The 127,872-nt window shown below is 44.4% G+C and overlaps 1 protein-coding gene across 1 annotated transcript; it reads left to right on the forward strand.

Moving 5' to 3' along the window:
• Positions 1–62,177: 62,177 nt before the first annotated feature.
• EMP1 (epithelial membrane protein 1) lies at positions 62,178–118,187 on the forward strand. Its single transcript, XM_077452508.1, has 5 exons — positions 62,178–62,337; positions 93,734–93,844; positions 104,980–105,082; positions 109,913–110,056; positions 114,884–118,187. Exons 2-5 carry the CDS (start codon positions 93,767–93,769, stop codon positions 115,036–115,038), a joined length of 480 nt encoding a protein of 159 aa, XP_077308634.1. The 5' UTR covers positions 62,178–62,337; positions 93,734–93,766; the 3' UTR covers positions 115,039–118,187.
• Positions 118,188–127,872: the final 9,685 nt, after the last annotated feature.

The raw sequence follows: 127,872 nt of genomic DNA on the forward strand, positions 1-127,872 counted from the left end.
TATACAGCACTGACACCAGCACCGTGATAGAGAGCACTGACATCAGCAGCGTGACATACAGCAATGACACCTGCACCGTGATAGAGTGATCTGACACCAGCGCCGTGATATAGAGCACTGACATCAGCAGCGTGACATAAAGCACTGACACCAGCACCGTGATATACAGCACTGACACCAGCACCGTGATATACAGCACTGACACCTGCACTGTAAGCAGCCCCAGGAGGAAGTCAGCATAGCACAGGGATGGTGGGAGCCCCTCATAATAAGCAGCCCCAGGAGGAAGTCAGCACAGCACAGGGATGGTGGGAGCCCCTCATAATGAGCAGCCCCAGTAGAAATATGACACCGCTCAACCTCTTCAAACAGGAGGGTACGGGCATATAGTACAGTGTGCTTTTTTTGGACCAGGAAGTGAGCCAAATGAAGAAAGAAGGTCTGTGTGCTCGATTAAAAAAATAGTTTATAGACATATACATGGTCTACTGGTCACATGTGTTGAATTCCTCCGAGATCCATGCCTCATTCATTTTTAGAAATGTGAAGTAGTTAACACTGTCGTGAGCTAGGCGAGTACGCTTATCGGTCACGATCCCCCCTGCTGCGCTGAACGTCCTTTTGGACAGGACACTGGACGAGGGGCAAGCCAACAGTTCGATTGAAAATTGGGAAAGCTCTGGCCGGAGGTCAAGCCTGCCCACCCAGTAGTCCAGGGGTTCATCACTCCTCAGAGCGTCCACATCGGCCGTTAACCCGATGTAGTCAGACACCTGATGGTCTAGGCGTTCCCTGATGCTGGATCCGGATGACACCTGTCGATGGGTCGGCTGAAAGAATGACCTCATATCCGAAGTCACCAACACATCTTCAAACCAGCCTCTTCTTGAAGGCGCTGTTGGATTGATACCCGCAACTCCTTCTCTGGGAGTGGGAATTGCTCCTCTGCCAGCGCACGCAAAAGCAGAATGCAGCATTTCTCGAAGCAAGGCCTGGAAGTGCTCGATTCTGACAGCCCTCTGTGACGGCGGTAACATTTCCGCCATTTTGTGTTTGTACCGGGGGTCTAAGTACGTTGCCACCCAGTACTGGTCCTTCACCCTTATGCTTTTTATTCGGGGGTCCCTATTAAAACACTGGAGCATGAAGGCCCCCATTTGCACTAAACTGGAAGCGGTGTGGTGGCCTGGCTCCTGCTCATCATCCAGGATAATGTCGTCCTCTTCATTCTCCTCTCCCCATCCACGCACAACAACAGGGATCCCAGAAAGGTTTAAAGCATGCTCTTCTTGCTCCTCCTCATCCGCCCCGGCACCATCCTCCTCTGACTCCTCTTCATACTCCTGTTGTTCACTTGTCTCAGATAGAGTAGCCCCCCCGGGAATTCATCCAGCATTGTGACTTCCTCATCTTCCCGCTCCTGCTCCTCCACAGCTTGATCAATGACACGACGCAAAGCACACTCCATAAAGAAGGCATAAGGTACCTTGTCACTGATGGCGCCATGGCTGCGACTGACCAGTTTGGTGATCTCCTCAAATGGCCGCAGAAGTCTGCATGCGTCGCTTGAGCAGCCACTGGCGCGGTGAAAAAAAACCCAGCTCCCCAGAACCTGTTCTGCCGCAGAGTTCATACAGGTAGACGTTAACTGCACGTTTCTGCTGGAGCAGCCTATCAAGCATATAGAAGGTTGAGTTCCATCGCGTCGGGCAATCGCAAATAAGATGTCTGACCGGCAGATTGTGTCGCCGCTGAATGTCAGCAAGGCGAGCCATAGCCGTGTAAGATCTTCTGAAATGGGCCGAGATTTTCCTTGCCTGCCGCAAGATGTCCTGGACCCCAGGGTATTTGACAACGAATCGCTGCACGACCAAGTTTAAGACGTGTGCCATGCATGGCACGTGCGTAATTTTGCCCTGTTTCAATGCGCTAAGCAGATTGGCACCGTTGTCACACACCACTTTACCAACTGTCAAATTGAGCAGTGTTAGCCACTGATCTGCCTGTGAACGCAAAGCTGAAAGGAGTGCCGGGCCAGTGTGGCTCTTGGCTTCCAGGCACAACAGACGCAGCACGGCATGGCAACGTCTCACCTGGCATGTCGAATAGGTTCTGGGGAGCTTGGGTGGCGCAGCGGAAGAGACGCTAGCAGCGGAAAAGGAGGAGTCAGGCGAGGAGTAGAGGGAGGAGGATGGAGTAGGAGGAGGAGGAGAAGAAGAGCCAGGCCTGCATGCAATCCGTGGCGGTAAAACCAAATCTACACGGGTGCCACGGGTTACATGCTTGACGGCCGTCAGAAGGTTCACTCAGTTTGTAGTAAAAGTGATATACCTTCCCTGCCCGTGTTTGCGGTCAGATGTATCTTGGCACCGACACTGTGTGCCAGAGATACATTCACTTGCAGCTGAACATGGCCATATAGCTCTGGGATGCCCTTCTCTGAGAAATGCTTCCTTCCTGGGACCTTCCATTGTGGTGTTCCAATGGTCACAAATTTTTGAAAGGCCTCCGAGTCCACCAGTTTATATGGCAGTAGTTGGCGGCTATCAGTTCTGACAAGCCAGCCGTCAACCGTTGGGCAAGAGGGTTATCCGGCGTCATCATTTTTTACGCTCGAACATTAGGCCCACGGAAGCCTGCCTTTTTGCAGAAAAAACGCTTGAGCTTGGCGTGATGGAAGGTGGAGTGGAGGACAATTGTGAGGAGAGAGGAGATGGAGAAGTAGAAGACGAGGCTGGACAGTGAGAGCCTGGAGTGTGGCTTTGTGTGTTCCGTTGCTCCCACTGGGCTCGGTGATGGCTGCTCATGTGCCTTCTTAAGGCGATCGTCCCTAGGTGAATGTTGGGCTTACCGCGACTAATGCGTTGACTGCAAAGATTGCAGATGGCAACACTATTGTCAGCAGCGGACACGTTAAAAAAAGCCCACACTGCGGAGCCATGTGCCGGCGTCCTGGGAGCGCCAGATGTGACCGTACATGGTCGATGACTCGCTCCTGATACATTAGCAGTCTGCTTTGTCCCTCCTGTGCAATGTAAGTTATTCCTGCTTCTACTCCTTATCTGCTGGTCAATATCTCCCTCTGAACTCCCCTCCTCTTCCTCTCAACCCTATGTACTGTAGTACACTATACCTTACCAGTCCTTATAAGGACCTTTGTGGAACTAGTAGGTTGTGATTAGCAGACTCTACCTCAGTCCCTATACTGATAAAGGACTGCTGCAGAATGGGGCAGCAGTCAGCAGTAGTGCACCTCAACCCTATATATTGTGGACCTATACCAGTCCTTAAGGAATAGCAGACTGTACCTCACTCAACCCTATGTACTGTAGTACACTATACCTTACCAGTCCTTATAAGGACCTTTGTGGAACTAGTAGGTTGTGATTAGCAGACTGTACCTCAGTCCCTATACTCATAAATGACTACTGCAGCAGAAGGGCAGCAGTCAAGTATAATATTCTTTCTATATTTGGAAGAAAGAATATTATACGTGTACAAGCCTATTACCATACCAGTCCTGAAAATAACCTTTGTGGACCTAACAGTAACAGCTACTGATTAAACTGACTGTCCCTCACTGCCTCACACACAGCTTCCCGCCTGTCCCTATTTAAACTGACAAAACACAGGCTGCTGCAACAACAACTTGAATAGCACTCAAAACTATATCCTGTACTACTTTACCATACCAGTCCTGAAAAGGACTTTTGTGGACCTAATAGTAACAGCTAATGATTAAACTGACTGTCCCTGCTGCACACAGCATCCTGTCCTTCTCTCTACACTGACAAAAGACAGGCTGCTGCAACAATGACTTGAATAGCAGTGCCTCAAACCTATATCCTGAACTACACCTAACACCTATACCATACCAATCCTTAAAAGAACTTTTGTGGACCTAATAGCTAGAGATTTGGGTCACTGCAGTCTCTCCCTGCTCCACACAGCAACCTCTCCCTATAGTCACAGTAGAAAGAATGTAAAATGGCTGCTGGATCGGGTCTATTTATAAGTTAGGGGGAATGTCCAAGTGTCTATGTGCTGTAATGTCTCAATTGGCTGTCCTGTACCACATGATGGATGTGTCATCATAGGTTAAAGTTCTTTTACACAGTAAACACGGAAGTCTACCGTTTGTTAACTTTTGCACGCAGTTAGACTCACATACAGGCCTTGCTGGAATCTGTGGTTCCACGGAGGAGTAGCAGAGCAACTGATACTGAGCAGGCTTGAGGCCTCTCTACTTTGGCGCCTAAAGCGTTGTAGATAAGTTATTGGAATTGCACCAGGAGCACTTCAGCTTAACCCTCCACAGACTTTGGATTACAAATAACAAAGGAGTGACTTTTAGCTAGCGAAGAAAGAAGACCCCGGATAAAGTACTTTAAGTGAGATCCCACATTTAGCCTTTAAAGTAGGGGGAGCTCAAAGGTCTATATATATATGTTATAAATATACAGTTAATATTGCATAAATTAAAAACAAGAGCTTGTCAGGACTTTATATGAAGCACAGGGTTAAAAAAGGAAACAAAAAAATCGCTATTAAGAAAAATGTATTTGTCTATCAAAACATAATTACATACATGGTAGCCGATAATAAAATATTATAAATGCGTACCTCAATTGTATATATAGAAACCACCAATGGTAATGATGGAATAGACTTCATGATTACTTACTTTGAATAAAACAAACATATATGATACAGTATTGAAGAAATGAATGCTGTTAGAGTTGGGATACCAAAATACATGGCAACTGGTAGCTTTACGCGTTTCACGCCTTAATGCCGCTCATCAGGAGCAAGCTCGTGATTGGTCTGAAAATACAGGGTAATAATCAATTAACATTTATAGTAATTAAAGCAAAAGGGAGATTGAAAAGCCCACCTAGTAATCACTTACATACAGCCATGCAACCAAAGGCGCGGCATCGAGGGGCCACCAGCCACCCCAAGCGACTGCACGGGAGCTGAGGAGGCCCATCCAGCGGCAATAGGGCCCAAGGGGTGCATACACAGGTGGCCACCGGGACAAACAGGGCACTTCTCAGGTGGGGATGTGAACAGCATGTACTGTAAGTATATGCCTAATGGGTGAAAGAGTACATTGTGAGAACTACAAATAAGAAGATATATGATGTGGAACATGTAAATGCAGATTGGAAAAAGACGGGGAAAGAAAGTGTACAGTAAAAAGAAAGTGTTGGGTGGATGTAGGAGTGAGTAAAATAGCGGGGGGAGGAGGGATGGCTAGTATAATCAGCCCCCAAACAAACTCCCAAGTGACAAAATAGCAAGAAAAAGAAGAGAGAAGGAAGAAAAAGATTTTTACTGTACACTTTCTTTCCCCTTCTCTTCCCAATCTGCACGTACATGTTTCACATCATATATCAGACAGAAACAGAGAGAGAGACAGACAGAGAGAGAGAGACAGAGAGAGAGACACAGACAGAGAGAGAGAGAGAGAGAGAGACAGAGAGAGGGAGGGGGAGAGAGATGGGGACAGAGGGAGGGGGAGAGTGGAGGGGGGAAGAGAAAAGGGGGAAAGAGAAGAGGGGGAAGGGGGGACAGAGAGGAGGAGAGGGGAAGAAAGGAGATAGAGGGGTGAGAGATGGGGACAGAGGGAAGGGGAGAGAGGAGGGGGAAAAGAGAAGAGGGGGAGAGAGGGGGGAAAGAGAAGAGGGGGAGAGGAGGGAAAGAGAGGAGGGGGGAGGGGTGAGAAGGGAGCGAGAGGGGAGTGAGAGAGATGTGGATGAAGAGAGGGGAGAGAGGGGGTGGGAGGGGAGTGAGACGGATGAAGAGAGAGAGAGAGGGGAGAGGAGAGGAGGGGCGGAAGAGGGGGAGAGAGGAGAAGAGAGAGAGAGGAGGAGAGGGGGGGGGGAAGAGAGAGGAGAAGATAGAGGAGAGAGGAGAAGAGAGAGAGGAGAAGGAAGAGGGAGAGAGAGAGGAGGAGGAAGAGAGAGGTTTGAGAGAGAGAAGGGGGGAAGTGGACAGAGAGCTGGGGAGAGAGGAGAGGAGGGAGGGAGAGGGGGAGAGAGGGGGATGAAGAGGGGGTGAGAGGGGAGGAGGGGAGAGAGAGGGGCAGAAGGGGGGGAGAGTGGGAGAGGGGGATGAAGAGGGGGACAGTGGGGGAGGGAGAGGGGATGAAGAGGGGGAGAGAAAGGAGGAGGAAGAGGGGCAGAAGGGGGAGAGAGAGAGGGGGATGAAGAGGGGGAGAGAGGAGGAGGGAGAGGGGCAGAAGGGGAGAGAGAGGGTGGTGAAGAGGGGGAGAGAGGAGGAGGGAAAGGGGCAGAAGGGGAGAGAGAGAGAGGGTGGTGAAGAGGGGGAGAGAGGGGAGGAGGGAGAAGGGCGGAAGGGGGGAGAGAGAGGGGGATGAAGAGGGGGAGAGAGGGGAGGAGGGAGAAGGGCGGAAGGGGGGGAGAGAGAGGGGGATGAAGAGGGGGAGAGAGGGGAGGAGGGAGAGGGGTGGAAAGGGGGAGAGAGGGGAGGAGGGAGAGGGGTGGAAAGGGTGAGAGAGGGGAGGGAGAGGGGCGGAAGGGGGGAGTGAGAGAGGGGGATGAAGAGGGGGAGAAAGAGGGGAGGAGGAAGCGGGCGGAAAGGGGGAGAGAGGGTAGGAGGGAGAGATAGGAAGAGGGAGAGGGGTGGAATGGGGAGGGAGAGAGAGAGAGAGGGGATGAAGAGGGGGAGAGAGGAGGAGGGAGAGGGGCAGAAGGGGAGAGAGTGAGAGGGTGGTGAAGAGGGGGAGAGAGGGGAGGAGGGAGAGGGACAGAAGGGGGAGTGAGGGAGAGGGGGTGAAGAGGGGGAGAGAGGGGAGGAGGGAGAGGGGCAGGAAGGGGGAGAGAGGGAAGGAGGGAGAGGGGGTGAAGAGGGGGAGAGAGGGGAGGAGGGAGAAGGGCGGAAGGGGGAGAGAGAGGGGGATGAAGAGGGGGAGAGAGGGAAGGAGGGAGAGGGGTGGAAAGGGGGAGAGAGGGGAGGAGGGAGAGGGGTGGAAAGGGGGAGAGAGGGGGGAGAGAGAGGGGGAAAGATGGGAGGAGGGAGAGGGGCGGAAGGGAGGAGTGAGGGATGAAGAGGGGGAGAGAGGGGAGGAGGGAGAGGGGCGGAAGGGGGGAGTGAGGGATGAAGAGGGGGAGAGAGGGGAGGAGGGAGAGGGCGGAAGGGGGGAGAGAGAGGTGGGAGGGATGGGGATGAAGAGGGGGGAGAGAGAGAGAGGAGAGAGAGGAGGGGGTCACATGGAAGAGGAGTGGTTTGCTGGGTGGGGAACAGAGGGGTCATGTATCAGTGTGCAGAAAAACGGATCGTCCATGTCATTGGACTCACCCCAATCCCCAAACTCATCAGACTACCGGCACTCACAGCAGCCTCTGCATTGCTGGGGTTAATCCCCAACACACGCGGGGGTGGGGCTTCACTGAGCAGTCAACCCTGCACTCTACAGCTCATTGATCTCCAGAGCGAGCAGTGAGAGGATTTTACCTCCGCTGGCCACGCCCACCTGTCAGTACTCCAGCACACCTATCTGCAGGATGTGCAGAAGACAGCATTTTCCGCAAGCAATGTGTGAGCTGATTCCGGCATCCTCGGACCTGTACTGGACAGGCTGACATTGCTCACCTCCCCTGTCTGTGATCAATGGTGTGGCTTTTTTTACAGGAGTTATAGCAGCATGGGAGCCACTGACTCACCCCGTACAGACGAAGCCTGTGAAAGAGATGAGAAGGCAGCGGGGGAGGGTGTTAGCAGACAGTGCAGAGTCCCAGTGTTCTAGATCGATCCCGCCCATCCGTGGGCAGCGCAATCCTTTCCGATGCTGGGCTCTACTCCTCTCCCATTGTCAGCCAAATTAGACGGTTGTGAGGCCCCTGTGAGCGCGAGGCCTTAGACAACTGCCTAATTTGCCTAATTAGAGAGCCGCCTCTGATCCACTGATTTCATGATACACTCCTGCCCCTGAGTCAAAACTTTGTCGAACCATCTTTCACTGCAAATACAGCTGCAAGTATTTGTGGGCATGTCTCTACCAGCTTTGCACATCTAGAGAGTAACATTTTTACCCATTCTTCTTTGCAAAATAGCTCATGCTCTGTCAGACTGGATATATAGCGTCTGCGAATAGCAATTTTCAAGTCTTGCCACAGATTCTCAATTAGATTTAGGTCTGGACTTTGACTGGGCCTTTCTAATACATGAATACTTTGATCTAATCATTCCATTGTTATACCTCCCAACATTTGAATTTCAGAATGAGGGACACTGGTGGAGGGAAAAGACCTGCGCCATGCGAAGCGAGCCATGGTAAATTGTGGGCGTGGAAAAAGCAATTAGCAATGGGAGGGGCTTAGGGGATGTGGTTAAACAAAACCCAGTCTTCCTTACACTTTTAACATAGGCTTTGATTGCTTTGTCTGAGCCTAACGTAAAGAATAACTTCATTAAAATAGTCAGGGACTGCATAGTAATCAACAACTGTTGAGACAATAAAGACTTTGAGAAGTATATAAAATAGAGTATTGTGTATATAGTGTAGGAGTGTGTAAAGCAGAGCACAAGAGAATGTAACACAAGGAGGGCTGTAGTTAGTGCTGGGTTTAGGAGTACATGACACACAGGGAGCAGTGTCCAGGAGTGCATAATGCACAGAATGCAGGGGATAGGAGTGTGTAATGCACAGAATGCAGGGGACAGGAGTATGTAATGTACAGAATGCAGGGGACAGAAGTGTATAAAGTACAGAATGCAGGGGACAGGGCTGTGTAATGCTCAGAATGCAGGGAACAGATTTATGTAATGTTCAGAATGCAGGACACAGGAGTAGGGATGAGCCAAACACCCCCCGGTTCGGTTCGCACCAGAACTTGCAAATGGACTGAAAATTTGTGCAAACTTTAGAACCCCATTAAAGTCTATGGGACTCGAATGTTCAAAATCAAAAGTGCTAATTTTAAAGGCTAATATGCAAGTTATTGTCCTAAAAAGGGTTTGGGGACCAAGGGACATGTATCAATGCAAAAAAAAAGTTTTAAAAAACTCCCGTTTTTTTTGGATCACTGATTTTAATGATGCTTAAAGTGAAAAAATGTGAAATATTCCTTCAAATATCATGCCTGGGGGGTGTCTATAGTATGCCTGTGAAGTGGCACATGTTTCCCATGTTTAGAACAGTCCCTGCAAAAAATGACAATTCTAACGGAAAAAAAGGTCTTTTAAAATTGCTTGCGGTTTTAATGTAATGTCTGGTTCCGGGAATATGGATGAAAATCATTGAGAAAAATGGCATGGGTAGCCGCCCCTGCCCTTTACCAGCCCCTTTGGGTCTTGTATGGATATTAAGGGAAACCCTGTACCCAAATTTAAAAAAGGAAGGGCGTGGGGCCCCCAGGCCTTATATACTAAGAACAGCAATATACAGGCGGTGCAAACAAGACAGGGACTGTGTATCTTTGTTGTGTTAAGTAGAATCTGTTTGTAATTTTGAGCTGGTACATTTTTAAAGTGTAGCTCCAGTCAAAAAATCTATTTTTAAGCTTTTTGGAAACCATAGGGAAGGGTTATCACCCCTGTATAATTTTTTTTGCAGTCCATCTTTTTTCATCTCACTTCCTGTTGTCTCCTTCTGTTTGCAAGTATGAGACGTTCGTAAGTTGGATGTTTGAAAGTAGGGGCCTGCCCTATATGCTTTGCAGAAATTTGGGCCTAAAGTGTTGGTGTTGCCACAACACTGTAAGCCCTCAAAGTGTTGTAATTACATGCCATTGTTGAACAGTGGTAGAAAAATTGGGCCTCTGGTGGTTGTGGTGGTGGTGGTGCTGGTGCCACAACACTGTAAGTCCTCACAGTTACTCTGTGTGAGCGCTGGAATGGGCCCTGCTGTGAAATATTATATCAAGAATTGTAATTATATGCACCTGTTAAACAGGGTGTCAGGAAGATCCTGCCAGTGAAAGACAGTCTTGGCCTTCCGCCGCACGTTCGCGTTGGTGCGCGCACGAGTGTGTGCGCGCGCATGTGCACGCGAGTGTGTGCGCGCCTATTGGCGCCAGAGGGGCTATTTAATTCTGTCTGTCACGTTGGGATCTTGCCATCTGATCTACAGCGTGCGAGTATCCTGACCCTGAGAACCTGTTTCCTGTGATCTTTACCCTGCTTGTCTACCTACCATCCCTGCTATCTGCCTGTACCTGATCTCGGCCTGCCTGACTACTCTTCTGCTTGACCCTCTGGTACCTCTGCTGTCTGCCTGATTACCGACCCGGCTTGTCCGACTATCCTCCTGCTTGTTCCATTGGTACCTCCGCTGACCGTCTGATCACTGACCCGGCCTGTCTGACTACTCGGCTTCCAGCATACTGGTTCCTAGTGCCTGTCTGCTGTCCAGTTCCAGTTGTTGGTCCAGCTCCTGCCTGCAGTCCAGCTTCAGCCTGAGTTCCTGCTCCAGAGTCCTGGTTCCTGCTGCCTGCCTGCTGCTCTGTTCCAGCCTGCTGCACCCGCCTGCTGATCCAGCTCCTTCTTGGTCCCAGCCTGTCTCCTGATCCTGTTGGAGGTTCCGCTACACAGTGCTTCCTGGGTTCCAGATCCATCCGCTGCTGTTGATCCTGCCAGACACTCGTGCCACTCCTGACTTTTGTGCTTCCTGTATACTCTACCAGGGCCCTCGAGCCGGAGCCGCAAGAGAGGTCTCTTCCTGCAGGTCGGGCTCTTCCACTAGGTACGTGACACAGGGGCTGAAAAATTGGGCCTTAGGCATTGGTGCCACAACACTGCAACACCTCACAGAAACTCTAGTTGGAGAGCAGGAATGAGCCCTGCTGCAAAGTATTGCATCAGAAATTGTATTTACAGGCCCCTGTTAAACAGGGGCTGAAAAATTGGGCCTTAGCCACTGGTCCTGTTGCCACGACACTACAACCACTCACAAATATTGTAGTTGAGTGCAGCAATGAACACTCCTGCAAAATATTGCATCAAAAATTGTAATTACACGCCCCTGTTAAACAGGGGCTAAAAAATTGGGCCTTAGGCACTGGTGCAGGTACCGCGACACTGCAACTCCTCACAGATACTCTAATTTGAGTGCAGGAATGAGCCCTGCTGCAAAGTATTGCATCAAAAATTGTAATTACATGCCCCTGTTAAACAGGGGCTGAAAAATTGTGCCTTAGACACTGGTGGAAGCGCCCAGAACCAAAAATGTTCTTCCAAGCTATCAGCAGGATCATTGAGGAGGAAGAGGATAGTCAGTCAGCATAAAAGGACAGTCGCTCAGCATCAGCATAGGCAGTCTTGAAGGGATGCGACATTTCAAAAAATATTTGGTTACATCAGCTTCAGGTGCTTGGTAGATGGTGGTGATCCAAGACTGATTCATCTTTATGAAGGTCAGTCGATCAACCGAGTTGGTGGACAGGCACACCCTGTGATCAATTACAAAGCCCCCAGCAGCACTGAATGTGCGTTTCCGAAAGAACGTTGGATGCAGGACAGGCCAGTAGCTCAATTGCAAGCTCTGGCCAGTGATCCATCCTCAGGACCCAGTAACCCAGAGGATTTTCATTGAGAATGGTGTCTAAGTCTGACCTTGCCCCTAGGTATTCCTGCACCATGTAAATGAGACGCTGGCAATGTTTGCTGGAACCTATCATACCTTGGGGCTGCAGACTAAAAAATTGTCTGGACACATCAGTCAGACAGCCACCTTCTTCACCGCTCCTTCTGTGACTGACCGAAGCCTCAGCAACACATTTTCCAGGACTAAGGATGAGCTGAACACCGCCTGGTTCGGTTTGCACCAGAACCTGCGAACAGACCTACATTTTTGTGTGAATTTTAGAACCCTATTAAAGTCTATGGGACTCGAACGTTCAAAATCTAAAGTGCTAATTTTAAAGGCTAATGTGCAATTTATTGTCCTAAAAAGTGTTTGGGGACCTGGGTCCTGCCCCGGGGACATGTATCAATGCAAAAAAAAGTTTTAAAAACAGCCGTTTTTGGGGAGCAGTGATTTTAATAATGCTTAAAGTGAAACAATAAAAGTGTAATATTCCTTTAAATTTCATACCTGGGGGGTGTGTATAGTGTGCCTGTAAAGGGGCGCATGTTTGCCGTGCTTAGAACTGTCCCTGCACAAAGTGTCATTTCTGCAGGAAAAAAAGTCATTTAAAATCACTCGCGGCTATAATGAATTGTCAGCTCCCCGTAATACAGAGAACAGTCATTGAAAGTCATTGATTAAAAAAAAAAGCGTAGGGTTCCCCCAAATTCAATTACCAGGCCCTTCAGGTCTGGTATGGATCTTAAGGGGAACTCCACTCCAAATAAAAAAAAAAATGGCGTGGAGTTCCCCCTAAAAATCCATACCAGACCCTTTATCCGAGCACGCAACCTGGCAGGCCACCGGAAAAGAGGGGGGACGAGAGAGAGCCCCCGCTCCTGAACTGTATCAGGCCACATGACCTCAACATTGGGAGGATGCTTTGGGGTCTGTGACCCCTCAAAGCACCTTGTCCCCATGTTAATGCGGAGAAGGGCCTCATCCCCACAACCCTGGCCTGTGGTTGTGGGGGTCTGTGGGCGGGGGGCTTATCAGAATCTGGAAGGCCCCTTTAAAAAGGGGACCCCCAGATCCTGGCCCACCCTGTTTGAAATGGTAAGGGGGTACAAAAGTACCCCTATCATTTCAAAAAGAAAGTGTAAAAGAATGTAAAAAAAGACACAAACACCATTGCCGACAATTCATAATAGCTGCGAGTGATTTTAAAGGACTTTTTTTCCTGCATGAATGACACTTTGTGTAGGGACAGTTCTAAGCACAGAAAACATGCGCCCCTTCACAGGCATACTATAGACAACCCCCCCTACGAAATTTAAAGGAATATTACACTTTTATTGTTTCACTTTAATCATTATTAAAATCACTGCTCCCGAAAAAACTGCAGTTTTTAAAACTTTTTTTTGCATTGATACATGTCCCCTGGGGCAGGACCCGGTCCCCACACGTTTTTTAGGACATTAACTTGCAGAATCTTTTCTCTCTGTCAAATCTTTTTTCTCTGTCGAATATTTTCTCTATATAATCTTGGACTTATAGAGGTAAGGTTAGGCACATTCGACCACAGGTTCTATAGACACAGATTGTTATTGTCAGAGTCACGTCGAATCTCCTATTCTATATATCAAACTGTTGTAACAAGGAAAACGAAAATAAACCATTTATTTATGTCGGATCTATCATTTTTCGGATTCTGTGCTTTCGTTATCGTTTGTCAAAACGAAAACGAAAATAGCTGAAATTCGGACAAAAATGCATTCGGACGAAAACGAATGCACATGTCTAGACACACCTAATTCTACACTTCATTCCTCTCAGTGCAGGTTTTAGAGAGGACTGAAGGTATAGTGGGGTTGGAGATCCCAACTGATGAGGAGCAAGGAGAGGTTCCACTTTTTTCTTTGCTGTGGGACTTTAAGGTACGCTTGCCAGCGAGCTGCATGGCAGATCATCATATGTCTTGTCAAGCATGTGGTGCCCAAGCGGCTGATGTTTTGGAAACGCAAGATACGCTTGAGACATATGTCACAAATAGCAGTGGTGCAATCTGATGAACTCGGCACAATACACTGACTGTAACTGCTGCAGCTGCCTATGGTATAGGACCAGAACAACACCAGCAATTGGGGTAGCTTTAGGTGCACACTGTGCATATGACACAGTGCACCGACTGTAAGTACTGCCTGTTGTAAAGGATCTGAAGAACATGAGCAATTGGGATAGCTTCAGGTGGCACAATACACCAACTCTAACTGCTACAGCTACCTGTGGCATAGGACTAAAACAACACAAGCAATTGGGTAGCTTCAGGCGTACATTGTGCAGGTGGCACAATACGCCATCTGCAACTGCTGCAGCTGCCTCTGGTATAGGACCAAAACAACAACAGCAATTGGGGTAGCTTCAGGTGTACACTGTGCAGGTGACACAATACACCAACTGTAACTGCTGCAGCTGCCTGTGGTATAGGACCAGAACAACTTCAGCAATTGGGGTAGCTTCAGGTGTACACTATGTAGAGGGCAAATACACTGACTGTAACTGCTGCAGCTGCCTATGGTATAGGACCAGAACAACACCAGCAATTGGGGTAGCTTCAGGTGCACATTGTGCAGGGGGCACAATACACCAACTGTAACTGCTGCAGCTGCCTGTTGTATAGGACTAGAACAACATGAGCAATTGAGGTAGCTTCAGGTGTACAATGTGCAGCACAATACACCGACTGCAACTGCTGCAGCTGCCTGTGGTATAGGACTAGAACAAAACGAATAATTGGGGTAGTTTCAGGTATACAATGTGCAGGTGGCAAAATACACCAACTGTAACTGCTGAAGCTGCCTCTGGTATAGGACTAGAACAACACGAGCAATTGGGGTAGCTTCAGGTGTACACTGTGCAGGTGGCACAATACACCGACTGTAACTACTGCAGCTGCAAGTGGTATAGAACCAGAACAACACGAGCAATTGGGGTAGCTTCAGGTATACACTGTGCAGGTGGCACAATGAATGAAATACTTGTATAGCGCAATACACCGACAATACACCGACAATACACCGACTGTAACTGCTACAGCTGCAAGTAGTATAGGACGAGAACAACACGAGCAATTAGGGTAGCTTCAGGTGTACACTATTCCGGTGGCACAATACACTGACTTCAACTGCTGCAGCTGCCTTTGGTATAGGAATAGAACAATACAAGCAATTGGGTAGCTTCAGGTGTACACTGTGCATATGGCAAAATACACTGACTGTAAATGCTGCAGCTGCCTGTGGTATAGGACCAGAAAAACACCAGCAATTGGGGTAGCTTCAGGTGTACACTGTGTAGACAGCAAAAACACTGACTGTAACTGCTGCAGCTGCCTATGGTATAGGACCAGAACAACACCAGCAATTGGGGTAGCTTCAGGTGTACACTGTGCAGGCGGCACAATACACCAACTGTAACTGCTGCAGCTGCCTGTTGTATAGGACTAGAGCAACATGAGCAATTGAGGTAGCTTCAGGTGTACAATGTGCAGGTGGCACAATACACTGACTGCAACTGCTGCAGCTGGCCTTGGTATAGGACTAGAACAATACAAGCAATTGGGGTAGCTTCAGGTGTACACTGTGAAGGTGGCAAAATACACTGACTGTAAATGCTGCAGCTGCCTGTGGTATAGGACCAGAATAACACCAGCAATTGGGGTAGCTTCAGGAGTACATTGTGCAAGTGGCACAATACACCGACTGTAACTGCTGCAGTTGCCTGTGGTATAGGACCGGAACAACCCCAGCAATTAGAGTAGCTTCTGGTGTACACTGTGCAGGGGTCACAATACACCAACTGTAACTACTGCAGCTGCAAGTGGTATAGGACCAGAACAACACCAGCAATTGGGAAAGGTTCAGGTGTACACTGTTCAGGTGGCACAATACACCGACTGTAACTGCTGCAGCTGCCTGTGCTATATGACCAGAACAACACCTGCAGTTGGGGTAGATTCAAGGGTACACTGTGCAGGTTGCACAATACACTGACTGTAACTAGTGCAGCTGCCTATGATATAGGACTAGAATAACACAAGCAATTGGGGTAGCTTCAGGTGTACACTGTGCAGGGGGCACAATACACTGACTGTAACTGCTGCAGCTGCCTGCGGTATAGGGCCAGAGCAACACCAGCAATTGCGGTAGCTTCAGGTGCACACTGTGCATATGACACAGTACACCGACTGTAAGTACTGCAGCTGCCTGCCTGTTGTATAGGATCTGAAGAACACGAGTAATTGGGATAGCTTCAGTTGCACAATGTGCAGGTGGCACAATATACCAACTCTAACTGCTACAGCTACCTGTGGCATAGGACTAGAAAAACACCAGCAATTGGGGTAGCTTCAGGTGTACATTGTGCATGTGGCACAATACGCCAACTACAACTGCTGCAGCTGCCTGTGGTATAGGACCACAACAACACCAGCAATTGGGGTAGCTTCAGGTGTACACTGTGCAGGTGGCACAATACGCCAACTGTAACTGCTACAGCTGCCTCTGGTATAGGACCAGAAAAACAACAGCAATTGGGGTAGCTTCAGGTGTACACTGTGTAGAGGGCAAAAACACTGACTGTAACTGCTGCAGCTGCCTATGGTATAGGACCAGAACAACATCAGCAATTGGGGTAGCTTCAGTTGTACACTGTGCAGGCGGCACAATACACCAACTGTAACTGCTGCAGCTGCCTGTTGTATAGGACTAGAACAACATGAGCAATTGAGGTAGCTTCAGGTGTACAATGTGCAGGTGGCACAATACACTGACTGTAACTGCTGCAGCTGCCTGTGGTATAGGACTAGAACAACAAGAGCAATTGGAGTAGCTTCAGGTGTACACTGTGCAGGTGGCACAATACACTGACTACTACTGCTGCAGCTGGCTTTGGTATAGGACTAGAACAATACAAGCAATTGGGGTAGCTTTAGGTGTACACTGTGCAGGTTGGAAAATACACTGACTGTAAATGCTGCAGCTGCCTGTGGTATAGGACCAGAATAACACCAGCAATTGGGGTAGCTTCAGGAGTACATTGTGCAAGTGGCACAATACACCGACTGTAACTGCTGCAGTTGCCTGTGGTATAGGACCGGAACAACCCCAGCAATTAGAGTAGCTTCTGGTGTACACTGTGCAGGGGTCACAATACACCGACTGTAACTACTGCAGCTGCAAGTGGTATAGGACCAGAACAACAACAGCAATTGGGAAAGGTTCAGGTGTACACTGTGCAGGTGGCACAATACACCAACTGTAACTAGTGCAGCTGCCTGTGGTATAGGATCAGAACAACACGAGCAATTGGGGTAGCTTCAGGTGTACACTGTTCAGGTGGCACAATACACCGACTGTAACTGCTGCAGCTGCCTGTGGTATAGGATCAGAACAACACCTGCAGTTGGGGTAGATTCAAGGGTACACTATGCAGGTTGCACAATACACCGACTGTAACTAGTGCAGCTGCCTATGATATAGGACTAGAATAACACGAGCAATTGGGGTAGCTTCAGGTGTACACTGTGCAGGTGGCACAATACACCGACTGTAACTGCTACAGCTGCAAGTAGTATAGGACGAGAACAACACGAGCAATTGGGGTAGCTTCAGGTGTACACTGTTCCGGTGGTACAATACACTGACTTCAACTGCTGCAGCTGCCTTTGGTAGAGGACTAGAACAATACAAGCAATTGGGTAGCTTCAGGTGTACACTGTGCATATGGCAAAATACACTGACTGTAAATGCTGCAGCTGCCTGTGGTATAGGACCAGAAAAACACCAGCAATTGGGGTAGCTTCAGGTGTACACTGTGTAGACGGCAAAAACACTGACTGTAACTGCTGCAGCTGCCTATGGTATAGGACCAGAACAACACCAGCAATTGGGGTAGCTATAGGTGTACACTGTGCAGGGGGCACAATACACCAACTGTAACTGCTGCAGCTGCCTGCTGTATAGGACTAGAACAACATGAGCAATTGAGGTAGCTTCAGGTGTACAATGTGCAGGTGGCACAATACACTGACTGTAACTGCTGCAGCTGCCTGTGGTGTAGGACTAGAACAACAAGGGCAATTGGAGTAGCTTCAGGTGTACACTGTGCAGGTGGCACAATACACTGACTGCAACTGCTGCAGCAGCCTGTGGTATAGGACGAGAACAATACAAGCAATTGGGGTAGCTTCAGGTGTACACTGTGCAGGTGGCAAAATACACTGACTGTAAATGCTGCAGCTGCCTGTGGTATAGGACCAGAACAACACCAGCAATTGGGGTAGCTTCAGGAGTACATTGTGCAAGTGGCACAATACACCGACTGTAACTGCTGCAGTTGCCTGTGGTATAGGACCGGAACAACCCCAGCAATTAGAGTAGCTTCTGGTGTACACTGTGCAGGGGTCACAATACACCGACTGTAACTACTGCAGCTGCAAGTGGTATAGGACCAGAACAACACCAGCAATTGGGAAAGGTTCAGGTATACACTGTGCAGGTGGCACAATACACCAACTGTAACTAGTGCAGCTGCCTGTGGTATAGGACCAGAACAACACCAGCAATTAGGAAAGGTTCAGGTGTACACTGTTCAGGTGGCACAATACACCGACTGTAACTGCTGCAGCTGCCTGTGGTATATGACCAGAACAACACCTGCAGTTGGGGTAGATTCAAGGGTACACTGTGCAGGTTGCACAATACACTGACTGTAACTAGTGCAGCTGCCTATGATATAGGACTAGAATAACACAAGCAATTGGGGTAGCTTCAGGTGTACACTGTGCAGGGGGCACAATACACTGACTGTAAATGCTGCAGCTGCCTGTGGTATAGGACCAGAACAACACCAGCAATTGGGGTAGCTTCAGGAGTACATTGTGCAAGTGGCACAATACACCGACTGTAACTGCTGCAGTTGCCTGTGGTATAGGACCGGAACAACCCCAGCAATTAGAGTAGCTTCTGGTGTACACTGTGCAGGGGTCACAATACACCGACTGTAACTACTGCAGCTGCAAGTGGTATAGGACCAGAACAACACCAGCAATTGGGATAGCTTCAGGTGTACACTTTGCAGGTGGCACAATACACCAACTGTAACTAGTGCAGCTGCCTGTGGTATAGGACCAGAACAACACGAGCAATTGGGGTAGCTTCAGGTGTACACTGTTCAGGTGGCACAATACACCGACTGTAACTGCTGCAGCTGCCTGTGGTATAGGACCAGAACAACACCTGCAGTTGTGGTAGATTCAAGGGTACACTGTGCAGGTTGCACAATACACCGACTGTAACTAGTGCAGCTGCCTATGATATAGGACTAGAATAACACGAGCAATTGGGGTAGCTTCAGGTGTACACTGTTCAGGTGGCACAATACACCGACTGTAACTGCTGCAGCTGCCTGTGGTATAGGACCAGAACAACACCTGCAGTTGGGGTAGATTCAAGGGTACAATGTGCAGGTGGCACAATACACCGACTGCAACTGCTGCAGCTGCCTGTGGTATAGGACTAGAACAAAACGAGCAATTGGGGTAGTTTCAGGTGTACAATGTGCAGGTGGCACAATACACCAACTGTAACTGCTGAAGCTGCCTCTGGTAAAGGACTAGAACAACACGAGCAATTGGGGTAGCTTCAGGTGTACACTGTGCAGGTGGCACAATACACCGACTGTAACTACTGCAGCTGCAAGTGGTATAGAACCAGAACAACACGAGCAATTGGGGTAGCTTCAGGTGTACACTGTGCAGGTGGCACAATACACTGACTGTAACTGCTACAGCTGCAAGTAGTAAAGGACGAGAACAACACGAGCGATTGGGGTAGCTTCAGGTGTACACTATTCCGGTGGCACAATACACTGACTTCAACTGCTGCAGCTGCATTTGGTATAGGACTAGAACAATACAAGCAATTGGGTAGCTTCAGGTGTACACTGTGCAGATGGCAAAATACACTGACTGTAAATGATGCAGCTGCCTGTGGTATAGGACCAGAAAAACACCAGCAATTGGGGTAGCTTCAGGTGTACACTGTGTAGAGGGCAAAAACACTGACTGTAACTGCTGCAGCTGCCTATGGTATAGGACCAGAACAACACCAGCAATTGGCGTAGCTTCAGGTGTACACTGTGCAAGGGGCACAATACACCAACTGTAACTGCTGCAGCTGCCTGTTGTATAGGACTAGAACAACATGAGCAATTGAGGTAGCTTCAGGTGTACACTGTGCAGGTGGCACAATACACTGACTGTAACTGCTGCAGCTGCCTGTGGTATAGGACTAGAACAACACGAGCAATTGGAGTAGCTTCAGGTGTACACTGTGCAGGTGGCCCAATACACTGACTGCAACTGCTGCAGCTGGCCTTGGTATATGACTAGAACAATACAAGCAATTGGGGTAGCTTCAGGTGTACACTGTGCCGGTGGCAAAATACACTGACTGTAACTGCTGCAGTTTCCTGTGGTATAGGACTGGAACAACCCCAGCAATTAGAGTAGCTTCTGGTGTGCACTGTGCAGGGGTCACAATACACCAACTGTAACTACTGCAGCTGCAAGTGGTATAGGACCAGAACAACACCAGCAATTGGAAAAAGGTTCAGGTGTACACTGTTCAGGTGGCACAATACAGCGACTGTAACTGCTGCAGCTGCCTGTGGTATATGACCAGAACAACACCTGCAGTTGGGGTAGATTCAAGAGTACACTGTGCAGGTTGCACAATACACTGACTGTAACTAGTGCAGCTGCCTATGATATAGGACTAGAATAACACAAGCAATTGGGGTAGCTTCAGGTGTACACTGTGCAGGGGGCACAATACACTGACTGTAACTGCTGCAGCTGCCTGTGGTATAGGACCAGAACAACACCAGCAATTGCGGTAGCTTCAGGTGTACACTTTGCATATGACACAGTACACCGACTGTAAGTACTGCAGCTGCCTGCCTGTTGTATAGGATCTGAAGAACACGAGTAATTGGGATAGCTTCAATTGCACAATGTGCAGGTGGCACAATATACCAACTCTAACTGCTACAGCTACCTGTGGCATAGGACTAGAAAAACACCAGCAATTGGGGTAGCTTCAGGTGTACATTGTGCAGGTGGTACAATACGCCAACTGCAACTGCTGCAGCTGCCTGTGGTATAGGACCAGAACAACACCAGCAATTGGGGTAGCTTCAGGTGTACACTGTGTAGAGGGCAAATACACTGACTGTAACTGCTGCAGCTGCCTATGGTATAGAACCAGAACAACATCAGCAATTGGGGTAGCTTCAGATGTACACTGTGCAGATGGCAAAATACACTGACTGTAAGTGCTGCAGCTGCCTGTGGAATAGGACCAGAAAAACACCAGCAATTGGGGTAGCTTCAGGTGTACACTGTGTAGAGGGCAAAAACACTGACTGTAACTGCTGCAGCTGCCTATGGTATAGGACCAGAACAACACCAGCAATTGGGGTAGCTTCAGGTGTACACTGTGCAGGGGGCACAATACACCAACTGTAACTGCTGCAGCTGCCTGTTGTATAGGACTAGAACAACATGAGCAATTGAGGTAGCTTCAGGTGTACAATGTGCAGGTGGCACAATACACTGACTGTAACTGCTGCAGCTGCCTATGGTATAGGACTAGAACAACACGAGCAATTGGAGTAGCTTCAGGTGTACACTGTGCAGGTGGCACAATACACTGACTGCAACTGCTGCAGCTGGCCTTGGTATAGGACTAGAACAATACAAGCAATTGGGGTAGCTTCAGGTGTACACTGTGCAGGTGGCAAAATACACTGACTGTAAATGCTGCAGCTGCCTCTGGTATAGGACCAGAACAACACCAGCAATTGGGGTAGCTTCAGGAGTACATTGTGCAAGTGGCACAATACACCGACTGTAACTGCTGCAGTTGCCTGTGGTATAGGACTGGAACAACCCCAGCAATTAGAGTAGCTTCTGGTGTGCACTGTGCAGGGGTCACAATACACCAACTATAACTACTGCAGCTGCAAGTGGTTTAGGACCAGAACAACACCAGCAATTGGGAAAGGTTCAGGTGTACACTGTTCAGGTGGCACAATACACCGACTGTAACTGCTGCAGCTGCCTGTGGTATATGACCAGAACAACACCTGCAGTTGGGGTAGATTCAAGGGTACACTGTGCAGGTTGCACAATACACTGACTGTAACTAGTGCAGCTGCCTATGATATAGGACTAGAATAACACAAGCAATTGGGGTAGCTTCAGGTGTACACTGTGCATGGGGCACAATACACTGACTGTAACTGCTGCAGCTGCCTGTGGTATAGGACCAGAACAACACCAGCATTTGCGGTAGCTTCAGGTGTACACTGTGCATATGACACAGTACACCGACTGTAAGTGCTGCAGCTGCCTGCCTGTTGTATAGGATCTGAAGAACACGAGTAATTGGGATAGCTTCAGTTGCACAATGTGCAGGTGGCACAATATACCAACTCTAACTGCTACAGCTACCTGTGGCATAGGACTAGAAAAACACCAGCAATTGGGGTAGCTTCAGGTGTACATTGTGCAGGTGGTACAATACGCCAACTGCAACTGCTGCAGCTGCCTGTGGTAGAGGACCAGAACAACACCAGCAATTGGGGTAGCTTCAGGTGTACACTGTGCAGGTGGCACAATATGCCAACTGTAACTGCTACAGCTGCCTCTGGTATAGGACCAGAAAAACAACAGCAATTGGGGGAGCTTCAGGTGTACACTGTGTAGAGGGCAAATACACTGACTGTAACTGCTGCAGCTGCCTATGGTATAGAACCAGAACAACATCAGCAATTGGGGTAACTTCAGGTGTACACTGTGCAGGGGGCACAATACACCAACTGTAACTGCTGCAGCTGCCTGTTGTATAGGACTAGAACAACACGAGCAATTGGAGTAGCTTCAGGTGTACACTGTGCAGGTGGCACAATACACTGACTGCAACTGCTGCAGCTGCCTGTGGTATAGAACTAGAACATCACAAGCAATTGGGGTAGCTTTAGGTGTATACTGTGTAGGGGGCACTATACACAGACTTTAACTGCTACAGCTGCCTGTGATATAGGACTAGAACAATACCAGCAATTGGGGTAGCTTCAGGTGTACACTATTCCGGTGGCAAAATACACTGACTTCAACTGCTGCAGCTGCCTTTGGTATAAGACTAGAACAATACAAGCAATTGGGGTAGCTTCAGGTGTACAATGTGCAGGTGGCACAATACACTGACTGTAACTGCTGCAGCTGCCTGTGGTATAGGACTAGAACAACACGAGCAATTGGAGTAGCTTCAGGTGTACACTGTGCAGGGGGCAAAATACACTGACTGTAAATGCTGAAGCTGCCTGTGGTATAGGAGCAGAACAACACCAGCAATTGGGGTAGCTTCAGGTGTACACTATTCCGGTGGCACAATACACTGACTTCAACTGCTGCAGCTGCCTTTGGTATAGGACTAGAACAATACAAGCAATTGGGTAGCTTCAGGTGTACACTGTGCAGATGGCAAAATACACTGACTGTAAATGCTGCAGCTGCCTTTTGTATAGGACCAGAAAAACACCAGCAATTGGGGTAGCTTCAGGTGTACACTGTGTAGAGGGCAAAAACACTGACTGTAACTGCTGCAGCTGCCTATGGTATAGGACCAGAACAACACCAGCAATTGGCGTAGCTTCAGGTGTACACTGTGCAAGGGGCACAATACACCAACTGTAACTGCTGCAGCTGCCTGTTGTATAGGACTAGAACAACATGAGCAATTGAGGTAGCTTCAGGTGTACACTGTGCAGGTGGCACAATACACTGACTGTAACTGCTGCAGCTGCCTGTGGTATAGGACTAGAACAACACGAGCAATTGGAGTAGCTTCAGGTGTACACTGTGCAGGTGGCACAATACACTGACTGCAACTGCTGCAGCTGGCCTTCGTATATGACTAGAACAATACAAGCAATTGGGGTAGCTTCAGGTGTACACTGTGCCGGTGGCAAAATACACTGACTGTAAATGCTGCAGCTGCCTCTGGTATAGGACCAGAACAACACCAGCAATTGGGGTAGCTTCAGGAGTACATTGTGCAAGTGGCACAATACACCGACTGTAACTGCTGCAGTTTCCTGTGGTATAGGACTGGAACAACCCCAGCAATTAGAGTAGCTTCTGGTGTGCACTGTGCAGGGGTCACAATACACCAACTGTAACTACTGCAGCTGCAAGTGGTATAGGACCAGAACAACACCAGCAATTGGAAAAAGGTTCAGGTGTACACTGTTCAGGTGGCACAATACACTGACTGTAACTGCTGCAGCTGCCTGTGGTATTTGACCAGAACAACACCTGCAGTTGGGGTAGATTCAAGAGTACACTGTGCAGGTTGCACAATACACTGACTGTAACTAGTGCAGCTGCCTATGATATAGGACTAGAATAACACAAGCAATTGGGGTAGCTTCAGGTGTACACTGTGCAGGGGGCACAATACACTGACTGTAACTGCTGCAGCTGCCTGTGGTATAGGACCAGAACAACACCAGCAATTGCGGTAGCTTCAGGTGTACACTTTGCATATGACACAGTACACCGACTGTAAGTACTGCAGCTGCCTGCCTGTTGTATAGGATCTGAAGAACACGAGTAATTGGGATAGCTTCAATTGCACAATGTGCAGGTGGCACAATATACCAACTCTAACTGCTACAGCTACCTGTGGCATAGGACTACAAAAACACCAGCAATTGGGGTAGCTTCAGGTGTACATTGTGCAGGTGGTACAATACGCCAACTGCAACTGCTGCAGCTGCCTGTGGTATAGGACCAGAACAACACCAGCAATTGGGGTAGCTTCAGGTGTACACTGTGTAGAGGGCAAATACACTGACTGTAACTGCTGCAGCTGCCTATGGTATAGAACCAGAACAACATCAGCAATTGGGGTAGCTTCAGGTGTACACTGTGCAGATGGCAAAATACACTGACTGTAAGTGCTGCAGCTGCCTGTGGAATAGGACCAGAAAAACACCAGCAATTGGGGTAGCTTCAGGTGTACACTGTGTAGAGGGCAAAAACACTGACTGTAACTGCTGCAGCTGCCTATGGTATAGGACCAGAACAACACCAGCAATTGGGGTAGCTTCAGGTGTACACTGTGCAGGGGGCACAATACACCAACTGTAACTGCTGCAGCTGCCTGTTGTATAGGACTAGAACAACATGAGCAATTGAGGTAGCTTCAGGTGTACAATGTGCAGGTGGCACAATACACTGACTGTAACTGCTGCAGCTGCGTATGGTATAGGACTAGAACAACACGAGCAATTGGAGTAGCTTCAGGTGTACACTGTGCAGGTGGCACAATACACTGACTGCAACTGCTGCAGCTGGCCTTGGTATAGGACTAGAAAAATACAAGCAATTGGGGTAGCTTCAGGTGTACACTGTGCAGGTGGCAAAGTACACTGACTGTAAATGCTGCAGCTGCCTCTGGTATAGGACCAGAACAACACCAGCAATTGGGGTAGCTTCAGGAGTACATTGTGCAAGTGGCACAATACACCGACTGTAACTGCTGCAGTTGCCTGTGGTATAGGACTGGAACAACCCCAGCAATTAGAGTAGCTTCTGGTGTGCACTGTGCAGGGGTCACAATACACCAACTATAACTACTGCAGCTGCCTGTGGTATATGACCAGAACAACACCTGCAGTTGGGGTAGATTCAAGGGTACACTGTGCAGGTTGCACAATACACTGACTGTAACTAGTGCAGCTGCCTATGATATAGGACTAGAATAACACAAGCAATTGGGGTAGCTTCAGGTGTACACTGTGCAGGGGGCACAATACACTGACTGTAACTGCTGCAGCTGCCTGTGGTATAGGACCAGAACAACACCAGCAATTGCGGTAGCTTCAGGTGTACACTGTGCATATGACACAGTACACCGACTGTAAGTACTGCAGCTGCCTGCCTGTTGTATAGGATCTGAAGAACACGAGTAATTGGGATAGCTTCAGTTGCACAATGTGCAGGTGGCACAATATACCAACTCTAACTGCTACAGCTACCTGTGGCATAGGACTAGAAAAACACCAGCAATTGGGGTAGCTTCAGGTGTACATTGTGCAGATGGTACAATACGCCAACTGCAACTGCTGCAGCTGCCTGTGGTATAGGACCAGAACAACACCAGCAATTGGGGTAGCTTCAGGTGTACACTGTGCAGGTGGCACAATATGCCAACTGTAACTGCTACAGCTGCCTCTGGTATAGGACCAGAAAAACAACAGCAATTGGGGGAGCTTCAGGTGTACACTGTGTAGAGGGCAAATACACTGACTGTAACTGCTGCAGCTGCCTATGGTATAGAACCAGAACAACATCAGCAATTGGGGTAACTTCAGGTGTACACTGTGCAGGGGGCACAATACACCAACTGTAACTGCTGCAGCTGCCTGTTGTATAGGACTAGAACAACACGAGCAATTGGAGTAGCTTCAGGTGTACACTGTGCAGGTGGCACAATACACTGACTGCAACTGCTGCAGCTGCCTGTGGTATAGAACTAGAACATCACAAGCAATTGGGGTAGCTTTAGGTGTATACTGTGTAGGGGGCACTATACACAGACTTTAACTGCTACAGCTGCCTGTGATATAGGACTAGAACAACACCAGCAATTGGGGTAGCTTCAGGTGTACACTATTCCGGTGGCACAATACACTGACTTCAACTGCTGCAGCTGCCTTTGGTATAGGACTAGAACAATACAAGCAATTGGGGTAGCTTCAGGTGTACAATGTGCAGGTGGCACAATACACTGACTGTAACTGCTGCAGCTGCCTGTGGTATAGGACTAGAACAACACGAGCAATTGGAGTAGCTTCAGGTGTACACTGTGCAGGGGGCAAAATACACTGACTGTAAATGCTGAAGCTGCCTGTGGTATAGGACCAGAACAACACCAGCAATTCGGGTAGCTTCAGGTGTACATTGTGCAAGTGGCACAATACGCCGACTGTAACTGCTGCAGTTGCCTGTGGTATAAGACCGGAACAACCCCAGTAATTAGAGCAGCTTTTGGTGTACACTGTGCAGGGGTCACAATACACCGACTGTAACTACTGCAGCTGCCTGTGCTATAGGACCAGAACAACACTAGCAATTGGGAAAGATTCAGCTGTACACTGTGCAGGAGGCACAATACACTGACTGTAACTGCTGCAGCTGCCTTTGGTACAGGACTAGAACAACACAATAAATTGGGGTAGCTTTAGGTGTATACTGTGCAGGTGGCACAATACACTGACTGTAACTGCTACAGCTGCCTCTGATATAGGACTAGAACAACACTAGCAATTGGGGTTGCTTCAGGTATACACTGTGCAGATGGCACAATACACCGAATGTAACTGCTGCAGCTGCCTGTGGTATATGACCAGAACAACACCTGCAGTTGGGGCAGATTCAAGGGTACACTGTGCAGGTTGCACAATACACTTACTGTAACTAGTGCAGCTGCCTATGATATAGGACTAGAATAACACAAGCAATTGGGGTAGCTTCAGGTGTACACTGTGCAGGGGGCACAATACACTGACTGTAACTGCTGCAGCTGCCTGTGGTATAGGACCAGAACAACACCAGCAATTGTGGTAGCTTCAGGTGCACACTGTGCATATGACACAGTACACCGACTGTAAGTACTGCAGCTGCCTGCTTGTTGTATAGGATCTGAAGAACACGAGTAATTGGGATAGCTTCAGTTGCACAATGTGCAGGTGGCACAATATACCAACTCTAACTGCTACAGCTACCTGTGGCATAGGACTAGAAAAATACCAGCAATTGGGGTAGCTTCAGGTGTACATTGTGCAGGTGGCACAATACGCCAACTGCAACTGCTGCAGCTGCCTGTGGTATAGGACCAGAACAACACTAGCAATTGGGAAAGATTCAGCTGTACACTGTGCAGGAGGCACAATACACTGACTGTAACTGCTGCAGCTGCCTGTGGTACAGGACCAGAACAACACAAAAAAATGGGGTAGCTTTAGGTGTATACTGTGCAGGTGGCACAATACACTGACTGTAACTGCTACAGCTGCCTCTGATATAGGACTAGAACAACACTAGCAATTGAGGTTGCTTCAGGTATACACTGTGCAGATGGCACAATACACCGAATGTAACTGCTGCAGCTGCCTGTGGTATATGACCAGAACAACACCTGCAGTTGGGGTAGATTCAAGGGTACACTGTGCAGGTTGCACAATACACTTACTGTAACTAGTGCAGCTGCCTATGATATAGGACTAGAATAACACAAGCAATTGGGGTAGCTTCAGGTGTACACTGTGCAGGGGGCACAATACACTGACTGTAACTGCTGCAGCTGCCTGTGGTATAGGACCAGAACAACACCAGCAATTGTGGTAGCTTCAGGTGCACACTGTGCATATGACACAGTACACCGACTGTAAGTACTGCAGCTGCCTGCTTGTTGTATAGGATCTGAAGAACACGAGTAATTGGGATAGCTTCAGTTGCACAATATGCAGGTGGCACAATATACCAACTCTAACTGCTACAGCTACCTGTGGCATAGGACTAGAAAAACACCAGCAATTGGGGTAGCTTCAGGTGTACATTGTGCAGGTGGCACAATACGCCAACTGCAACTGCTGCAGCTGCCTGTGGTATAGGACCAGAACAACACCAGCAATTGGGGTAGCTTCAGGTGTACACTGTGCAGGTGGCACAATACACCAACTGCAACTGCTACAGCTGCCTCTGGTATAGGACCAGAAAAACGCCAGCAATTGGGGTAGCTTCAGGTGTACACTGTGTAGAGGGCAAATACACTGACTGTAACTGCTGCAGCTGCCTATGGTATAGGACCAGAACAACATCAGCAATTGGGGTAGCTTCAGGTGTACACTGTGCAGGGGGCACAATACACCAACTGTAACTGCTGCAGCTGCCTGTTGTATAGGACTAGAACAACACGAGCAATTGGAGTAGCTTCAGGTGTACACTGTGCAGGTGGCACAATACACTGACTGCAACTGCTGCAGCTGCCTGTGGTATAGAACTAGAACATCACAAGCAATTGGGGTAGCTTTAGGTGTACACTGTGTAGGGGGCACTATACACCGACTTTAACTGCTACAGCTGCCGGTGATATAGGACTAGAACAACACCAGAAATTGGGGTAGCTTCAGGTGTACACTATTCCGGTGGCACAATACACTGACTTCATCTGCTGCAGCTGCCTTTGGTATAGGACTAGAACAATACAAGCAATTGGGGTAGCTTCAGGTGTACAATGTGCAGGTGGCACAATACACTGACTGTAACTGCTGCAGCTGCCTGTGGTATAGGACTAGAACAACACGAGCAATTGGAGTAGCTTCAGGTGTACACTGTGCAGGTGGCACAATACACTGACTGCAACTGCTGCAGCTGCCTTTGGGATAGGACTAGAACAATACAAGCAATTGGGGTAGCTTCAGGTGTACACTGTGCAGGTGGCAAAATACACTGACTAAATGCTGCAGCTGCCTGTGGAATAGGACCAGAACAACACCAGCAATTGGGGTAGCTTCAGGAGTACATTGTGCAAGTGGCACAATACACCGACTATAACTGCTGCAGTTGCCTGTGGTATAGGACTAGAACAACATGAGCAATTGGGGTAGCTTCAGGTGTACATTGTGCAAGTGGCACAATATGCCGACTGTAACTGCTGCAGTTGCCTGTGGTATAAGACCGGAACAACCCCAGCAATTAGAGTAGCTTTTGGTGTACACTGTGCAGGGGGCCCAATACACCGACTGTAACTACTGCAGCTGCCTGTGCTATAGGACCAGAACAACACTAGCAATTGGGAAAGATTCAGCTGTACACTGTGCAGGTGGCACAATACACTGACTGTAACTGCTGCAGCTGCCTTTGGTACAGGACTAGAACAACACAATAAATTGGGGTAGCTTTAGTTGTATACTGTGCAGGTGGCACAATACACTGACTGTAACTGCTACAGCTGCCTATGATATAGGACTAGAACAACACCAGCAATTGGGGTTGCTTCAGGTGTACACTGTGCAGATGGCACAATACACCGAATGTAACTGCTGCAGCTGCCTGTGGTATAGGACCAGAACAACACCAGCAATTGCGGTACCTTCAGGTGTACACTGTGCAGGTGGCAAAATACACTGACTGTAAATGCTGCATGTTCCTTTGGTATAGGACCAGAACAACACCAGCAATTGCGGTAGCTTCAGGTGTACACTGTTCAGGTGGCACAATACACAGACTGTAACTGCTGCAGCTGCCTGTGGTATAGGACTAGAATAACACGAGAAATTGGGGTAGCTTCAGGGGCACACTGTGCAGGGGGCACAATACAATGACTGTAACTACTGCAGCTGCTTGTGGCATAGGACCAGAACAACACGAGCAATTGGTGTAGCTTCAGGTGTACACTATGCAGGTGGCACAATACACCGACTGCAACTGCCTGTGGTATAGGACTTGAACAAAACGAGCAATTGGGGTAGCTTCAGGTGTACAATGTGCAGGTGGCACAATACACCAACTGTAACTGCTGAAGCTGCCTGTGGTATAGGACTAGAACAACATGAGCAATTGGGGTAGCTTCAGGTGTACACTGTGCAGGTGGCACAATACACTGAATTCAACTGGTGCAGCTGCCTGTGGTATAGGACTAGAACCAAACGAGCAATTGCGGTAGCTACAGGTGCACACTGTGCAGGTGGCACAATACACCAACTGTAACTGCTGCAGCTGCCTGTGGTATAGGACCAGAACAAGACGAGCAATTGGGGTAGCTTCAGGTGTACACTGTGTAGGTGGCACAATATACCGACTGCAACTGCTGCAGCTGCCTTTGGTATAAGACTAGAACAAAATTAGCAATTGGGGTAGCTTCAGGTGTACAATGTGCAGGTGGCACAATACACCAACTGTAACTGCTGAAGCTGCCTATGGTATAGGACTGGAACAACACGAGCAATTGGGGTAGCTTCAGGTGTACACTGTGCAGGTGGCACAATACACTGACTGTAACAGCTGCAGCTGCCTTTGGTTTAGGACCAGAACAACACCAGCAATTGGGGTAGCTTCAGGTGTACACTATTCCAGTGGCACAATATACTGAGTTCAACTGGTGCAGCTGCCTGTGGTGTAGGACTAGAACAACACAAGCAATTGGGGTAGCTTCAGGTGTACACTGTGCAGGTGGCACAATACACCGACTGCAACTTCTGCAGCTTCCTGTGGTATAGGACTAGAATAAAACAAGCAATTGGGGTAGATTCAGGTGTACAATGTGCAGGTGGCACAATACACCAACTGTAACTACTGCACCTGCCTTTGGTATAGGACCAGAACAACACCAGCAATTGGGGTAGCTTCAGATGTACATTGTGCAAGTGGCACAATACGCCGACTGTAACTGCTGCAGTTGCCTGTGGTATAGAACCGGAACAACCCCAGCAATTAGAGTAGATTCTGGTGTACACTGTGCAGGGGTCACAGTACACCGACTCTAACTACTGCAGCTGCCTGTGGTATTGGACCAGAACAACACAAGCAACTGGGATAGCTTCAGGTGTACACTGTGTAAGTGGCACAACACACCAACTGTAACTAGTGCAGCTGCCTATGGTATAGGACTAGAATAACACAAGAAATTGGGGTAGCTTCAGGTGTACACTGTGTAGAGTGCAAATACACTGACTGTAACTGCGGCAGCTGCCTGTGGTCTAGGACTAGAACAACACGAGCAATTGGGGTAGCTTCAGGTGTACACTGTGCAGGTGGCACAATACACCGACTTCAACTGCTGAAGCTACCTGTGGTATAGGACTAGAACAACACGAGCAATTGGGGTAGCTTCAGGTGTACACTGTGCAGGTGGCACAATACACTGACTGTAACTGCTGCAGCTGCCTGTGGTTTAGGACCAGAACAACACCAGCAATTGGGGTAGCTTCAGGTGTACACTATTCCAGTGACACAATATACTGACTTCAACTGGTGCAGCTGCCTGTGGTATAGGACGAGAACAACACGAGCAATTGGGGTAGCTTCAGGTGTACACTGTGCAGGTGGCACAATACACCGACTGCAACTGCTGCAGCTTCCTGTGGTATAGGACTAGAATAAAACAAGCAATTGGGATAGATTCAGGTGTACCATGTGCAGGTGGCACAATACATCAACTGTAACTGCTGCAGCTGCCTTTGGTATAGGACCAGAACAACACCAGCAATTGGGGTAGCTTCAGGTGTACATTGTGCAAGCGGCACAATACGCCGACTGTAACTGCTGCAGTTGCCTGTGGTATAGGACCAGAACAACACCAGCAATTGGGGTAGCTTCAGGTGTACACTATTCCGGTGGCACAATACACTGACTTCAACTGCTTCAGCTGCCTGTGGTATAGGACTAGAACAACACAAGCAATTGGGGTTGCTTCAGCTGTACACTGTGCAGGTGGCAAAATACACCGACTGTAAATGCTGCAGCTGCCTATGGTATAGGACCAGAAGAACACCAGCAATTGCAGTAGCTTCAGGTGTACACTATTCAGGTGGCACAATACACTGGCTGTAACTGCTGCAGCTGCCTGTGGTATAGGACCAGAACAACACCAGCAATTGGAGTAGCTTCAGGGGTACACTTTGCAGGTTGCACAATACACCGACTGTAACTAGGGCAGCTGCCTGTGATATGGGACTAGAATAACACAAGCAATTGGGGTAGCTTCAGGTGTACACTGTGCAGGTGGCACAATATACCGACTGTAACTGCGGAAGCTGCCTGTGGTATAGGACTACAACAACACGAGCAATGGGGGTAGCTTCAGGTGTACACTGTGCAGGTGGCAAAATAAACTGACTTCAACTGCTGCAGCTGCCCGTGGTATAGGACTAGAACAACACAATCAATTGGGGTAGCTTCAGGTGTACACCGTGCAGGTGGCAAAATACACTGACTGTAAATGCTGCAGCTGCCTGTTGTATAGGACCAGAACAACACCAGCAATTGGGGTAGCTTGAGGGGTACACTGTGCAGGTTGCACAATACACCGACTGTAACTAGTGCAGCTGCCTGTGATATAGGACTAGAATAAAACAAGCAATTGGGGTAGCTTCAGGTGTACACTGTGCAGGGGGCACAATACACTGACTGTAACTGCTGCAGCTGTCTGTGGTATAGGACTAGAATAACACAAGCAATTGGGGTAGCTTCAGGTGCACACTGTGCAGGTGGCAAAATACAACGACTGTAACTGCTACAGATTCCTCTGGTATAGGACTAGAACAACACCAGCAATTGCGGTAGCTTCAGGTGTACACTGTGCAGGGGGCACAATACACTGACTGTAACTGCTGCAGCTGCCTGTGGTATAGGACCAGAATAACACGAGCAATTGGGGTAGCTTCAGGTGTAAACTGCAGGTGGCACAATACACTGACTGTAACTGCTGTAGCTGCCTTTGGTATAGGACCAGAACAACACCAGCAATTGGGGTTGCTTCAGGTGTAAACTGTGCAGGTGGCATGAAACACTGACTGTAACTAGTGCAGCTGCCTGTGGTATAGGACTCGTTTAACACGAGCAATTGTGGTAGCTTCAAGTGCACACTGTGCAGGGGGCACAATACACTGACTGTAACTGCTGCAACTGCCTGTTGTATAGGACCAGAACAACTCAAGCAATTGGGGTAGCTTCAGGTGTACACTGTTCAGGTGGCACAATACAGTTACTGTAACTGCTGCAGCTGCCTGTGGTATAGGACTAGAACAACACAAGCAATTGGGGTAGCTTCAGGTGTGCACTGTGCAGGTGGCACAATACACCGACTGTAACTGCTGCAGCTGCCTCTGGTATATAACTAGAATAACACGAGCAATTGGGGTAGCTTTAGGTGTATACTGTGCAGGTGGCCCAATACACCGACTGTAACTGCTACTGCTTCCTGTGGTATAGGACAAAAACAACACCAGCAGTTGCGGTAGCTTCAGGTGTACACTGTGCAGGTGGCACAATACACTGACTGTAACTAGTGCAGCTGTCTGTGCTATAGGACTAGTTTAACACGTACAACTATGGTAGCTTAAGGTGTACACTGTGCAGGTGGCACAATATATTGACTGTAACTGCTGCAGCTTCCTGTGGTGTAGGACTACAACAACACGAGAAATGGGGGTAGCTTCAGGTGTACACTGTGCAGGTGGCAAAATACACTGACTTCAACTGCTGCAGCTGCCTGTGGTATAGTACTAGAACAACACAATAAATTGGGGTAGCTTCAGGTTTACACTGTGCAGGTGGCAAAATACACCAACTGTAAATGCTGCAGCTGCCTGTGGTATAGGACCAGAACAACACCAGCAATTGGGGTAGCTTGAGGGGTACACTGTGCAGGTTGCAAAATACACTGACTGTAACTAGTGCAGCTGCCTGTGATATAGGACTAGAATAAAATAAGCAATTGGGGTAGCTTCAGGTGTACACTGTGCAGGGGGCACAATACACTGACTGTAACTGCTGCAGCTGCCTGTGGTATAGGACCAGAATAACACAAGCAATTGGGGTAGCTTCAGGTGTACACTGTGCAGGTGGCAAAATACACTGACTCTAACTGCTGCAGCTGCCTATGGTATAGGACTAGAACAACACGAGCAATTGGAGTAGCTTCAGGTGTACACTGTGCAGGTGGCACAATACACTGACTGCAACTGCTGCAGCTGCCTGTGGTATAGAACTAGAACATCACAAGCAATTGGGGTAGCTTTAGGTGTATACTGTGTAGGGGGCACTATACACCGACTTTAACTGCTACAGCTGCCGGTGATATAGGACTAGAACAACACCAGAAATTGGGGTAGCTTCAGGTGTACACTATTCCGGTGGCACAATACACTGACTTCATCTGCTGCAGCTGCCTTTGGTATAGGACTAGAACAATACAAGCAATTGGGGTAGCTTCAGGTGTACAATGTGCAGGTGGCACAATACACTGACTGTAACTGCTGCAGCTGCCTGTGGTATAGGACTAGAACAACACGAGCAATTGGAGTAGCTTCAGGTGTACACTGTGCAGGTGGCACAATACACTGACTGCAACTGCTGCAGCTGCCTTTGGGATAGGACTAGAACAATACAAGCAATTGGGGTAGCTTCAGGTGTACACTGTGCAGGTGGCAAAATACACTGACTGTAAATGCTGCAGCTGCCTGTGGAATAGGACCAGAACAACACCAGCAATTCGGGTAGCTTCAGGTGTACATTGTGCAAGTGGCACAATATGCCGACTGTAACTGCTGCAGTTGCCTGTGGTATAAGACCGGAACAACCCCAGCAATTAGAGTAGCTTTTGGTGTACACTGTGCAGGGGTCACAATACACCGACTGTAACTACTGCAGCTGCCTGTGCTATAGGACCAGAACAACACTAGCAATTGGGAAAGATTCAGCTGTGCACTGTGCAGGTGGCACAATACACTGACTGTAACTGCTGCAGCTGCCTTTGGTACAGGACTAGAACAACACAATAAATTGGGGCAGCTTTAGTTGTATACTGTGCAGGTGGCACAATACACTGACTGTAACTGCTACAGCTGCTTATGATATAGGACTAGAACAACACCAGCAATTGGGGTTGCTTCAGGTGTACACTGTGCAGATGGCACAATACACCGAATGCAACTGCTGCAGCTGCCTGTGGTATAGGACCAGAACAACACCAGCAATTGCGGTACCTTCAGGTGTACACTGTGCAGGTGGCAAAATACACTGACTGTAAATGCTGCATGTTCCTTTGGTATAGGACCAGAACAACACCAGCAATTGCGGTAGCTTCAGGTGTACACTGTTCAGGTGGCACAATACACCGACTGTAACTGCTGCAGCTGCCTGTGGTATAGGACTAGAATAACACGAGAAATTGGGGTAGCTTCAGGGGCACACTGTGCAGGGGGCACAATACAATGACTGTAACTACTGCAGCTGCTTGTGGCATAGGACCAGAACAACACGAGCAATTGGGGTAGCTTCAGGTGTACACTATGCAGGTGGCACAATACACCAACTGCAACTGCCTGTGGTATAGGACTTGAACAAAACGAGCAATTGGGGTAGCTTCAGGTGTACAATGTGCAGGTGGCACAATACACCAACTGTAACTGCTGAAGCTGCCTGTGGTATAGGACTAGAACAACATGAGCAATTGGGGTAGCTTCAGGTGTGCACTGTGCAGGGGCACAATACACCGACTGTAACTGCTGCAACTGCCTGTTGTATAGGACCAGAACAACTCAAGCAATTGGGGTAGCTTCAGGTGTACACTGTTCAGGTGGCACAATACAGTTACTGTAACTGCTGCAGCTGCCTGTGGTATAGGACTAGAACAACACAAGCAATTGGGGTAGCTTCAGGTGTGCACTGTGCAGGTGGCACAATACACCGACTGTAACTGCTGCAGCTGCCTCTGGTATATAACTAGAATAACACAAGCAATTGGGGTAGCTTTAGGTGTATACTGTGCAGGTGACCCAATACACCGACTGTAACTGCTACTGCTTCCTGTGGTATAGGACAAAAACAACACCAGCAGTTGCGGTAGCTTCAGGTGTACACTGTGCAGGTGGCACAATACACTGACTGTAACTAGTGCAGCTGTCTGTGCTATAGGACTAGTTTAACACGTGCAACTATGGTAGCTTAAGGTGTACACTGTGCAGGTGGCACAATATATTGACTGTAACTGCTGCAGCTTCCTGTGGTGTAGGACTACAACAACATGAGAAATGGGGGTAGCTTCAGGTGTACACTGTGCAGGTGGCAAAATACACTGACTTCAACTGCTGCAGCTGCCTGTGGTATAGTACTAGAACAACACAATAAATTGGGGTAGCTTCAGGTTTACACTGTGCAGGTGGCAAAATACACCAACTGTAAATGCTGCAGCTGCCTGTGGTATAGGACCAGAACAACACCAGCAATTGGGGTAGCTTGAGGGGTACACTGTGCAGGTTGCACAATACACTGACTGTAACTAGTGCAGCTGCCTGTGATATAGGACTAGAATAAAATAAGCAATTGGGGTAGCTTCAGGTGTACACTGTGCAGGGGGCACAATACACTGACTGTAACTGCTGCAGCTGCCTGTGGTATAGGACCAGAGTAACACAAGCAATTGGGGTAGCTTCAGGTGTACCCTGTGCAGGTGGTACAATATACTGACTGTAACTGCTGCAGCTGCATGTGGTATAGCACTACAACAACACGAGCAATAGGGGTTGCTTCAGGTGTACACTGTGCAGGTGGCAAAATACACTGACTCTAACTGCTGCAGCTGCCTGTAGTATAGGACTAGAACAACACGAGCAATTGGGGTAGCTTCAGGTGTACACTGTGCTGGTTGCACAATACACTGACTGTAACTGCTACAGCTGCCTATGGTATAGGAGTAGAACAACACCAGCAATTGTGGTTGCTTCAGGTGTACACTGTGCAGGTGCTACAATACACCGACTGTAACTGCTGCAGCTGCCTGTAGTATAGGACTAGAACAACACGAGCAATTGGGGTAGCTTCAGGTGTACACTGTGCTGGTTGCACAATACACTGACTGTAACTGCTGCAGCTGCCTGTTGTATAGGACCAGAACAACTCAAGCAATTGGGGTAGCTTCAGGTGTACACTGTTCAGGTGGCACAATACAGTTACTGTAACTGCTGCAGCTGCCTGTGGTATAGGACTAGAACAGCACAAGCAATTGGGGTAGCTTCAGGTGTGCACTGTGCAGGTGGCACAATACACCGACTGTAACTGCTGCAGCTGCCTCTGGTATATAACTAGAATAACACGAGCAATTGGGGTAGCTGTAGGTGTATACTGTGCAGGTGGCCCAATACACCGACTGTAACTGCTACAGCTTCCAGTGGTATAGGACAAAAACAACACCAGCAGTTGCGGTAGCTTCAGGTGTACACTGTGCAGGTGGCACAATACACTGACTGTAATTAGTGCAGCTGTCTGTGGTATAGGACTAGTTTAACACTTGCAACTATGGTAGCTTCAGGTGCACACTGTGCAGGGGCACAATACACCGACTGTAACTGCTGCAGCTGCCTGTTGTATAGGACCAGAACAACACAAGCAATTGGGGTAGCTTCAGGTTTACACTGTTCAGGTGGCGCAATACAGTGACTGTAACTGCTGCAGCTGCCTGTGGTATAGGACTAGAACAACACAAGCAATTGGGGTAGCTTCAGGTGTGCACTGTGCAGGTGGCACAATACACCAACTGTAACTGCTGTAGCTGCCTCTGGTATAGAACTAGAACAACACAAGCAATTGGGGTAGCTTTAGGTATACACTGTGCAGGTGGTACAATACACCGACTGTAACTGCTGCAGCTGCCTGTGGTATAGGACCAGAACAACACCAGCAATTGTGGTAGCTTCAGGTGTACACTATTCCTGGGGCACAATACACTGACTTCAACTGCTGCAGCTGCCTGTGGTATAGGACTAGAACAACACAAGCAGTTGGGGTTGCTTCAGGTGTACACTGTTCAGGTGGCAGAATACACCAACTGTAAATGCTGCAGCTGCCTGTGGTATAGGACCAGAACAACACCAGCAATTGCGGTAGCTTCAGGTGTACACTGTTCAGGTGACACAATACACTGACTGTAACAGCTGCAGCTGCCTCTGGTATAGGACCAGAACAACACCAACAATTGGAGTAGCTTCAGGGGTACACTGTACAGGTTGCACAATACACCGACTGTAACTAGTGCAGCTGCCTGTGATATAGGACTAGAATAACACAAGCAATTGGGGTAGCTTCAGGTGTACACTGTGCAGGTGGCACAATACACTGACTGTAACTGCTGCAGCTGCCTGTGGTATAGGACCAGAATAACACGAGCAATTGGGGTAGCTTAAGGTGTACACTGTGCAGGTGGCACAATATATTGACTGTAGCTGCTGCAGCTGCCTGTGGTGTAGGACTACAACAACACGAGCAATGGGGGTAGCTTCAGGTGTTCACTGTGCAGGTGGTAAAATACACTGACTTCAACTGCTGCAGCTGCCTGTGGTATAGTACTAGAAAAACACAATAAATTGGGGTAGCTTCAGGTTTACACTGTGCAGGTGGCAAAATACACCAACTGTAAATGCTGCAGCTGCCTGTGGTATAGGACCAGAACAACACCAGCAATTGGGGTAGCTTGAGGGGTACACTGTGCAGGTTGCACAATACACCGACTGTAACTAGTGCAGCTGCCTGTGATATAGGACTAGAATAAAACAAGCAATTGGGGTAGCTTCAGGTGTACACTGTGCAGGGGGCACAATACACTGACTGTAACTGCTGCAGCTGCATGTGGTATAGCACTACAACAACACGAGCAATAGGGGTTGCTTCAGGTGTACACTGTGCAGGTGGCAAAATACACTGACTCTAACTGCTGCAGCTGCCTGTAGTATAGGACTAGAACAACACGAGCAATTGGGGTAGCTTCAGGTGTACACTGTGCTGCTTGCACAATACACTGACTGTAACTGCTACAGCTGCCTATGGTATAGGAGTAGAAAAACACCAGCAATTGTGGTTGCTTCAGGTGTACACTGTGCAGGTGCTACAATACACCGACTGTAACTGCTGCAGCTGCCTGTAGTATTGGACCAGAACAACACCAGCAATTGTGGTAGCTTCAGGTGTACACTGTGTAGGTGGCACAATACACCAACTGTAACTGCTGCAGCTGCCTGTGATATAGGACCAGAACAACACTAGCAATTGCGGTAGCTTCAGGGGTACACTGTGCAGGTGGCACAATAAACCGATTTTAACTGCTGCAGCTGCCTGTGGTATAGGACTAGAACAACACGAGCAATTGGGGACCAATTGAGCAATTGAGCAATTCAGGTGTACACTGTTCCGGTGGCACTATATACCGTCTGTAAGGCCGCGTACACACGGGCGGACTGTTCGCCCAACTTAGTCCGCTGAACAGTGTTTCAGCGGACAGTCCGCTCGTGTGTGGGCTTCAGCGGACTGTTTCAGCGGACAGTCTGACGAACAAAGTCTTACGGAATTTCCGTAAGACAGTCCGTTCAAACTTGGTTTTGTCCGTCCAAACTTGGTTTCAGCGGACAGTCCGCTCGTGTGTAGGCAAGTTGGACGGACTAAGTATCGCGCATGCTCAGAAAGGGTTTACACGGCCGAAGGTTGCATTGCAGTGTATAGGACGTCGTTTTTCTGGTCCCGTCGTACGTGCTGTACACGTCATCACTCACGTTTTCAGCGGACTGTTCGTTCATCGTGTGTGGTCAAGTCCGTTCATGCTAATTTTTTTTTTTTCAAATATATACTTTATTTATTTAAACAATGCCCAACCTGGGCGCACATATAACATAAACATACAGTTGGGATACATGGGGGGAAGGAAGGGAAAGTGCCCAGTGAGTACAATACAGAGATAGAGGGGAAGGCGGACATAGCCTACATACAGTACATCTGAAATTAACATGAGTTCCCGTAAGGTCACGTTCATCATCATGCCGGCTACCACCGCCCATTCGGGCCGGGGCACCTTGCGCGAAGTAACCATGGACTCACTAGACACCCAATTCTCAGCCGCCTCCCCCACACCAGAACCCCATTGCCCCGGTAAACAAACAAACGTCCGAAGTCAGAGTCTGACAGCAATGGGGACAAGGACACACAAGAAAGGAAGGCTGGGGGAGGCTAGGGGAGAGAGAGAGAGAGAGAGAGAGAGAGAGGGAGATGGGGAAAAAAAAAAAAAAAAAAAAAAAAAAAAAAAGGGGGGGGGGGGAGAGAGAGATCTGGTTGAGTCCGGAATACCGCGTCATACACTTGGAACAGGTTACAAACTATCTCACAGGGTTCTCAGGGAAACTCCTTCAGGGGAGAAAATAAACTGATGCCAGAGAGCCCACGTGGTTTTAAATCTTTCCTGCTGTTGCCTCCCAGATAGCACCAGGTCCTCTAGCTTACTAACGTCCCGTTCATGCTAATTTTGAACGGACTGTTTGTCGGATTGTTTGACGAACTTAGTTGGGCGAACAATCCGCCCGTGTGTACGCGGCCTAACTGCTGCAGTTGCCTGTGGTATAGGACCAGAACAACACCAGCAATTGGGGTAGCTTGAGGGGTACACTGTGCAGGTTGCACAATACACTGACTGTAACTAGTGCAGCTGCCTGTGATATAGGACTAGAATAAAATAAGCAATTGGGGTAGCTTCAGGTGTACACTGTGCAGGGGGCACAATACACTGACTGTAACTGCTGCAGCTGCCTGTGGTATAGGACCAGAATAACACAAGCAATTGGGGTAGCTTCAGGTGTACCCTGTGCAGGTGGTACAATATACTGACTGTAACTGCTGCAGCTGCATGTGGTATAGCACTACAACAACACGAGCAATAGGGGTTGCTTCAGGTGTACACTGTGCAGGTGGCAAAATACACTGACTCTAACTGCTGCAGCTGCCTGTAGTATAGGACTAGAACAACACGAGCAATTGGGGTAGCTTCAGGTGTACACTGTGCTGGTTGCACAATACACTGACTGTAACTGCTACAGCTGCCTATGGTATAGGACCAGAACAACACCAGCAATTGTGGTTGCTTCAGGTGTACACTGTGCAGGTGCTACAATACACCGACTGTAACTGCTGCAGCTGCCTGTAGTATAGGACTAGAACAACACGAGCAATTGGGGTAGCTTCAGGTGTACACTGTGCTGGTTGCACAATACACTGACTGTAAGGCCGCGTACACACGGGCGGACTGTTCGCCCAACCTTGTCCGCTGAACAGTGTTTGGGCGGACAGTCCGCTCGTGTGTGGGCTTTCAGCGGACAGTTTCAGCGGACAGTTGGACGGACAAAGTCTTTCGGAAATTCCGAAAAACTGTCCGCTGAAACTGTGTTTGAGCGAACAGTCCGCCCGTGTGTGGGCTTGTCCGCTGTACTTTCGAAATGAGCGGACTGTTCCCGCTCGGAAAGTCCGCCCATTTCGAGCGCGTGTACAGGTAGGCGGGGCCCGCGAAGGAGACGTCGCGGGCTCCGCCGCCTGGAATGGGCTTAAAGGGGAACCCCAACGCCGAAAAAAATCGGCGTGGGGGTTCCCCCCAAGTCCACACCAGACCCTTGTCCGAGCACGCTACCCGGCCGGCCAGGAAAGGGGGGCGAGCGAGCGCGCCCCCCCTCCTGAGCCGTACCAGGCCGCGTGCCCTCAACATGGGGGGTGCCTTGGGGAAGGGGGGGCCGCGCGGCCCCCCCACCCCAAAGCACCTTGTCCCCATGTTGATGAGGACAAGGGCCTCTTCCCGACAACCCTGGCCGTTGGTTGTCGGGGTCTGCGGGCGGGGGGCTTATCGGAATCCGGGAGCCCCCTTTAAGAAGGGGGCCCCCGGATACCGGCCCCCCACCCTATGTGAATGAGTATGGGGTACAATGTACCCCTACCCATTCACCTGTGAAATAAAGTACAAATAAAAACACAACACAGGGGGAAAAAATATTTTATTGCACAGCTCCGGGGGTCTTCCGTCTTCGGGGGTCTTCTCGCCGGACTCCTCCGCTATGTGTGTGTAGCTCTTTTGCCAGCGGAGGAGTCCGGCTTTCTTCCTCCCCGCCGCCGGCCTCTTCTCCCGACTTCGGGGGTCTTGTCCCCCTCTTCGGTTCTTCTGCCGGGCCACCGCGCCTGGTCCGGTGGCCCGGTCTTCTGTCACCGTCTTCCGTTCTTCTGTCGCCGCCTTCGGTTCTTCTGCCGGGCCACCGCGCCTTCTTGTAGCTCTTTTACAGGCGGTGGCCCGGTCTTCTGTCGCCGTCGCCGCCTTCCGTTCGTGTTCTTCTTCTTGTTCTTCTTGTTCTTCTCCAGGCGATGTTGACTCGACGAGCTCTCCGGCCGGAATGCCGGGGACGCGCTGTGCGGTCACTTATATAGTGACAATGGGGCGGGGTCACATGGTATATGTCACATGGGTTGGTCACATGGGTTGATGTCACATGGGGACTATGACATCATAAGGGGGCGGGGTCACCATGTGACATCAACCCATGTGACATATACCATGTGACCCCGCCCCATTGTCACTATATAAGTGACCGCACAGCGCGTCCCCGGCATTCCGGCCGGAGAGCTCGTCGAGTCAACATCGCCTGGAGAAGAACAAGAAGAACAAGAAGAAGAACACGAACGGAAGGCGGCGACGGCGACAGAAGACCGGGCCACCGCCTGTAAAAGAGCTACAAGAAGGCGCGGTGGCCCGGCAGAAGAACCGAAGGCGGCGACAGAAGAACGGAAGACGGTGACAGAAGACCGGGCCACCGGACCAGGCGCGGTGGCCCGGCAGAAGAACCGAAGAGGGGGACAAGACCCCCGAAGTCGGGAGAAGAGGCCGGCGGCGGGGAGGAAGAAAGCCGGACTCCTCCGCTGGCAAAAGAGCTACACACACATAGCGGAGGAGTCCGGCGAGAAGACCCCCGAAGACGGAAGACCCCCGGAGCTGTGCAATAAAATATTTTTTCCCCCTGTGTTGTGTTTTTATTTGTACTTTATTTCACAGGTGAATGGGTAGGGGTACATTGTACCCCATACTCATTCACATAGGGTGGGGGGCCGGTATCCGGGGGCCCCCTTCTTAAAGGGGGCTCCCGGATTCCGATAAGCCCCCCGCCCGCAGACCCCGACAACCAACGGCCAGGGTTGTCGGGAAGAGGCCCTTGTCCTCATCAACATGGGGACAAGGTGCTTTGGGGTGGGGGGGCCGCGCGGCCCCCCCTTCCCCAAGGCACCCCCCATGTTGAGGGCACGCGGCCTGGTACGGCTCAGGAGGGGGGGCGCGCTCGCTCGCCCCCCTTTCCTGGCCGGCCGGGTAGCGTGCTCGGACAAGGGTCTGGTGTGGACTTGGGGGGAACCCCCACGCCGATTTTTTTCGGCGTTGGGGTTCCCCTTTAAGCCCATTCCAGGCGGCGGAGCCCGCGACGTCTCCTTCGCGGGCCCCGCCTACCTGTACACGCGCTCGAAATGGGCGGATTTGCCTCCTCCTTACGTGGGCGAGTCCGTTCATTTCAAAAGTTGAGCGAACTGTTTGCCCAACCTTGTTCGTCAAACAGTCCGCTCGTGTGTGGGCACGTCCGCTCATGCAAATTTTGAGCGGACTGTTTGACAAACTGTTTGCCGAACAAGGTTGGGCGAACAGTCCGCGCGTGTGTACGCGGCCTTACTGCTGCAGCTGCCTGTTGTATAGGACCAGAACAACTCAAGCAATTGGGGTAGCTTCAGGTGTACACTGTTCAGGTGGCACAATACAGTTACTGTAACTGCTGCAGCTGCCTGTGGTATAGGACTAGAACAGCACAAGCAATTGGGGTAGCTTCAGGTGTGCACTGTGCAGGTGGCACAATACACCGACTGTAACTGCTGCAGCTGCCTCTGGTATATAACTAGAATAACACGAGCAATATACTGACTGTAACTGCTGCAGCTGCATGTGGTATAGCACTACAACAACACGAGCAATAGGGGTTGCTTCAGGTGTACACTGTGCAGGTGGCAAAATACACTGACTCTAACTGCTGCAGCTGCCTGTAGTATAGGACTAGAACAACACGAGCAATTGGGGTAGCTTCAGGTGTACACTGTGCTGGTTGCACAATACACTGACTGTAACTGCTACAGCTGCCTATGGTATAGGACCAGAACAACACCAGCAATTGTGGTTGCTTCAGGTGTACACTGTGCAGGTGCTACAATACACCGACTGTAACTGCTGCAGCTGCCTGTAGTATAGGACTAGAACAACACGAGCAATTGGGGTAGCTTCAGGTGTACACTGTGCTGGTTGCACAATACACTGACTGTAACTGCTGCAGCTGCCTGTTGTATAGGACCAGAACAACTCAAGCAATTGGGGTAGCTTCAGGTGTACACTGTTCAGGTGGCACAATACAGTTACTGTAACTGCTGCAGCTGCCTGTGGTATAGGACTAGAACAGCACAAGCAATTGGGGTAGCTTCAGGTGTGCACTGTGCAGGTGGCACAATACACCGACTGTAACTGCTGCAGCTGCCTCTGGTATATAACTAGAATAACACGAGCAATTGGGGTAGCTGTAGGTGTATACTGTGCAGGTGGCCCAATACACCGACTGTAACTGCTACAGCTTCCAGTGGTATAGGACAAAAACAACACCAGCAGTTGCGGTAGCTTCAGGTGTACACTGTGCAGGTGGCACAATACACTGACTGTAATTAGTGCAGCTGTCTGTGGTATAGGACTAGTTTAACACTTGCAACTATGGTAGCTTCAGGTGCACACTGTGCAGGGGCACAATACACCGACTGTAACTGCTGCAGCTGCCTGTTGTATAGGACCAGAACAACACAAGCAATTGGGGTAGCTTCAGGTTTACACTGTTCAGGTGGCGCAATACAGTGACTGTAACTGCTGCAGCTGCCTGTGGTATAGGACTAGAACAACACAAGCAATTGGGGTAGCTTCAGGTGTGCACTGTGCAGGTGGCACAATACACCAACTGTAACTGCTGTAGCTGCCTCTGGTATAGAACTAGAACAACACAAGCAATTGGGGTAGCTTTAGGTATACACTGTGCAGGTGGTACAATACACCGACTGTAACTGCTGCAGCTGCCTGTGGTATAGGACCAGAACAACACCAGCAATTGTGGTAGCTTCAGGTGTACACTATTCCTGGGGCACAATACACTGACTTCAACTGCTGCAGCTGCCTGTGGTATAGGACTAGAACAACACAAGCAGTTGGGGTTGCTTCAGGTGTACACTGTTCAGGTGGCAGAATACACCAACTGTAAATGCTGCAGCTGCCTGTGGTATAGGACCAGAACAACACCAGCAATTGCGGTAGCTTCAGGTGTACACTGTTCAGGTGACACAATACACTGACTGTAACAGCTGCAGCTGCCTCTGGTATAGGACCAGAACAACACCAACAATTGGAGTAGCTTCAGGGGTACACTGTACAGGTTGCACAATACACCGACTGTAACTAGTGCAGCTGCCTGTGATATAGGACTAGAATAACACAAGCAATTGGGGTAGCTTCAGGTGTACACTGTGCAGGTGGCACAATACACTGACTGTAACTGCTACAGCTGCCTGTGGTATAGGACCAGAATAACACGAGCAATTGGGGTAGCTTAAGGTGTACACTGTGCAGGTGGCACAATATATTGACTGTAACTGCTGCAGCTGCCTGTGGTGTAGGACTACAACAACACGAGCAATGGGGGTAGCTTCAGGTGTTCACTGTGCAGGTGGTAAAATACACTGACTCTAACTGCTGCAGCTGCCTGTAGTATAGGACTAGAACAACACGAGCAATTGGGGTAGCTTGAGGGGTACACTGTGCAGGTTGCACAATACACCGACTGTAACTAGTGCAGCTGCCTGTGATATAGGACTAGAATAAAACAAGCAATTGGGGTAGCTTCAGGTGTACACTGTGCAGGGGGCACAATACACTGACTGTAACCGCTGCAGCTGCATGTGGTATAGCACTACAACAACACGAGCAATAGGGGTTGCTTCAGGTGTACACTGTGCAGGTGGCAAAATACACTGACTCTAACTGCTGCAGCTACCTGTAGTATAGGACTAGAACAACACGAGCAATTGGGGTAGCTTCAGGTGTACACTGTGCTGCTTGCACAATACACTGACTGTAACTGCTACAGCTGCCTATGGTATAGGAGTAGAACAACACCAGCAATTGTGGTTGCTTCAGGTGTACACTGTGCAGGTGCTACAATACACCGACTGTAACTGCTGCAGCTGCCTGTAGTATTGGACCAGAACAACACCAGCAATTGTGGTAGCTTCAGGTGTACACTGTGTAGGTGGCACAATACACCAACTGTAACTGCTGCAGCTGCCTGTGATATAGGACCAGAACAACACTAGCAATTGCGGTAGCTTCAGGGGTACACTGTGCAGGTGGCACAATAAACCGATTTTAACTGCTGCAGCTGCCTGTGGTATAGGACTAGAACAACACGAGCAATTGGGGACCAATTGAGCAATTGAGCAATTCAGGTGTACACTGTTCCGGTGGCACTATATACCGTCTGTAAGGCCGCGTACACACGGGCGGACTGTTCGCCCAACTTAGTCCGCTGAACAGTGTTTCAGCGGACAGTCCGCTCGTGTGTGGGCTTCAGCGGACTGTTTCAGCGGACAGTCTGACGAACAAAGTCTTACGGAATTTCCGTAAGACAGTCCGTTCAAACTTGGTTTTGTCCGTCCAAACTTGGTTTCAGCGGACAGTCCGCTCGTGTGTAGGCAAGTTGGACGGACTAAGTATCGCGCATGCTCAGAAAGGGTTTACACGGCCGAAGGTTGCATTGCATTGTATAGGACGTTGTTTTTCTGGTCCCGTCGTACGTGCTGTACACGTCATCACGCACGTTTTCAGCGGACTGTTCGTTCATCGTGTGTGGTCAAGTCCGTTCATGCTAATTTTGAACGGACTGTTTGTCGGATTGTTTGACGAACTTAGTTGGGCGAACAGTCCGCCCGTGTGTACGCGGCCTAACTGCTGCAGTTGCCTGTGGTATAGGACCAGAACAACACCAGCCATTGCGGCAGCTTCAGGTGTACACTGTGCAGGTGGCACAATACACTGACTGTAACTGCTGCAGCTGCCTGTCGTATAGGACCAGAATAACACGAGCAATTGGGGTAGCTTAAGGTGTACACTGTGCATGTGGCACAATATATTGACTGTAACTGCTGCAGCTGCCTGTGGTGTAGGACTACAACAACACGAGCAATGGGGGTAGCTTCAGGTGTACACTGTGCAGGGGGCACAATACACTGACTGTAACTGCTGCAGCTGCCTGTGGTATAGGACCAGAATAACACGAGCAATTGGGGTAGCTTAAGGTGTACACTGTGCAGGTGGCACAATATATTTACTGTAACTGCTGCAGCTGCCTGTGGTGTAGGACTACAACAACACGAGCAATGGGGGTAGCTTCAGGTGTACACTGTGCAGGTGGCAAAATACACTGACTTCAACTGCTGCAGCTGCCTGTGGTATAGTACTAGAACAACATAATAAATTGGGGTAGCTTCAGGTGTACACTGTGTAGGGGGCACAATACACTGACTGTAACTGCTGCAGCTGCCTGTGGTATAGGACCAGAATAACACGAGCAATTGGGGTAGCTTAAGGTGTACACTGTGCAGGTGGCACAATATATTGACTGTAACTGCTGCAGCTGCCTGTGGTGTAGGACTACAACAACACGAGCAATGGGGGTAGCTTCAGGTGTACATTGTGCAGGTGGCAAAATACACTGACTTCAACTGCTGCAGCTGCCTGTGGTATAGTACTAGAACAACACAATAAATTGGGGTAGCTTCAGGTGTACACTTTGCAGGTGGCAAAATACACCAACTGTAAATGCTGCAGCTGCCTGTGGTATAGGACCAGAACAACACCAGCAATTGGGGTAGCTTGAGGGGTACACTGTGCAGGTTGCACAATACACCGACTGTAACTAGTGCAGCTGCCTGTAATATAGGACTAGAATAAAACAAGCAATTGGGGTAGCTTCAGGTGTACACTGTGCAGGGGGCACAATACACTGACTGTAACTGCTGCAGCTGCATGTGGTATAGGACTACAGCAACACGAGCAATAGGGGTGGCTTCAGGTGTACACTGTGCAGGTGGCAAAATACACTGACTCTAACTGCTGCAGCTGCCTGTAGTATAGGACTAGAACAACACAAGCAATTGGGGTAGCTTCAGGTGTACACTGTGCTGGTGGCACAATTCACCGACTGTAACTGCTACAGCTGCCTATGGTATAGGAGTAGAACAACACCAGCAATTGTGGTTGCTTCAGATGTACACTGTGCAGGTGCTACAATACACCGACTGTAACTGCTGCAGCTGCCTGTAGTATTGGACCAGAACAACACCAGCAATTGTGGTAGCTTCAGGTGTACACTGTGTAGGTGGCACAATACACCAACTGTAAATGCTGCAGCTGCCTGTGGTATAGGACCAGAACAACACCAGCAATTGGGGTAGCTTGAGGGGTACACTGTGCAGGTTGCACAATACACCGACTGTAACTAGTGCAGCTGCCTGTGATATAGGACTAGAATAAAACAAGCAATTGGGGTAGCTTCAGGTGTACACTGTGCAGGGGGCACAATACACAGACTGTAACTGCTGCAGCTGCATGTGGTATAGCACTACAACAACACGAGCAATAGGGGTTGCTTCAGGTGTACACTGTGCAGGTGGCAAAATACACTGACTCTAACTGCTGCAGCTGCCTGTAGTATAGGACTAGAACAACACGAGCAATTGGGGTAGCTTCAGGTGTACACTGTGCTGCTTGCACAATACACTGACTGTAACTGCTACAGCTGCCTATGGTATAGGAGTAGAAAAACACCAGCAATTGTGGTTGCTTCAGGTGTACACTGTGCAGGTGCTACAATACACCGACTGTAACTGCTGCAGCTGCCTGTAGTATTGGACCAGAACAACACCAGCAATTGTGGTAGCTTCAGGTGTACACTGTGTAGGTGGCACAATACACCAACTGTAACTGCTGCAGCTGCCTGTGATATAGGACCAGAACAACACTAGCAATTGCGGTAGCTTCAGGGGTACACTGTGCAGGTGGCACAATAAACCGATTTTAACTGCTGCAGCTGCCTGTGGTATAGGACTAGAACAACACGAGCAATTGGGGACCAATTGAGCAATTGAGCAATTCAGGTGTACACTGTTCCGGTGGCACTATATACCGTCTGTAAGGCCGCGTACACACGGGCGGACTGTTCGCCCAACTTAGTCCGCTGAACAGTGTTTCAGCGGACAGTCCGCTCGTGTGTGGGCTTCAGCGGACTGTTTCAGCGGACAGTCTGACGAACAAAGTCTTACGGAATTTCCGTAAGACAGTCCGTTCAAACTTGGTTTTGTCCGTCCAAACTTGGTTTCAGCGGACAGTCCGCTCGTGTGTAGGCAAGTTGGACGGACTAAGTATCGCGCATGCTCAGAAAGGGTTTACACGGCCGAAGGTTGCATTGCAGTGTATAGGACGTCGTTTTTCTGGTCCCGTCGTACGTGCTGTACACGTCATCACGCACGTTTTCAGCGGACTGTTCGTTCATCGTGTGTGGTCAAGTCCGTTCATGCTAATTTTGAACGGACTGTTTGTCGGATTGTTTGACGAACTTAGTTGGGCGAACAGTCCGCCCGTGTGTACGCGGCCTAACTGCTGCAGTTGCCTGTGGTATAGGACCAGAACAACACCAGCCATTGCGGCAGCTTCAGGTGTACACTGTGCAGGTGGCACAATACACTGACTGTAACTGCTGCAGCTGCCTGTCGTATAGGACCAGAATAACACGAGCAATTGGGGTAGCTTAAGGTGTACACTGTGCATGTGGCACAATATATTGACTGTAACTGCTGCAGCTGCCTGTGGTGTAGGACTACAACAACACGAGCAATGGGGGTAGCTTCAGGTGTACACTGTGCAGGGGGCACAATACACTGACTGTAACTGCTGCAGCTGCCTGTGGTATAGGACCAGAATAACACGAGCAATTGGGGTAGCTTAAGGTGTACACTGTGCAGGTGGCACAATATATTTACTGTAACTGCTGCAGCTGCCTGTGGTGTAGGACTACAACAACACGAGCAATGGGGGTAGCTTCAGGTGTACACTGTGCAGGTGGCAAAATACACTGACTTCAACTGCTGCAGCTGCCTGTGGTATAGTACTAGAACAACATAATAAATTGGGGTAGCTTCAGGTGTACACTGTGTAGGGGGCACAATACACTGACTGTAACTGCTGCAGCTGCCTGTGGTATAGGACCAGAATAACACGAGCAATTGGGGTAGCTTAAGGTGTACACTGTGCAGGTGGCACAATATATTGACTGTAACTGCTGCAGCTGCCTGTGGTGTAGGACTACAACAACACGAGCAATGGGGGTAGCTTCAGGTGTACATTGTGCAGGTGGCAAAATACACTGACTTCAACTGCTGCAGCTGCCTGTGGTATAGTACTAGAACAACACAATAAATTGGGGTAGCTTCAGGTGTACACTTTGCAGGTGGCAAAATACACCAACTGTAAATGCTGCAGCTGCCTGTGGTATAGGACCAGAACAACACCAGCAATTGGGGTAGCTTGAGGGGTACACTGTGCAGGTTGCACAATACACCGACTGTAACTAGTGCAGCTGCCTGTAATATAGGACTAGAATAAAACAAGCAATTGGGGTAGCTTCAGGTGTACACTGTGCAGGGGGCACAATACACTGACTGTAACTGCTGCAGCTGCATGTGGTATAGGACTACAGCAACACGAGCAATAGGGGTGGCTTCAGGTGTACACTGTGCAGGTGGCAAAATACACTGACTCTAACTGCTGCAGCTGCCTGTAGTATAGGACTAGAACAACACAAGCAATTGGGGTAGCTTCAGGTGTACACTGTGCTGGTGGCACAATTCACCGACTGTAACTGCTACAGCTGCCTATGGTATAGGAGTAGAACAACACCAGCAATTGTGGTTGCTTCAGGTGTACACTGTGCAGGTGCTACAATACACCGACTGTAACTGCTGCAGCTGCCTGTAGTATTGGACCAGAACAACACCAGCAATTGTGGTAGCTTCAGGTGTACACTGTGTAGGTGGCACAATACACCAACTGTAACTGCTGCAGCTGCCTGTGGTATAGGACCAGAACAAAACTAGCAATTGCGGTAGCTTCAGGGGTACACTGTGCAGGTGGCACAATAAACCGATTTTAACTGCTGCAGCTGCCTGTGGTATAGGACTAGAACAACACGAGCAATTGGGGACCAATTGAGCAATTGAGCAATTCAGGTGTACACTGTTCCGGTGGCACAATATACCGTCTGTAACTGCTGCAGTTGCCTGTGGTATAGGACCAGAACAACACCAGCCATTGTGGCAGCTTCAGGTGTACACTGTGCAGGTGGCACAATACACTGACTGTAACTGCAGCAGCTGCCTGTGGTATGGGACCAGAACAGCACCAGCAATTAGAGTAGCTTCAGGTGTACATTGTGCTGGTGGCACAATACGCCACCTGTAACTGCTGCAGCAGCCTGTGGTATAATGCCATCTGTCACGGAATGTACTACTAGCCAGTTTAAGAATGACACTAGATTAAAATTTGAACCGTGAAGAATATTAAAAATATCTATATTCTTGTATCTCAGAGGCGTTTCCGAATCAATAGCATTGATAGTCAAACTGACTTAAAAGAAAGTGTGAGTTTATTTGTCACACAGTTGACATCATAAATACAATGTAAAAAGTATAATAGTTCAGTTCAGTGTAGGTAAAAATATATGAAATAGAATAGTTATAAAGCTGTAATAAGCTTATGAAAACATGTGTGTTTCAATGGTTGCTGCCTTCTGTCCATATTGTCTCGTGTGTCCTCCAAGAAGAAAGAAATTACGTTCTTGGACTTCTGGCAGAATTTAGCTTTCCCAATTCATCAGTCTCTGTGTGAATATGTCAGTATCATCTCTCCAGTGGGTGTATGTATGTCTGTGAGAGTAAGGCCACGTACACACGCGGGGACTGTTCGCCCAACTTTGTCCGTCAAACAGTTTCGGCAAACAGTCCGCTCAAAATTAGCATGGACGGACATGGCCACACACGACGGACGAACAGTTTGCTGAAACCGTGCGCGATGACGTGAACGGCACGTACGACGGGACGAAAAATACGACGTCCTATACACTGCATTATAACTTTCGGCGTCTAAATCCTTTCTGAGCATGCGCGGAACTTAGTTTGATGAACAAGCCTACACACGAGGGGACTGTTCGCTGAAACAAAGTTTCAGCGGACAGTTTTTCAGAATTTCCGAAAAACCTTGTTCAGCGGACTGTTTGCTGAAACTGTCCACTGAAAAGCCCACACACGAGCGGACTGTCCGCCGAAACACTGTTCAGCGGACAAAGTTGGGCGAACAGTCCCCGCATGTGTACGCGGCCTAAGTGTGGGTGTCAGTGAGTGTCAGTGAGTGTTCTACTTCAATCTGGAAACATTGGCTTATATGTTACATGTGAACGTCATAACCTCACAAACTTAGTACCTTGTATGCCACACATTCATTTCTGCTAACTTCAGCAATATGCTATAAAAAAAAGTCGGCTTCAGATGAGAATATCTTTCACTGAACACTTGATCAAGGTCATTCACAGATACTATTTATTATGATTAATCATAAAACCAAATATGTTTTGCAAGCTTGCCATGAATATATTATAACACCTATAAGTGCCGAATTATGAATTTGGAATAATATTCTAACAAATCGCTAATATGAACACCCTATCCACTCTTGATTTTACAATGTATAGACGGCATATTGTTTCTATCTTTGTGTACTGTTAACTTTACTGAAATGACTAATACAAACGTTTATTGAAAAAAAAAGAATAGGGGACACAATTAGGGAAGTGGGTTTGCTGCCAAAACATCAGCAATCTCCTGCCACTTTTCTTTTGTAAGAGTTGGCATTCCAATTTGACATACGGTAACTTTCACCAAATGGCCTTGTGGATTAGGATAATCATGTAGTGTATTGCCAACTTTTCAAGGAGAAACTCAAAATGCAAAGAAGGATAAGAATGTCCTTTACCTAGAAACCTGAAATAAAAAACAAAAAACAAAAAAAACAATGTTATTACATTATACTTTTTTGTAGTCAAATCCTGAAGAACAAATGACAGAACATACAGAACTACTATAGAAAGAAGTTGATGCTGCAGAAGAAGATTGTGATTGGTGCAATGGCCAGCAGCATGTCCCAGACTGCCATTGCAATTTATTAAGTTTACTGAAGCCCTATGTGGAGTTCTGGAAGTCTGTTTATACTCATTTGTTATATATAAAAATTCTGAGATTTTTTTCTCTGTATGCCATGTCTTGCCAAGACTGCGGACGCAAATCTGGAGGTGTCTTATTATATTGTCACCACACAGTATCCCTCTGTGCAAATGTTGGAGCAGTCTGGCCCATCCAGCACCAAGCTAAGAATTGAAGCCAGGCTGTCACCACCTCCACCACCACCATTGGCCCAGTAATTTTACTGTAAGCGGCAGTATCAATTTCACCATCCCTACTCAACTCCAAATGTGCAATATCAGTTGCATGAGCCCTACCATTCCCATGTCCAGGGCTCACATGCCATGTGCCATAGACCATAGAGCCAAATCCAGGGACTGGCAATGCCTTAACAGCACCAATACAAAGGACAGGAGGAAAGGTGCACATATTATCAGCTTTCTCCTAGTAGTGTAGTGTAGTGTATGTGTAATGTCACCTACATCAACAACACTGCCATTCTTTGCTTTAACCTGTTCCCGACCAGCCGCTGAAGTTGCTCTATGGCAGAATGGCATGGGAAATCGAATCGCCATTATGCTACGTTAGGCGCACGATCTGCGGCTGTGATGATCGGATTAGATCCAGAATCAATCAATCTCCAGGCCCAGGACAATTAAATCTGGCTTGGACCTGGTTATTGGTCCTGGCGAATGAGATCCTTCCCCTGCATGTGTAAGTGTAAACAAACCTGGGGAAGTGATGTCATCTCTCCTCATGTCGGTCTTTTTGTCCCAGAACGAGGAAAGATAACATCTAAAAGTGAGTTGCACCAACACTATATTGACACCAGATCACTTAGGCGCACAAATCAACCCCACGATCACCCCCCCTCCCCAGTTAACCCCTTCACCACCTGTCACTTTGTCACCCAGTACAGCATTCATATTTTTTTTTATCCTTGTACTAGTGTCATTAGTGCCAAAAATCAGCGTTAGTAGGCCCAGATAGGTCTAGGGACCGCCCCCCCCCCCAAGCCCCACAATAAAGGGTTAAAGTGGAGGTCCAGCTGAATTTTTTTTTAAAAGTCAGCAGCTACAAACACTGTAGCTGCTGACTTTAATTAAGCACACTTACCTGTTCAGGGTGCCTGCGATGTCGGCCGCTCGAGGCCGATCAATCCATTGGATCGGGTCCCAGTGCCACCCCATTCGAACTAAGAGAAACAGGGAGTGAAGCCTTGCGGCTTCACTACCCGTTTCCTACTGCACATTCGCGAGTCGCGAGGCACTTTGTGAATGGTCGGTGTTCTGGGACACACACAGCTCCCAGAACACAGCGTGCCCCATTCCCCAGAAGACAACGCGAGGAGGAGAAGAATGAAGATCACAGCAGAGTAGGAAGTGGCAGATTAGGACAATCTGCCTAGCAACAGCCATTTCTGGTAAGTAAAAAATTTTTAGGAGCATTTTTATATAATTTTTTTTTTTTAGGGTGGATCTCTGCTTTAACCCCTTGATTACCCCCAGTCATCTGTGATCACTTTATAAGTGGTATGGGTTACACAGTTTAGCTAGTTTATTTTTTATAGCATCAGGTAATTTTACCTAATAAAGGTGTAAACCCCTGATCATCCGGCGGGTGATCAAAGTTAGGTTTTAGCGTCAGATAGGGTCTGCGTCGCCCCAGGCAGCATTAGATTTGTGCCAGTAGCGCTAACACCCACGCACGCACCATACACCTCCCTTAGTTGTATAGTGTCTGAACGGATCAATATCTGATCTGATCAGAACTATATTAGCCTCCCCAGCAGTTTAGGTTTCCAAAAACACAGTGTTAGCGCGATCAGCCCAGATACCTGCTAGCACCTGCATTTAGCCCCTCCACCCAGCCCAGCCCAGACCACCCAAATGTAGTATGAATCAATCACTGTCACTTATAAAACACAACACACATAACTGCAGCATTTGCAGAGTCAGGCCTGATCCCTGCGAATGCTAACAGTTTTTTTGGTAGCGTTTGAATCAGTCGCTGACGGTCAGGTGCTTTTTGTCTTGTGAGTCTCACTACTGTACCAGTAAATTTAGAGACCAAAATGTCAAATCGAAGGTACAGTAGTGAAGAGGCCTACACATTTCTGAGCAGTAGGCACTAGTAAATCCTGGTCGTACATCCAGCACTGCAGTAACACTTAGTGACGTGGTGAGTCCCATAAGTGCAGTTCAAGCTGGCGAGGTGGCAAGCATGAGTAGTGTCCCGCTGCCACCTTGAAGAAGACAAAAACAGGCCCGTCGAGCCCATAGTGCCCTTCTTGCTGCATTTGCCAATCCTAATTGGGAACCCATCACTTCTGTAGCACCCATACTTCCCCCATTCACTGGCCAATCCGGAATTCAGGGGGAAACAGTTGATTTTACGTCACTTGATTTTTATTCACTGTTTTTCACCAAAGATCTCTATAGATCTATTGTGGACCAAAGCAATTTATATGCTGGTCAGTTCATCGCCACTAATCCCCAGCTGACCCTTCCCAGAGAATGGAAACCAATTACGGTTTCTGAATTTAAGACCTTCCTGGGCCTATCCCTCCTCATAGGCATACCCAAAAAGAGTGAGGTGAGGTCATATTGGTCCACTGACCCAATTCACCATATGCCCATGTTCTCTGCCTCAATGACCAGAACACGATACGAGCAGATCTTGCGGTTCATGCATTTCAACGATAATGAACTCTGTTGTCCTAGGGGTGACCCTGAATTCGAACGGCTCTACAAAGTTTGGCCCCTCATAAACCACTTTAACCAATGTTTTGCAGCCTTGTTTACTTCCCATCAAGTTGTCTACCTTGATGAGTCCCTAATTAAGTTCTCTGGCCACTTGTCATTCAAACAGTATCTTCCCAGCAAACGTGCCAGATACGGGGTCAAGATTAAGGATGAACAGAACCCTATTAAAGTCTATGGGACTCGACCGTTCAAAAGCTAAAGTGCCAATTTTTAAAGGATAATATGCAAGTTATTGTCCTAAAAAGTGTTTGGGGACCTGGGTCCTGCCCCAGGGGACATGTATCAATACAAAAAAAGTTTTAAAAATGGCAGTTTTTTCGGGAGCAATGATTTTAATAATGCCTTAAGTGAAACAATAAAAGTATATTATTCCTTTAAATTTAGTACCTGGGGGTGTGTATAGTATGCCTGTAAAGGGGTGCATGTTTCCTGTGCTTAGAACTGTTACTGCACAAAGTGTAATTTCTGCAGGAAAAAAAGTCATTTAAAATCACTTGTGGCTATAATGAATTGTCGGCTCCCCGTAATACAGAGAAGTCATTGAAAGTCATTGATAAAAAAAAAAAGCGTGAGGTTCCCCCAAATTCAATTACCAGGCCCTACAGGTCTGGTATGGATATTAAGGGGGACCCCGCATTAAATAAAAAAAAATGACGCGGGGTTCCCCCTAAATATCCATACCAGACCCTTCAGGTCTGGTATGGATTTTAAGGGGAACTCCACGCCAAATAAAAATCCCCTAAAAATCCATACCAGACCCTTTATCTGAGCACGCAACCTGGCAGGCTGCAGGAAAAGAGGGGGGGACGAGAGAGCGCCCCCCCCACCTGAACCGTACCAGGCCACATGCCCTCAACATTGGGAGGATGCTTTGGGGGTCACAGACCCCTCAAAGCACCTTGTCCCCATGTTGATGAGGACAAGGGCCTCATCCCCACAACCCTGGCTGGTGGTTGTGGGGGGTCTGCGGGTGGGGGGCTTATCAGGTTTCCGTTACATCAGAGGGGGGCGAGGTCACCCACATGTCATTGGGGAAGCCAGGCTTCCCCACTTGCGTCAGAGGGGGTGGGGTCAGATGACGGCAGTGTCTCCGCCAGTGGAGACAGAGGAAGGATGGATGGACTGAGCTGCACTGGACAGAGAGATCACCATTGCTGGATCAGATCAGCCATCGCTGGACCCCGGAGAGATGATCATTTGTCGCTGGATAGCAAGAGTGGATTGCCACCGCTGGAATTTTTTTTATTTTTCTTTATTTTTAATAAAAGACCAACCTGGTCTTTGCATTGGTAACTGTTTTGAACGCTATCACACACTAGTTGAGTATTAGCGTAGGGTACAGCACCACACAGTTCTAGGCACACGTACACAGGGTCTAGGAGTCTCAAAAGATGTGATGGTCATCACATTTTGAGAGACCCTAATCAGTTCAGTTTACAGTTTCTTTTACAGTTTTTATAAAAGTGAAAAAAGTGAAAAAAAAAACCCCACAAAAAACAAAAATATAAAAAATAAAAAAGCCAAAAATACTTGTGGTTGTATTTTTCTTCTCTCTCTCTCTTCTCTCTCTCTCTCTATTGTTCTCTCTCTTATGTTCGCTCTCTACTGTCCACTCTACTGTTCACTCACTATTGTTCTATATCTATAGTTCTCGCTCTGTTTTATTTTTACAATTTTTTATTGCTTTGCAGGTATGGTATGTTATACTGTAATGTTTGTTTTATTGTTAACCATCATTTACTTAGCAGGTATGCCATTCAGCTGCAGCACGAGTTTATTTAGCTTGATAGCAACAGCGTTTGCTCCCACGATATATAAAGCCGTGACTCCATCGCTGTTGGAGATGATTTCACTACCACAGTTAAAAAAAGAGCATATATGCCGAAGCATGGGACAGGGGTGGAGGAGCGATTTGCTCCTAATATTAGGAGTGGCTTGCCCCCATGCTTAGGCATATATTTTTTTAGGCACAGATTGCAGTGTTTTAATTTTATTATGTTTTATTGTATTTGCTTTGCAGGTATGGTAAGTCTTATGCCGCGTACACACGAGCGGATTGTATGGCGTACTTAGTCCGTCGAAACACATTTCAGCGGACAATCCGCTCGTGTGTGGGCTTCAGCGGAATTTTTCAGCGTGCAGTCCGGAGTACTAAGAATTTCTTTTTTTCCGAAATTCTGTCCGTCGTACTTTGGTTTCAGCGGACAATACGGTCGTCAGTATGCTAGTTCGACGGACTAAGAATGGCGCATGCCCAGAAAGGATTTACACGGCGGAAGGGTGCTTTGCTGTGTCTTGGACTTCCTATTTCTAGTCCCGTCGTACGTGCTGTACACGTCATCGCGCAAGCTTTCGACGGACTGTTTGTGCATCCGTGTGTGGTCAAGTCCGTTCAGTGGAAAGTACGACGGACTGTCCGTCGGATTGTATGACGAACTAAGTACGCCATACAATCCGCTCGTGTGTACGCGGCATTACTGTTATACTGTAATGTTACTTTGTTTTTTTTTGTTAACCCTCATTTGCTTAGCAGGTACACCATTCAGCTGCAGCACGGGTTTATTTATCTTGACAGCAACAGCGTTTGCTCCCATGATACGTAAAGCCGTGACTCCAGCACTGTCGGAGGTGATTTCACCACTACAGTTTAAAAAAAATGGTGCATGTATGCCCATCATTAGAAGTGGGTGGATGAAGGATGGTATTCTAATGGTAGTCATACCCACCGATCAATCTCTTTTTTTCGTTCAGCCAACAGGCTGCATGAAAAAAAGAACATTACAATTTTCACCAATGCCAGAAGTCTGCCAAGCAAAATAGGTGAGTTGGAAGCTCTGGTGCATCAGGAGAGCTATGATGTAATCGGTATTGCTGAAACTTGGCTTCATGCCTCACATGACTGGGCTATTAATATTCCTGGCTATGCACTCTTTCAGAAAGACAGAGCAAAAACGTGGAGTAAGAAAGAGGACCTGGTGGATGGAGAGTGTGATGAGTCTGAAGCATTATGGGTGGAACTGCATACAGATGTGCGTAGTTCAAAGTTAATCATTGGAGTTTGTTATAGATCACCCAATGTTAATGAGGAGGTGGAGACTCTGCTCCTTGCACAGATAGAAAGGGCTGCAAGGGCTGGGACAGTGATAATAATGTGGGATTTTAACTACCCAGAAATTGACTGGAGTAATGGCACTGCTGGGACAGTTAAAGGGCAAAAAATTTTAAACCTATTACAGGACAATTTTATGGTCCAGTTTATTGAGGCCCCAACTAGGAATGATGCTCTGTTGGACCTGGTAATCTCAAACCATGCAGAGCGTATTACTAATGTTCAGATAAAGGAACACCTAGGTAGCAGTGACCATAACATGATTTCATTTGATGTTAGCTGTAAGCAATAATCCCATACGGAAAGATAAAAACACTTAATTTCAAGAGAGCAAATTTTCCAAGGATGAGGGCTGCTCTCCAGGACCTAGACTGGGAGAGAATATTGGCATCAATGGGCACAGAACAGAAATGGGAATTCTTCAAAAAAACTGTTTGTGATCTCACTGCAAGTATATTCCCATGGACAATAAGTTTAAAAGGCTAAAAATAAAACCTAAACGAGCTTTTAAAAAATATAAAAATGAAGGAACACTAGTGTCATTTAAAGCGGTTTTTCAGCCCTAAAAAAAAATGTAAAAGTCAGCAGCTGAAATAAAAGTAGCTGCTGACTTTTAATAAGGAGACTTACCTTTCCAGGGCGCCCGCAATGTCGGCCGCCGAGGCTTACATGTCCCTCGGCTCGCAGGTCCCAGCGCTGCCATCCTCACTAAGGGAAACAGGCAGTGGAGCCTTGCGGCTTCACTGCCCGTTTCCTACTGCGCATGCGCGAGTTGCGCTGTGCTCTGTGAATGGGACGCGCTGTGTTAGGCCGCGTACACACGCGGGGACTGTTCGCCCAACTTTGTCCGTCAAACAGTTTCAGCAAACAGTCCGCTCAAAATTAGCATGGACGGACATGGCCACACACGACGAACGAACAGTTTGCTGAAACCGTGCGCGATGACGTGAACGGCACGTACGACGGGACGAAAAATACGACGTCCTATACACTGCATTATAACTTTCGGCGTCTAAATCCTTTCTGAGCATGCGCGGAACTTAGTTTGACGAACAAGCCTACACACGAGGGGACTGTTCGCTGAAACAAAGTTTCAGCGGACAGTTTTTCGGAATTTCCGAAAAACCTTGTTCAGCGGACTGTTCGCTGAAACTGTCCGCTGAAAGCCCACACACGGGCGGACTGTCCGCCGAAACACTGTTCAGCGGACAAAGTTGTCCGAACAGTCCCCGCGTGTGTACGCGGCCTTAGGGAACACACAGTTCCCAGAACACAGCATGCCCCATTACCCAGAAGACAACACGGAGGAGGGGAGAAGACGAAGATCACAGAGGAGCAGGAAAAAGTAATTAGTAAGACCTCATCTGTAATATGCAGCAGTTCAGTTTTTGGGCACCAGCTCACAAAAAGGATATCACGGAATTGGAGAAGGTACAGAGAAGAACAACCAAGCTGATAAGTGGCATGGAGGAGCTCAGCTATAAGGAAAGTTTAGAGGAACTGAAATTATTTTCTCTTGAGAAGAGGGGGTTAAGGGGAGATATGATCAACATGTATACATACATAAGGGGTCCATATAGTGAACTTGGTGGCAAGTTATTCACTTTAAGGTCGTCACAGAGGACAAGTGAGCACTCTTTACTTCTAGAGGAGAAGAGATTTAATCTCTAACTATGGAAAGGTTTCTTCACAGTAGAAGCTGTGAAAATGTGAAATTATACTAACATACTAACATTTATAGGTAAAGTTGATACAGGGAATATCCGATTGCCCCTTGGGGGATCAGGAAGGATTTTTTCCGCTGCTGGAGCAAATTGGATAATGCTTTGCTGGGGTGTTTTGCCTTCCTCTGCATCAACTGTGGGTATAGGATTGTGTATATTGGATTGTATGTGTGTGTGTGTATATATATATATAAAATCCTTTAATTTGTTTCCCTTTTTATAGGTTGAACTTTTTTCAACCTGACTAATGTAACCTTAAAAATGAATGGTTAACTATGTAAAGAGAATGTTGTGGAAAAAACTTTTGTATGTAGATAAAAACTTTTATAATAAGTACCACAAATCCTTTTTGAATTATTGTATTCATCTACCTCGCTGACTAAAAAACCCTTTTGGGGGAAACTTCCCATAATATATTATTCGGGGTGTGCATCAATTTCATCTCTCCTCATATGTGTCTTTGTATATATATATATATATATATATATATATATATGTATATATATATATATATATATATATATATATATATATATATATATATTTATTTTATTTTTTTTTTTTTTTTTTTTTTTTATAGGTTGAAGTAGATTGACTTGTGTCTTTTTTCAACCTAACTATGTAACCTTAAAAAATTATTGGTTAACTATGTAAAGAGAATGTTGTGGAAAAAACACAGTTTCCTTTTTAACCTTGGCTCATTCCAGTACCACATGGTCATCCGCACATGCTTTTCTTCCTAGTTGTGAATCTGTGTTTTTGTAAACAAAGACGTTTCCCGAGGTTTCTCTGTGCATCATTATGACATGCTTTAGTTATTCTTTTTCAGTCATTCTACCAAGAAAAATTTAGTTATGACTAAGACAGAACATATTACAGCTCTCAGCCACCTCCCAATTCTTCCATCTGTTTGACTGCCAAAAAAACAGGGTGTAGCTGAATTCTTTCTCTGCTATTTCTTTGCATATAGGTTCCTATAAAACACACACAGGCACCTCCCTAATTGCATCACAGAAATCCTATAACTGCCTGTGAAATATTACTATGAAAGTATTGCCATTTACACTAAAATAGAGTGAGGACTTCAGAGGCATTCCCAATCGCATAAGGTAAGCTTTGCAGTGTTTTTATTTTTTATACAATGACAAAAATGTAGTAGTTTTTTATGTATTCAAGGATAGCACACTAACAACAAAAGTCATCAGCTTAAACTATATCATATTTATAACTTGTAAAAATAATTTTATTGACACCAGATATATGAAAACAAACAAACTATTCAGAAAACCCCTAATTCGATTCAATTAGTTACACAATAAATTATAAGCCCTCTGGTAACAAAATTGCTCTGTAGTTCAGAAACCATAGAGAAGAGGAAACATTTTAACTGTTTTGCTTCTGATACCTTAAATAGTTTCTTTGTTGTATTAAATGAATAGCATACTAATATTAGAGTCAACTCTAGATATTATTTTCTTAAAAATAGGTTTTGCAAAAAAAAAATGCTACAAATTGTACTAATAATGTTGACAGTTGATATAAATTAAAATGCAAAAAGGTACTTTATCAGAGATAGATAACTAATCCTAAACAGATTTTATTATTAACTTTTGTTTTAAAAAAATTGATAATTGTATTATTATCTGAATGCACAATATTTTTCAAATAAAAAACACTTCTGGACACAATGTAATCGCTTACCATAGAATGTAATGTAGCTGCTTGTTCTTCATGCCAATTAATGTAAGAGAAAGATGAAATTGGTATGACTGAATCCTTAGCAGTAAAATCCAGAAGGTATTTCACTTATGATTCCACCTCTGGGCTGACAAAATTGTGACGGCATGAGATTTTTTTGTAATGTAATGATATTCCTTTTAAAAACAAACCATACCACTTTGTAAAATAGTTTGTTATAAAATTATACCTCCATGTGATTTTGCAGATATTCTCTGTACAAAGTGAATGTTGGTAAATAAGGTGAACTTGTGTTACTTTGCATAGACTATGTTCACTTACCTATTATTGGCTATTCAAATTAACTCAAGTCCACCTTATTTACCAACATTCACTTTGTAAAGAGAATATTCACTCTTCTAAAGGAACAGCCTATACCTATTTATTAAATCAACCCTAATGTTTTGTCATACATTAAATCAATGTGGCACATTTGATATATATCAGGGGTCTCAAACTGGCGGCCCTCCAGCTGTTGTGAAACTACAAGTCCCATGAGGCATTGCAAGGCTGTCAGTTACAAGCATGACTCCCACCTGCAGAGGCATGATGGGACTTGTAGTTTTGCAAAAACTGGAGGGCCACCAGTCTGAGACCCCTGATATATATATATATATATGCATTTTTGTATTTGTCATTAATTGTTTATACAATCCATTTTTAATATATTGAAATAAAACCTTTATGAATTTTTATATTCTTGCTATCATTCTCTTATAAGCTGCACCGTTGAAAAATCCCCTTCTGCATTCCCCTTCCCCTTCCCCTTCCCCTTTATACATGATATTTCATATATATATGCACTTTTTCACCTCCAGCTTTTCAGTGAATATAGAACAAATTCTGATGTTAGAGATGTCTTGGGTGCATAAAGATAACTTTACATTCTGAGCTATGTGGTCAAGACATCCTTTCTGGATATATGACTTTGCATTTACCGTATATACTCGAGTATAGGCCGACCCGAATATAAGCCGAGGCCCCCAATTTACCCCAAAAAAACTGGGAAACGTATTGACTCGTGTATAAGCCGAGGGTGAGACATGCCTGTCCATCCCTGTGTGTGTGTCCGTCCATCCCTGTGTGTGTGTCCGTCCATCCCTGTGTGTGTGTCCGTCCATCCCTGTGTGTGTGTCCATCCATCCATCCCTGTGTGTGTGTCCATCCATCCATCCCTGTGTGTGTGTCCATCCATCCATCCCTGTGTGTGTGTCCATCCATCCCTGTGTGTGTGTCCATCCATCCCTGTGTGTGTGTGTCCATCCATCCCTGTGTGTGTCCATCCATCCCTGTGTGTGTGTCCATCCATCCCTGTGTGTGTGTCCATCCATCCCTGTGTGTGTGTCCGTGCAGACTTGTGTGTCCAGCCTACCTGTGTCCCGAGCCTCCGTCCCGAGCCTCCGTCGTCCCGTGCCTCCGTCCCGTGCCTCCGTTGTCCCGTGCCTCCGTCCCGTGCCTCCGTCCCGTGCCTCCGTCGTCCCGTGCCTCCGTCGTCCCGTGCCTCCGTCCCGTGCCTCCGTCCCATCCCGAGCCTCCGTCCTTCTGCCATGCCAGGATCGCCGCTCTTCGTCGGCGCCTCAGCGGCCATTCCTCTGTTCAAAAGCCGCGCCTCCGTCTGTGATAGGCGGAACACTCAATTTCCCAGCAGTCTGTGTTCCGCCTATCACGGACATCCTCTCATCCTCGTCCGTAGTATGAGGATGAGCGGATGTCCGTGATAGGCGGAACACTGACTGCTGGGAAATTGAGTGTTCCGCCTATCACAGACGGAGGCGCGGCTTTTGAATAGTAGAATGTCCGCCGTCTGTCTGCTCGACACGCTGATCGGGCAGGCAGACGGCGATGACTCGAGTATAAGCCGAGGGGGGCACTTTCAGCCTCAAAAAAGAGGCTGAAAATCTCGGCTTATACTCGAGTATATACGGTAGTTACAAAAATCAGTCGTCGTAATACATTAGCATTACACATGGTAGACCAAAATTTTCTGCACCCTTTAATACTATTGGTTTAATACTATTGTTCAGTCTGTCTTCTACTAGGACCCCCAGATCTTTCTCCAACCTGGAATCCCCTAGAGGTTCTCCCCCCAGTGAATAACTTGCCAATTAGTTGCCCACTCCATTAATTTATTCAGATCCTCTTGTAAAGTTTCTATATCCCGCTGTGATGTTATTGCCCTACTTATTTTTGTGTTGCAGCAAAAACTGAGATTGAGCTATTTATCCCATCCTCTATATAATTTATAAATAAATTAAACAGAATTGGTCCCAGTACGGAGCCTTGGGGTACCCCACTAACCACTCTAGACCATTCTGAGTGTACATTATTACATTATTTATCACCACCCTTTGAACACGCCCCCGTAGCCAGTTTTCCATCCAAGAACAAACCCTATGGTCTATAAAATGCTAAAAGGTAATGAGCTTGAGACTGGATTCACACTATCTTCGCATGCGGCTCACAGCAAGGGTCCGGTGTGTTCCCGTTCACCATTTCAGGTCTGATTTCAGTAAAATTTTTGTCTGAATTTGGACCTGAAACAGACCTAAAGACGCACATAGCTCCTGTGCAGATTCGCATCAGAGCCACAGCAGGGATATGTGAACCGGCTCCATAGAGAGTCAGTCAAAATCTCCTGCAGGGATCCCACATCCAATACTCAATAGTGTGAACCCAGCCTAAAACAAATAGCCCTACACTTACACGGATAATCTTGGTATTTTTAATTGAAGGTAAAGGATATGTTTTTTTTCAGTAGTAAAGATGTCCTATAAACTGCTAACTTGGCTTTAAATCTGTCTGTCATTGCTTAAGGCAGATTATCTATATAACTGGTATCAGCAGTGATGACTTTATAACCTAAGGGCTCCTGACATTTCATTGTCATCTGTTAGCAGTGAAGGGATATTCCAGCAAGCTAGAACATGCACTGGAGTGTTATGTCAGTGTGACAAAGAGTTCTTGTACAGAATATAGAACTGTGTATATGCATCTGTTTCGTTTTAAATTATGTTTTTTTTTTTTATTTCTGTTGGAAAAGTGTCAAGTGCATTCTAAGGGTGTGTATGAGATATATGTTTCACTGAATTTGACAGAGCCATGTGAACACTAAAAAACAAATTAAAAAAAACAGTCACAGTCTGAGAACAATAAAATATGCTACAAGATAGGTTGGGTTGCTTAGGATTCTGTTTTGAAATATACAGTGAGTCAGCCAATTGTGAATCTGCCAGCTGGGTGGGGTAGAGGCTGGTGTAATAGCTGAGGTTTGGTATCACACAATAGTTCTAAGTCATTTGCATGACCTAACTTCTTAACTTGACATATCCTTTTAAGATACCTATAGAAATTAAATTGCATGTGAAAGGTCAAGATAGCTCATGTTTGTTCAGTAGAATGATTGTTAAAAAATCATGCATGCTCATTTTAGCCAAGCACAAATGCACTGGGCAAAAATCCCTGGTGCTGACCTGTTAATTAGAAGAACAGCTGCAATGTACAAGAAGATTCAGTTAAAAAAATGTTTCTCCCTGCCTAGATTAACTGTAGTGATGTAAAGGTCAATGGATAGAGTCAAAGAGCATATCGGTGGAACAACCATCCAATAAACCCAAAACTATGTTAGATGCAAAAGATCATGCAGATTGCATAGTTCTTAAGCAGAGCAAAGATGTGAAGCATTGGCAAGAAAATGACTGTGTAACAATAATAATATTGATAGCATTTATAATATTTTTATTAGCTGAGATGAATGGGAGCTATTTGAAAGGCTTGCATAGATATTTTTTTATTAATGTTACCAAAATAGTATCGTAATTATAAGAGTATAGCTTATTGTGCTATCATCAATTTTAGAGTCCAATGATTTCATATTTCCCATGTTAAACAGAAGTTTTCATAAATTCATTGTAAGAAAAACAATGAAAGATGATTTTAATTACTTACATTCAGTCCCTACAATTTGAATTTTGGCCTTTGCTTCACTAGAAGTAGGTTAGTACATGTAATAAAGTCTAATTATACTGAAACCTGTTAATTTCAGTTTTTGGGTGGATAATATATGACTGAGTTGCCCACCCTCTCACTAGATTTTTGACAGATTTGGTTGATGGAATCTTGTTACTTATCTTTTTCCCAGCTCCACCCAGCTGTCCCTAGAAGGGATATCCCATTATAGGTGACAGAAACATTATACCATAAACAGAGTAAAGTCAAATTCTACTATACAGACACATAGTTACATAGTTAATCAGGTTGAAAAAAGACACTAGTCCATCTGGTTCAACCAATAAACAAAAAATTTACACAAGCAGGAAAGGTTTTAAAGAGTAACAGAAGAGAAGACAAGACCTTTTCTGGAGAAACTACTCTCCCAAGCATCCTCCAGTGTTCATTTTTTCATGTGATGGTGTAATAAAGAGGATAGGAGTTCAGATTGGCTCATCCACGTCTTCAGCAGAAATGATATGACCAAATTACTAAGCTTGTGGTTATTTATGTTTTTATTACTCTATGTATTATTACCCAGAGCAGCATTTTTACAGAAATGTATTGCATTGTACTGTTCTTCATCTATTCATTTAAACAAGACTGTTAATGTTTGAGTATAGTTTTATTTTAACAGCTACACAATCCAGATACCAACACTTATTAGCCACATTAGCCACTTTATTAACTACAAATAAAGCATACTTACATCACAGCAGTTTTGTGTCAGCAAAGAAAAGTTGAAAGCACAATGTATTCCAAGGTAGGGGGTGGGATGTAACAGCATCGGTGAATGATTCCAGAGCCGGCTTAGGAGGGAACCCCTACATACAACAGCTGGTTTCCACCCTGTGTAGCATCTGCCATCACTGTTTTTCCTCATGGTTGCACTGTGCATCTGACAGGGGGCAGTAATTCATTTCAAACTTGTTTCTTCGTTTTCAAACAAGCCCCCGATACGGTACCAATTTTTTTATGGGCTCGGAAGAGAGGGCTGTGATGTGGTAACAGTAAAGCCAGCATTGGGATGCCGATGCCAGCCTTTCTGTTTCTGCCTCCCTCTCCTGTCCCAAGCTTAAACAATTGGTTTGAAAAAGAAGGAACTCCTTCGAAACAAGGTATGCCAACCCCCCGTCAGAGGGCAACCACAAGGCAGAATGGGGTAGCAGACGCTACACAGGGTGAATACCAGCTGTCATCCAGTGGGGGGGGTCGCTCCTGAGCCAGCTCTGGGATCCCTCACTGCTGCTGCTACATTCAGCCCTTGCCTTGAAATACATTCTGCTTTATACTTGCCCACTCTTACACAGAGCTGCTGTGATATAAGTCCTTTTATTTATAGTTAATAAATATGGCTATGTATTAAATGGGATCCCACGCTCCTGCCTCCCTTTTCTAAGAGAGACATTAATAGGGGGAGTGGGTGTGTCTTAGATTTGATGTTCAGGAATATGATCACTTATGCCGCGTACACACGAGCGGAATGTCCGACAGAAAAAGTCAGACGGGAGCTTTTCATTGTATATTCCGATCGTGTGTATGCCCCATCGGACTTTTTACATCGAAAATTCTGACAGACCTAGTAATAGAACATCTTCTAAATATTTCCGACGGAACCAATTCCTAGCGGGAAAACCACTCGTCTGTATGCTTTTCCGATGGACAAAAAACTACGCATACTCTGAAGCAAGTACGAGACGGAAGCTATTGGCTACTGGCTATTGAACTTCCTTTTTCTAGTCCCGTCGTAAGTGTTGTATGTCACCACGTTGTTGACGGTCAGACTTTGGTGTGATAGTATGACAGTTTCAGCAGAATTCTGTCAGAACACCGTTGGAAAAACCTTCAGAGTTTATTCCAATGGGAAAACTGGTCATGTGTACGGGGCATTAGATAACAAAATGAATACCTAGGGTCAAAGGGAACATAGAAAACATTTTTCTTGCTAACAAAGGTAATAGCAGATACTGCAGTTACATCAGCAGTTAGTCAGGTTGAAAAAAGTCACAAGTCCATCTAGTTGAATGAATAGAAAAAAAAAGTACAAACACATAGAAACCTCTATATACACAATTCTATACCCAGAGTTGATCTAGAATAAGGAAAAAAAAAACAATAAGGCATGATCCCCAGGAGGAAATCAGATATTATCTGGATCAATTACTCCTGGCTACACCAAGTTCCCTATATGGGCCACTTAAATATTTATACATGTTGACCCCCCCCCCCCCCTTAATTTCCTCTTCTCAAGTTGGAATACATTATTTTCCTCTAATCTTTCTTCATACCTGAGCTCCTCCATGCTACTTATCAGTTTGGTTGCCCTTCTCTGCACTCTCTCCAGTTCTCTGATATACTTTTTTGTGAACTGATGTCCAAAATTGAACTGCATTTTCCAGATGAGGTCTTAATAATGATTTGTACAGGGGAAGGATTGTGTCTCTCTCTCTCTCTCTCCTTGGAGTCTATACCTAATACAAGAAAGCATGTTACTTGTTTGAAAACTGCAGCTTGGTTTTGTATGCTATTATTAAGCGTATGATCTACCAGAACAACAGAATCTTGCGGTGCCTATTCTTAGCTGGAAACTTAGGCCGCGTACACACGCGCGGACTGTTCGCCCAACTTTGTCCGTCCAACAGTTTCGGCAAACAGTCCGCTCAAACTTAGCATGGACGGACATGGCCACACACGACGGACGAACAGTTTGCTGAAACCGTGCGCGATGACGTGAACGGCACGTACGACGGGACGAAAAATACGACGTCCTATACACTGCATTATAGCTTTCGGCGTGAAAATCCTTTCTGAGCATGCGCGCAACTTTGTTTGACGAACAAGCCTACACACGGGCGGACTGTTCGCTGAAACAAGGTTTCAGCGGACAGTTTTTCGGAAATTCCGAAAAACCTTGTCCGTCCAACTGTCCGCTGAAACTGTCCGCTGAAAGCCCACACACGAGCGGACTGTCCGCCCAAACACTGTTCAGCGGACAAAGTTGGGCGAACAGTCCGCCCGTGTGTACGCGGCCTTACTTTCCAAAATGTTACAATGATTGCCCATTTTACTTCAAAATATATTTTAAATAGATAATGGGAAACTGAGTTTGGAAGGACCAGAAGGAATGGTCCAGCCATTCAGCTGTTTCATGTAACTCTTGGAAGCAGTTTTGAAATGAGCAAAGGAAGTAGAGCTGTATGTGATGATTGCTTCCCTTTAAACACTTTGAAGTTAATTTACAAACGTATTGGAGACTGTTCACCAACAAAGTGAATGCTCATTTTGGAAAGTGTATGTTCACTGTACAAAGTAAGTATCAGGCGATAAGATGAAGGTGTTTATATCCTGCATACTTAATCATGTACTAAAAAATATCCTTTTTTCCCTTTGCACATGATTGGGTAATCAAAGTGAAAACAGGTTCGCCACATTCATTAACATTCACTTTGCTAGTTCAACAGCTTCTATTTCTTTAGTAAATCAACACTATTGCAGGACAAGACCCTTAAAGTCTAAGCTTACCTTCTGAACATGCTACATGTTAAACCTGTATTTAGGGTATAGCATATTCAGCACCCAACCTCACCCCCTGACAGACCCCTTCCATGGGACATCGGTAGGGTTTTTTTCTCCCCGCAGCCACTGTCACATTTTAAAAACTCCCCCGTACAGCCACCTCATTCATTCAGAGAGATCTGTGATTGACTGATCTATAAGTCCTGCCTGCTACCACTGCAGATAGCTTGTAGTTCTCAACTACAATCTACTGATCCCCACCCTTGTAGTTCATTTTTCCTGCAGCTTAGTAACTGTCTGCCTTTATAGAGGTACAGGCAGAGAGCTGTAGTAAGACTGGCCATACATTATACAATTTTCTCGTAGTTTTCCTTTAGATTTACAAAAAACATATAATATGAGATCAAACCTGAGCACTTTCAATTTGTATGCAGTCGGGTAGGCCCTTGTACTACACAGTTGAAGGTAAATTTAAAGAAAATTGAAAAGGAAAATTGTATAATGTATGGTCAGCTTAAGTGTCTGCAGGAGTCTGGCATTGTGCCAATAATGCACCAATCACAGGTGCAATTCTTTGCCAGCTCCAGAGTAAAAGAATTATAAATGCAATTTTTTTTAAGTCAAATAAATGTTTATTTAAAGATTTTAAGAGTATTACAAGGAATAGTTAAACATTCCATAGTTTAAAAACATTACACTGTATTCAAGAAAATGCCAAGAATAGAGTAAATGCACATTTTAACTGCAAAACCATGTGCATTTATTATATTTTTTTTTACTAAAGGCAAACTTATCCTTTAGGGAACTAGCATGACATAAAGGGCATGTAATGATAAGCAACAATGATACGCATTCTTAATAAAGTGAATTTTCAAAGAAATCCTGTAATTTCAAGTCAAGATTTTTTTTTCCAAGGAAATTTATGTTTAAACTTTTTGTAAGAGTAGGGCTTCAAATAACATCTCAGCCTCATTTTGTTTTGTTGTTAAGATTTTATGCTTGGTGACTTTTCTGAACATTTTGAGAGATACCAATATATTAAAATAAATGGTTTTGTTTATTATATAGAGCAGAGATTGTGTAGTCATAGCAGATTTTAGCAAGGTACCTTTGATATATCTTTTGTAATTTAGCAGCTAACATTCCATCATATCATAGATTATGTATGAATATCCAGGACACAAAGTGATTGCAACAAAGATTGAGGCTTAACACCAAAGCAAATGGGAACTTTAAGGTGGCATTTTGAGGATGCGCCTCAAACGTTCCCCTCCACTTTGGCATTAAACCTCAGCTTTTGTATATACCTAACTGGAATGTGGTGGTATTCCAAGTCTACAACTACTTTGTAATTAGGCCTCAATTTGTGTATATAACTACCTGGGATGTTGTGGTAAGATGAAACTGAGAGGTGGAAAATTTGCATTTTGATTAATACAAAGACCAAAATAGCATAAATGAAAAATTACAACGAACACACTTGCACTTTAATTTGTCTTATTATTTGTCTAATTGTGTAATATTTATAATACTGTAGGGGTATACAGTGTCTTTTGTGCTTTCTGTTATGTACAACAGCTTGCTCTCCTGTAAACTGATTTAAGTACACAAGCATTAAGAAGACTATGGGATGAGTCATGATCATTACTCATTCTCGTCAGGGTGTGGCATGAGTGACCCATGCCAAAGAACCTGACATTGTTTCTGACAGTGAAAGCATGTCTTGATACTCACCTTGCATGTGCCATGAGCATGCTCACCAATGCCCGGGACTGGGCGGGGACCTTGGTCATGTGAAAGTCTAATATTAAGGTAATTCCCCAACTAAGAGATGAACCGTAGTAAGGTAGAGAGCTCCTCTGAAAAGTGCAGTTCCATGACACACTTGTATCTTGATGTACACTATATTCCCCAAAATATTGGGAAGCCTGCATTTACACACACATGAACTTTATTGGCATCCCAGTCTTAGTCTGTACGGTTCCATACAGAGTTGGCCCACCCTTTACAACTATAACAGCTTCAACTCTTCTGGGAAAGCTGTCCATAAGGTTTAGGAGTGTGTCTATGGGAATGTTTGACCATTCTTCCAGAAACGCATTTGTGAGGTCAGGCACTGATGTTGGATGAGAAGGCCTGGCTCACCACTCTACTTCATCCAAAAGGTGGTCTATCAGGTTGAGATCAGCACTCTGACAAAACAGAAGCACTATGCTGTTCAACATGCTTAAAAGGAACAGGATCTTTTTTTTTTTTGGATTTCAACCACTTTAACCCTTTACCCCAGCAACTAACTAATACACCTGTAGGCAAGGAATATATTCTTAAAAAGTAATTGTACTCTTAGTTCACAAAATGTATTTGAAGATTTAGTAATGAGCAGTAATGAATTTATAGTTTATTTAAGCATGTGTCCCCTGTACCAACATAAAAATTACTTCTTCAGTAAATCACCAAACCGTGTACGGTAAAAGGTGCAACTAATATCCATGGTCAGTAGAGCAAACCCACATTCGGAATGTGTCAGTTATACTGGGGTCTTATGATTAGGATAGCCCTGTCACAGTTTCTCCCTCTACACCTCCTGAATTTGTATCTTAGGGTATAACTTGCATATATGCTGACAAAGTCTGGAGCCACCAATTTCAGAGTAGTACAATGGATTGTCAGTGCTATTAGCAGAACATTTGGAAGAGGCTTGTGACCACACCCTTTGCAGATGGGTGTTGGCTCAGGCCAATAAATATTAGAAAGTGTTCTATGGAGCAACCAACTCTGACTAAGCAAACACATTAAGGGCGTTGAGATACAGTGTGAGTACAGAGTGGGTTTGTGCCAGCACTTGTACCCTAGACATTTCTGCACGTTTCCGTATAGTAGCTCCAAGTTTCTTCAAGTGTTTTAGAGCACTATTCAGCACATGAAAATAGACAACGCCTAAAATATCATCATCCTTTTCAAAAAAAAAAACAGTTAACTGGAGGATTTTGGTTATCCACAGACAGTCAGTGACAGAAGAATGTGGCCTTTTTAACTTCAGGGGGCCAAGCAATTAAACTTGTACATTGCTATATTGTAAAGAACAATTACCTGCCACTCACTTCACAAGGGTAGAAGTTGTTCCATCTTCTTTGAGCACACTTACCATATAAGCACTTTTTCCTTTGGTCAGGCACACTCTTAGGCTTCTTTTACACTGACAGTATGCTTACCGCCTTCTGAAAAGTGATCCATGCTACTGCCACCTCCTGAAGCCTCTTTTTGTTTTTATTGCCAAGTTGCACTTTTACATTGCGGAACCACGCCACAAACGTAGTTGCCAACATTGTCAAAAAATGTATAGGGAGACTTTTTTGTCTGTTGGCAGAGTCTTATTAGAATTAGGGGGTGTAGTGGGGAAAAGAAAATGCAGCGAGCTTAGTGTGGTGTGCCAAAAATGGGTGTGGTTTAAATGAATAATGAGTATGGCTTAAATGAGGCATGGCTCAAGGGGGGCGTGGTTCAAGTTTGAGATGAACGAGAGATGGAGAGAGAAATAAATAAATAGGGAGGGAAGGAGAGAGAAGGCTAGAACGAAAGAGGGATGGAGAGACAGCAGGCCCAGATCCTGCATCACAATAGAAATATGTGTATTCCATAAAGTTTAACAATCAGCAGATAAAGATACTCTAAACACCTGGTGTTGGCACTTTAATCATCCCGGCACCATGGTTGTTATGGTGTCAGGATGAATGAAGCACATTATTTATATTATTACATTGTAATATAAAATTAAATAATTCAACTCACCATAATGCAGAATCAGTGGAAGCCCTGAGCTTGTCACTTGCCACTGTCGCCTGCCCCCAGATGCCATTAGGTGTCCCCAGCAGAGTCCCTCCTTACAACAGGAATTCCAAGCAGAGTCCCTTCTTATATCAGGTGTCTCCAGCAGAGCCCTTCCTTACACCAGGTGTCCCCAACAGAGTCCCTCCTTACACCAGGCATCCCCAGCAGAATCCCCCTTACATCAGGCATCCCCAGCATAATCCCTCTTTACATCAGGTGTCCCCAACAGAGCCCTTCCTTACATCAGGTGACCCAGCGGAGCCCCTCCTTACATCAGGTATCCCCAGCGGAGCACGTCCTTCCATCAGGTGTCCCCAGCAGAGTCCCTCCTTACAACAGGCATTCCCAGCAGAGTCCCTTCTTAAATCTGGGGTCTCCAGCAGAGCCCCTTCTTACATCTGGTGTCCCCAGAGAAGCTCCTCCTTAAATCAGTGTCCCCAGTGAAGACCCTCCTTATACCAGTGTCCCCAGCAGAGCCCCTCCTTACATCTGGTGTTCTCAGCGGACCTGCTCTTTTCATCAGTGTCCCCAGCAGAGCCCCTCCTTACACCAGTGTGCCCAGCGATGCCCTCCTTACATCAGTGTCCCCAGCGGAAGCCCCTCCTTACTCAGTATCCCCAGTGGAGCCCCTCCTTACACCAGTGTCCCCAGCGGAGCCCCTCCTTACATCTGGGTCCCCAGCAGAGCCCCTCCTTACATCTGGTGTCCCCAGCGGACCTCCTCTTTACATCAGTGTCCCCAGCAGAGCCCTTCCTTACACCAGTGTCCCCAGAGAGAAGCTGATTGGCTGCATGGATCAGAGGCCCCTCCCCACCTCCACTGAACACATGGGGAAAGCCAGAAAGAGATCTTGCGCCGGCCATCTTTTTGTAGCCCACGGCGGTCTTTGCCAAAAACAGTCCAGATTCCCAGGACAAAAGAAAAATCCTGGGACAGACTCCAATCAGGAGGAGGGTCCAAGAATCTGGATTGTCCCTGGAAAACTGGAACTGTTGGCAAGTATGTACAACTGAAAGTCTTGTGCCAACTGAAGTTTGGCATGTGGTTGCAGTGCGGCCCCATTTATCTGAATGTGAAAGTTTGACAAGCAGTGCCTCCTGTCAATCTTTTGCAACCCAAGTTAAAATGCTGTGGCCATGCTGTGGCAAAACATCACTACAGTGGCATGTGTACAGCCATGTCAGGCTGTAATTTCAGCATTTGTGTGGGTGGCTGGGGGAGGGGGAGTCAGTAAAACATCCAGCCATGGGAAAGAGCCCTTACTATGATTAAAATTTTGACTTTTGAGTAGAAATGAGATCAGCAGCCACTGTAGTTGATCTGCTAAAGTGATAGAGAAGGTTGCTTTGTTGCAGCGAGCGGCGTGTGTTCCACCGTCTGTTCAGCTGAAAAGCCAGAAGTGGCTGGCTGAACAGGCAGTGGAACGTAAGCTGCTTGCCGCAAGCAGGAGCAAGCAGCACGGCGGCTCCACACTTCACTTGACACTGTTGAACCTGTTACCTCCAGTGCCGAGGATAGGCCACTTAGGCTGGATTCACACCTATGCATTTTTAGTGCTTTTTGCATTTATCCAAAAGTGCCAACTGCCAATGGTGATGGTGTGAAAGATCAGATTACTTCACATAATATATGGATGTTTTGTTTTTGGGTTTTTCTTTGTTTGTTTACTGATGCACATTGTACTTTTATAATTGTTTGCGTCTAGTGAGCATTTACGTAAAAAATTATGCACATGATGGTTTAACAGTCCAGAATATTTTTTACACAATATATGCTTGGTATATGCTTGGTTTGTTACATTTGCAGGGAGATGTGTGGTATGTCTGCTGGGAGCACCATATAGATACTGGCTGTTTACTGATTCATATCATATTCACTATCATTATTTTTCATGAATGCATGATTATATTTGTATAGTAGTGTCTATATTTGTTTATGAAATACTAAGCACAAGCACTTTATTGACAGAAGGATTTATTCTTCCTAGGTCTATACAAAATAAAACTTTCAGTTGATGTTGGGCTTTAAATGCAAAAATATACTAAAAATTATTTTATTTACTTTCAGTATTTTTTGTTCTTTGTGTCTTTTGGTATAGCATACATTCTAGGTTAAATACTGTCTAATATACTGCTATTTTAATATTTGCGCTAACAGTTACATAATAATCATGGCTGTCCTGTGCTTAGACACAGTACAAGCCAATCAGCGGGTGCCGGCCAATATAGTCATGTACTATAAGCAAAAGTGTGACTGCTCAATGAATGGGATGAATGCTGAATTTCGTAAACTTTTCTGAATGGTTTGAATGTGTTCAGCAGTGGTTTGAATGAGTTCAGCAGTCTGTGTAATGTAATGTATAGCACAGTGTACATAGTACAACAGGTTGTGGTGATTGGTGTGCCATGACTTTGATAATGGTCAGTGCATGGTTGACTGCAGGGGCTCTTAGAAAAGTGCATGATTCCGGTTGCCACCAGTAGGGAAGTTTGCAGGTGCAGTTGCAGCCAGAGGAGAGATAAATGAGTGCAATAGTCAGTGGAATTCAATGAAAAAGTATGTTCTTTGCACCTCTACAGTGGCAGTCAGTAGGGATGAGTCCAAGGTTGGGTTCGAACACAGGTTCAGAATGAACCTTGGCTGTACTGGTGATTTTGTCAGGAGCCAAACCTCATATATAGTAACAGTGTTTGTACCACCACTACATATGACAGCTTCCCCCCTGTCAATGGTGGCTAAGGAAGTTTCAGGTACAGGCCCCCATAAAATCCTTAGTAACCAGTGACATTGCATGGCCCCATTCATTTACAAGCTTGGGAATTGCCAGCCATGTAAACAAAGGTGTGGGTATAGCATGACATCATCTGGGAGAACCGGTTGGACAGCTGGACTTTGGAAGATGTAATTCAGAATGAGTCAGTGAGTCAGTGATGGAATCAGACAGCAGTCAGCAAGATCTTTCCTTTCAGCATGTGTTGGGCATCGCTCCCCATGATTGACAAGGATGTACATGGTGGGACTTTTTTTGAATAAAGGGCTTGCCTTTATCTAATGTTTACTTTTTTGTGTGAATGTGTGGGGGTCTGGAGTACCACTTACTCATTTACTTGGGAGGTCTCTATCTGTAGGGCCCCGCGTATTGTTTAACCACTTCAATAAAGGGCTCTTTTACCCCTGTCCTGCCCAGGCAAATTTTCAGCTTTCAGTGCTGTGACCTTTTGAATGACAATTGAGCTGTCATGCAACACTGTACCCATGAGAAATTGTTATAATTTTTTGACACAGATAGAGCATTCTTTTGGTGGTATTTAATTACCACTGGGATTTTCATTTTTTTGCTAAAAAAAAACAAAAAAAGACTAAAAATGTTGAAAAAAAATGTTTTTTCTTAGTTTCTGTTATAAAACTTTGCAAATAAATAATGTTTCTTCTTCACTAAAGTGTGCTGATGAAGGTGCATGGATGCCCACCCAGAACTGGATGACCATGCTATATCCACCTTTAGGCTTTAGCATGCCTCTGATCCTAGGAAATGGCCATTACTGGCCATTATACGGTATTTTCTGCATCCACACATTCAAATTGCAGAGAATATATAACATTCTCATGCGATTTTACCCCATTCGCACAGAACAAAGCTACATGCAGTTTTGATGGATGAACAACTTTGCAATGTTTTCATAAATACACCCCTATATATATATTTTGAAAAGATACTGATTTAGTTTTCCCATAGGATATCTCATATACCCATTGTAATGCAGTTAGTTTAGCAATCAGTTATTGGCCGAGATGGCTTTAGAAAGGAAACTGACAGATCACGAGACAGCCATTGATACTTAATAAATATTTAGTACAGGATTATTTGGCTTCTGAGAGTAAAATTCTGCTTTCTGCACTTAACTAAAACTAGAAAATAGCTATGACAAATTAACCTGTAGAAATCCACATCGAGCAGGAATGATAACAGTAATGCCTTGGGCTTTTTTCCTGCTTAAATAAAGTGTATCCTACAAAAATTATTGTAAGCTTCAAAAATGGTGACCACGTGTTTGCTATAATTAGTCTTAAACTTAAATAGCCCCGGGTTCCTCTCCATCATTTTAAAGATGAAAGGTTGGATGCCTCAGGCCACTGTGCAAGGATTACTTCTGACTTAGACAGAAGAGCTCATTCACAGAACATGACAAATCACATTGCTGACCATTTTTATTGAGAAGAATGGAAAACAAAGAAACCTTTCACAGGTCTACCATTGCTGCAACGACAATAGTGAATGCCATGTACTTATTTTAGTATTCATGCATGCACCTTTTTTAAATTTTCTTTTTAGAGTGTTGGCATTAAAAAACATCAATACTTTAGTCCTGCTTTTCCAAAGTTTTAATGGCAGGGCCTTTTTTTTTTACTTTCTTGTACACTTGTTAAAATGCACATCATAGGCCTGGAGATTAATGAAAACCCCCCAAAACAGTATATATTTTCTGAAAGCGGAGACCCTATAGGAGAAACTGGTGGTAGTTGTAAGTTTTTTACTATGTGTGAAAGTGATTGGCCAAAATTACTTCCACTAGAAAGCCACTGTCAGCTGAAATATAAACAGAATCCCAGCTGCTATAGCTGCCAGAGCTGCTAGGAGCCAGTTTACTGGCTCAGCCATCGACAAAAGCCTTACATTAGAGGCAATAAAAGTGTTAAAACCGAATTGAGCGTTCAGTTAAAAGCAGCTATAGTAAGAACATTCCAGGTGGATCAAAACAAAGGGTATTCAATGTTTTAAGGTTTGTTTCCTTTATAAAGTAGCCACAGACAGAGTAGAAAAGCCTTCCTGCTGCTAGCAGCTGTAGAGTTGGGTCCTTGCTCTGTGTGTGGAAGCAGAGGTCTGATAGACCCCTTACTGATTCAGACCTATACAGTAGCTTTGCAAATGACAAAGCTAATACTTCCTGCAGATTTAAGAGCTCTAGCTCTGACTCATTAGGAAATGTTTTGATCAAATATTATATGGCTCAGAGCAGTGGGAAACAAAGTCTTACTTTGGAAGTTTGTAGTCAGGGTGTCCAAGCTGAGGTGTCCTCCCACACACCATAAGACAAGCGGTCATCGAATAAAAGAATTGCTCGTCTCTCAGCTGCCCCTGCCGCCATCCTTGGTGAGGGAATCAGGAAGTGATCCTGATGCGCCGTAGACAGCAGTGCCTGTCTTTTGGCAAATATCTCCTAAACCGTGTAGGTTTAGGAGATATTTCTTAGACCTACAGGTAAGCCTTAATCTAGGCTTACCTGTAGGTCAAAGTGTGTTGTAAGGGTTTACAACCACTTTAATTAGTGAATAGCAATTATATATTGAAACCTATATTTAATGCATAGGAGTATTTCATGTTGTAGAGAATTCTGTAAATAATGAAAAGAGAATTCATTTACCAACCCAAGCACAGCTTGGAGAATTCCTGATGTGAAATGAGTCAGTTCAATAAAAATAAAATGACGTAGTAGAAAGTGTAGCTTATTTTAGGTTTATAGAGAGTTTTATATCCTGGTTACAAATCATCATTAATAAATGACTTGGCCTCTGGAAAAAAAAGTCTAAAATATCTACTGCCACTTGCCACCTCTCTTGGTTCTTTACCCAATAATACATTGTATTGTAAATGCAAAGTAACAAATATCTTTCATCTTGTACTTTTTTAAAGACTGAAATGGGAGAAATTGAAATCACCCAGAGACATACCCTGGGGAATTTCTGATACAAAATGATTCAGTTAATTTTAAAATGAAGTGATGTAACAGAAGAAAGGGGCTTTGTATGGTTGTGTAGACAGTTTTGTAGACTGGCAACAAATGCTCTTTTCCAAACAAACCCCTCTATGTGCCATTTGTGTTGTTAAAACAGTTAAGACATTTATTATAATTTGTGATATATATACACTGTATATACTGTATGTGTGTTGTATATATATATATATATGTGTATTATTATTATTATTATTATTATTATTATTAATAATAAACATAAATTAAGAGAAACATATTTAGGTTTTATAATTAGCAAGTTCAAATGTATTATACTGTTTATTATGTTATGATTTATTATTATTATAACAGTTGCTAATTTTCAGGATTTTAAAATATGAAAGGGATTGTAAACATTCGTCTTTGTTTTTTTAAGTAACAAACATGTCATACTTACCTCCACTGTGCAGTTAGTTTTGCACAGAGTGGCCCCGATCCACAAATTCTGGGGTCCCTGGGCGGCACTAGTAGCTCCTCCCCGCAATGGGTATCCACATCGGAGAAGCGCTCTGCTTGGTGGACACCTGAGCGGGTGCACTCCCGAGTCCTGCTTCTGCATGTATTCACACAGAAAGCGGGACTCGGGCCCACCCCCTGGTGCCTGCGTCATTGGATTTGATTGACAACAGCAGGAGCCAATGGCTGCGCTGCTATCATTCTATTCAATCAAGAGCTGAGACAACAGGCAGAGAGGTAGAGTGCGTCGCCGCTGTGGGAACGAACGGGCTCGGGTGAGTAAAACGGGGGGCTGGGGGGCTGGTCAGTGTCAGAAGTTTTTTACCTTAATGCATGAGATGCATTCAGGTGAAAAAACATGAGGGTTAACAACCCCTTTAAGGACCCATTTCTGACTACTACTCCACATGTTTTTTTTTATGTTCCAGTAAATTTCTCCAGCTTTGCTTCCGAAGCCAAAACTGTTTATAATGTCCTCCATTACACCAGAATCATTAAGGGCACCTCTGTTTCACAAATCTCAATCTCCAAGACATTTATACATGAAAGATACAGAATGCTGTTTTCATAGTACTTGTATAGATGTTTCTAAATAATATGTACATTGCAAATATATAATACAATGCTATTGATACTTGCATAACACACTGTGTGTGGCCATAAAAAGTGATCTTATAATGGCCGGTACCTGATCATGTTACAGATTGTTGAGATTTATGTACCCTAAAATGCATAGAATGGGATCTGGAATTAATGCAGTTATCACATCTATTACATCCTGCCAATACCGAATACCGGTGTCATTTCCAAAACAAGTAAATAAAAGAGCCAGGAGATTGGGAACATCTTTAACATTCAAGATTATCCTTCCTACCTATCCTATGCAGCAGCTCTGTGGTTTGATGGGACTTATGCAAGATGAAGAGCTGAGTGACTCTATGAGTTGAAGACAGCGGGGTCAACTGAACTAAACTTTAGAAATGAGGCCAGTTGTGTTATTAGCTTAGACTACAATGTCCAAGATAGGAGTTACAAAAAAAGGCATTCGGGACCAACCCGTGGAATTTCAGAGCATGTACAACTGCATTAGAGTATCAATCCCAGCGCATTCCCACATGGAAAAACCTTCCAGCCGGGAAAATTTAGAGAGCGCTCTTTTTGACCATAATAGTATAAATCTGGTATACCCTATAATACTCAGCAATACAAGTAGATAGGTATATTGATTAAAAGGTGGAGTAGATGAATCCAAGGCCAATAAAGTGCTACAATTGTGAAATAGAGAACTGAGTATATTATAAGAGGATATATGAAGACCACCTTTTTTCCAAGCCTACAAGATGTTGGAGTTGGGCTACCAGAAAATGTAACTAGGGATTTGGTGGCGAAAGCCCCCTTGATCATTTGATTTTTGTAAATATTCATATTTAATTTTTTGCAGGTCTATTGCTTCCATATCAGGTCATTAAAAATTGTACCAAGTTTCCTAAAATATCTCTGTGGAATCCAGCAGGGCGAGTTATGTAAATAATACATTAATTGTGGCATCCAAATCATTTTCAAGAGATTAGTATGGCCTGCCACAGAGATTGGCAGCTTACACCATACTTTACTATAAGATCTAAATTTCTGAAGTAGTGATAGCAAATTATGAGGGACATATTCCTTAAGATGAGTAGAGATAATCACCCCTAGAAATTCATCCATTCCATCTACCTTAGGCTGTGATAGTGCAGGAGGGAGAGGGTCGTGTAGGGGGTCCAATGGGAGTAATATAGACTTTTCCCAGTTGATATAAGACTGAAAAAAGTACCAAACTTCTCTATAACAGACATTGCGGTAACCAGTGAAGCCTGAGTATCAGCCAGATATAGCAGCAGATCGTCTGCATAGAAAGCTAGTTTCTCCTCATGTTTGCCTCTATAGAAGCCTCTCACCTCCTCCGTTTGTCTCAACAAAGCAGCCAGAGGCGCCCCTTTCTTGTGACGTCGGCATGCAGTAGCTACATGAGAACATACATGGCCACCCTCGTTGTTGATTCCTGTATTCCCCAGCAATTACGCTCTGCTCTGCCCCACCAAATCCTGCTGCCAACATCCCCTTATTGAGATGCAGGCATGCAGTAGCTAGATGAGAAAGTACTTGCCCACCAGCTGCTCTGTGTTTGCTAACATGTGGGGATTGCAGTCATGCGACAATGAGAACTACTACATAAAAAAGGTAAATAAACATAGATTTTGGGGCATACAAAGACATTTAGTGATTGCATATGATTGCTGTGGTCCATTCACGGCATTAAGGGTTTACAATCACTTTACTTATATAATAGATATAGTATGTAACACTTAAGAACAAGTGAAAATACTCATTATTATAACTATGGGGGAACATGTGATCCTCTTCTCTTCCTCCAAATATGTAGTATACATTATCGAGCAGCCCACTGTCACTTGAGGGTTGGGGGAAGGTCTTTAGCCCAGTGTAAACCATGACAGAGATAAGGAGAACCCTTCACTTTGCCCTGATTTGGGATGTTAACAGGTTCGCTTTAAATTGTAATTTGGATGTACCAAATTGTCTTTAAGCAATGTGCACTGTACAGTTTCCCAGTCTATGTCATTACTGAGTTACGTGTCTTCTGTCAATGGATCATATACGATTTGGCTTTTCATTGAAGGCTGCTTCCATATTGTTGTAACTTGTTTCTGTACTACTGCACAGCCTAACCAAGGTGTCTGCCCAGGCATGCTTACACACACACACACAATGGTGAAAAGCAATGTTTTCATTATTATGAGGAAGGCGAGACATTAGTTTCCCACACTAGGATGTGGTAGCTTTTACTGAGCAAGAGTTGATTACACAATCCTAGCCAAAATGATGACAGTGGGAGTGTCAGCATGCAGAGTGCTCCCATTGACGAGCTATTTATATTTTATTTATCCTTTCCGGGTATTAATACATATTTAAATGAATGATAAAAAAGTATGTATTTAGCAGACTTTTAAGATTTTTGTCTGTTTATTATTTAACAATGACAATGTCAGCAGTGAATAATCAGTTTACTCAGAACATGAAAGTTTACCCAGAACATTTTTTTGCTTTTTTTATTGAAAAGAAAAATCAATAAAACCAACACTACTTTTCCTTTTGGAGCAGCAGTTTTGGGGTAGCACCAGCAGATAGAACACCGTACCAAGTGATGACACATAACATTTTTTTCATTAAGGCAGCTGACTGCTAAGAAAAAAAAAAATCTATATTGACAGGGAATGGTGTTCATGGACATTTAGTATTGTTTTGTTAGTATTAGAGAAGAAGTGGCTGAAACACCAATATAAATTAAGTGTGTATTTTTTAGATACACAAAGTTTTTAGGATTGTTATTTGCATTAGTCAAGTTTTTATTGAACACTGCATAAAAAAAAAAATCAACCCATGTGACCCAATACAAACTGGGGGTCTTCCGTCTATCTCTCCCTGAATGCACTCTGCTGTCTGTACAGAACCCTGTTTCATAACCTGTATACAATGCTGTCTGCTTTCATGTCATTGGAAATCATGAAATAGCATTGAGAGGAACACAGCTGGGTAGGGAGTGTGTGTAGTCATGTCATGGGTAAAGAGAGCGGCTGCAGTGTGAGGGACAAAGATTCATTTTCCACTTTGTCTGAAGTTAAGATTAAGTACAACTTGACAAATGTGTTGTTCATCTCTAATTCTCGTTTTAGTTCTCATTATGATCTATAAGGGAGTAACTACCTGCACATATATAGTTTGAGTACATGCACATTTTAAGCAGAGACTACTAGTAAAGGTGGACAGAAAATAGCAGATACAACATCACTGGGTGGCACAGTGGTGTAGTGGTTAGCACTCTAACCTAGCAGTAGAAATGGTTGCTGGTTTGTATCCCAACGTCGACACTACCTGTCTGGAGTTTGCATGTTATGCTCTGTGCCTGCCTGGGTTTCCTCTGGGTACCCCAGCTTCCTCCCACACTCCAAAGATATGCTGGTAGATTAATTGGCTTCTGTCCAAAATTGGCCCTAGTATATCAATGTGAGTTGGGCACCTTGAATTGTGGGCTCGTAGAGGGTAGAGTACAATGTGAGTGTGTGATGTATGTGTGGAGCGCTGCATCAATTGATGGCACTATATGGGTACCTTAAATAAATACTATATAATAGAGGAGTATCTTAATGAGACACAATGTACAGGGATAAGGGCAATTGTGAACACACACCCACACTCACTCAGGTTAGACTGGCATCTTTATTCAACCTTTATAACTATGTAACATTGATCAAAGTCTGTTCATGAGGCTCATACTTGAGTTTAATTTCAAAAATGAATTATAGAAGAATCGCAGATCACCTTAGAAATTTAGTCTTCAGGTATGAAAAATAACTCAAAATGTAGCACTGTGTTTTGTATTATTATGATCTCTGGAAAGTGTAAAATCAGGCTCACTTCTGCATCGAAAACAATGAGCTTCTAACCCCAGCTTGTTCAATTAAGCTTTGGTAATAAAACCTGGAAGCTCATTGGTTTCTAGGCAGATGTGAGCCTGATTTTGCACTTTCCAGCTTTAGTAAATAAACCCCATTGTGTACTTAAAAGTGGGGTATGCCTGTATATCCTGCCTCCTGAGGAAAAGTTGTCAACACTCTCAGCTAGTACCACTTCCAGGGTGAGGGAGTTCTGTTTTACTGCTCTAACATTAAAGAACCCTTTTCGCAATCTTTTATTCTACCTTTAAATTGTAGCCATGCATCCTTTTCAGGAACCTTAGAGTTAACAATTTAATACAATTACTGGCGTCACCTTTGATATATTTGTACATTGTGACATCCCCTCTTTTGCTTTTTCTGCGATGCTTCAATCTGTTCTACAACACGGTCATCTGCCATCACATGGGATGAGTTCATTTTAACTTGGGACTAATTAATTCACTTTTGTGTGCAAAGCAAAGTGTTACCTTACACGCAGTTTAGCATAATTATACATAATTATATCGTTGCCACATATAGTATGCAATTGTATCACTTCAATAATACATAAGATAACTCCTATATGTATTGTGTTGCTATGGCTCTGCACTTCCTTTATATCTACTTCATCAGTGTACACACCCAGTGGAGTGGCCCTGGTGCGTTACGACAGAAATCACTGGCTTAAAATCAGAACAGACCCAGGCTTAGGTGTGGCAACATTTTTCATTCAGCTCTTGTAAAAACAAGCCTACAAAACCTAAGAATTGTTTTCCTCTGCTGTACATCTAATTGACTATTTACCTGGAATGTTATATTACTATACAAAACAGCGAACATTTCTTCTTCTATATTTGAATTAATTAATTTTAATATAGGACAGTCGTATGCAGATTTTCCCAGTAACCATGCCAAAAGGTGTAGATAAAAACAAGAGCTGTTAAAATACATCTAATCATAATTACCAGCAAGTCTGACACTCACCTATTGAGACAATGAAATCACAAATATTTCTAGAAGAGAGGTGTGAAGACATGCAAACATTATTAAAGTATATGTGAACTCTTACCCTGTAAAACAACCCATTCAAGAAGTACATGGAAACGAGTTTGTGTAGATATATAAAAAAAATATATAAATGTTTTTTTTTTAAGTGATTACATGACCTCTGTGATCACCTGCATAAGGGGCTTAGAGAGGTGGGAGTAGAAATTCCTTGTGACTATGGAGGGGGCATGGCAGCAGCAGCTTCATTGGAGCACAGACACAATAAAGGGGAGAATACTGAGAGCAAAAATGCACAGTAATGAGCTGGGCAGGGAGGCATCAGCAGGAGGAAGGGAAACAGCTGTACAGCGATCTATCCAATGAATGGATGTTCAGATGGAAGAATAACCACTAGGGTACAGGCAGGCTGTGCTCCCAAGTAGAATGCAAAGAAGAAAACTGATTACACTGGAATGGATGTGCTTCCATGGTCAGTTTGAAATAGGAAAGGAGGGGGAATGGCAGGATCACCAGGTATTTACCAGATACGTGCAGTCAGAGGAGGCAGATGAGGCAGAGCCTCACCTGCCATGACATAAAAATAAAATAAAAAACTATTGAGCTTTGAGGGTGGTAGCTATATATGCAGTGGATTTGCACAGAGCAGCCTGGAGACTCCTCTCCTCGGATGCCTCTTCGCTGCTCCTGGCCCCTCCCTCCTGTTCAGTGTCCCCAGAGCAAGCATCTTCCTATGGGGCACCCGAGCTGAGTCACAGCTTTGTGTGTCCATTCAGACACAGAGCCCTGGCCCCGCCCCCTCTCTACCCTGATTGGCTAGCTGACTTTGACAGCAGTGAGAGCCAATGGAAAAAGGAAAAAACATGGGTTTATGGGTATAAGGTTTACCCATAATCCCATGTTTTTTTTTCACACAGTTAAGAGGGAGAATCTGCTGCTGCTGAAAATGTACTTTTTTTTAATCAAGCTAAATAATATAGTATTCTTCTATATGTTATAACATAATAATTTATTATTTATCTATTGCCCAGTGGACTTTCAATTACAGGCATACCCCACTTTTAAGTACACAATGGGGTTTATTTACTAAAGCTGTAAAGTGCAAAATCAAGCTCACTTCTGCATAGAAAGCAATGAGCTTCTAACCTTGGCTTGTTCAATTAAGCTTTGGTAATAAAACCTGGAAGCGCATTGGTTTCTATGCAGAAGTGAGCCTGATTTTGCACTTTCCAGCTTTAGTAAATATACCCCATTGTATACTTAAAAGTGTGGTATGCCTGTAACGAAAAATCTCCAATCCCTACACACTGATCAGCCATAACATTATGACCACTGACAGGCAAAGGGAATAACATTGATTATATCATTACAATGGCACCTGAAAGTGGGTGGGCTATATTAGGCACTAAGCTTTTTTTTTTTCGTTTTTTTGAAAGCAGAAAAAATTGTCAAGTTTAAGGATTTGAGCAATTTTGAGTGCAAAATTATAATGCTAGGCGATTGGGTCAGATCTCTTGTGGAATGTTCCTTGTCTGCAGTGGTCAGGATCTACCAAAGTGGTCCAAGGAAGGAAAACTGGTGAACCATCTACAGTCCAGGCTCATTGATGCACATGGGAAATGAAGGATGGTTATGTAGTCCACACCAACAGAAGAGCTACTGTTACTCAAACTGATGAAAAAGTTATTGCTGGTTCCAAAAGAAAGGTGTCAGAGCACACTGTGCATTACAGCTTATGTGTATGGGCTGTGTAGCTGCAGACTGATCAGGGTGCCCATGCTGACCCTTGTCCACAGCCAAAAGTGCCTACGAATCATGAGAAGAACACCAATAGAAGCAGAAGGGAGGTTGATAAAAATTCAAAGCAACATCCTGGAACAATTCTACAAATCATAAGTCAGAACTATGAACAATCCAGGGTGGACTCTTTTTCCTGAAATCTAAATAATACCTGACTTCTGTCAGATACATCATCACTGCGTTTGAGGTGATCTTGCTACTCATACCACGGAATGTCTTTTTAAAGCTACATACCTGCAGGCTTTTATCAGTAACTGAGTCATACTGAACAATGGTTTAAGAATGTATTGCACGTACAGAAAAGTTACTAGGGAATTACATTTTGTTAAATAAATTTAGAAAAATTATAAACGCAACACTTTTGTGTTCTCCCCTATTTATCCCCTATTTATATTTCCCCTATTTATGAGCTGAACACAAAGATCTATTACTTTTTCTATGTACACAAAAGGCGTATTTCTCTCAAATATTGTTCACAAATCTGTCTAAATCTGTGCTAGTGAGCACTAATCCATCCACCTCACAGGTGTGGCATATCCAGATGCTGATTAGACAGCATGATTATTGCACAGGTGTGCCTTAGGCTGGCCACAATAAAAGGCCACTCTCAAAATGTGCAGTTTTACTGTATTGGGGGGGTCCCAGTCAGTATCTGATGTGACCACCATTTGCCTCACGCAGTGCAGCACATCTCCTTCACATAGAGTTGATGAGGTTGTTGATTGTAGCCTGTGGAATGTTGGTCCATTCCTCTTCAATGGCTGTACGAAGTTGCCAGATATTGGCAGGAACTGGAACACGATGACGAAAACGCAGAAACAGACATTCCATACATGCTCAATGTGTGACATGTCCAGTGAGTATGCTGGCCGTGCAATAACTGGGATGTTTTCAGCTTCCAGGAATCATGTACAGATCCTTGCAACATGGAGCCATGCATTATCATGCTGCAACATGGGGTGATGGTTGTGGATGAATGGCACAAAATGGGCCTAAGGATCTCATCATGGTATCGCTGTGCATTCAAAATGCCATCAATAAAATGCACCTGTGTTCGCTATCACTAGTATACACCTGCCAATACCATAACCCCACCACCACCATGGGTCACTTGATCCACAACGTTGACATCAGCAAACCACCCACCCACACAACGCCATACACGCTGTCTGCCATCTGCCCTGTACAGTGAAAACCGGGATTCATCCGTGAAGAGAACACCTCTCCAAAGTGCCAGACTCCATTGAATGTGAGCATTTTCCCACTCAAGTCACATATGACGCCGAACTGCAGTCATGTTAAGACCTGGATGACGACAACAAGCATGCAGATGAGCTTCCATGAGACGGTTTCTGGCAGTTTGTGCACAAATTCTTTGGTTATGCAAACCGATTGTTGCAGCAGCTGTCGGCGAGGCTGGTCTCAGATGATCTTGGATGTGAAGATGCTGGATGTGGTGGTCCTGGGCTGGTGTGGTTATATGTGGTCTGCAGTTGTGAGGCCGGTTAGATGTACTGCCAAATTCTCTGAAATGCTTTTGGAGATGGCTTATGGTAGAGAAATTAACATTCAATTTAAGGGCAACAACTCTGCAGTCAGCATGCCAAATGCACGCTCCCTCAAAACTTGCGACATCTGTGGCATTGTGCTGTGTGATAAAACTGCACATTTTAGAGTGACTTTTTACTGTGGCCAGCCTAAGGCACATCTGTGCAATTATCATGCTGTCTAATCAGCATCTTGATATGCCACACCTGTGAGGTGGATGGATTATCTCGGCAAAGGAGAAGTGCTCACTAACACAGATTAAACCCTGGTTCATATTGGTACGATTTGAGATGCGATTTGACATGTCAAATCACATGTCAAATCGGTGGCAATTGCCGGAAATTGTACCGTCCTAATCGGTGCGACGCTACATTCGCATCGCTGCACCAATTTCAAAAAGTCATTTCTGTACTAAATTTTTTCGATTTTGGGTTGTGATTTACATTGATATTTGTGCAGAAACCTGCACAGATGTCTCTAAAATTGCAGTCAAAATCGAGACTGACATGCGGGAGTGAAATCGTGCGAGTTCAGCTGAACTCTCACTGCTTCATTCCTGCAGCTCAGTGTGAACCTGAGCCTTAGACAGATTTGTGAACAATATTTGAGAGGAATAGGCCTTTTGCGTACATAGAAAAAATTGTAGATCTTTGTGTTCAGCTCATGATATAGGGGCAAACACAAAAGTGTTGCGTTTATAATTTTGCTCAGTGTATATTTGCAACATTTTCAAAAAAATATTGATGAATAAGTTTGGAGCGCTGCCCCATTGTTTTCAATGGGAAGGGCGCTTTAGGAGCTGTAAATACACCCCTCCTACAGGGCTCCAAAGATGTGGCTTGCAGGACTTTTTTGACTGTCCTGCAAGCGCACCGCTCCAGTGTGAAAGCCCTCACATTGGAGTGCACTGAGCAGCTCTTTCAGGGCGCTTTGCTAGGCTATTTTTTAGCACTTTAGTGTGAAAGGGGCCAAATACATGTGTTCTGTTATAGCAGAAGACATCATCTTTTGTCCAATTCTGCAGTAATGGATTTTGAATCTTTGCTTCATCATCTTGATTAAAATAAGGCAGATATGTAATTGCAGTCCTGCAGTAAAGTTGTATTCCTGCCTGTACTTTAGGTATGGCAAGCACATAAATCAGTATAGCACAGATATAAATGCAAAGGAAGGAAGGGCTGTTTTCTGATAACCTAATATATTTAATAAATTAGGCCCAATGTGTCACCTATACACTTTCTGGATAGGAGGTGTGCCTGCAATTTACACATACCAATGATGAAGTGATACCACCTCACCCATAAGGACACTCCTTGAGGTTGCAAGTTCAGGTGAAACTAGATCTAGGCTAGCATTCCATTAATATGTAATATTTAGAGTGTATAATAATGTTTCCTGTCATTTACCTACCATTTATATCTAACCACTTGCTGTTCACCCTATTTCTCTACTTTCCTTCCTGGTAATTTTTTCTTATTTTTTTATTCTTATTCATATTTTTCCAAAATCTCTTACAACCCTTTGTGATGTTCAGACACAATTAAACTGCTTTATGTGTATACTCATCTGTGTACTTTTTCTAATACACCACATTGGGATTAATTCAAAGGCAAATAGACTGGTAACTTTGCAAGTGCAGTTACAGAGCTTAGTAAATGAGGGGAAGCTGCTGACTTCCATCAAGCAATCACGTGCAAGCAAAAATATTTTCCTTTCGTTTGTTTTTTATTACCCTGCACAATCTATTTGCCTTTAGTAAATCAACCCCATTGGGGCTATAGAAAATATTAACACTACAATTTCCATTGCTGTTAAATCCCAATCTACTACAATATACCATACCTAAAAATCAATAAATAATGAAAATACTACTTACCTATTTAGAATTGTTTTAACAGTTTTGTAATCATTATTGCACATGCCCTGTCATGCAACTGATAAATTATACTACTGCCTGTTTTAGTTTTACATTAAAGGTAGTTGTAATCCTTGGCATTAGAAAGTGCACAAACACAACATTTGCACCTGTCATTGTTTTAGAATGAAGCAGTTCTAGGAGCTGAAAACTGTAAAGTGGCTTGGTGATTAGAGTTCCCATCCCCATAATGTTTTTATTGTGGGACCAGTTAGTTTCATATTTACTGGGAGAACATGTACATAGGGATGGACCGAACGGACCCCTGTTCGGTTTGCACCAGAACTTTCGAACACCGTGAAAGTTCAAACCGAATAATGAACCCCATTAAAATCAATGGGACTCGAATGTCAAAAATCAAAAATAGCCATTTTGAAGGCTTATATGCAAGTATTTGGGCATACAATGGTTGGAGGGCATGTATCAATTAAAAAAAAAAAAAGTATGTGAAAAACATAATTTTTTAAATGAGCAGTGATTTTTTGATTTTTAAAGTGAAAGCATAAAAAGTAAAAATTCCTTCCAATATAGTGACTGGGGTGTCCCCTTAGTCTACCTGTAAAATGACAGATCTGTACCATGTCTAGAATCTGCTGCAGCAATAATTGCATTTATAAAGCCCAAAAAAATGACATTTTCCCTGCAAGCTGCCTTTATTTTGCTCAGCAACAGCTGGGGAGCCAGCCAGCACTGAAGTTAACCCTTTATGCGCTAATGCAGTCTTCCTCAGGTTGTAAAAATCCTAGAGTGTCTCCTCAAGTGAAAATTAACAAGAACATTGTTTGTAGTCCTGCAAAAAAAGCCACTGTTTAATGCATGTGTGTTTGGGTTATAAATAATTGTGTGCAGGAGTACTAATAATATCATGTCATAATATAAAAATATTATTAAAGCGGAGGTCCACCTTAAAAAAAAAAATTACATAAAAAATGATCAGAAATGGCTGTTGCTAGGCAGATCATCCTAATCTGCCACTCCGCGGTGATGTACATTCTTCTCCTCCTCGCGTTGTCTTCTGGGGAATGGAGTGCACTGTGTTCTTGGAACTGTGTGTTTCCCAGAACATTGCCAGCCATTCACAAAGCACTGCGTGACTCCCGCATGCGCAGTAGGAAACGGGCAGTGAAGCCGCAAGGTTCCACTGCCTGTTTTCCTTAGTTTGAATGGTGGCGCCGGGACCCGATCTAATGGACATCGCGGGTACCCTGGACAGGTAAGTGTGCTTATTAAAAGTCAGCAGCTACAGTGTTTGTAGCTGCTGACTTTTATTTTATTTTTTCAGCTGGACCTCCACTTTAACTATAACAGTTTATTCTCTGTTTTTGTTTTTTTTGTTTTGTTTTTTTTAACTTACTACTACACCACTTTTTTCAGCCAGTGCTCTTTGCATTGGTGGTAGGGGTAGAATGACTTAAAACTTACACTGTGGCCCTGATATCTGAGATTCTGAAAAAGTATAGTAAACTACTAAGGACATAGTAATTATCTGAAAAATTAGGGTGTAAAGTTTATTTTATAAACTAATGCCTCTTCTTCCCTGACAACATCAACTCACAGTACTAGAACTTAGTGGACTGACTAAGCTGATGGTTCTCCGGCTACCTCTAAATAAGATCATTGACATTGGGAAGTGTATACCCTTGCCAAAGAGCTATCAGACAAGTGAAGCACTGCATCTTTTTTTAAATTTATATTAAGTTAATGTTTATTATACCATGTATATAGTTTATGAGGCAACTGTGTTCCAACATTAACATATGTGGCACCAGGTCCAGGTTAGGTATGATCCTTCTTGTATGCTGTATTCTGTGGAGAAAAAGAAACTTGTAATCCAATAGGCAGACAAACATTTTGGAGCTTCATCCATTAACTTCATTACCTGTGCATAATTCATAGGGGTTGATTTACTAAGACTGGGGAGTCTTAGTCAGAGCTTCACCAGATTTTGCACTCTCCAGTTTTAGCAAATCACCCCAGTTTACCTGTCAGTCTGGAGCAGTGCTGGGAGAAGTGATGGAGATCCTGCCTGCTCTGTAGATTATAAGGATCCTTCCAGATGCCTATCAGCCAAGAAGCAACATCACTGACTTTGTGTCATGGGTATCAGCACAAAAGGGTGGACATTGTATGATTCAAATAAGACATTGAAACATTGCACTGCACTGAACATTGCATGCAGCATTCGATTTGTGCTATTCCGTTCATACAAGCACAGGGGTGCACCAGGAGAGCATGATCTGCATTTCCCAAACAGATCAAAATGACACTTAAATAAGAATATATAGTATATACAGGTAACATTTTTATATATTTTATGAGAGACATATGTACATTCATTTTATAAGTGACATGGATTTATTGAATAGTATATGTAATAACCACTATAAATAGGATCTGTAATAACCACTATCGATTTTATTCTTTGTAGGACCTTTAACGCAATTTTTAAGAATCCGCCAACATGTTGGTTGTGCTAGCAGCTGTGTTTGTGGTCCATATTGCCACTACGGTAATGCTTTTTGTTGCCACCATTTCCAATGTAAGTATAAAAATGTTTTTTCCTTATTTTTACTATGCCAGCTATGTATAAAGCTTTAATAATTTCTCATAATATCCAAGTTTTTTTTTTAATAGAAAAAAGTGTTTGTTCCTCAGAAGAATGTAAAGGTATTGCATTAGACTGCATATCATTTTATTTTCTATTGGCTCCCACTGCTGTCAGTCTAATCTTGTGAGGAGGGAGCCGGGCACGGGGCTGAGCTGTGTATGTCTATGAACACACACAGCTCAGCTCAGGAGCATGCCCGCATGTTTGCCCTCATAGCACACCCTTGCTATGGGGGTACACACAGAAGAGGTGTAGTAGAGAGTGCAAGTGGGGCACCCCAGAAAGGGAGGCCACTCTGTGCTATACCAATATAAAAATGTCATTGTTTTGGTTTACATACACTCTAACATACAGTAAAAAAAAGTATAGGAAATTAATAACCTAATCAGATTTAGTAAAGCTGAATTCATATTTTAGTTAGGATTGAGTTAGGATTTTTCCAGCACCAGAGTGCTACCTCTTGGATCCTAACTTGGATTCTTCTGAATACTGAACACACACCTAGTGTATGACTCATATCATGACATAGCTACTAGTTAACATGGTTAAAAAAAAAGACTGATTTCAATCAAGTTTCTGGATCATTGGACTTGTGTATCTTTGCTCCAGCTTCTGTATCATTGGTCCAGAAGATGACATAAAAACATGCACTATTACTGCTAATTTTGCTATACAAAAGGCGAAAAAAATTCTTCATGTCCAAGGATTGTCAATTCATTTCCTTGGGTTAAAATACTGATTTAAATATTAGTAAGAGCTCTGGAAATTAGTATTTGTACGATAATTCATGCAGTCTTGTTTTAAATTATTATTTAAACATGTTAATTAAGTCACACAACTTTTTTCCTAGGCTGTCATTTTTGTGCTGTTTCACTGTAAGTGAGATTTTGCATTCCTCTTAGGTAAATTCTAGTAAAAAAAAAAAAAAACCCAATTACCCCATTCCCCTAATTTTTTGTATTGCTTTCCAAATGGGGTTACACACAGCATTAAAACTTCTAGAGGGAGTTCTGCATTTCACTGTATTCAAAACTGCCTTCATATTAAAAAATACACAGGGAACTCATTGTTTTCAGAATATTGCTACCCCTTCTGAATACATAGAAGAAGCAGTAAATCACTGTATAGCACTATACAGCAAGAACCTGAAACTGCTTATGTATTGAGTAAATATGGCAGCTCCAAGTATAACAGAACATTCCCTATCATGTTCTTACAATACGTTTCCTTTCCTAACTAGTCCATTGTAGCATATGATTGGGTGTCTCGCTCTTATCTCATAGGAACCCCATTCTCATAAATCTAAGGCTGACCCAAGCCGTGCAGGCCATAACTAAATTTCTCAACAAACTGGGAGGGATCCTATGCTGCCATGGAGTTACATATTTACATATAGTTAGTCAGGTAGAAAATAGACACAAATCCATTTAGTTCAACCAACAGAAAAAATAAATAGAATGAATAAATAGAAATCTCCATATACCTAATCATATACCCAGCTGATCCAGAGAATCGTACACCTAGCTGATCCTGAGAAAGGCAAAAAAAAACAAAAAAAAACTATAAAGCATGGCCAATTTTACATAGTCAGGCTAAAAAAAAGACACTAGTTCAAGAGGAAGCTTGGCCGTGCAGCGTGATGGCTGCTTGATTCCACCTCTCTGCTGGCACAGAGGAACAACAAGCAATTTACAGCCACGGTGGCCACCTCTTACACTTACCAGTCCACGATCAGTGTCCCCAGACCTTCGGCACTATTTATTTTGGGGGGGCGGCAAACAGACCTGGCCCCCTCACTGGCACTAAGTCCTAAGACTCCCGGCCAATCAGGTCTCAGGACCTACTTCCTGATCAGCCAGGAGAAACAGGAAGACATTAGGGAATATTAATTAGTTAACACAAGTGGGTGGGTTCGGGTGCAGTGCTCTGTGCCTGGAGCCCATCCTTTTTTTAAGCCAATTAGAGTCTCAGGCTCTAATCACGTACTTAAAAAAAAAAAACCCGCACTGAAATCCATGCGGCTGATGCTTTGCATGGAGGTTAGGGTCCGGGAGTATGGATTAGGGGGGCTCTAATGGACGGGCCGCTACCGGATACCACTATTCTCCATCTCAAGCAGGGCTGAAGCAACTTCATAACTAGGGTCTATCCCCACCACCAGGCTCTGTCTCATCCTGATGAAATCCCCCTATGCATGTCTCTCGAAACTTGGAACACCTGATATAGATGTCCTCTGCATACTGTTCTAAGCTTATGTGGCCTGTTATGATTTACCACAGTGGTTCCCCTGTGCAGGATTGGTTTAATTGACATTCTCTGACTGTTAGTTTTTATATTCTTTATTAGTGTTTTTGTTCCTCCAACACAAAATATGTGTGTCATACACACCACTATGTTATCCCTTACTGTTGCTCCTTTCCTTTTTCCTTTCCTTTTCCCCCATCCTATTCAAAGATGAACAATATTGACGATTTTACTAATTAGTTTACAACTTACAAGAGGCCCCTGACATCTCCCCTCCTGACCTGCAGGTAATCCAACACTTCCTAGACTCCATCAACCTTCCTATATTATCACCGGAAAACCTCCGTGACCTTTCCTTCCCGTTTTCTACAGAAGTCACCAAAGTGATTAAATCACTTCCCTTACACAAATCCCTAGGTCTAGATGGCTTAACAAATGAATATTATGGACTATTTATAGTTTTTATGGATTTCTTACTGACTGTGCATGCCCTATGTAATTTCTTGAATATATCACCATTACTATTCCCAAACCTGGTAAATCAGCTGATTTCCCCTGCTAACTTCGCCCTATTTCCCTCTTGAATTTGGACTTGAAACTGTATATTAAACTACAGGCCGACTGCCTGGCTAAATTCACCCCCTTACCAATACATTTAGATCACTGTTGATTCATAGATCTTATCAAATGGGCCACATTCCATGTCTGTTATTATCTTTGGATGCTGAAAAAGCATTTAACAGAGTTCACTGGATGTACTGAATGATGTTCTTCAGAAGTTTGGCTTCATGGGCCAGACACTTTCCTCTATCATATATACTCGCGCCACTGCCAAAGTCTGGACCTCAGAGTTTATGTCCTTATAATTTTCTGTCACAAATGGTACCCGACAGGGCTATCCCCTATCTCCTGTTACATAGCAACTATTTTAGCCCAGTTACGAATGTGGTGGAATCCCACAAACCCACCCTGAATACTGAGCATATGGCTATCAACTCTAATCTTAAGTGGGCCTTAGGTGCTGCACTGTTATACCCACTCCCTAAACACTTTTTGGACTCTGTCATGGCTGCCTACAGAACATGGAACTCTTTGATTGATTCCTTGACTGGCATCTCACTGTTAACTCTACAAAATCTTCCACTACAATCTCTGAAACTTATCATTCGAGAGCTATCCATACAACACTGGGAAAATGCGGGTATCCACTCTGTTGCTCATTTACATCATCATTCGCAACTCTGCTCCTTCCAGGATCTCTTCTACTATTAGCTAAAAATATTAATGGCCGGTTGTATTTTGTGCGTTTAGGAATTCATCAAGCCCTTTTTTTTTAAATAATCTACTGGAGCTGGCCAGAACTAGTTATTGAGGAAGTCCATTTAACATTTTCACAGCACTAGCTGTAAAGAAAACTTTCAACATTAAATCTAATTTTCACAATTAAATAATTCATTGTATGTTAGAGACATTCTGTAAAAATGTATTTCTACTACAAAGCTTGGTGCCATCTGCAAACACAGAAATTGAACTTTGAACTTTATAAGGGGAATTTATTGAAACTTGAGCAGGTGCACATTGTAACCAATGCTTCTATCTTTTATTTTTAAAGCATAGCCGAACAAGCTGAAAATAGAAGCTGATAGTTTACTATGCACAAATGCTATAGATTCTGTCTACTCCAGTTCTGATAAATTTCCCCTTATGAATTCTACATTTGTTAAAACGTCTCAACACTGAACCTTGGGGTACACCACTAATATCTTTAGACCATTCAGAGTAAAAATCATTAAAGAAGAATACCAGTTAAAACCTAAATGGTATTTAAAAAAGTCCTCTCTCTCCCAAAACCCATGTTAACTAACCTTTGTAAGAAAAATGTATATACTTACTACTTATTTTCAGCCCGCTCTGATCTGGTCATTTGACTCCCCTGTTTCTTGCAGCGATGGCTGCAGGGGGAGGAGCAGGGAGAGTCAACAATGGATGGGCCATAGGAACCTATAGGTGAGGTTGCGAACTCCCAGGCATTATCAGCTGTTGTCCAGTGTTCGCTTCATTCCGACACAGGGATCATATAACAGGACCAGAGTGGACTGAAATAGATAATTGTCTATGTCTTTTTTTACACAGGTTAGTCAGCATAGGTGTTGAGAAGGGGAGAGAACATTTTCAAGACCAGCTAGGTCTTAGCTGAAATTCTACTTTTATCAAAAATCTCCGAATACAGGGGGTTAATTACGAAAGGCAAATCTACTTTGCACTACAAGTGCAAACTACAAGTGCAAAGTGCACTTGAAAATGCACTGAAAGTGCACTTGGAAGTGCAGTCGCTGTGGATCTGAGGGGGGCCATGCAAGGAAAATAAAAAACAGCATTTTAGCTTGCACATGATTGGATGATAAAATCAGCAGAGCTTCCCCTCATTTCAGATCTACCCCTCAGATTTACAGCGACTGCACTTTCAAGTGCACCTTCAGTGCAATTTCAAGTGCACTTTGCAATTGTGGATTTGCCTTTTGTAAATAACCCCAACAGTCTTTTATCCTGTGTTTTACACATTTACAAACTGAATTTTCTAAGCCTATATAGCCGTGTGTGTGTGTAACTGTGTCAAATGCTTTTAAAAAATCCAAGTATAATATATCCACAGCTACCCTTGGTTTAAACTTTGACTTACTTCATTATAAAAATAAGAAATAAATCATGAGAATAAAAATTACTTGGTCTGCACAGAATCAGAAAAAGTGCCATAACCAAATGCACCGATCTCGGAAACCCTCTTGGATGAGGTGATAGCCATTAGAAGGCTTGGATAAGACCTAATGGAACTGGACTGACCGTGATCAAATGCAGGTTGGTAAGGCAGTCTAAAATATATTTTGAAGAAGGCTCTGGATGACCCAGAAAAGTATTTTCTTTCTCTGAAGGAATTCTGACATTGAGATCAGGCAGGGCAAAATGACACTGAGCTCATAAGTCACCTGAAAAGAGTAAAACCTTTCCCGGGACGATACCTCTTATCTTCTTGGCAAATCATAGCCACAACAGGAAGAGCAACAAAAAAAAGGGGTAATGAGTGTACCATTTTAAAAGGATTGATCTTCCAAGAGCAAAATGCCATTAGAGAAGGCTTTGGTTCCCAAAAGTCAGTAATCTGAACGAGAGAAAAAAAAATTCACAGAGTAAAGGAATTAGACTTACAGGGCACAGGGATCTCTTGCAGACATAAAAAGATGTTAGTCTGTCATTCATAGAAACTGAGGGAATTTGAAGAGCCTGCTCAGCGGGTAATTTCACCACCTCAGCAAGAGCTGTGGGCCTGGCTTTACTGTACATGTGCAGGAAAGGAAACTTCCCATCAAGGCAATGGCCCAGAAAACTCCTGTGCCTACGTAGGTGGGTGGCATGAACACTTACTGTACATATGTATGCAGACACTCCTGCCTCCTTGGACTGCATCCAAACTACGATGGAATGAAGAAGGCATTCAAGCCGGCCTAATCACCAGCACAGTGGACAATTTAAAGCACTAACTGCCTAGTAGAACCTACTTAAGAGAGGAAAAAAGAGAACATACATAAAAAGCAAGAAGGCAGATATACAGACAAGGTGAACTAAAAGACCCAAAGGCAAAAACTTTCAACTGAAGAGCCATGGCATCACTGTGACCTCATTGTCCTCATTCATTTATACAGAAAATGCAAAGCATTCTCTGAAAGGTGCTCATGCTTAAGCCCCGTACATACCATCAGAATATCATACAAAAAATACAGCTTCCGAAGCAATACGATAAGCTGATTGTTAGCACACAGCTTTCATCCAAAATTTTCTGCAGAGACAAACACAGCAAAAATTTCTTGTACGATACCAGATCATATGATTTAATCAGTACAGTTTTCGTTCGAAATACAAATACATTACATCACTTCCACATTTTTATTCTGTCATATAAGAATTTTCGTACTTTAGTAACCTATTCATTTTCGATATGGAGACTAGCAGCCAAAAAACAAAATAAATGGACGATCATTCATCCGATAATCTCATCATGTGTACTAGACTTTAGCAGCTGACCTCCAGAATGCATCAGACTGGTCACCCAGCTCTGGACCCAAAAGTAAGTAGAGCACACTGAAGTAGCCATGTCCATTTCAGTAATTTATAGCTTATAGAAGCATCAGTCAAGTATGGTTTATACAGTATATAGTTACATTGGTCCAAGCTGGACCAATGTAACTGTAAAATCTACTATGGGGTTGATTTATAAAAGGCAAATCCACTTAGCACTACAAGTGCACTGCAATTGCACTTGGAAGTCCACTTGGAAGTGCAGTCGCTGTAGATCTGAGGGGAAAATCTGAAATGAGGAGTAGCTCTGCTGTTTTTATCATCCAATCATGTACCAGCAAAAATGTTGTTTTTCATTTTCCTTGCATGTCCCACTCAGATCTACAGCGACTGCACTTCCAAGTGCACTTTAAAGTGAACTTGTAGTGTAAAGTGGATTATAAACCCCTATGTCTGGAATGTAACTTTAACACAGAGGCTGTTATCCTATATTTGTATAGCTAAAGAGCCAAAGTCTATGTTCCCTTTAACCCCTTCTGAAAATATAATGTGTTTACTGAGGTTCCACAGTGCTCTTCAAAAGGAACTACAGTGCTGTGATACACAGCAGTCAAACTCCTCAAAACACTTTAATTTGTTTGTTTATGATATAGAGGTTGGAATTAAAACCTTGCCTTCAGTTTTTGCTGATGATACCAACCTATACAGGAAATAAACTCAGCACAGGGTGAGCAAAACAGGGGAATTGGCAGCTACCTGGCAGATGAGGTTCATTTTGGAGAAATTGAAAGTTGCGCATACATTTGGATGCAGTGGCGGCTGGTGACGTTTTAAGATGGGGGCGGGGCGCTAGACCCTGTCCATCCTTTTGACCCTTCCCGCTTCTCATAAGCCCCACCCCTTATAGAATCCGCCCACTCCGTCCCCTGTAGAACATCATATAACAGACTGTATATTATACACTGGGCTCTGTAAATCATATACCAGGCTCTACATTATACACAGGGCTCTACACATCATATACCAGGCTCTCCGTTATACACAGGACTCTAATGACACGTCAATCAGTCTCACAGTCCATCAAGGAAAGAGGGATGGTGGTGGGGTGGGATCAGGGACAGAAGGATGGGATCAGGGACAGAGGGATGTTGGGGTGGGATGGGATCAGGGACAGAGGGATGGTGGTGGGGTGGGATCAGGGACAGAGGGATGGGATCAGGGACAGAGGGATGGTGGGTGGGATGGGATCAAGGACAGAGGAATGGTGTTTAAATGGGATCAGGGACACAGAGATGGTCGGTGGGATGGGATCAGGGAAAGAGGGATGGGATCAGGGACAGAGGGATGGTGGGTGGGATGGGATCAGGGACAGAGGGACAGGATCAGGGACAGAGGGATGGTGGGTGGATGGATCAGGTACAGGGGGATGGTGGGTGGGATGGGATCAGGGACAGAGGGATGGTGGGTGGGATGGGGTCAGGGACAGAGGGACTGGATCAGGGACAGAGGATGGTGGGTGGAATGGGATCAGGGACAGAGGGATGGTGGGTGGATGGGGGATGGGAGTATTACTCACTTGCTCTTAGTTTCAGTCAATTCCCTCTCCCTGCTCAGCGTTCTCAGCCTGGACTGTGCCTCCAGTATTGGCTCTCCTGACACGGGGACTGACCAGGCTGACTTTCTCCTCCACTCCAGCGGAGCTTCTGTACCAGTCAGTGAGAGCTCATGACAACCCCTACCTCCCTTCCTTTCCTCAGAGTACTAATTCAGATCCGCCACCACTCCGTGCAAAGAATGGAGCTGCCGAGTGCCTACATCACTTCAGTTTTTTGTGTATTACACGAAAGCCGGAAGTAAACTTGAATGTTAAACCACAATGCTCCCGCCCGTAGTGATTCTACAGGCGGAAGGAAATCGGCGCTTTCAATTGCGCCGCAAGGCGTGTTTTAACCCCGCAAATGAAGCGCCACGTCTGCAATCTCGTGATTGCATAGACGTGGCGCTTCCCATAGTGCACCGTCTCCGGCGCCCAGACATAGTGCACTTAGTTAAAGGAAATTCTTGGGGAATTGTTTTTTTTTTCTTAAAGGGGCCGTTTTTAAAACTTTTTTTTGTGACTACGGGGGGGGGGGGGGGGGGGGGGCGCTGTTTGGATGTCAAAACTACACATTAGGATGGGCTTTCCTGGGAGAATTGGTAATAAAAAAAATTGGTGGTGCTTGTAGATCACTGACTTAGCAAAAGCATGCAACACAAAGCTGCAGCTAAAAAAAGTAGAAAAATACTGTCATACATTAAAAATGGCATACATTGCAGAGACAAAACAATCATTCTACCCCTATATAAAACACTGGTTCGGCCTCATCTTGAATATGCAGTTCAGTTTTAGTCACCATTCCATAGAAAAGATGATGTTAAAGGAGTTGTAAAGTCAGAAGGTTTTTTAGTCTTAATGCATTCTATGCAATAAGGTAAAAACATGAGCCCCATCTCTATCCAACGATGTCCACGAGTGTCTCAACCATCTCCCGAGCCTCTCCCACCTGACTAAGACACAGCAGTTAGGCCATCGGCTCCCGCTACTGTCAATCAAACTCAGTCAGCAAATCTGAGCGGGGTTGGTGGGGCCAGGCAGCAGCTCCATGTCTGAATGGACAGAGGGAGCTGTGACTCGGTTTGGGTGCCACTATAGCAAGCTGCTTGCTGTGGCAGCACTCAACGGGAGGTAGAGGCCAGGAGCACTAAAGTGGGACCTGAGAAGAGGAGGATCCAGGCTGCTCTGTGCAAATCCACTGCAACGGAGCAGGTAAGTATAACATGTTTGTTTGTTTATTGAAATTATTTATTGAGAAAAACAAGACTTTACAATCACTTTAAATTAGAAAGAGTTTAGCGTAAAGCAAATAATTAGGGGTATGAATTTGTCAAAGGTGACAGTAGTGACTGTCACCTTTGACAAAGGTGACAGTCACTACTGTCACCTTTGACAAAGGTGACAGTAGTGACTGTATTAAGCTCTTTACCCGAAGCTCTTTACTCTAAGGATGAGGACATGTGGCCACATACAGATTAAAGGAAAAGGAGGTTTAAGCTGAAATTCAGGAAAGGGTTCTTCATTGGTAGAGCAGTAAAAATGTGGCACTCCTCTTTCCAAGAAGTGGTTCTAGCTGAGAGTGTCAACAACATCAAAACATTTTTAGATCTCTTCATCAGAATGTAAAATATACAAGGGTATGGGAATTATTAGAGAAAAAAAAAATCACCTATACATACACACACAGAGGTTGAACTGGATGGACCTGTAACTTTTTTCAACCTCTGAAGGCTTGTTCTAAATACAATACTATAAAGCTGGATACACACTATGAGTTTTTTTCCATTCAACCCAGCTAGTTGAACAAAAAAAAAACTGTCAGCTTCGGTCAGAGCCCCTGGACTAACGATCCAATGTTAGTACAGCGATCTGCTCCGCTGAGCTACTGTGTTCTAAAAGCTATTGTTTTCTGATCAGAGTGTTTTGGCATCCCTCTCCAGAACACTGATCGGCCTGAGAGCGCTGATCGGGAGTCAGTCGGTTGCTGGTTTTCCAGAATGCTCATCCAACAGAAGCCAGCCAAACTGTCAGACCGACTGCCATACACACGGGCAGAATGTCACCCAGCATTTGGCCCGTGTGTATGGGGCCTAAGAGAAAATTTCCTTAACTTTGGCGAGACTTCATCTCATTTTCTGTTTCTCTGAGACAGTATTTAAAAATCCCCACAACTGAAAAAAAAAAAAAAGTAAAGGCAACAGGGCCTTTACATGGTTACATAGTTAGTCAGGTAAAAAAAAGACACAAATCAATCAATAGAAAATAAAAAAATAAAATGTATATATATATGTATTTACTGTATATAATTTTATACCTACAGTTTATTTAGAGGAAGGCAAACATAATAAAGCATGATCTAATTTGCTTCAGAGGGGGAAATAAGTCCTTCCTAATACCCCAGAAGGCAATAGAATATTCTGTGAATCATGGAACACTCTTGCAGTTATTACCTGTAAATTTCAATAGCCAGTATATTCTGTGCATTTAGGAATGTGCCGCTTTTTTTTTTCTTTAATCTACTAGCCTGGTCAGAACTAGTTCTTGAAGAACTCTATTTCATGTTTTCCCAACTCTTACCGTGAAGAAGCCTTTCCATATGTGAAGGTTAAATCTATTTTGCTCCAGGTGTAATGAGTGCCCCTTGTCCTCTGTGATGACCTGAAAGTGAGTAACTCTACACCAAGTTCAATATATGAACCACTTATATATTTATACATGGTGATCATATCCCCCATTGATTGCCTCCTCTCAATAGAGCATACATTTAGTTCAGCTAATTTTATCATATCCTATATTATCCCAAACAAGTTTTGGCTTAAAACTATGGCACTTTCATGTACATTTTTAAAAAAGTGGGAAAAATGCAGTTTAATAAACATTAAATCTATAGCACCTACAGTTTTTGATGCTCACTCTGTTAGAAAAACTGGTTTTAGATCAAATGCTCCTATCCATTGAGTGGACTATTAAGTATGAAGAATCTGAAGTCAGGTAAGGCTAAGGCAGAAATGTAGAAATGCAGAATTATGGTACAGAGTGAAGCCTTGGAAATAAAAGGGACTCTGTAATTAGACATTAGCACTAAAGATTTGTTAGCATTGAAAAATTGAAATCAGAGGTCTGTTAGGCACATGTAATGATAGTCATGTAATTACAGGTTTGGCTGAAGAATCTCAATGGAGTGCAATCACAGGGCCTTTGGATGATTTGCAATAGTGGGACTTGTACATCTATATTTGAAGCGATTTCCCAAAACAACTGTAAGTTTTTTTTGTGTTATTGGCTGTTCCTGTGTAATCTCTTCATCAAACAATATAAGACAATAGTATTTATGTAATTATATATGAAAAAGCAAAATGATGTGTTGTAACAATATTAATCCACCAAATAACTAGTTGACACCTTTTCTGCAGCCTGCAATGCAATGCAAAAATCCATGGAGTTTAAAGTTTACGGTCCTGACAAACTCATGTTGTAACCTATTAAACAGACTTTTTAGCAACTGTAAGGCATTGCCTGGCCCTTAAACTTAAAGTGGTTATAACCCTAAAAAAAAAAAAAAATGCCCCCTCCCTTTAAGGGTTCACACTGGTACGACATACGCTCTGACTTTGGGAGCAAACGTCACATGACGTGTATAAATCAATGGTTCCTGGTTCGACCTGGTTCGACTAGATCAGGAAAGGGGGGAAGCGAACAAGTGCCCCCCCCCCCCCAATGTTGAGGGCATATGGTCTGGTATGGTCCAGGAGGCGTGAGGGCTTTCCTGACCTGCCAGGCTGTCTGCTCGGATAAGGGTCTGGATTTTGGGGGGGACCCCACGTGGTTTACTTTTATTTTGGCATGGAAGTTTCCCTTAGAATCCATAGCAAACTGAAGCATCTGGTATGCAATTGAGGGGGAACTCTACACCATTTTTTTTTCATTTTAGTGCGGATAAGATAATCAGAGCACAAGTCCCATGCCAAAGTCAGATCAGTTAAGATGGTGATTCGACTTTGATTCAACATATAAAATTTAATAGTCTGAAGTAGGACCAAAGCAGTACAGGAACCTTTTTCAAAGTCGGACTGACTTCTCGTGTTGGACCAGTTAAGACGGCTGTCATAGGGAACCATTTATTTAAACACGTCATGCGATGTGTGCTCCCAAAGTCAGAGTGTATGTCACACCAGTGTGAACCTAGCCTTAGACATGATATATAGCACAGTGCCTTTGCTTTGTGTCAATTGGCCACTTCCATGTTTTACAATACCTGCTTGATCCTGTCTGTTCTCCTGTTTAAACTGACCGCGGTAATGATGGCTGATGCCTCCATCATCCAACTATTTACTCAGTGTCTCTGCATCCCAACTTCCCTCCTCCATTTCTTTGTCACTTCCGTAGCCTGTATGTGAGCCCCTCTCCTCTCCTCTTGCCTTGGTTGAGCAATGCTATTCCCTGCAGCTGCTCCCCCTCCCCACTCTTTTTTTTAACATGTTCAGCCAGTCAAAACACAAGATGGCTCAGCTAATCAGCACATAAGGTCAAAGTGTAGAGCTTCCTCGCTGATGTAATTACATACATCAGAGAGAAATATCAGCCCATCCCACTGGAGTCCCTCTGCTCGAGAAAGAGAGACACATGAAGCCCACATGACAGCACAAAAGCTGTGCTTAAGAAAGATATTTAGTGATATTATAACAAAAAAGCCAGTCCCATTACTATTGCCATAAAAGAAAATGTGGAATAGCAGTTTAAAACTGAGACCTTACAACCATTTTAAGTTAGCAGGCTTAGAATGGGCATAATGGGGTTTTTAGATGTGCCAGTCTCCTCTTTATAAAACAGCAAATTATGGGCTGGTAGCCAGTTTTTTCCTGCAGGTTGCCATAGTTAAGGGGTATTGACCCAGTCAGAAACATTTTCTTCCAACAGGGGCTAGAATTGCATGTTTGTGCTAATACTAAGATACTTCACATCACAGTCCCCCCTCTCCACCTATATGACAATCCCATTCTTACATCAGTGTCCTCCGTCCCCCCTGCACATCACAGTCCCTCCCATTACATTGCAGCCCCCCTTTCACATCACAGCTTCCTCCCCTTTACGTCAAGATCCCCATTTGCATCACAGTCCCCCCTTCACATCAGTATCCTCTGACCCCTTCACATCATACCCCCTCTTCACTACAGTGTTCTCAGCCCCCCTTCACAGTAGTGTTCGCACCAGTCCTTAATATCACATCCCTCCTTCCTTCACTGTAGTGTCTTCAATCCCCCTTTACACCAACCTCTCCCAATATAGTCCAGACCATTTTGTCATCAGAAGGAGCAGAGCTGGACATGGAGCTGGACACGGGCATAACTGACACAGGAGCACCATTTCCACTTACAATGACACAAGGATACCACTGACATGGAGGCAATATTTGCAATGACTACTGATACAGGGGCATTTTGTAGTCCCACTGGCCACAATTTAGCCCATAAACCATGTAACTGACCCTTTTTTTAAAAGTGAGGACCCTTTCTATAAAAGGATGGGCTCACAATAGCCACTTCATTTGTGTTATGTTGGAAGTGTTTGGGAGAGTTGACGACTGCCGGGATACTATATTATACCGTGCACAATACAGTTCACAATTCTATTCTATCAACCCAACAATCCATTTTAGGACTACTTTTTGGGCTGTATCAATAAAAACTGCCATTTACCGCTTAGCTGCTCTGCCTCCCAGCAGCCCCTTTGATTTGTGTATTTCTACCTCACATAATGTTTTTTCTGTTTTTATATATATATATATATATATATATATATATATATATATATATATATATATTAGGGCTGTTACTGATTAAAATGTTTGTGTTCGATTAATCGTTTTTTTTTAAATAGATTAATCGACTAATTTTGATTAATTTAAAAACACATACAGATCCAACTACTTTTATACGATCTCCTTGCATTGCAGCTCTGCATTAGTCAGTGGCAAATGTGGTATACACTATATACAATCACCCGACACTAGTTAGTTTCCACAATCCATGACTTAACTTCACAGTTCACACAAATATGCTTTAAATTAAAACTGTAGCACTGACGTAAGTAATTTTTTTTTCCACAGTAGCGTGACAATCCCTCCACCCCCAGTCTTACTAATCACTCTCACCTTATGGCATGGACCCCTGTGCAAACAGGTGGTCATGCAAACGGGTATCAAAAGGGTTAACACGGACCATAAACTTCTCTCACATCTCCTTAGATCTCAGCTAGGATGCCAGGTCATGGGTAGAAAGAAAAGATCTTAGTGCTCACTGCTTAAGTATAAGATTTAATTTTTGTGTTCAAAACACAAACTCCTCACATAAAGATGATAAAAACACAGCATGTAAAGCCGACAATCATGTTAGTTCCGTTGGGCAGCAGTGGGTGACGTCATGAGTATCTCCTCCCCCATACACGTTACATTCAATCAGAACTTTGATGTCACCGGACTCCTCCCCTTCCCTTCATAAGCAGACGGAGGCACTTGGGGAAGGGGGGAGGAGTCCAATGACATTGATGTCCGTGATGCCACCGGATCTCCGACGGAACTCTTTTGATCGATCAAAAAAATGTATTGATTAATCGAGGAATTAATCTTTAATTTCCACAGCCCTAACATATGCTATAACATGTGTATATACACTGGAAGCACAGTGGCAGAAGAGTGTGGTGAAGCTTTTCAGCATTCCCAAACCCTAAGCATTGTTCAAGGGTGGGGTGAGCAATTGTACAACAAAGTTGTCCTCAGTGACATTGAGGATTCTGGGTCCTCTGGCATAGGCGATTTGACATATATGGCATCCTTTATGCCTTTGCAAGGACCCTTGCATCTGTGTGATCAAAGAGAAGGGCCACTATTGGGTAGCCAGTCTATTGGATCCCTGGTACAGGGTAAAAAAAACTGATCTCCTGCCACCATCCCAGAGGGATCACAAAACGTAGCCCTTTGAAGGTGTGCTTGTCTTGTCCAGTCTATTGCCACATTTCCTGATGATGGCAAAATACCTCAGCTGCTCAATTATCCTTTAAGAGCAACAGTGGCAGCTTCCTCAGTGCTGTTTTTCATATATTTTTTAAGCTACAGGCTACTTGGCTAGCGCCTGAACTTCATGATTTGTGACTACACTGGTTCTAGGGCTGACACAGAAAAAGTAAGAAGCAAGGACCCCATGGACTAATGGGAGTTCAAGATTGTGCCCTTGCTGGAACTAGCACCATATGTACTGGATGTACTGGCTGTCCTTGCTGCAAATGTGCTCTCCCAGAGGGTCTTTGGTGTAGCAGGAGAGTTTGTCTGGAGGCAGGATGGTGGACTGGCTGACTTTTATTAACCACTTTGCCTCTCACACATGTTCACCCCCTATGGACCAGAGCATTTTTTACATTTCTGCTATGGACCTGTTTATTCGAAGTGTATAGTACGTATTTAGAAGCAATGACACTGCTGCTGTCCCCACAGCTCAGATTCCAAGACAAAGCCTGTATTGGCCAATTAGGGACAGTTGGCAAGTATGCACATACTATGTAGCGCATTATGACAGGCTTACATTTCAAATGAAGCCCTCAACCACTGTCGGTGGTTCCATCTTTACTTGGTCTTCCTTCTGGATTCACGCTTTCTGGTTGTTTGAAAGCCAGGCCACAATGACATCACGCATGTGCATGGGAATCAAGATTGGGGCACAGCGCTCTGAATCAGCAACACACTCAGTGTGCCCTTAATGCAGAGCACACTTCACATGCATCGGTGATGTCACTAATGATGTCATTACGTTTCTGCTTCTTAAAAAACGTTTTATTATTTAAACTACTTATATATTCCATGAAAAAAGATTAAGTGAAATATGTGATCTCATATGAGAGCAATCTTAGAATACACAGCCCATCTGAATAAACAGGAGGTGACCCCCACGTTTTCTTCATTTCACATTAACCACATTGGGGGGATTTAACTAGAACTAAAAGGAGAACATTTACATTTAAAAAAAAATAATGTTGGTCCTTAGATTGTATCATCAACTATTCAGTTTTTCAGTTAATCTCTAACATATTTTTATTTTTAGATGCTTCTATGAGAGCAATTGAAGCTTTTATGATCTTGGCCATTATCTTCTGCTGTTTTGCTCTGGTCGCGTTCATTGCACAGCTCTTTACACTGGGTAAAGGATGTCGCTTCTACATCACAGGAGCCCTCATGCTTTTCTGCTGTAAGTATCACTATTATATGTAAACTGTTCCACTGCTTATGATCATAACAATAACTATATTCTGCTATACTTTCTAATAAAACTTGAGAACTTTGTGGTAAAATTGAGAGTACACAGCTGACCTACTGAATCACTACTTTTTATATAGCTCCCAACTGTCCCTCATTTCGAAGGACTGTCCCTGATTTGGAACAAAGTTCCTCTGTCCCTCTTTCCTCTTCATTTGTCCCTCAATATAGTTGTATATAAAAATGCACTACTTATCCAGCAAAAAGTGTTTTACAGTGCTAAACCTTTCATCCAATTTCTAAATTGGGCAGCACAGTGGTGTAGTGGTAAAAAGGGTTGCTGGTTCAACTCCCAACCACGACACTACCTATCCAGAGTTTGCATGTTCTCCCTGTGCCTGTGTGGGTTTCCTCCGGGTACTCCAGTTTCCTCCCACAGACACTGTTCGGTTTGTAAGGTGTATGAGTGTGGCAGCAGCCTTCATTATGGACTGAAGGGGGGATAGTCTATTTAAAGGTGAGCCAGTTCTCCTTTAAAGGGGGTGTGTTAGGGAGTGTGCCCTATGCTAATAGGTGTCCCTTATTCCCATCTCAGAAAGTTGGGAGGTATGTTTTTTATCTAGCTATATCCCTGTCTTGCCTGTAGTTTTAAATGATCCTTAATCCAAATTTGTAAAAAGGCAGGCCAGTGTTTTAGGACTTCTTTGTCTCTCTTAACCTCCCTAGCGGTAATCCCGAGTCTGGCTCGGGTTGGGATTTTCATTACAATAGTGGTAACCCCGAGCCAGACTCGGGTTTGCACCGCTCGATGCAGGGGAGGACACAGGGATCGTTACTTACCTTGTCCCCTGGATCCAGCGATGTCCGCCGCGCTGTGTGATCGAGCCGTCCTGCGCTCGATTCACAGTGCCGAATGCCGCCGAGCTCCGTTCCCTGCGACGTTACGACGCACGGGAGCGGAGAACGGCGGCAAATTCAAAAAAGTAAAAACACACAAAACACACACAGCACTGTAATCTTACAGATTACAGTGCTGTAGTAAAAAATACACACCCCCTTTGTCCCTAGTGGTTTGTGCAATGCCCTGCATGCACTTTTATATTATAAATACTGTTTTTTACTGCTTGGAATTTGGAGATTGTCCATAGCAACCAACACATGTCCCTTTTTCAGTTTTTTTTGGATTTGATTACATTATTGAATAATTTTTATTATTCTTTATTATATTATAAACTTTATCATACCCGGGATGTCCGCTAGACTCTGGTTTGAAGAGATTTCAGAGCGTTATTCCTAAGAATTACAGGACTACAAAATAAAAGCCAGATTTCCATGCAAAATAATTGTACCGCTTTCAGCACCTTATTCCAGACTGAATCATACCGCCAGGGAGGTTAATCCACCACAGCCCACATGGCAGCTTTACTAAGGGTTATAAGACTTTTGTCTTGTGCAGTTTCAGGATTTAGCACTGTGCAATTTCTGGAATTCACTGCCAGTTTACTGATTTCACTCATTGCCTATTGCAATATTATTGCTTATTTTGGCAGGTTGGGCAGTCCCCCTGTCAGAATACAGTGGGGGTTATTTTCAAAAGGCAAATCCACTTTGCACTACAAGTGCACTTGGAAATGCAGTCGCTGTAGATCCAAGGGGGACATGCAAGGAAAATAAAAACCAGCATTTTAGCTTGCACATGATTGGATGATAAAATCAGCAGAGCTTCCCCTCATTTCAGATCTACTCCTCAGATTTACAGCGACTGCACTTCCAAGTGCACTTGTAGTGCAAAGTGAATTTGCCTTTCATAAATAACCCCCAATGTCTCAGCAGGAGAGATCCCTGCATCAACATCGCTTGTGTTGTGGGTGCACTTGTAGTGCAGTTTATTCCCAACCTGCAGGTTGAACACAAAAAAACTGTATATGTGTACCCAGCTTGATTCTGTTATTTTTTGACTTCCCTTAAAGCAGTATTAATTCAAAAGCAAATATTTATTAAATTGCAGCTTACAAATTCTTGGATGTGATGGCTGCATTAGTTTTATTTTTTAGACTTTCTGTACCCATATGAAATGTGTATAATTATTTTGAGACAGATATAGCTTTCTTTTGGTAGTATTTAATTCACACATTTTTTTTTGCTAAACAAATTTAAAAAGACCAAACATTTTGAAAAAAACTAAACAATAAACTTTTTTCCGCTAAAGTTTTTTGCAAATAATTACCTTATTTATTGGTGTATAACTGAAAATCTGGCACAAATCATGTGTGCATGTTATACGCTGATTTCTAGCTGCCTCGGAATGGAAGGAGGGGGCAATCACCGCCGGATTACACAAAGCCGTGATCTCCTGTGTACCTGGCGCTCAGTCACACACACAGTCCCACCTCCTGGCCCGTAATTGGACCACTGTTCTGTCTATCATAGGAGCCAGGCAAGGAGGCGGGACTGTGAGTGACTGCGAGTGTCGGGTACACAGGAGATCGCAGCTCTGCTTAATGAGGCACTGGTGAGGCTTCATGATGGGCAAAGGCTAGGCTGCAGATGGGCACTGAACAGGCTGCATGCATGGGCAATGGAGAGGCTCCAGATGGGCACTGATCAGGCTGCATTTATTAGGCAGTGATGTGGCTGCAGATGGGCACTAATCAGGCTGCAATGGAGAGGCTGCAGATGGGCACTGATCAGGCTGCATTGGTGGGCAATGGTGAGGCTGCATTGACATGCTGGGACCCTTATTTTGCTTCAAAGTTCTTTATTTAACCACTTCAGCCCACTGAAGATTTGGCTGCTCAATGACCAGGCCATTTTCTGCAATACAGCACTGCGTCGCTTTAACTGACAATTGCACAGTCCTGCAATGCTGTACCCAAACAAAATTGATGTTTTTTTCCCCACAAATAGAGCTTTCTTTTGGTGGTATTTGATAACCTCTGCGGTTTTTATTTTTTGTGCTATAAACAAAAGAAGATCAACAATTTTTAAAAAAACCACAATGGGGGTTATTTACTAAAGGAAAATTCACTTTACACTACAAGTGCACTGCAAGTGTAATTGAAAGTGCAGTCGCTGTAGATCTAATGGGGGCATGCAAGGAAAATAAAAAACAGAATTTTAGCTTGCACGTGATTGGATGATAGAATCAGCAGAGCTTCCCCTCATTTCATATCTACCCCTCAGATTTACAGTGACTGCATATCCAAGTGTACTTTCATTGCACTTTCAAGTGCACTTGCAGTGCACTTATAGTGCAAAGTGGATTTGCCTTTCGTAAACAGCCCCCAATATGTTTTATTTTTTGCTATAATGAATATCCCACATTTTTTACTCAGCTTAGGCCGATATGTATTCTTCTACATATTTTTGGTAAAAAAAATCGCAATAAGCGTACATTGATTGGTTTGCACAAAAGTTATAGCGTCTACAAAATAGGGGATAGATTTATGGCATTTTTATTATTATTATTTTTTTTTTACTAGTAATGGCATTGATCTGCGATTTTTATTGGGACTGCGATATAGCGCCAGACAAATTGGACACTTTTGACACATTTTTGGGACCATTGACAACTATGTAGCAATCAGTGCTATAAAAATGCACTGATTACTTTATAAATGTCACTGGCAGGGAAGGGGTTAACACTAGGAGGCGATCAAGGGGTTAACTGTGTTCCATCACTGTGTTATGACTAAAGGGGGGATAGGACTTACTAGGGGAAGAAAGTGATCGGCGTTCCTACTTTGTAGGAACACACAATCAGCCTCTTCTCCCCTGAAAGAACCGGGATCTGTGTGTTTACACTGCCACGAGCAATCGCGGGTGCTCTGTGGACACGCTCGCCCCTAGTGACCATAATGGGAGGCAACGTAAGGTAACGTTGATTTGCCCAGCCGAGCCAAACTGCTGCAGTAAAACTGCGGCGACTGGTCGGCAAGTGCTTAAAATTAAGGTGCCTGTTATACACCTGTGCATGTTATACGCTCATACAATCATTTTTAAGTGATATGCACTGATGGGCAATGGAGAGGCTGCAGATGTGCACTGATGAGGCTGCATTGATGTGCACTCATAAGCTGCACTGATGGGCACTGATGAGGCTGCACTGATGAGGCTGCACTGATGGGCACTGATGAGGCTGCTTCCAAAGTGAGGACACCGTAAAGCCGCTCATACGTGGATCGAGATTTGGACGGATCAGCAGGGACTGGCCCAATTCTGATCCATCTATGGGGAGGCTGGTTGTACATAAGTTGATTGATAAATTGGCTTATGTACAAACAGCATGTCAGGTTTTTCTGGAAATATCAGTGCTAAAGCTGGCAATACTTATCATTGTATTCTGATGGCAGGTAAGGCTCCCCAATGTCAGAATACAATACCAGGGGGATTCCCTCATCCACATCAAATGTGTGGATGGAGGAAACAAGACATTCGCTTTGTTCAACCAGCAACCCGCTGGTTGAACAAAAAAATATGCATAGCGTATAGACTGCCTAAGACATGAAGTGTGTTACTGATCAGGTCACCAGGTGAAAATAAAGGGAAAAAGCTTAAAAAAACAAAACTATTTTTTAAAATATCACTTTAACTATAGGCACCAAGTTTTTGCGTTTACAAGTAGATCCTTCCTGCATCAGAATTTATAATCCTACTACTGTATTAGAAACCCCATTTAGGTGGTCTAGTCTAGCTATGAACTCCAGAATAAAGATTTTGACTCAGAAAACACAAAAGAATGCAAGAAAATGTATGATGATTCAACCTAAACTATAAATAAATTTCAGAAAATTGATGTCTATTTTTTTCTCATTCACAGGGCTCTGTATCCTTATTGCAGTTTCAATCTACACAGCCAGATTTGCGAACAGTTCTCCAGATTTTTACCACGCGTATTGCTTCATTTTGACATGGATCTGTTTTTGCCTTAGCTTCATACTTGGAATTCTCTATATGGTCCTGCGGAAGAAATAATCATTTTGCAGATCTCTATTAACCCTATTGCCTGTGAACTGTAACTTCAAAAACAACCCCCAAGCCTGTCAGAACAAGAAGTGCTTCATCATGATGGCATAGTCCGCAGAACAAACTCTGTGGGTTACTTCTATGAGAGGCACACAAAACTTGTAAGGTGTAAAATAAATAAATGACTTATTGAGCGTAAACAATATAGCTGAAAAATTGGGCAGTTGGGCAATCATAATGTTGCTGTTTAAGTCTCTTTACATACAAAACAGGCATAGCTAAAATTGTCTCTAAAGATAAAAATGCTATTTACTTTGAAAAAAAGTATATTGATTTTAACTTATTTTAGTTGTATTTCAAAAATGTTGTTAGGTAAAATGCATTAGCTTTCTGTATTAGGGACTCCGAGTTGCAGCCTCTTAGTATTGCACATTTACTATACAAGACAACTTCATTACCAAGAGAATTGCACAACAAAAGGGTGACTATGGGGTTGATTTACTAAAGGCAAATTCACTCTGCACTACAAGTGCACTTTGAAGTGCAGTCGCTGTAGATCTGAGGGGTATATGTGAAATGAGGGGAAGCTCTGCTGATTTTATCATCCAATCATGGGAAAGCAAAAATGCTGTTTTTACTATCATTGCATTTCTCCCTCAGATCGACAGCGATTGCACTTCCAAGTGCACTTGCAGTACACTTGTAGTGCAAAGTGGATTTGCCTTTAGTAAATACACCCCAATATATAGAATTTTTTAACTTTGTCATGTCAAACCTTAAAGCATTATGTAAAATCCAGAGAGACAATACAGAGGGATCAGTGTCTTATAAATATGTTTAGATAGTATTGTTAAACATTTATAATATTATTATAATATTAAAAATTCTACCATATGAAACACGTGTATGCTACTTTTGCATTAGGTAATGCTATAACATATATATATATATATATATATATATATATATATATATATATATATATATATATATATATATGTGGTACTGCTGCCTTACAGCCCATCTGCACTGGGTATATCAGCTTTTACAAAATGCAAGTCCTTACATATTCAGATATTGATTACTGGAATGTTTTCTTTATATGGCACTCTAAGTCATACCTGTATAGGGGGCAGATGGTGCACCTGCTCCTTGTCCCATTAGATTGGGCAGTGAGGGTAAACATCACTGAGACTTCTTTATATTCATTGGCTGCGTTGTTATGAAATAATACCTTAAAGGGTGCATTGGGCAGACAAAGGTTTTGCATGGGATATAAGAGAGCCCTGGTATAGATTTCAGTGCCTTTTAGGCCATGTTCACATTAGCCTGCACAGTACAGTGCAGCATTTTACCATGCAGCCAGCTTTCAGTGTGAGCCATGGGTGAGCTCCAGCAGGGGGCAGTGCAATGCTTGTTTCAACGCATTGCACTGCTTACTTTTTTGTTTGTTTTAACTTTATTTGAAGTGTCACATTTCATTCATGTCTCCGCAGTAGCATGGTGTGTTCTGCTGTAGACACGAATGCAGACAAGAATCTCCTAGGCTACTAAAAACCCAGCATATAAGAAGAACTTTAATATCTAAATAAATAACAGAAACGCATAATTTAAGAAAAACTAAAATCACATGTAAGCCAAATTTTTGCAGCTTTAGTTCTTGTTCCTAAATATTGGCATCCTATATTGACAGTTATATAGCCCTGATTTCTTATTTAGATCTGATTAGTGTAGATTCGATTTTCATGGCTGGGCACCATCACAACAAGCTCTTCTAGGCATGCTCAAATTTAAACTAAATTCACACTAGAATTGATGAAGACAATATTGGGTGTCTGCAGTGGATAAGCCTTTAGATATGTTTTTCTGTTTAGGATGATTGAACCCCTTATAAATTTTGGTTAAGTTGACATTTATTTTAAACTTTCTCTTCACTGCCAACAAGACTCAAAATAAATAAATATCAATGTATACAACAAGCTCCATTCTCCACACAGTATGGAGTATGGAACACCTAGCAATATATTCCATCCCCAATCTAAGTTCACAAAAGCTTATGTTCAAGTCATAATTATTTTTATTTTAAGGCCACTTTTACAGAGCTGTTGCAATTAGATATGCCTGTTACTTTTTCAGGAGCATCTGAATGGAAGCTCAATGTTAGTCTATTGGACCTAAACATGATGGATCAGAGGTAAAAGGATTTAAATGGATGCACATCAGTTTAAATCCATGAAGTCCATGTGCCGATAGACCTCACATGGGTCTATTAAAGTGGTTGTAAACCCCATTCATGAAATTTGACCTAGGCAAACATATCTACATTGTTTACTTATCACCCTCCAAAGCTCTAAGTACTGTGTCTCTTTCTGCTGCTCTGTTATCAGCAGTCACTTCTGAAAAGTTCTTCAACACACAAGATAACAGCAACTGAAAATGAGTGTCAAGGAAGGAGCTTAAAGGTAGATAAGCAGAGAGCTTGTCGATTCAGACTACAGCTCTACCTGTTCCTTCATTCCTCTGCCTATGTGGAAGGGATGTGCCTTTCCTCCAATCAGCTCTCACACAGTATAAGCCCAAACTCCACACCCACTGCTGAATGAGGAAACAAGATTTCTAACACGATATGCACTTTCCAAAGAGTGTAGAATGGGAAAGACAGCAGATATACATGTACAACTGTATGGAGATTTGTTTAATCTCTGTGTATCACCTGAGGCTATTCACATCACTGGGTAAAGAAGAGGGTATGCAACCACTTTAAGCCCCATTTTTTCCTTCATCACAAGATGTAGGAAAAGTCTGAACAGACACAGATGTCACACACTTACGCATCCTCTACTGCTCAGAATGGACACCACCTATGTTAAAGGACCCCAGTGCAGAATAACTACCAGCTACAATCCCAATTCTCTAAATATATCCCTGCAGTGGGCAAGTATTAAAATCGTTTTCTCCCAATGTCACCAAAGTTCTCAGTTATATAGGAATACCTGGGATTTTCCTTTCTTATTATACTGTATATTCCTACTAATGAGTATTGTATATTGTATGAGGGCTATTGCTTCTTTTGGAATGGAAATCAACCTACTTAATGCACTAACTGTAAATATTTTGATACAGCATTAATAAATCTCCATAGAACACAGTTTACTTTATTCAGAACAATGTGCCATGTTTTTATTTTTCTTCTGTGTGATTATTTCTTTGTTTTTCCAAAATTTGTGTTTTTCACAGTGAAGTGTTAACTGCTAATATAGCACAAGCCTAGCTAGCTTTAAAATACTCCATGTATAAAAACTGAAGGAAAATTAAATGCACCCACATGCAATTCCAAACTTGTGCATCATTTTTGGTATACAGGCATAACCGCTCTGAATAATGATATCCAGGTAACAGGTATGCAGCGGCACAACCAAGCCCAGGCACTTTCATGCTCAGGATGCCCTTCCCACATCCAAAAAATGAAAATGGAGAAAATCAAATGGAAGAGCCGGCACTGCTGGACGTTTCATCTGTGATCTTTATTTGAGCATAACCAAGTTTAAAAAGACAGGCTGATGCGTTTCGGCACAAGCCTTGTTCACAGCACAGTCTAAGAGTGACAAACAGAACATATATATATGCACAAATTAATGCATGCCACCCCCTCCAACAATTAATTAATTAAATGATGTCACCAATTAAGTCAGAAAAGAAACATCACTGTATGGTTTCTTAGGGAGTGCAACACATATTGAAACACTATAATGAAGAAAATACATGTAGAAGTAACAAGAGAAAAACGGATTAGGGATGGGCCAAAGGGAGTCCTGTTCGATTTGCACCAGAACTGCAGAACACCGTGAAAGAGCGGACCGGAATAACCAACTCCATGAAATTCAATGGAACCCGAATGCCAAAAATCAAAAGTGCCCATTTTGAAGGCTAATATGCAAGTAATTCGGCATACAATGGTTATAGGGGTCTGGGTCCTGTACTGGGGGACAAGTATCAATAAAAAAAAAGTTTGTGAAAAACTTAATTTATAAATGAGCAGTGATTTTTTGATTTTAAAGTGAAAGCATAAAATAAAATAAAAATTCTTCTAAAATTCCTTAGTCTACATGTAAAGTGGCAGATCTGTACCATGTCTGGAATCTGCTGCAGCAATAATTGCATTTATGACATTTTCCCTGCAAGCTGCCATTATTTTGCTCAGCAACAGCTGGGGAGCCAGTGCGTATGATGAGGCCACAATGTAGTGCACTGGGAACAAGATTAGAGATTTCTTGGATACAATCTGGTGTCACTTTGACTTTGTATAGAAGTAACGGGTGCGTAAAAATTGGTCTTTGGGTGTTGTGGCGCCTTCCCACTATAGCCCTATAGAGGTAATCTTGATAAAATCAAGAATTGGCCTCCCGGTAAAAAATTGCAATGATATGCACCTGTCAAACAGGTGCAGAAAAATTGGTCTTTGGGTGTCGGTGGTGCCTTCCCACTGTAATCATCAAGGTGCAAGTGGCTGACTCTGTGGTCAAATAACTCAGTTGACTCCTCAATGGCTGATGTTGGGGCTATGGCAGGAATAGATGTGGACAAGGAGGCAGGTTTATCCAATCTGGCAACTGCAGGGGACTGCACACTTGTCTCTGCTTGCGTGACAGAGGATGAGGAGGATGAGGAAGGTTTAGTAAGCCAGTCCACCACCTCCTGTGCATGCTGTGGCTGGGTAGCACAAGCAAACTCACTAAACAGAGGAAATCATGCCCTGCCGGAGGACTGACCACCATGACCACCTTTGCCTGACCACCTTTGCATTTGTTGCTCACCCCCTACAGTGCCAAGGGAACATCTGCCTCTCCTTGTTGTCCTCCCAGACATTATTGGGAGGGAGAGGGCAGTGCTTATAAGCAAATGCAAAGAAGAAGTTGAAATCTGTACGTAGATGCACTTTAATCAATGTAAAGAGGTGTTTTGTGCACTTTAATTTGAGAACTCACTATGGATACGCTATAATATACTGCAATATAATGCGCCGAACGTACAGTGACACACAGAACTATATGGTGTTAAACTGACAGTAATGCACACAAAACTATACAGTGTTAAACTGGCAGTAACGCACACAAAACTATATGGCATTAAACTGGCAGTAATGCACACAGAAATATATTATGTCACACTGGCAGTAACGCAATCAAATTCAACTGTCACTACACTGATGCTATCTGAACTGTCCCTACTCAAGCTATACACTCATGTAAAGATTACTGACATGGTCTACACTACACTGAAACTATATCAGCTGTTCCTACTCTACACTAATGTATGTATGAATCACAAGGTCTCACTACACTGCAGTGAAACTATCTGAGCTATCCCTACTCTAGCTGCACACTATGCAAAGCTGAATGATGGTCATTATTCTCAGTGCTCTGTGCCCTGATTGGCCGAAGCTTTCATTGCTTCAGCCGATCAGGGCTTGTAATGCACTGTTTAGTGCCACAATGCATTGTGGTTGGTTCGGGGGGCCGAACAAACGGTTGAACATCGTTGGACGTCCTAACAGCAAAAGTTTGGCTCAAACTTAAGGCCAAACCGTTCGCCCATCCCTAAAATGGTTCGGTAAAGAAAAAAGAGGAATATATAATAACAATAAATTATATATATCCTAAAACACAAAAAATCACTATAAAAAACATTATTGTACTAATACCTTTTATGGAAGGAAGAGATCAACATCACATCACAGATTTATACTGTATGGTATCCTAGTATTTGAATTAAAAATCCACCAAACTTCTCGTTCAAGGGGCCTATGATGCAGGTCTCCTCCCCATGGCAAATTCTTGACCTTCTCCAAACCATAAAAAAATAAAAGTCAACATATTGCCTGAGTGTTGGTGTTTGAAGTTTAGACACATTAGACAGACCTTTATCAGAAAGATAAGATGTATCATGATACTGTTCACCAATTCCAGTTCTTAATGCATGGTGCATTCTACACACTGTAAATTGCAAGAGGTACCTTCAACTGAATAAACTACATGATTAGGACCACAGTTAATTTAATCACGTATAGTAAACTTCTTACCCGTGTTGCAGAGGTGAATGGGGTTAGAGGCCTCTCTCTGGACAGGGACGCACTTGTCTTTCTACTGGGCATCACTGATAATCTGGTAACCAACAAAACACTAAACTCTTCATAATTTACGTGGCACAAACTTATATATATGGTGTGCAACTGCCCTCAGAAATTTGACGAAATCTGGGCAACCTGGATACAAACTAGGCACCTCACAATATGAACAACTTGGACATGTAAAATATTGTAATAAGTAGCTGGCTAAGGAATCTACAGCCAGAAAAATATCCTATGGTCTATGGTGGATGTGGCATTCCCCTTTCTCCTCTTTGCCCCCCTCTCTCTTACCCCCGCCCCCCCCCCCCTCTCCCTCCTCGCTTCTACTCTTTCCTACTGAACCCCGTAGGGGTGAATTGTTGCTCAATGATATTTTGCATTTTCCACTAGCCATGATGCTCTGAATACAAACCTTCTCCCAGATGATGAGACACTGCAATTTGGCATTGGATACTAAGCATTATTGATAGTTGATTCATGTTGGCTGGTTCCCCTGGTAAAGAACGGATCTGTAACAGCACTGTTAAATTACTCCTTTATGTCATACTAATGTATCATATACATGTGTAATGTTTTATTACGCCAATAAACATTCCTTCTGTTATAAACTTCTTACCCGTGGAGCAAGATAATACTTATTTCACTTTTTTAGAATGCTTATCACAATAGCAATATGTATTATTCCCACAGGCGTAAGATCCTGTGGTACTTAGCCAAGTCCTTTTAATATCTCTGATTGAAACATACTTGCAGATAAAATATCTCCCAAACTACTGGCACATTTACTATAGAATCTGCACCCAGATTTAAAAACAGCTATAAGGTCCTGATCTGTTGACTAAATAGGGAAATGTTTAATAATGATATTTTTCGTTTCAATAGTTTTTTAAGTTTTTCAGGAAAACAAGAAATACAAAAGCATTGATGCCTTCTGCTGTACAACAGACTTAAATGTAGCGCTGGCTCCTGACGAGCAGGTGTTATGGTTTTTTGAAAAGTTAATTTGCCTGAAACCACAGTTGGGTTTTGGGACTATTTCTCAAAATTTCTGGTTTCAGTACCAGTCCAGCTGGGTTGCACTGGGTTCTCCTTGACCGCAGGAGTCCCTGTCACTGCCGGCAAGAGTACAAATGCAGTCTAGCTGGATGCATTGAAATGCCACTATTCGCTTGGAACCAGCCCAGTGGGAGTGTTTTCCTGCTGTGCATTCTGGAGGTTAATATTTAAGGTACCGACGCCACGTGTCGGGGTCTTGTGATTCTTATTTTCTGGCTGCTCAGTTATGGTGGTCCTCCTGACTAGGGATGAGCCGAACACACCCCCCCGGTTCGGTTCGCACCAGAACCTGCGAACAGACCTAAAATTCGTGTGAACTTTAGAACCCTATTAAAGTCTATGGGACTCGAACGTTCGAAATTAAAAGTGATAATTTTAAAGGCTAATATGCAAGTTATTGTCTTAAAAAGGGTTTGGGGACCCTGCTCCTGCCCCAGGGGACAAGTATCAATGCAAAAAAAATGTAAAAAATTGCCATTTTTTTCAGGAGCAATGATTTTAATAATGCTTAAAGTGAAACAATAAAAGTGTAATATTCCTTTAAATTTCATACCTAGGGGGTGTGTATAGCATGCCTGTAAAGGACACATGTTTCCCGTGATTAGAACTGTCCCTGCACAAAGTGTAATTTCTGCAGTAAAAAAAGTCATTTAACCAGTTCCCGACCGTCACACGACGATGTACGTCGCCAGAATGGCACGGGCAGGCAAACTGGCATACAGGTACGTCCATTTGAAATTACCGTGCCAGTCGGAATCCCTGTGAGTCTGGTCGCGGGTCCCGTGGCTTCGATCACCACGGGGATACCCGCGATCGTCTCATGGGGAGGCTGAACGGGGAGATGCCGATGTAAACAGCATCTCCCCGTTCTGCCTAGCAACAAGTGACACTGATCTCTGCTCCCTGTGATTGAAGCAGAGCTCCCAAACAAAATTGACGTCCTTTTTTCCCCACAAATAGAGCTTTCTTTTGGTGGTATTTGATTACCCCTACAGTTTTTATTTTTTGTGCTATAAACAAAAAAAGAACGACAATTTTGAATTATTTTTTACTTTTTTTCTATAATAAATATCCCCCAAAAATATATAAAAAAAAACATTTTTTTCCTCAGTTTAGGCCGATATGTATTTTTTTACATATTTTTGGTTAAAAAAATCGCAATAAGCGATTATTGATTGGTTCGAGCAAAATTTATAGCATTTACAAAATAGGGGATAGTTTTATGGCATTTTTATTAATAATAGCTTTTTTACTAGTAATGGTGGCGATCAGCGATTTTTATTGTGACTGCGACATTATGGCAGACACATCGGTCATTTTTGACACATTTTTGGGACCATTGTAATTTCTACAGCAATCAGTGCTATACAAATGCACAGATTCCTGTGTAAATGACACTGGCGGTAGTGATGGACGAACTTCCGACGGGACGTTTCGCGAACGCGATCCGCAAACGTGCCCAAATATTCCCACAAATTAATTTAAGCAGGGTAAAAATAGGGGGATCTATATGGGTACCGGCACGATTTAGGGAACTAGGACCCAACACAAGTATATTGACAAAAAATTAATTTCAGGTTTCGGATGCAATAAACAAGAGACACAAGTGGGAAGACAACTCACCATTAATTCCGTTACTTGACACAAATTTTTTTAGACCAGGGAAAGAAGAGTATATGTATTTTAGTAGGTGGGCTAAAAAAGATAATATAAGATTACAGGATGTTATGAAAGGTAATAGATTATGCAATATGAGGAAATTATAGGGGAATGGGGGCATAACACACTTGATAAATGGAGATATGCATAATTACACTATTTCACCCAGTCCTTACCACAGCCACTGAGAGGAAGGGAGCAGCTTAGACCTCTGGAGAAGTTATTGGAGACCCCAAAAAGCTTGGAAAATAGGATATCAAAAATATATAAAATTGTGTTACGGGAGACAGAATATAAATACCCTACATATTTAGAAAAGTGGGAAAGAGAGATAGGACCCTTAAGCAATGATGAACATAGGAACAAGATTATAAGGCAAACTTATTCAGTGGCTAAGGACACACAAACAAGAGAAATGTGTTTTTAGCAAGATGGTATATAACTACACAAAGAGGGAATAAAATTAGTGGAGAAAATCCCTCAACATGTTGGAGAGGTTGCCCTGTATTGGGAACTTTCCCACACTTGTGGTGGGAATGCCCTAAAATGCAGACCTTTTGGGATAAAATAATTGAAGCTTGCTTCAAGGTAGCAGGAGTTAAGATCACAAAATGCCCATGGGTTTGCCTGTTTCACGACTCAGAGAAAGGGGAGAAGCATTATGGGAACTCCCTGGTCCCCTGCCTATTGAACTCTGCGAAGGCGCTGATACCTCGAAGATAGAAAACTCAGGAAGCCCCATTAATGAAAAGAGTGGATAGAAAAAGTAGAAAGAACAAGAAATATTGAAGAGATGATCTATAAGACAGAGGAAGCAGAGGAGAGTTATCAAAGAAAGTGGCAACAGTGGCTACAGTTTAGAAAAACGGAAAGTTACTTGGAGTTATTGGAATGTTAGAAGGTCTTGATGAAGGAAGGAGCGAGTGAGAGGGAGGTAGAAGGGCAATAGAAGCCCCTGGGTTTTTTTTTTTTTTGCTGTTTTTTTGGGGGGGGGGGGGGGGGAGGATTATAGGGTAAAAGTAACTGTTGTAAAAATTATTGTAATGATATGTTATTGTATAGATGGTAATTTGTAATATTGGAAAAACCTTTTTGAAAATAAAGAATACAAAAAAAAATATTCCCACAACATGGACACTGACATACCAGAAGTATTAAGTGAATCTGGGATCGACAACGACAAGCATTCTTTTTTTAGCTGTGAAATTTTGACAATTCAGGAGCGCATGAAGGCCATGGAGGAGAGGCAAGGTCAGGCCAGGCTATGAAGGGGGTGCAGGAGGTGATCAGTACCACAGTCAGGGCAGCGCAGTCCTGTGCCAGTGTCCCAGTGTGCCAACCTGTGCTTGAGCCTCTCCCTCTGCCCGGGCCTTACCCACACCTATGCAGGGCTCCACTGTGGTGGTCCGAAGATGACAGTCCAGTGCTGATCCTCAGCCATGGTGCTGGCACTGCCTGCTGATTGGCTTCTCCGCTGCTATCTCCCTCACTGTCTGAAACCAGCACCGTAAAAGAGACTGAGCACTGACACCAGCACCGTGATAGAGAGCACTGACACCAGCACCATGATAGAGACCACTGAAACCACACCAGCACCGAGATAGAGAGCAATGATAACAACAACAGGACTGAGATAAAGAGAGAGCACTGACACCAGCACCGAGATAGAAAGAGAGCACTGACACCAGCACCGTGATAGAGAGCACTGACACCAGCACCATGATAGAGAGCACTGACACCAGCACCGCGATAGAGAGCACTGACACCAGCACCGTGATAGAGAGCACTGACACCAGCACCGAGATAGAGAGCACTGACACCACAACAGCACCGTGATAGAGAGCACTGACACAGCACCAAGATAGAGAGCGCTGACACCACACCAGCACCGTGATAGAGAGCACTGACACAGCACCAAGATAGAGAGCGCTGACACCACACCAGCACCGTGATAGAGAGCACTGACACCACACCAGCACCGAGATAGAGAGCACTTACACCAGCCCAGTGATAGAGAGCACTGACACCAGCACCGTGATAGAGAGCACTGACACCACACCAGCACCGAGATAGAGAGCACTTACACCAGCCCCGTGATAGAGAGCACTGACACCAGCACCGAGATAGAGAGCACTGACACCACACTAGCACCGTGATAGAGAGCACTGACACCAGCACCGAGATAGAGAGCACTGACACCACAACAGCCCCGTGATAGAGATCACTGACACCAGCACCATGATAGAGAGCACTGACACCAGCACTGTGATAGAGAGCACTGACACCAGCACAGAGATAGAGAGCACTGACACCAGCACCGTGATAGAGAGCACTGACACCAGCACCGAGATAGAGAGCACTGACACCACACCAGCACTGTGATAGAGAACACTGACACCAGCACCGAGATAGAGAGCACTGACACCACACCAGCACTGTGATAGAGAGCACTGACACCAGCACTGATACCAGCAACTCGCTGCGGGACCTAAAAATATGACACAGCTCAACCTCTTCAAACAGGAGGGTACGGGCATATAGTACGGTGGGCTTTTTTTGTACAAGTAAGCCAAAGGTAGAAAAAAGGTCCGTGTGCTAGATTATATAAATCGTTTATAGAGTTATGCATATACATGGTCTACTGGTCACATGTGTTGAATTCCTCCGAAAACCATGCCTCATTCATTTTTATAAATGTGAGGTAGTCAACACTGTCGTGAGCTAGGTGAGTACGCTTATCGGTCACAATCCCCCCTGCTGCGTTGAATGTCCTTTCAGACAGTACACTGGACGAGGGGCAAGCCAACAGTTGCATTGCAAATTGTGCAAGCTCTGGCCAGAGGTCAAGCCTGCCCACCCAGTAGTCCAGGGATTCATCACTTCTCAGAGCATCAACATCGGCCATTAACCCGATGTAGTCGGACACCTGTCGGTCTAGGCATTCCCTGATGCTGGTACTTGATGGCACCTGTTGATGGGTTGGCTAAAAGAATGATCTCATATCAGAAGTGACCAACGCATCTTCAAACCGCCCTCTTCTTGCAGGAGCTGTTGAATTGGTACCCGCAACTCTTTCTCTGGGAGTGGGAAATCCTCTGCCAGCACATGCAAAAGCAGAATGCAGCATTTCTCTAAGCAAGGCCTGTAAGTGCTCCATTCTGACAGCCCTCTGTGATGGCGGTAACATTTCCACCATTTTGTGTTTGTACCGGGGGTCTAAGTACGTTGCCACCCAGTACTGGTCCTTGAACCTTATGCTTTTTATACGGGGGTCGATGTTAAATCACTGGAGCATGAAGGCCCCCATTTGTGCTAAACTGGAAACGGTGTGGTGGCCTGGCTCATGTGCATTATCCAGGATAATGTCATCCTCCTCATCCCATCCACGGGGATCCCAGAAATGTTTAAAGCATGCTCTACTTGCTCCTCCTCCCCGACACCATCCTCCTCTGTTGTTTCATAGTTAGTTAGGTAGAATAAAGACACCAGTCCATCCAGTTCAACCTGAGTGAGTGTCTACAATTGTCCCTATCCCTGTACATTGCACACTCACATCAGTCCCTACCTTCAAGAAGCCCACAATCCAAGGTCCCCATTCATATAGTAGGGCCAATTTTGGACAGAAGCCAATTAACCTACCTGCATGTCTTTGGATTGTGGGAGGAAACTGGAGTACCTGGAGGAAACCCACAAAGGCACAGGGAGAACATGCAAACTCCAGGCAGGTAGTGTTGTGGTTGGGATTTGAACCAGCGACCCTTCTTACTGGTAGGTGAGAGTGCTAACCACTACACCACTGTGCTGCCCAAACAATTGTTGCCTTGTCTCAGATTGAGTAGCCCCCCCCCCGGGAATTCAGCCAGCATTGTGACTTCCTCAACTTCCTGCTCCTGCTCCTCCATGGCTTGATCAATAACACAACACAATGCACGCTCCATAAAGAAGGCATAAGGTGCCATGTCACTGATGGCGCCATGGCTGCGACTGACCAGTTTGGTGAT

The sequence above is a fragment of the Lithobates pipiens genome, unplaced genomic scaffold (assembly GCF_037356315.1).
Source record: "Lithobates pipiens isolate NorthernLeopardFrog02 unplaced genomic scaffold, aLitPip1_a1.2 Scaffold_23, whole genome shotgun sequence".
NCBI lineage: Eukaryota > Metazoa > Chordata > Amphibia > Anura > Ranidae > Lithobates > Lithobates pipiens.

Coding starts and splice junctions, on each gene's coding strand:
- EMP1 (XM_077452508.1), top strand. CDS start 93,767: ATGTTGGTTGTGCTAGCAGCTGTGTTTGTGGTCCATATTGCCACTACG. Junction 93,845..104,979: donor TTGTTGCCACCATTTCCAAT/GTAAGTATAAAA, acceptor ATGTAATTACAG/GTTTGGCTGAAGAATCTCAA. Junction 110,057..114,883: donor AGCCCTCATGCTTTTCTGCT/GTAAGTATCACT, acceptor TCTCATTCACAG/GGCTCTGTATCCTTATTGCA.